Source organism: Quercus robur, chromosome 8, assembly GCF_932294415.1.
Source record: "Quercus robur chromosome 8, dhQueRobu3.1, whole genome shotgun sequence".
Classification (NCBI taxonomy): Eukaryota; Viridiplantae; Streptophyta; class Magnoliopsida; order Fagales; family Fagaceae; genus Quercus; species Quercus robur.
The window spans coordinates 37,135,568-37,279,746 of NC_065541.1; the positions used below are offsets into that span (position 1 = coordinate 37,135,568).

Below are 144,179 nucleotides of genomic sequence, written 5' to 3' on the forward strand. Positions count from 1 at the left end.
TTTCACTTGATTGGGATAGATCTGGTCTTGATCTTTTGAGTTTAAGATTACTAATCACTTTTGTATTTGATTTTGAATAGATTGACTAAGGGGAAGGTCAAAATCAAGCTTAAAAAGCTTCTTGTTTTAGGTATTAAGTTCTAACCTTTTTCTTCTCATTTCTCTATTTTAATTATTATTATTATTATTATTATTTTTTTTTTTTGGTTTTCTTGCTTAGTTTGTACTCTTTACGACTCGGGTCACCATTCCCCAATGATGGTAAAATTCTAAAGCCTAAGGTTGGTTTAGGGCTTGATAAGATTATAAATTGACTTAAAGAAGGTTTTTGTGGAAAATATAACTCTTTTATGAAGAAAATACAGCTATGTTTGGAAAATAAAGACCATGGAAACCCTAGGGTTGTGTAAGCATACACACGTATGCGTACGTAGGTTTGATGTATGCGTACACATACACGGGCATGCGTACGCAGCTAAGGTTCTAGAAACTATGAAAGACAAGTTTTCTGCATTAAAGATTGAAGTTTGGAATGAATCCCACATCGTCTAAGAGTTGTTCTAAACCCTTATTTTATTAATATAAAAAGCCATACATAGTACATTTTCAAAACACACAGAAAATCCTAAGAGAAAACCTAAGATTTGCTAGAAATAGTGAATCAAAAAGGGAGTTTTTTACTAAATATTCTCAAGTCAATTTTCATTTGATTGGAATAGTTTTGGTCTTGATCTTTTGAGTTTAAGATTACTAATCACTTTTGTATTTGATTTTGAATAGATTGACTAAGAGGAAGGTCAAAATCAAGCTTGAAGAGCTTCTTTTTTGAGGTATTAAGTTCTAACCTTTTTCTTCTCATTTCTCTATTTTAATTATTATTATTATTATTATTGGTTTTCTTGCTTAGTTTGTACCCCTTACGACTCGGGTCACCATTCCCCAATAATGGTAAAATTCTAAAGCCCAAGATTGGTTTAGGGCCTGATAAGATTATAAATTGACTTGAAGAAGGTTTTTGTGGAAAATATAACTCTTTTATGAAGAAAATACAACTATATTTGGAAAAGAAAGACCACAGAAACCTTAGGGTTGTGTAAGCATACACACGTATGTGTACGTAGGTTTGATGTATGTGTACACATACACGGGCATGCGTACGCAGCTAAGGTTCTAGAAACTATGAAAGACAAGTTTTTTGCATTAAAGATTGAAGTTTGGAACGAATCCCACATCGTTTAAGAGCTATTTCAAACCCCTATTTTATTAATATAAAAAGCCATACATAGTACATTTTCAAAACACATAGAGAATCCTAAGAGAAGACCTAAGATTTGCTAGAAATAGTGAATCAAAGAGGGAGTTTTTCACTAAATATCCTCAAGTCAATTTTCATTTGATTGGGACAGTTTCTGGTCTTGATCTTTTAAGTTTAAAATTAATAATCACTTTTGTATTTGATTTTGAATAAATTGACTAAGGGGAAGGTCAAAATCAAGCTTGAAAAGCTTCTTGTTTGAGGTATTAAGTTCTAACCTTTTTCTTCTCATTTCTCTATTTTAATTATGTTTTCTTTTGGTTTTCTTGCTTAGTTTATGTTTTAACTTATTTAGGAAGCCTAGGGTTTAGTAGCTTTTTGTTTTAAAGCATGCTAGGTTGTTAGATTTTTAGTTTTAAAGTTCTGCTCTATTCTATGTTCTTGTTTTTTGGGTCAGGGTTCTTCAAGGCTCGTCTACATGCGCATACTTCCTGCATGCGTATGCAGGCTCAAAATATGTGTACGCATACAATTGGCCTACGTACGCAAGCCTATGTATGCGCAAGCATACTCGTTCCCAGAAACTCTAATCTAAGTTTTCTGCTTCTTCTTCTTTGTTTCTTTCACATAACATGTGTTTGTTTTGACCTTTTTTTTTTTTTTTTTAATGTTTTTGAGTCCCTATTTCTCTGTTTCGTTGTTTGTTTGCCTCTAACATCTAGATTGGGGTTTCTCTTCAATTATTTCTTTCTTTTGTCATGTACATGCATTAATATGATCATGCATTGATGCATAGGTGCTAAGATACAGTAAGGTAAGGCATGCATTCACATGAGCATTCATTGTTGCTTTGGATGATGAGTATGAACATGCCTTGTTGGATGATGTGCTTTAGGTGTTTGAATGATGTCATATGCTTTGTTTAAATCCAATATGCCTATGTTTTTGTCATATACCTTGTTGCCATGCTTCTACCCTTGTGATTTATTGTTTGCTTGCCACCTTAGATGAGATGAAGGATATGCATGATAAATGTAAGGTAGGGTTTTATGATGATAGATTTATGTTATGGTTTGAGATGAAATGCCATGTTGACTGTTAGATGTATGTTAGTGAGTGTGTGTGTGAGTATAAAGTGCAATATTGAATGTGTCTTTAATAAGATTAAAACGTAAGATACAATAAGTGAAAGCTGACCCATGGGTTGGGTGGTTTTGGGTGCCTAACAGCTTCCTAAAATCGTACATAAACTCCGAACCCATGCTCTAGTAGTAAGATCAGTCCTTCCACATAAGAGCGCTATGTAAATGATTCCTAGACCTAATTTAGGTGGTGACTCCATCTTTTCCACACCCCCGTCCACTCAGCCGAGGTGTACCCCCCTTTCCTCCCAAGGAGGAAAATACAGCTGGCGCCCACACAAGGTCAAACCATGATGACTTCATAATTAATTTAATAGTAATAAAATACAAATAAAGGTATTAAAATGGTAAGCATTAACAAAATTTTACTAAAAATATGTCTTAAAAAATTTTAACAACTTTCAAATGAATTTTCACCATTTTTATAAGGTTAATAGAAAATAATAAAGTATAAACAAGTGTAAAAAAAAATTTGTGTTTAGTAACCTTTCAAATAAAAAAAATAGTCTAAAATAAAATCATTTTCAACATATACATATAAATTGTATATTCAAATTTAAAAAGCATAATTCTTGAACTAGTAATAAAATTATCAAATATTAATAGATTAAGATGAAGGTAATATGAAAAATTGAAAAATTATAATTTAAACTGATAATAAATATAATAAGAAATCTTAGATGGACACACCAAAGGGGCTCCTACATAGGCTGCTTGAAAGAAGGGGGATCCCATATTCTATCCCTCGCCTCAACAAATTTGTAATTTTTTATATCTAAAGTGGCATGAGAGTATGAACCATAAATTAGAGTTAAAAATTCGAATTTTCACCCAGTTCAGGGTTAACCGGGTCGGACCAGTTGGTCTAGTCCAGGTCTAACAACTTTGGACTTAACAACTTACGCTGCCCCCGGGCGCTACAATATTTTCAACTTATGTTTTGGAACAGTAATATGGATGGGCCCAACATCACACCTATGTTTTATAATTGAAAAATCTAGGACCGTATGTTCCTTCCACACAATTTTACTACTGTAAAGTTGTGATTTACAACTATATTTTTTTGTATGCTTTAATTTCGTGTTAAATTTGATTGTAATTTTGTTTAATCATTTCCCTATATTTATTGTGGGATTTAATGTAAGAGTTGTGTGTGAGAGTTTGGTGAAAACCCGTGAAGAACGAGATTTTGCAACTAGCTCATGAGTGACAACCCACGAAAGGCCACGTGAGAAATACATACTGGAATTTAAATAGTCTCATGCCAGGCTGGAATTCGCGAGTCACTTCGCAACTCAAGCCAAGTTGCGAGTGACTCGCAAAACTCACTGCCTGGAGCTTTTTAAAGTGTGTTTTTCTCATTCCTTTACCAACACTATATAAGCCCACATTACCCACAAAATCGTAAGCAGTTTTTCTAAGGAACTTTTGAGAGAGAAAACCCTAGCTATACACTTGAGAGTTAGAGATTGTAAACCCATAATCATCTACACCATTTCTCTAAAGTTTTCCTCTACTCGTACCTCTCCATTTACACATCCTCGAGAGGTTCTTAAACACTTATCTCACTCATTCTAAGTGTTGAGAGAAGTTTTGGTGCGTATAGGAAACTTTGGAAGAAGCCATTGATTGGTGGATGCAATCTAGAACTAATTACGGGATCCAAATAACTAGTGAAGACATGGCTCCGTGAATCCTGTTGGTAGCTGAAACTTGGAGGGTTCAAGTACATTGGGTAGATTAGTCTTGGAGGGTCTTTTTGATATTTGTGTACTCCAACTTTATTCACTAGTGGATTGATTTCGTCTTGGAGGGCCGCGGAGAGGTTTTTCGCTAAGTAGTTCGGTTTCCTCTTCGATAACACGTCATGGTGTTGTCTTGTGTTTGTATCTCTCTTCCCTTACACTTTAAGCTTTATATTTATCATTGCTTACTTATGGCTATGGCTTAGAGAGTAGTTCAGGTTATTGTGTATCATTTACTCTTGTTCCACACTTAGATAAGTTAGAGTAAAAGTAATTAAACCATGTTTTTAAAATTAAGGGTCTAAATAAGTTATAGTGTTTTACACTATTTGAGCTTTCAATTTGTACTAGAGCGGGTACATTTTTTGGATTTTGTTATCCTTGTGTGATCCTAGATCCCGTTTGAGATGGTTAGATCTCAATCCCTCAACGCACCTCCTTTCTTTGATAGGAGTAACTATGCATTTTGGAAAGTATGTATGAGTGCTTTTCTATATGCCATTGATAAGACACTTTGGGATACCATTGAGAATGGCTGAGTGAGACCAACAACACCCAAGGCCGAGTGGGACAAGGCTGCCCTTGCTTTGGAAAATGCTAATAGCAAAACTATTAATGCAATTTTATGTGGTGTTTCAACTGATGAATTTCACAAGATCTCTCACACCTATGTTTTATAAAATAAAAATTTGGGACCGTATGTTCCTACATCCGACTATAGTTTACTTCATTAGAGTATTTGCATCAGCTCTTACAAAAATTTCTATTTATTATAGCATATGAACCAAAATTTTTTATTTTACATACTCACTTTTCAAAACACTCCATATGATATTATTTATTTTATACTACATTTCATTAAAATATCAAATTTTCATATTCTTTTAATTGTTTCTCTTTCTTCATACACAACAACCACCATCTACTCTCTTCCTTCATCAGACCTCCACCACTCACAACTTGCCACATGGCGAGTTGTGACACAAAATTATGCATTTTTATGTGTTCATAGCATTACTCCATGATTTGAGGGGTTTGATTTGAAGCAAGACCTTAAAAATTTGTTGACATCCCACAAAAGACCAAAGTGTACCTCTTACTGAGAAGCTTATAGATTCAGTGTAGTGGTTAAGAGTGGCTTACCACTTCAAGCAAGAGATAGAAAGGTTATGAAATGCCATTGATGAAAGTCCTTGTTTAACCACTTTGCTCGATATTCCTTTGCTTATCTACTATGATCATTTCTTTGAATCCTCTTAATGATCCAACAACTCAACAACTAGCAACGTCTTGCGCTAATACTTAGGGATAGGCTATTACTAGTCCAATGCTGACTTAAGAGCACTCACAGCAGTGGTGCTAAATAGTTATATTGCTAAAAATATAGCTATTTAGCAACACTAATCACAAAAGTAGAGCTACAGCAATGGAGGTAAAGTCAAAAAATTTAGCTTCTCAACTACAGTGCACATCTAAAGATAGATGTGCACTGTAGGTCAAAGGCAAAAAAAAAATATATATATATATATATATTTTTTTTTTTTTTTAATTGGTTTTTCTCTCTTCTTTTATTAAATTAAGCTTTTCTCTCTTTCTTTCTTTTTTCTTTCTTCTTCACATTCACTCTTTCTTCTTCACCAAACCAAACCCAGCACTTCTCCCTTTCAAATTTTTTTTTTTGTTCCTTCCTCCAGCCATTTTTTCTTTCTACTTCACCTTTCTTCTTCACTAAACCCAGCCCTTCTCTTCTCTACCTTCATTTTTTTATTTCTTTCTTCCTCCAACTCCTCACCACTCCTTAGCCACTACCCGCCAATCCGCCGGCGACCCAAGCCTAGTGGTTTTTTTTTTTTTTTTTTAAATCAGAGTTGTGGGTGGTGGTTGTTGAGGTGGTTTTGTAGTGGTGGTGGTGGGTTGTTGATTGGGTTGTGTTTGTGGGTTGTGTTTATGGTCTGTATTCGTGGTGGTGGTGGGTTGTCCCAAGCCATTACTGTGGGCGGTTGTTGTTGGCTGTGGCGGTGGTGTGGGTTTTTTTTGTTGGTTGTCCCTAGGTTTTTTTGTTGCTGGATTTGTGGGTTTGTTGAATTTTGGTTGTTTTTATGTGTGATTTTGGTTGGTTTTTTAGATGATTTTGTTGTAAATTTGATGGATTTAGGTTGTGTTAATGGTGGCATGTGGATAGTGGAGGTGGCTGGGGTCTCGAGTTTGTTTATTGTTCTTCAAAATCTTCAAATGATCGATTTGTGGTGTTTTTTTTTTGGATAGTGGGATGTATTATTTTATTATAGTAGATCAAGGTTGTCAAAATCGCGATCCGGATCGTAAAATCGCACGATTTTACGATCCCACCTCACCAAAAAGATTAAAATCGTAGTAGGATCGCAAAAATGTTAGGATCGTTTGTAGGATCGTGTAGGATCGTATAGGATCGTAGGATCGTATGGGATCCTACCGATCCTACCAATCCTACCATTAGGCTTTTTTGGCTTTTTTTTTTTTTTTTTTTTTAAGTGGGATTCATTTGGGTCATTTGGGTAAGTCTGGTATAATAATCCCCGGTCCACCTAAAGGTCCAATACCCACAAGCCCAATGAATTGAAGTCCCAAATTTACCCCTCTCTCAAAATAAAATCTCAAAAAAACCTATACTACTTAAGTTAAGTTTCAAAAACAAAACCTAAATATTTTAGAAACACTAAGCTCCAGCACGCAGTAGCTCTGTCTCGCGCGCCTCCACAGTTCCCTGTCAAAAACCCAGCACCTCTCAGCCCTCTTAATGATGAGCTATTGCTGCTTTCAAGCTTTCTTAAGTATTTAGAAACATTCAGCGCCAGCACCTCAATCCCGTGCCTCCTCAATCCTCTGTCAAAAACCCAGCACCTCTCAGCCCTCTCAATGATGTTGCCGTGAGCCATTGCTGCCTTTAAGCTTTCTGGTAATCTTTTTTGGTAGTTAGTACTTAGATTGAGAATTCTCTTTTGGATTTTATATTTGTAATTAGCTAGTTTGTAATTAGATTGAGAATTCTCTTTTTGAATTACATATTGTAAATTTGTAGTTAGCTAGTTTTTATATGCTAACTAGCCTAACTTATTTTGGATTTGGAACTTAGAATTTGGAAAACATTTTCCATATGTGTAGATAATATTTTGGTACTTAGTTGCTAATTAAACATGTACTGAACTTTTTAGATATATTATGTCAAAAGTTAAATATATTTTGTTTCGTTAGAATAACATAAGAACAATGTAGTGCGTGCAGATTACATTTTATGATGCAATTTTTTTTTTTTTAATGGATGGATTCATATTTTAAGTGATTATATAACATACAAAGTCACTATCAATAAGATTTTTGCTTAAAATCTGAAAATAGGTAGAATCTTACGATCCACGATTCGATCCTACGATCCACGATCCTACCTACCTCCCACGATCCTACGTGGGATCCCGATTTTGACAACCTTGTAGTAGATATATTATTTTATTGTGATGTTTATATTATTTTATTATGTTGAAAGCTAAAATAGATCCACTGCTGCTAGATGTTTTGTAAAATGAGTAGGTAAAATAAATAAAGTGACTTTTTATAATGTCAAATAACTAAAAAAAATAACTCTACTGTTGTGGATGCTCTAACACACACCATGTGCTACTCAAGTTCAGGGTAATATGTGGAAGACTTTTTTTTTTTTTTTTTTTTTTTTGGAGAAACTATGTGGAAGACTTTTACATTCAATTGGGGGCCTCTGACTCTGACGTCATTAATAATTATACAACTGTATTGCAATACAATTTCAAATTGCAATACAGGTGATATAGTACATACCCTTAAAAAAAAACATTATTCATATTCAATTTGTTGGCATTTCTTAAATTAGCTCAGGTGATAGTACATACCCTTAAAAAGAGTCATTATTCATAAATAAATAAAAAATTGTTGGCATTTCTTAAATGGGAAACAACGTTCTCTTTAGAATTCGAAATTGCAATACACACCATCGAATTCCTTCTAAGCCAGATATACCTTACTCTTAAAGCACCGGCTAGATTAACTCAGAAACTGATCAGATGGGAGAGACCTGCTACTGGTTGGTTGAAGTTGAATACTGATGGTTCTGCGTCAGAAACCTTGGGAGTTGCTGGTGGTGGAGGTGTAGTGAGGGATGAAAGAGGGAACTGGGTGATTGGGTTTGCTAGAAACATTGGAAGAGCCTCAAGTTTCACTGCCGAGCTCTGGGCCCTTCGTGATGGGCTCTCTATCTGTTTCGCTAGAAACTTCCTTATGGTGGAAGTTGAAATGGATGCTAAAGCCACAGTAGATATGCTCACTAGTTCCAGTAATGCCAACTTAGCTAACTCTCCTCTTGTGGATGATTGCAGGCACCTAGCATCCTAATTACTCTAGATTCGTATCAAGCACTGCTACCGCGAAGCTAATATGTGTGCCAATAGCCTTGTTAGGATGGGAAGTGAAGGAACATACGGTCCCAGATTTTCTTTTATAAAACATAGGTGTGATGCTGGGCCCATCCATATTATTGATCCAAATCATAAGTTGAAAATATTGTAGGTGTGAACATACGATTCATACTCTCATAAGTTGAAAATATTGTAGGTGTGAACATACGGTCCCAAATTTTCTATTATAAAAGGTAGGTGTGAACATACGGTTCATATTCTGATGCTGTTCAACTTTTTTATAATATTTTTACAACAAATTACAGGTGGTTAGTAGTTATTGGTTCAAATTTCAAACTAACACTAAGATTATATTTTTATCCCAACAATAACAACTAGTAACAACCTGCCACTTAGAATTTGTTGTAAAAATGTTATAGACATATCATTTCTCTATTAAAAATTACAAGTCAATTGAGGCGAACGATAAAACCTAGGATCCCCCTTCTTTCAAGAAGTCTATACCTACACGCTAACCACTATGCTAAGCCCCTTTGGTGTGTCCTTGTAGGATTTCTTATTATATTTATTATTAGTTTAAATTATAATTTTTCAATTTATCATATTACCTCCATCTTAATCTATTACTATTTGATAATTTTATTAGTAGTTCAAGAATTATGCTTTTTATATTTGAATATACAATTTATACATTTATATTGAAAATGATTTTATTTTAGACTATTTTATTATTTGAAAGATTACTAAATACAAATTTTTTACACTTGTTTATACTTTATTATTTTCTATTAACCTTATAAAAGTGGTGAAAATTCATTTGAAAGTTGTTTAAATTTTTTGAGACATATTTTTAGTAAAATTTTGTTAATGTTTACATTTTAATACCTTTATTTCTATTTTATTACTACTAAATTAATTATGACGACATCATGGTTCGACCTTGTCCAACCTTAAAAACTTTGAACCTCTCTCTTTTTCGGTTCATTGAACGGTCCAGGTCTGAAAATCATGGTTAAGTCCCTAGTTTGAAACAATTTATAGGAAGATTCATATATAATAATTGTTCTAGTATATGGCATCATTAATATTTGGAGATTTAATTTTACTTTTATTATTAGGCGTCACTAATAGCAAAAGCCTTTTTTTTTTCTTTTTTTGTAGAGAGAGGTCACACAGAGCAATAATATTTTTTATTTTTATAATATTTTTTTAATCTATGTTAATCTTTATGGTAAATAAAGAAATGATATGTCTACAACATTTTCTATGTGACAAGTTGTTACAAGTTGTTATTGTTGGCATAAAAAAGTAATTTCAATGATAATAATTAAACAAATTATTAAATTTCAAAAAAGCAATTAAATAAAAGTGCAAAATAAAAGAAAGGTCTTACCATTTGGTGCCCCTTCTTTTTGTAGTAGTACGTGTCTTCCCTCTCTTTATGCCACCATAATCCTCTTCTTTTATAGTTAAGAAACCCTAATTTCTTGTTTGCCATTGATAGAGAGAGAAAGAGCTCTCAAGGATTTTAGAAAGAACCCACCTTATCTCTGTAGAGAAAGGAATTGACAAATATAAATCCAAAATATATGAAATAAAAAAATACATAAATATTAAATAAAAATAGTCACAATTTAAAATTCCAATTTAATTAGCTCATCTTTTTGAGTTTTAATTAGGAACTAGAACGTAACTTTGAAAATAGATAAAATGTCAAATTTTCTTAGACCCAAGGTATTGAGTGAGCACTCCCTCCTCCTTAGAACCACCATAAAAATTCTCTTCTCTCATCGTATGGACATTGCGTGTTGGTGTTATCTCATCAATAAACTTTTTTTTTTTTAAATGTTATTATGATATTAATTTAGAATCAAAGTAGGCTATTTAAATTCCTTGAATATGCTTGAATGTTGTTCATATATGTTCTTCGCTTGTTCCTGGTTGTTTTTTACATGTTCATGTATAACAATAGCTTTGATATTAAATTGATATCCAAAATATGAAAAAAATATTAACTTCATAATTTTCTCAAATGCTTGAATCTAAAATGTCACCATTCATACACATTCACTAGAATTTATTTTTCAATCAAAATGTGAGGATGAATAAATGGATTTAAGGTTTATCACCTTCATATTTTGTAACCTAGTCTCTGAACTTAGATGAAGTGGTCCAGATTAGTTCTTATCCATGTAATTTTCAATTCTTATAATGTAACTAGAAAACAAAGCTATTAAGTTTTCCTAAATTGTATTTAGGATCAAAGCCATGTAAAATCTAGTTATATTCAAAATTGATGTAAAATATTTTCAATTAATAAAATGATTAATTTTTCTTTTTTCTTTTCTTATTTTTCCAAGAATTAAATAAATGGTGAATTCATTGTAAAACATTTGATCCAAGGGGAAATGTAAAATCAATCGCACCTTTATTATGAGAGACACTGACATGACTCCACCTACTTACGTGAGTTTGGTCTAAACAATGACTAAACAATGACTAAACAATGAATTCAAATGATCCAGGAGCACGGTCTCTCGCAGTACTATCAATGAAGTAAGCGGGTAATGGGTATCATACTATTTAAATAGAGAGAGAGAGAGATGCATGATAAACAGCCACATATTTCGCTTGAACCAAAAAAAAAAAAAAAATGGAAGTAAGTGGGCGTAGTTTGTGTGGACCAGATATTTCGGTACCTATTGCCACAAATGTAAAATGCAATACAACACCAGCAAAGCAGAAACACCAAAACTAGTAAAGGCAATGCAACGCCGACACAAATAGAAACAATTAAACAAGTTAAAATTAGAGTAACAAACACAACAGTGACAAATTTTTTCAAGGCAAACCTCAAACCTGAAGAGAATGGCTGGAACAGAGAATCCGATGCATAACAGAATCAATAAATACAAAGAAAGATTAAAAGAAAAAGCAATTTGTTCGAACGATATTGTCAAAAAAAAAAAAAAAAAAAAAAAAAAAAAAAAAAAAAAAGAGAGAGAGGTCACAAAGAGAAATAATAATTTCAATTTTTTATAATATTTTTTTAATCTATGTTAATCTTTTCGGTATAATTTATTACTCCTAAATGAAGGCCTTCTTTCCCCATTTTCCCTTCTTTGACATTTTTTTTTGTTCCTTGTGCATTGGGTATAATTTGGAGTTTAATTAATACATTTTATAGAATAATTAACCTTTTTGTTTTTTGTTTTTAGTTCTTTGAATAGATTTTATAGAATTAATCTTTCTGTTTTTTTTTTTTTTTTTAATAAAAAACTAACCTAATTGGTTAAAATTTAAAAGCCTTTCTCAATTTGGGGGTTTTAAGCAGTTGCCTAACTCGTTTAAGGCAGGAGCACCCCCAAAATTAGTTGGGACAAAGTCCTGGACACCTAGTACCAATTAAAAAAAAAAAAAAAAAAATCTGTGTTTATATAAAAGGTACTCTCCTGAAGTTTTCTTTATATAATCTATCATCTGTTCAATTTCAAGGAAGCAAAGCCCTCTCTTCCCCCCCAAAAAAGAAAAAAGCAGCACCCTCTTGAGTCTTCCTGATGGAACTACGAATTCCTTATTCCTTTCCCTCATGTCTTGCTACATTAAATCACCAAAGAAATGCAACTGCACTAACAAGGAAACATACGAAAAGAGGCAAGCAATGCCTATAAGTATTACCCTCCTTCATTATCGTCTCAGCAAAGTTCAATGAAACACAAGTGAATCAACGACGATCAGCTAATTATCACCCAAGTATTTGGGATCAGAAACTCATTGAGTCCTTTACCACTCCCTACTCAGTAAGTCCACTTACTATATAACACTATTCCACATTTATTATGACACATATATGCACTAATTATTTATATGTACTATAATGAATATTTGGTTGTGTTGTGTTGCAGTATGAGATCCATGCCACTCGGCTTGAGGGGTTGAAGAAAGACGTTAAAACTTTGTTGACATCCACAAAAGACCAAAGTGTCTTACTGAGGCTTATAGATTCAATGCAGCGGCTAGGAGTGGCTTACCACTTTGAGCAAGAGATAGAAGAGGCTTTGAAATTTCAACGTCCAGATGTTACTAGCGATCTTTACACAGCCGCATTGCATTTTCGGATTCTAAGAGAACGTGGTTTCCCAGTTAGCTCAGGTGATGTTACATACTGTCATTCATGTAACTAGGGGATAAGGAGTGAGGATTTGTTGGGGCCAAAACATGAATATTTTTGGGTAAATTATAAAAACCCAAGAAAATTGAATGTCAAAGTATTTATCACTAAAGGGTCAATATTTTTTGTACTAAAAAAAATCAATTAGTGTTACCAAGTAGAAAAAAGAATAATTGTTTCTCAAAAAAAAAAAAAAAAGTAGAAAAAAGAAAAAGAAAAAAAAAAGAGATAAAATTTGAAAATAAAAATAAAAAGCATACAACAATCCTTTAAGTGGATACAGAGAGCGTGACATGACTAAAAATTCAAAGTGGCAAATTTCTAAGAGTATTAGTATTAATGGAGCTAAAGAAATTAGTTTTAGTATCTAAAAAAGCCACCTTATTTATTTTAATTAACTTACCATTTCACAATTCACCATACATCAATAATCTTATTTTTCGTAACGCAACTAAATACTATTCATTTATTTATTACTCTCTCTCTCTCTCTCTCCAACAGCCACTAACCAAACCCACAACCCTCTCTCTTCTTCTCTATCTCTCTATCTTCTCCCTCTCTTCAACCCACAGCCACCATCACGGCACCACCACCACAAAACCAGCAAAGAAGAAACCATCTTGGAAGAACAAAAAAAAAAAAAAAAAAAAAAAAAAAAAACAGCAAAGAACCACCCATTGCCATCCACCATCACAAACCACCGGATTGACACCCACTGCCAAAACCACCGGAGTGAGAGAAGAGAGGAGAGAGGAGAGATTGAGGTGAAGGTGAAGATGAGAGGATCGGTCAAAGAAGAGAGGGAGAAGTCTGAAGAAAGAGAAAAGGGAGAGAGAGAAAATATATAATAATGAAAGAAAGGAACACACTGAATATTTTTTTTACAACTTTGTTGCTACAGTAGACTATGAAAGATGATAGTATACTGTAGCAATTTTGTTAAATTTTTTAACAATAACACCATTGATGTAGCTTAGCTTTTGTGGTTTGTGGTGCTAAAAATAAAAATTTGGCTTTTTAGCACCTTCAATGCTAACGCTCTAACATTGAATTCTAAACATCAAAGAAGTAAATTGTAATACCAAACACTTATGGTCCAAGTCACCACTTTATTTTTGGGGAAATTACTATTTTGGGTTCACTTTCAATTTGGTTCTCACTTTTTCCAAGCAATTAATTTGGTCCTATTATTTTTAATTTGCTGTCAAGTTAGGCCTTACCATCTACTCACTAACAGGAAATGCCTATTTGGCCAACAATTTGCATTGTTGGCATGCCTAATATTAAAATATTAAATGAGATGTTGACGTGTGCAAATTTTACTAGACACATTAGCGAAAATGGCAAAAACAAATGTCACATCAAATTTTAAAAATATTTTCTTTTCTTTACCATTTTTTTCCATTTTTTTTTTCTTTTAATTTTCTTACAATTTTTTTTAACCAAACATAATTTCGCTTTTATTTATTTTTTGAAATTTCTTGGTAACCAAATATAATCTAGTTCAACAATAGTAGATTAACACACACACACATATATATATATATCAAATTGTTTCTAACCTTCAATTTGACTTTGAATTACAACGAAACTTATGTTAACAATAAAAAAAGATCAAATTAATTCCACAAATTTTAGCCAAAATCCCCAAGTTCAAACTAATCCCCAAAATCTTCACCTTGAAACCCAAATTCATCACCACCCCAACGCTGACTTTCCAGCACCACCACTAAACCCAAATCCACTATAGACCCCTATCCATGGCCACTAGCTCCAACAACAACAACAACAACAACAACAACAACAACAACAACAAAACCTGATCCAATTAAGCCCTCTAACCCACATCTCCTCATCTCAAGCCCAAGATGCAAGGACCCAACCTTGCATCACTATTGCCTTGTGCAATTGTAGCAACCCCCGAGCCTTTGTAGCCTCCTTTGTTAGTTGCAGAGCCCCCCATTGTACATGGTTGGTTGGAGCAAGAGTGATTGCGTCAGAGTGGCTATAGTGTCAAAGAAGATCAATTTAATTTACTTCTTCAAATTTATATTTCAAATTTGAGATCACAAACCAAAAATTCGAAATGAAGAAACGCAAATCCAATACTGAAACCCTAAAAACCAAAAAAGAGAGAGAAAGGAAATAAACATGTTGTGGAAATGAAGATATGAGAAATGAGAGAAGAAGATTGAGAGCAAGTTAAACGAGAGAGGAAGATTGAGAACAAGATACCTAATTTATCTGTGTATCTGTTACCAATAATAATCGATCTATGGAAAATGTTGTAGAGAGGAAGATACGAGAAATGAGAAACTCTCTTTACCATAATTTCTCTTTCATATTTTAAATTCTTTTTTTCCTTCTTTAAAATTGAGAAATTGATATTTTTTTCATTTGAATTCTAATGTTGCATTTTTTAATTGTCAAATAAAATTTTTTATTATGTTTTTTGCCACATAAGTTTTAAGTGTGCCAATAATGCAAATCCTTTGCCACATAAGCATCTTTTTTTGTAAGTGATTGGTAGGTACTGACTTGACAACAAGTTAAAAATACAAATGACCAAATTGACTGTTTGGAAAAAGTGAGAACCAAATTGAAAGCGTCTCCAAAATGTAGAGACCAAAATGGAAATTTTGCCTATATGTTTTTAGATTTTTTTTTTTTTTTTTTAAATATCAGTTTTGGGTCATAAATTTTGTAATCTAAAGTTTGAAATATTTATATATTAATTATAAAAATATAATTTTTGTTTTGAAAGAAAATTCTAGGGGGGACTCTTGCTCCCCTTAGACATAATGTGTTTTCTCCCAAAATCTAACCATATATGCAGGGTTCTTAAATTTGGAATCTTAACTAAATCAGTGAGAAGGCATTGTGAATTGGAATGTACGTTAAAGAATCATTAAAATAATTATAAAAATTTATATATTTGATACAATCTAACTTCCATACTTTACATCTCTACTACCAATCATTTTTTTTTAACAAGATTATATATTTCTAAGCACAAATGCTCAAAAGTCAATTACTATGGTACTCCTATAAAAACACTAGTTCCTTTTTATTTGATTTGAGGTTCTCTTTATTAGCCTTGTTGGCTAAAAAAAATTGCATGATAAGTTAGAGGATAGAAAAGTAAGGTGAGAGAAAATGTAGAAATGACAGAAAATATTTCAGTTTTCTCTCATATATGTTTGGCTACTTTGATTGAGGATGAAAAAATGAAAAGATATAAATATAATCTAAATAAATTTATTGTTATACCCTTATCACATCAAGAAGGGATATAAAGATTATAATTAAAATGGGTAAATAGTAAATTTAATGTCTTATAAATTTTTTCTTCCACTTTTCCTCCTAATTTGGAAGGATGGAATTTGGTGGGTCAAGCTGAAAAAGACCACACAACCTCATTTTTCTACATCCATTTTCCATCTCCCTTTTTCATCTAACCAAACGAACAAAAAATACTAATATAGTAGGTGTGGGGGCAGAGAACTCGTGGCCCAGGCCCACTCTGCATTAGGGCCCAGGGCCCAAGCCGAGGAGAGTCATTGCCGAGGACGACCTCATGCTCGGCACCTCACGAAATGCCTGAAGAAAGGGGCAAACTGAATGTAGGGGCAGGGCAAGGGAAAAAGCTGCTAACATCATAATACAAAACCCTGTATCTGACAAGTCCATACTATAAACCATACCCTTTAACTTTCCCAACGACCCCAAACCACTCTAGGTATGGGTTGACAGGACAGGTCTGCACCCCAGAAAAGTGAAACTTACATGTGGACTCTAAAGGTGGAAAGAAACACTAGTATAAAAGGAAAAATCCCCCAGAAGAAAAGGAGGAGGATTCCCTCCCCTGGTAAAAGGGAGAAAGGGAAGGATATAAGGCTCCTCGGACAGTGTCCTAGGGCTTAACCCGTACTAATGGAGGGCTTAGCTAGTCTAGCCAAGCCCGCCCATATAAGAACCTCCATAGACGCCACGATTAAACCGTCCACCTGTGCCCAAGGTCATGCCTTTCAAGCCCACTCTTTACAAATCATATTGTTGGGGCCATTTGCATACGAGCCCAACGTCATTCTTGGGCCGTTAAATAAATCGTGTCCCTACAGTAGGTTAAAAAATATATATATATATATTTGGAGTGATTTGATCAAGAAAACATTTAACATGGAAAGACAAAAATGATAAAATAAAATAAAATCATTAAATTTATTTAAAGAAATTAAATTAAAAATTCAAGGGTACTTGTTCTCTTGTTTGTTGTATTTGATTTTTTCAACCAAAAAAAAAAAAAGACAAAAACGATGAACAAAACAATCCAAGTGCCAAATGCATCACTTTGGGGATCATGAAGAAGGAAAGGTCTTTAATATATTTGTGTATCTTGATTTTGTTTGAAGGGACTTTAAACAATTCGTTTCTGGGTGCATGATGGTGGTAAACAGATGTGTTTGACAAATTCAGAAGCCGAGATGGGAGATTCATAGACAGCTTAAGCAGGGATGTGGAGGGACTTTTGAGTTTGTATGAAGCCTCGCACCTTAGAATGCATGGAGAAAATATATTGGAAGAAGCCAGGGATTTTAGTATCAAAAACCTGACTTTATTAATGGAAAAATTGGACAGTAATTCAGCTAAGAAAGTGAAACAGTCACTGGAAATCCCCTTATATTGGAGGATGCCTAGAGTTGAAGCTCGGAACTTTATTGATGTCTATCAAAAGGATAATACAAAGAACTTGACCTTACTTGAGCTGGCTAAGTTGGATTACAATTTAGTGCAATCCGTGTATCAACAAGAACTCAAGGAGTTAGAAAGGTCGGGCTTACTTTGCTCCATATATAAATGCTTTAATGGAAACTTGCAATAAGATTAACATGTTTGAAATTTGATTCATCAGGTGGTGGAGAGACTTGGGTTTTAAAGACACGCTAACTTTTTCAAGGGACCGAGTGATGGAGAATTATATGTGGGCCGTGGGTATCATTTTTGAGCCCCAGTTCTCCAAGTGCAGGATAGGCCTCACTAAATTTGTATGCATATTACTAGTTATTGATGACATGTATGATGTATATGGATTGCTAGATGAGCTTGAATGCTTCACCGATGCAGTGAAACGGTATCATAGAAACATGATCATCAAGGATACTACTTTATTTTATCTTTTTCCTAATCATCACATTCTTTTTTCTTTTCAGAATTTCCCAACTGTCACTTTGATGATAAACATTGCTCCTTTTTTCTGTGTTTTTTTTTTCTTCCTTTTATTATATTTTTCGCAGATGGGAAATGAAGGCAATGGAGGACCTACCCGAATACATGAAGATTTGCTATGTTGCTATTCTTAACTTTGCTAATGAAATGGCTGGTGATGTAATCAAAGATCATGGCTTGAATATTCTGACCTATCTTATTGAAGAGGTAAGCTAATTCTACAAGGAAAAATATTATTTAACGTTCTCTCACACTCCTTTGATATGTACACTGTACAAATTATGGGTGAGTTTTAGTACAGCTTTTTTGTGTTTTTTGTGTGTTTTTTTGTTTTTTTGTTTTTTTCCCTTTTGTTTTAGTTTAGTTATATTTTAAATATTTTAACTTTTAATTTTTTGTAAATAAGCTAGTTTTTAATTTTTTTTTTTTTTTTTTGTATCATATTATACAAACTAGATTATAATCTCATGCATATAGATGAGTTACATTTACAAATAAGCATAACTAAATGAGTATTAAAATTTTATCAAGTTTATATATAATGTTTGTATATTTGGAAATATAAAATTACAAATAATAAAATAAATATAAGTTTATTTGAAACAGATGAAAAAAAAATTCATTTAAATTGTTATTCATGAAACAAATTTAATTTGTTCAATTACTATTATTATAATAATAATAATAATAATAATATAAGAAAAATGAATCAATGAATGTAAATTTATTAAGGTTTATTAATTTTGATTCTACAATTTTCTCACATAGTAACTCATTGAGAATAAATTCAAATCAGATTACACCATCCAATTGTAGTTTGCCACGTTAGATTTTTACAAATAATAGATTAACACTACCACACACAATCAACCCTCTTTTCGAATGCTATCTTCAGAAAATCAAATTCTCAAAATCCCAGGCTTCCTCCCTACATGCCACCGATTCAAGAAGCCATTGATGTCGTTGAGCTAGGAATCTTTTGGCGACACTACCAGACTTAAGGAGTCATCTTCTTCCTATAATTTTCTTCCTTTATCAAAACCCATTTCACAAAACCGTTCAATTTTAACAAATCAACACTTTGTTTTTAGATTTGCTTGAAGCTCCTCTTTTTTGGGTTTTTTGTTTTTTGGATGAATGAAGCACTCTTCAGTTTACGGTTAGTGTAGCTAGAGATGAATTTGTTGAAGTTGTACTTGTTACTACTCTTTGAACAATAAAGATGGAGGGTGTAAATGGGTTTTGCAAGAATATGAAACTACTTACATCAGATTTGTAAAATGAGTAAAGAGAAATTTGTTGAAGATGATATGCTAGCTTCAATAGATTTCTTCGATTTTGACAACGTCGCCAGAGGCGTTGGAGGTGTCGACAGCCTCTTGACTATGGCATGAATGGCTTTTATGGCCTGTTTGGACGGAGGGGGGAAGGAGGAGGAGTGAAGGGGAGTAAAGTAGAGTTGGCTAAAAATAAGCTAATTTTGTGCTAAATCTACTCTGCTCTACTCTACTCTCCCTCCCTCTCCCTCAATCCAAACAGACCATTAAGGATTTTGGAGGGGAGAGAGATGTGGGTTTGTGGTGAGTTATTGGGAGAGGGGTGGGTTTTGAGAGAGAGGATGAGAAGGGGTAGAGATTGGTGGCGGCCATGGAAGGAAAATAAAGCTCAGAGAGAGAAAGAGAGAAAGGACTCTGGAGTTTAAGTGGTTTATGATTTTGTGTGGTGGGGTGAATTTGGTTTTCTCTAAATTGCTGATGTGGCACTTCTTCATTGGGGGTTGTAAAACCCACCTTTTAAGCCGGGACCAGACCAAATTGAACCTCTAACTCATTTAGCATAAAAAAACTAAGAAATTAAATTGACATCTCGATTTTTGTAGCATAGTAAATAGTTGCATCAAAATTAAGAAAATTGGATGTAACACATTACATAAAATTATAATCTAATTTAAGATCTAACTGGATTTTCTTATAATTTTTGCTTTATATATATATATGATAAGTTACAAGAAATAAATTGTTCACAAAAAGATAGATAATGTTCCACACCTAGACACTAGAAATTCACATCTGTTTAGACTGTCTACATTTAACATATGTTGACACATGTTAGGTACAAATAGTGTATAAGGGGAGCGTGAGATGATCAAAGCCCATTTCTCAATACTTTGAAATTTTAATTGAAGAGAAATGTTTGGACATTGTTTTTCTTAATAATCTTAATAATACAAGTAAAAATAATAATAAGTAAAATAGCACTCTTTAACACTTATTTAAGGAAATAACATATGTGGATTTTCTCCAAGAGACTAGTCCCTACTCATCTCTTAAAGAGATGGGTTCTTTAAGCATGCATTCAACTAACTGAAGTTGATGCCGCCATTTTAAAATTTTTGGTCTGCCTGGATCTTTGTTTTTTCAAGAGTCGAGTTCCAATTAAATATTAAAACATGGGACTCATCTTTTCAAGAAACGAGATCAACTTAAAACCCAAGACTTGTCACTTGAAGTGATGATAACAATGACTTTAATGTTGTTCTTGGCCTAGTTATTAGCTTTTCCTGCAGGGAAAAATAACTAAATTTGAAATATAAGTTGATCAAAACAAAGGGGGAAAAAGAAGAAGAAAGTAGGGGAAAAAAAAAACAAGAAAATCATCTGTCTAAATAGATACTTATCAAAAGGTTGCTCATTCATTTATAGCTGAAGACAGAGGGACACCATGAAGAAACAAGGGAAGTTTGTTAGTTGGTGAAGTATATGATCAAAATTATGAGAAAATCAAATCTGGGTATTGAAAAGTATTAAAACTAGAAATTGAAAGAAGATTCTAGAGAAACTAAGGGAATTCAAGATGAGAGAAAAATGCTCTCATTGCTCAATCTGAGAAAATGAATACAACTGTTACCAAAATACACACTCTGCGTTTATATACAACAAAAACAGAGTAACTAACTACAAGAGAAAAAGGCGGGAAGCTAACTAACCGACCGTGAAATACGCAACCAGTCAAATTATGACAAGTGTTCTAATCCTAACTGAATACATTTACACTCACGTGACACTCACACGCCTCACTCAAGCTTTCAAAACTGCAAGCAGCTTCTGTAATTGTTCAATCCAAAACTTTGCCATTTCATTCAATGATGTCACTCTTCCTTCAAGTCCTTTTATGTCGTTTTGGCCCTTCTTGAACTTCAGCCTTACTGTCTTCGTGCCGTTTCGATCATTCTTCAAGTTCTTGCTTTTGTTCAGCCTTGCCTTCCTTGAACCTGAAACACTCTTGGTAATCTTCTTCTCATCCTTTTTCTTAATAGTCCCCCTCAAGACTAGAGCTACTTCTGAAGTAGGCATAGCTATGGAGTCTTGGAATGGTTTAAGATAATTTATGCTTGTATTGAAAACATTTATCAAACCCAATCTGCTCACCAAATTCATGAAAGCAGGTAAGCCAAGTGCTTTAGTAAAGACATCTGCTAACTGAAGATTAGTCCTTACATGGAAGGTCTTAATCATGCCTGCTTGAATCTTCTCTCTAATCAAATGACAATCTACTTCAATATGTTTCATCCTCTCATGAAACACAGGATTTGCAGCAATATGCAATGCTGCTTTGATATCACAATAGATGATTGTGCTGCCTTAGTATGTTCAATTTTAAAATCTTCAAGCAAGTAAAATAAATAGGTGATTTCATAGCAGGTCGAAGCCATGGCTTGATACTTAGCTTCTCCTAAGGACCTTGAAACAACTATTTGCTTCTTTGACCTCCAAGAAATCAAGCTATTTCCAAAAAGAAATACAATATCCAGTCAAGGATTTTCTAGTGTCTGGGCAACCTGCCCAGTTTGCATCATAGAAAGCCTTCAATTGAAAATCTGATTCTGCTAGAAAGTAAATCCCATGACCTGGAGTTCCTTTAATGTATTGTAACACCCTTTGTGCAGCTAACATGTGTGGTTGCCTAGGAGTACTTAAGAATTGGCTCAATCTATTAACTACATAACATATGTCAGGCCTGGTCAATGTTAGATACATTAGTCTTCCTATCAACCTTCTATGCAAAGAAGGATCTTCAATCAAAGCACCTTCATCCTTGGACAGCTTTAGATGCTACTCCATAGGAGTTTTCATTGGTTTGCACCCTAGCATGCCAGAATCTTGTAACACCTCCAGAGCATACTTTATTTGATTTAGACTTATGCCCTTTTCACTTCTAGCTACCTCAAGCCCAAAAAATACTTTTGAGCACCCAAATTCTTTATTCCAAATTTATTATCAAGAAGCTTCTTTAAATCTTGAACACACTTAGAATTATTCCCTCTAATCAAAATGTCATCAACATATATTAAAAGGGCTGTGAAACAAGAACCTTTGGAATGGACAAAAAGTGCATAATCTAACTTTGACAGAACAAAACCAAGTGCTGTGATAGTGGCAGATAGCTTAGCATGCCATTGTCTGCTAGCTTGCTTCAAGTCATAAAGGGATTTCCTCAATCTACAAACAAGTGGTCTAGCAGATTTATTAGGATAGTCCCTCTTGTTGTGAAACCCTTGTGGCAGAGTTATGTACACTTCCTCATCCAAGTCCCCATGTAAAAAAGCATTGTTTACATCTAATTGATGTAAACCCCAATCTGTCACAGCAGCAATACATAATAGCACTCTCACTAACATAGATTTTGCTATTGGGGAAAAAGTTTCTGAGTAATCTAACCCCTCCTGCTGAGTGTACCATTTAGCTACCAATCTTTCCTTGTATCTTTCCATTAAGCCATCTGGGTTGTATTTAATTCTATAAACCCATTTGCACCCTATAGGTGTCTTGCCACTTGGTAAAGGTACAACATCCCAAGTATGGTTAAGCTCCAAGGCAAATATTTCCTTATCCATAGCCTGTTGCCAAACTTTAGAGGCAACTACTTGGTGGAAAAATTCTGGCTCAATCTCAGCACTTCCAGCAAGAACAAAAACTTTGTGTGAAGTACTAATGTTAGCATAAGAAATGTGCTCGTTAATATCATAAGGAGCATCGGGTGAAGGCTTACAAACAAGAAAATTACAGGTATAATCTTGCAAGTAAGAAGGAACTTTATGTACCCTTGTGGATTTTCTCAAGGGAATAGAAGGGGAAGCAATGGGAACAGGTAACTCAGGAGTGGAATCTAGAGAATCAGTAGGTGTGATGAGGGAATGGTCTACAGAATTGGTACAATTTGCAGTAGGTATATTAGGATTTCTTATAGGATCTACATAAGGAGTGATAAGAGTGGTGGTGTGGTCATCAGCTAAAGGGATAGGTAAGACAGGTAAGGAAGTATGAAAACAAGTAGCTTGTGAAGGAACTAAAGTGCTTGGTAATAAAATGGACTAAGTGGGCGGTGAAGGAAATGTTGAATTTTGAGATTAAAAGGGAAATATTGACTCATGAAGCTGAACATCCCTAGAAACAAATACTGAATGTGTGTCAAGATCCATAACTTTGTAACGATTGACTCCAAAAGGATATTCCAAGAAAACACATTTTGTGGCTCTTGGAGAAAATTTAGTTCTGTGATGAGTTAAAGTAGAAACATAGCAAAGACAACCAAAAACCCTTAGATGTGAAGAGGAAGGGAGATGACCAAAGAGAACCTCATAGGGAGTTTTGTTTGAAAGAACTGAAGATGGTATTCAGTTGATAAGGTATACTACTGTAAGAACATAGTCTCCCCAATACTCTAAAGGAATACTGGATTGTAACCTAAGTGCTCTTACAACATTCAATATATGCTGGTGATTTCTTTCTACAATAGAGTTTTGTTGAGGTGTTTCAACACAACTCAAATGATGAATAATACCCTTGGATTTAAAGAAATCTTTCATCAGGAATTCAATTCCATTATCTATTCTAATGCATTTTATTTTCTTGTTGAATTGTGTTTCAACTAGTGCATAGAATTGAGATAACAACAACTGAGTTTCTGACTTAGCTTTTAACAAAAATAAACCCAAGTGCATCTAGAAAAACCATCAACTATTGCGAGAAAGTATCTATAACCATGCACTGTAGGAATGGAAAAAGGACCCCGTAGATCACAATGAACAAGATCAAAAGGGAATTCAGAAACATGATTACTAGAAGTAAAAGGCAATCTTTTTTGCTTAGCAATTGGACAAATGTCACAATGAGTAGTCTTATTACACTGTACAAAAGGGACTACTTTATTCAAAAGATCAAGTTTACCACTTGAAGGATGTCGTAAACGAAAATGCCATATATCAAGCTGAGTACAAACTGATTGACAAAAAGAAGAAGTAACTGGAACTGAAGATGACATCTTGAACTTGTTATCCAACAAATAAAGTCCATTTTTCTCTCTACCCAAACCAATCATGCTCCAAAGAGCAAGATCCTGAATAAAGCAAAATGAACCAAGAAAACTAAGACAACAAGTCAAGGATTTGTTAAGATGACTAATAGAAATGAGGTTAAAAGTAAAGGATGGAACATAAAACACATCAATGAGTATCAATCTTTATGTAAGATGAATAGTTCCAACATGAGTCACTAAAGCCCTTTCACCATTAGGTAAGTAAACATAGGTATTGGACACAGAAATGGAATGAACCATATGATCAATGGCTCCTGTGTCAATGATCCAATTTGTGTTAGCAAAGGCAGATCTATTTACCACTTTAGCAGTGAAAATAGTAGAATTTGGAATCAAGAAAGATGATGAACAAAAGGCTTTACCTGAAAAATTGTTAAGATAGTCAAATGAAGAAGCACTCAAGGCTAAGGGTTGAGATGTACTTGGTCCTATAGTGGTCACAGCAGCTGCTTGTTGAGAAGCTATATGTGAAGAAGGATGCTCATTCACAAGCTGAGAATTGAGGAAAGCAAGAAGCTGCTCACACTGTGACTTGGTAATTGGACATTGTGGAGATGAAGGAAATGAATCTTCAGTGGTTCGAATGCAAAACTGATTCCCTAGAGATGTCATCTGGTTGCAAGAAACTTGATTTGCCAAGGATTTGTTCTTGAACTTAAATCCTGGTGGGAAGCCATGGAGTCTATAGCATTTGTCTGTTATATGCCCAATTTTACCATAGTAGGTACAAATTGGTCCATCTTTCTTGGAATTGCCCTTTCCACCATGATTGTTCTTAGACCCAAAACTGGCATTAGAGTACAATATTGTGGCCTCAATAGGATGAGCCATTGTAGATCCAGAAAAGTCTCCATTTTTAAAGCTTCTTTGCTTCTCTTCTTGCAAATTCAAAGAAAGAACCTTGTTCACATCAAGTAATGGCTCATATAGCAGGATCTAACCTTGAACAACAGAATAGGAATCATTTAATCCCATATAAAACCTCATTACAGAATCTCGTTCATTCAGATCTGAAGAAATCCTCTAAGATCCACAAGAACAAGGACATTTGTAAGCTGGAACAGATTGATAATTTGCAAACTCATCAATCAAAGCCTTGAACTTTGTGTAATATGCTTTTACAAAAAATTGACCTTGCACGAGATAAGCTACTTCCTTTTGAAGCTCAAAAATCCTTGGTTCACTTTTCTGTGAAAACCTATGGCATAAATCAAGCCAAATTGCTTTTGCATTATCAATGTACATGATGCTTGAGCCAATATCTGGAGAAACTGAATTGATGATCCAACTGAGAACAGTCATATTACAACGAGTCAAAGTATGAACTGTGGAGAATCTGGATTTGGCACTGGAATTGTACCATCAACAAATCCAATCTTGTGCTTAGTAGTGAGTGGAATGATCATCGATCTAGCCCATGGAAAATAGTTCCTTCCTCCAATCAATTTCTGAGAAACCAATTGAACCATGTTATTGTCACTACTACTGAGAAAGAAAGGATTCACAAAATCTTCATTCACAGAAGATGAAGATGAAGAATGATTGTTTGAAACACCATTCACCATAGGTGTGTCCTCAGTTGACGCCATTGATGAATCTCGAAGAAAATGAAAAGAAAATATCAGAGAATTGAAGCGAAAAAGAAAATTAGAGAGGAATTGAATGCTCTGATACCATGTTACAACTGGAAATTGAAAGAAGACTCTAGAGAAACTAAGGGAATTCAAGATGAAAGAAAAATACTTTCATTGCTCAGTCTGAGAAAATGAATACAACTGCCACCAAAATACGCACTCTGCGTTTATATACAACGAAAAGTCGAAAACAAAGTAACTAACTACAAGAGAAAAAGGCGGGAAGCTAACTGACTAACCATGAAATACGCAACCAATAAAATTATGACAAGTGTCCTAATCCTAACTGAGTACATTTACACTCACGTGACACTCACACGCCTCACTCAAGCTTTCAAAACTACCAGCAGCTTCTGTAATTGTTCAATCCAAAACTTTGCCATTTCATTAAATGACGTCACTCTTCCTTCAAGTCCTTTTATGTCCTTTTGGCCCTTCTTGAACTTCAGCCTTACTGTCTTCGTGCCGTTTTGATCCTTCTTCAAGTTCTTGTTTTTGTTCAGCCTTGCCTTCCTTGAACCTGAAACACTCTTGGTAATCTTCTTCTCATCCTTTTTCTTAACAAAGAGAGATGATTTTAGAGAGAGATTTTTATAGTTGTGAGATTTGGTGAGATTTAGGTGAGTTTGGCATCAATTTATAAGCTAAATTTTTAACTTTTATGTACAATTTTTTAAAATCTCAAATTTTCTCATATTTTAAAGATTGAATGGAATAATATCACTTTCATGAGTCAATTACTAACTCTTTTTTTATACCTCAATCTCAACAATTGTGAGATGTGACACAAGTTAGAAATTTTTTTGTCTCGCTATATTTATTATGAAGTAAAACAAGAAGTCCCCTCTATCTAACTAAAAAAAAAGGTTAAAAAATTAAGTTAATCCTTAAAAGCCATTGTGTGGGTATGATCAATGCGGTTTGGCCATATTTTGTAACTCTACCATTGAAAAAAAAAAACACATTTCTCATAATTAATGTCTGATTGGCGTGCATTATTTTTTATTGCAGTGGGCAACTCTTTGTAGATCACATTTAGCAGAAGCAAAGTGGTTTTACAGTAAATACGTTCCTACAGTGGGCGAGTACCTGGAAAATGCTTGTGTTTCAGTGGGTGGTCCTGCAGCCATGTTTCATGCCTATATTCTGCTTGGTCGCACCTTGACAAAAGCTTCTATTGATTGTTTCAAGAATGGCACAGAGATAATATATTGGTCATCCCTCATTACTCGACTTAGTGATGATTTAGGGACTTCAGAGGTATGCTTGGTACAAATATTTGCAATTTAAGCTAGCCAAATATTACTATTTAATTTTTACCATAATAAGTATTAATGTACTAATTCTCTGTTTCTTTTATCCAAAGGCTGAGAGCAAGAGAGGTGATGTGGCAAAATCCATCCATTGCTACATGGTACGAGAAGGCATAACCGAAGTTCAAGCAAAACAGTGCATAAAGGAATTAATCAACTATTCATGGAAAAAATTGAACAAAGAGAGTGCCAAAAATTCGTTGCCAAGATCAATGGTAAATATGTCACTAAACATGGCCCGAACTGCTCAGTGCATCTACCAACATGGAGATGGAATCGGAACATCGACGGGAGCCATTAAAGACCATTTAACCTCCTTAATTGTTAAAGCAATCCCTATTGAAGAAACTTGTAGTATGATTTGATTATGAAGATCCAACATGTGTATCTCTTGTAGGCTTCTTGGGCTATAGTTTTTCCATTGGAATGTTTTAGTAGGTGGCACTATGTGACTTCTTGTTCCAAGGCTATGAGACGGATCGGGAAAACTAATGTTTAAAGATTCTTTAACCTCTGTCATAGTCTATCACATTGGCATTGGCTTGCAGATCATGAACAATTTCACCGCTCTAGCCAAATTCAATTCAATTATTAGGCAAGGTATTACTAACATGCTTAATAGTATTTTTGTGAACAAAATATATTAAATAAATGTTACGTCTCAAACAATTTGAAAATCATACAAAAATGTAGATCATATGCCATGCCCCAAACTTAATTATAGGAGTGAAACATAAACTGTGATGCCCTAGATTGATTAAATATTTTTTGAGTGTGTTGAGTCCCACATTAGGCATATACTGTAGGCTTTATTAACAATTAAAAAGAGTCTCACCTATGATTAAATAAATATATATATATATATATAGACACACACTAATCCTAATCCATGCGATGCACGGATTAGTTAAACAAAAATTTTAAATTTTCACTTTGCTTAAAGTTATGATCACTTGAAAACATAAGTTACAATTTAAGAGGGAAAAAAACATACTAATACCAATAATGTTAGGTGTAAAAGTTGTGATTAACAACTATGTTTTTATGTTGGCTTTAATTCTGTGTCAAATTTAATTATATTTTTGTTCAATTATTTCCCTGTATTTTTTGTGGGATTTAATGTAAAAGTTGGGTGTGAGAGTTTGGTGAAATCTGTGAAGAAGGAGATTTCATGACTAGCTCACGACTGGCTTGCGAGTGACAACTCGCGAAAGGCCACGTGAGAAGCACATGCTGGAATCTGAAGAGTCTCATCCTAGGCTAGATTTCGCGAGTTACTTCACAACTCAGGCCAAGTAGTGAGTGACCTGCGAAACTCACTACCTAGAGCTTTTTAAAATGTGTTTGTCTCATACCTTTACCAATCATATATAAGCCCTCATTACCCACAAAATTGTAAGGAGTTTTTCTAAGGAACTTTTGAAAGAGAAAACCCTAACTACATACTTGAGAGTTAGAGATTGTATACCCACAATCATCTATACCATTTCTCTAAAGTGAGGGAGCATTTTAGGAAGGGTTTTGTCTCCTTATATACCACTTCCCTTGTGGAGGTAGAGAGAGTTCCAAGTCATGTTGTTCAGTGGAAAGTGCAGCTGCCTGATGAAGCTAGTTGCTCTTTAGATGTGATGGTTACCCTGGAGGAAATTAAGGAAGCTCTCTGGTCTATGAAACCCTACAAATCTCCGGGTCCGGATGGGTTACATGCTGGATTTTATCAGCGTTTTGGCTCACAGTGGGGGATTCAGTGAAGAAGGAAGTAATGAGAGTTTTTCTTGATAGAAAAGTGCCTGAATACCTCAACAAAACTCTCATTGTTCTCATTCATAAAATCCAAGGGCCGGAATCTATTGGGAACTATAGGCCTATTAGTCTTTGTAACTCGGTTTACAAGATCATTTCCAAAGTCATTGTTAATCGGCTTAGACCTCACTTGGAGAACATTGTCTCTCCCTTCCAAACAACATTCATTCCAAGTAGGAGAGGTACGGATAATGTTATCATTGTGCAAGAATTAATTCACACCATTGGTCGTGCAAAAGGAAGGAAAGGGTACATGGCTATTAAGAGTTGTGTGTGAGAGTTTGGTGAAGATCTATGAAGAAGGAGATTTCATGACTAGCTCATGACTCGCTCGCGAATGCCAACTCACAAAAGGCCACGTGAGAAGCACATGCTAGAATTTGAAGAGTCTTATACTAGGCTGGATTTCGCGAGTCACTTCACAACTCAGGCCAAGTAGCGAGTGACTCACGAAACTCACTACCTAGAGCTTTTTAAAGTGTGTTTGTCTCATACCTTTACCAATCATATATAAGCCCTCATTACCCACAAAATTGTAAGGAGTTTTTCCAAGGAACTTTTGAAAGAGAAAACCCTAGCTACACACTTGAGAGTTAGAGATTGTATACCCACAATCATCTACACCATTTTTCTAAAGTTTTCCCCTACTCCTACCTCTCCATCTACACATCCTTGAAAGGTTCTTAGTCCATACACTTACCTCATCCAACATAAGTGTTGAGAGAAGTTTTGGTGCATATAGGAAGCATTGGAAGAAGCCATTGATTGGCGGATGCAATTTGGAGCTAATTGCAGGATCTGGATAACTAGTGAAGACATCAAGTACATTGGGTAGATTAGGCTTGAAGGGTTTTTTTGATATTCGTGTACTCCAACTTTATTCACTAGTAGATCGATTTCGACTTGGAGGGCTACAGAGAGGTTTTTCGTCGAGTGCTTCGATTTCCTCTTCGATAACACGTCTTGGTGTTATCTTGTGTTTGCATCTCTCTTCCCTTACTCTTTAAGCTTTATATTTATTGTTTCTTGCTTGTGGTTATGGCTTAGAGAGTAGTTCCGGTTATTGCGTATCATTTACTCTTGTTCCACACTTAGATAAGTTAGAGTAAAAGCAATTAAGCCATGTTTTTTAAATTGGGGGGTCTAAACAAGTTATAGTGTTTTACACTATTTGAGCTTTCAATTGGTATCAGAGCAAGTCCAATTATTGGATTTCGTTATCCTAGTGTGATCCTAGACCCATTTGAGATGGATAGATCTAAATCTCTCAACGCACCTCTTTTCTTTGATGGGAGTAACTATGCGTTTTGGAAAATATGTATGCGTGCTTTTCTATGTGCCATTGATGAGACCGTTTGGGACTCCGTTGAGAATGGTTGGGTAAGACCAACAACACCTAAGGCCAAATGGGACAAGACTGCCCTTGCTTTGGAAAATGCCAATAGCAAAGCTATTAATGCAATTTTCTGTAGTGTTTCAACAAATGAATTTCACAAGATCTCTCATGTGAAGACTGCTCAAGAGGTTTTGCCAGAAGATCGCTACAGTTCCATGAAAGATCTGTGAAATTCTTAATGGGCTTCATGCCTTCAAGCTTGATCTTTTGTAAGTGTAGTGTGCATATGTCAGAGCCAGAGATTGATGATTCGTTGCTTGCTTTGGGATATGATCCAATCGAGGCTTGTGAAGATCCGATCGCTAATACAATAATAATGATCATTTTGTGTTTAAAAATAAAAATAAAATAAAATAAAAACACTTAAATAACAAGTCTTTGATATGTTTTCTGGAAAATTCAATACTAAAAACAAGTTTGTTTCCTAAGTAAGTCAAAACAAATATCATTTTCCTAAACATTACCAATCCAGAAATGGAAGCTTAATTACTTTCAGCAATGATTCATTCACTTCAATTAAAACAATATAAACTTATGAGGTGGTGGAGGTGGGAAGCATGAGAATGAGAGATGAAGATTTGTTTTTTGTGTAAGCTATTTTGATTTTTTGAATTGGTGGTGTGTATCTGGGTTGTACTTTGGTTACGAAGAAAGTAAAAGAAAATTTAAAAATTATTTAATTAATTTAATTCCTTAAATTCATCCTTTTAATTTTTTATTTTATTTTTCTAATGTGTATTTTTTTGTCAGTTAATCACTGACGTGGCCAATAAAATTTAAACATATTAGCATTTTATTTAATCTTTTAATATTAAATGTGTCAATTGTGTAATCTGTTTGTCACGCAAGCATTTTCCGTTAAAAGTTAATAGTAAGAACCAAATTGACTACAAGTTAAAAATAATAAGGACTAAATTGACTATGAACCAAATTGACTGTAACTTCAAAATGTAGAGATCGAAATGGTATTTTTGCCTAAATTTTTTGTGACTCTAAAGTCTAAACTTTCTTATCAATATATATATATAAAAGCAGAGACCTCATATGAGAGTGCATGAAGTCTTGCCATATGGCACTTTAATGTTGTATTTAGTCTTTTTTACCTTTTTTTCATTAAGTTTTTTTACTGTTACCCAATAGATCATGGTAACTTATTTTTACTATTATATAAATTTAGCATTTTTTACCTTTTATATTAAGTATTTTTTTACTGTTATCCAATAGATCGTAGTAACTTCTTTTTATCTATTAATAATGTTCTATGCAATTTATGTAGACAAATTCTCTGTCATCGACCAATGCAACAAAAATATATATAAATCTTGAGATCCTTGAGGTTGTTGAAATAATTGACAAGTGCACATTTCTAAAATTTATAATAACAAAAAGTCTAATTAATAGCATATATTATCTCATAAAATGCCATTAACTTAATATTTTCTTTAAAAAATTTCAATGATAGGAATGGTAAAAAACATGATCCTATACGAGAAATACCAAAAATACATGCAAAACAATTTTCATAGGAGGATTTATCTTTAAATAATATGAAGACAATAGTAAAGATAAAATGAATTGAATGAAATCCTATGAAATATGTTTGTTAATCATTTCAAATTATACTCATCATTTACGTAAAAAAAATAATAATACATCATATTATTTACATTAAAAAAATAATATATATTAATTTCAAAGTTCATTGCAAGATGTGAACTACTAGGGTATTGCAACAATAAGTAACATTGATACAACAATGGGTTAGTATTACATTTTGTGCATACTTTGTGAAAAGAATGTCAAACCACAAGCAGGATCTTTTTGGTGCGCAAAATGTGAAACAAAAACAAATATTTCTATCCCAAAGTTAGAGGCACTCACATTAACTACATACTCTCCAAATATTTATAATATATTTATCTCACTATAACTACTATATATATATATATATATATATACACAATTGCAAACTATTTCAGATACAGGATTCAAATTGAAATTTTTTATGCAACTGACAAAACAAATTTTGTGATATTTGATCGAGGTGTCAAGAAAATCCTAAATAAATCTACAAGAGATCTTGCTGAAAAATAAACTGAGGTACAACTTATTTAAATTATTGTAAAACTATTGGTATTGGAGAAGGAATCCCACGTGATTTGAAAAAATAAATTAGGAAAAAAAATAGATTTTCCTACTTCATTTGAATGAATTCAATCTAAAGGATGGTTTTGAAAATTACATAGTTGTTAAGATTTTTGATGCACCTTCAAAAGACTAAAAGGTATGGAAGAAAAAATATATATACACAATCCAATATACCATATTAATTCCTTTTGCTGCACTATTCCAAAATTAACAAAAAATAAAAACATTTACAAAAAACTGTCACATCATTGAAATTTAATATAAATGCAAATACCTTCAAAAAATCTTAGCGACAAAGTCCAAACTTTGTAAGATCCAATCAAGAATCTCCCGGTGCCAATTCATTAGTGATTAACACAAATTATGCAACAAAAGGAAAAAGTGATGAAAGCTCAAAATTGAACAAATATGGACGGACTAAACTTCAAACGTTGAAGATGGAGAAACTGATGATGATAACAAGTGTCACCATACCGCAATAACAAAGCATTGAAGAAAAAAAAAGATTTCGTAATCAAGCTTTTTATTACATCATATAATAAAAATCAATAATATAGAATGAACTAATATATTTTTATCAACTTTTATTATACAATTTTACTCCAAAGTTGTGTTGATTATTGCTTATTACTTGAACAAAATAATTATAATAGATATATGTGTGCAATTTATAATTGTTACTTTTTATGATGAACTCGTTACTAACAAAGTTTTATAATAAATATGGTATAATATATGTATAATATTTTCCAAAATCAAATTTACATAAAAACATTACAACATTATCCGTGCATCGCACGGACAACTTACTAGTTAATATTAATATGTGGTTCCTAATGGAATAGATAAGAGTCACACTAATATATCTTACGAATGCAATTAACAAAACTATATTTCTGAATTGCCCGATTGGTGTGCCTTGCCTTATGTTTTCGTTGCAGCGGGCGAAATTTTGTAAAGCACATCTACTAGAAGCATGGTGGTTTTCCAGTGGATACGTTCCGACTGTGAACGAGTACTTAGAAAATGCATGTATTTCAGTGGGTGGTTTTGCAGCATCTATCCGTGCATATATATACTGCAAGGGTGCACCTTTACCAAAAATTCGCTTCATTGTGTCCAGAATGGCACAGAGCTAGCTAATATATTGGTCATCCCTCATTGCTCGACTTAGCGATGATTATCTGCAATCTGAGCTAGTGGAGCTGTAGTTAAATTTACCTATTGCTATAGGTCCTGTCCTGTTTGTACCGTGGCAGAATTTAACATATTAAGTAGTAAAATCAAATCCATTCCTGCTAAGGTATATACTAATTTTTCCTTTTTCTTTTATTCGAAGGCTGAGAGTAAGAGAAGGGATGTGGCAAAATCCATCCAGTGCTACATGGTACATGAAGGCATATCCGAAATTGAAGCAAAACATCGCATAAAGGAATTTATCAGCTACTCATGGAAAAAACTGAACAAAGAGAGTGCCAAAAATTCCCTATTGAATAAACTTATTGTTGTAAGGTGGTACTCCAAACCAATAAAATAGGGTTAATCAAATAGTAGTCTGATTCGATGTAATTATTGATTAATGCTATGCTTGAGCCATTACAAGCGGATTTATTTGGACAAGGACATTTGTTCAACTTTAAGGTGCAGCAGCCAACGGGTATACTATAAATGAATTTTCCAGAGTTGAATCAAGCATTGCAAGTTTTTACTCTCTCTAAACTTATTAAATTAATCTACTCTAACTATGATAAAATTTAGACTATACGTTAAATTCTATAATGCTTTCGTTTTATCTCAAAGGTTAAAATGGAGGAAAAGATAGAAGGAAAAAAAAAATCCATCCAGTGTAACATTATCAAAGAAAGGCACACCATACAAAAGACGACCATATAAAAAAGCACCCAAATGGAAACGAGATTAGAATATTAATTAATCGGGGTGGTTAAAGACCACATATTCCCATTTCCCAATGATTATAAAAGCATAATCCAATGAAACCACATTTTTCTTTTCAATAACCTTTTAATCGAAACTTCGCCAAGCTGTAATGCAACAAATTTAAAGGCCCACAATTGTGAGTGGGCAATGTAGTGAGTAGTGACCAAGTTCTTAACATATTCACTATATGTTAAAAATAGAAAAGGTAAAGAGTTGAAACCAGCAATATTAAAGCTTCACACATTCCATGTGGAGGTCAGAATTGTCATTCTAAAGTGGTTACATTTTGAAAAACAGAAAAAGCTAATGTAAAGAGAAGAACGAGTAAAGTAGAGGCTTATGATTATGATTTATGACCTCCATACATGCATTTCATTTCTTACTAACTAAGGTTGGCAGTGGTAGAAACGTAAAATGAAACAGAAAACAGGCCATGAACAAAACACAAAATCCCTCCAATGGACAGAAAATGATGGTGTGTGAAACCACAGGAAGCCCTTGACTTGCGGTTTGACAAAGTCCCTATCACCAGCAATATTAAAGCTTCACACATTCCATGTGGAGGTCAGAATTGTCATTCTAAAGTGGTTACATTTTGAAAAACAGAAAAAGCTAATGTAAAGAGAAGAACGAGTAAAGTAGAGGCTTATGATTATGATTTATGACCTCCATACATGCATTTCATTTCTTACTAACTAAGGTTGGCAGTGGTAGAAACGTAAAATGAAACAGAAAACAGGCCATGAACAAAACACAAAATCCCTCCAATGGACAGAAAATGATGGTGTGTGAAACCACAGGAAGCCCTTGACTTGCGGTTTGACAAAGTCCCTATCACCAGCATGGACAATCCCACGGCAAATATAATCCTGATCAATCACAAAAACAAAAAACAATCAAGCCAAAGTACCATTCACACAATCAAGTCCAGGCTTAATTAATTAAGACATACCAAGTGAAAATGAGGCAAGCCACTGAGAGTTGCCTACTTGGGGAAGCCTTTTCGAGCTCTTCTTGAGAACAAATGCAGTTACACCCACCAAGCAAGTTGGCTATGACATGGGCTAGACCCAGAAGTGCTGCTGCACCAAAACCCAGCTTGAAAGCCTGCTCACTTGGGTCTTTACACTCGAATATCCATAGCCTTAAGTGCTTGACCTGTTGAAAATTTTTGAGTTACAACATAAAAAAAAAATACAAAGTTTTCTGCTTAGGAAATAAATGGCATACCTTGTTTTGTTCAATTTCAGCTTCAATGCCTAGGATCCCGGCCATGACATCCATTGCCACTATCAATACACAAATAAAAGCACCTACTATCTTGGCCATTTTTTTGGGGGAAAATATGGAGCAATTGAAAAGAACAAATTCTCTCTCTAGTCTCTACTATGTTTTAGATGAGAAGGAACATCTGAACAAAGTTTTAAGGGGTTTTAAAGAGTAGAAAAGTGTGTAGAATGGGCATTAGCTGGGGATAAGCGGGTAAAAGCTTCTTTTGTCTACGCACTTTATGTTGCTTTTGTGACTTCTTTCTCCTTCTTTTTCTTCGGTCTTGGATTCCTTTGATGGGGGAAGAAGGAAAGTAGGGTATAACCCAGCTCATTGGGGAGCGTGCCTAGGCATCTATGATCTAAACAAATGACCAAACGGTGGCAAGTCACTGATTCTTTTGACTTTAATATGGATTTGCAAATCACTGATAATAAAGTCACATTATCCTTCTATTTGTGTTTTTCCCCCGTCATTCCTCTTTTTCTAAATTTGATCATGGCAGTTCCAACCTAAATTTTAGGATTTTAAAATCCCTCTGCTGTGTCTTGAATTTTATGATCATGATCATGGTGAATATATCCAAGAATTTTTTTGTTTAAAACAAAAGAAGAAAAGAACACCATGATCATGGTGAATATATCCAAGTATAAAAAGCCAATAGAGTTCTAAAATGTTTGGGTAACATTTGGTTAATTTTTTTGTTTAAAACAAAAGAAGAAAAGAACACCATGATCATGGTGAATATATCCAAGTATAAAAAGGCAATAGAGTTCTAAAATGTTTGGGTAACATTTAGTTAATTTTTTTGTTTAAAACAAAAGAAGAAAAGAACACCTCCCTTACTAAACTATTGATTCATAAAACGTCAAAGTACCTTTAGGAAGTATCCTATCTCCCGGAGGGAAGAATTGTCATTCTAAGTGGTTAAATCTATATATATATATATATATATATATATACCTTTACTAAATTTTTGTTTCATAAAACCTCAAAAAGACATCATTATTTGTGTTTTGAAATTATCTTCTTGTAATTTTTGGTCTTCTTAGGACTATACTCTTAAAGCCAATGGTTCATTAGTAAGATACACCTTTAGTTATTTTTATGTTCCTATTTTGATCCTCCAAAAAGTAGGGGAAACCAATTCGACAGATCTTCAACATAAGCATTCATATTATAGTAAGAATGTCAGAATAGCCAACAATACAAAGTGGGTTAAATGAGCTTTGTGAAACATACAACTATACAAGCAAATTATATTACTGTTGAGTGATCTTTTCTTTTCTTTTCCTTTTGTGATGGGTTTGATACCTTGATTAATCTTTCAACAATTAAAATTTCGGTTTCCTCATAAGTTGTAACGCATGATGAGGGGTCAATGTCATTTGTGTGAGAAGCCACTAGCAGTCTAGCACATTGGCAGATCTGGCTTGGTTAAAAGGGAAAAAAATGTCCTCTTCTTGGGCTTGTAATAAATATCATATAAAAAGTCCTAAAAGACAAAGCTCAAAACGTGTGTGCACCCTGTCTATACAACATTGAACCCAGAGTTTTCTTCACTATGTACCGCCTTTTCAGACCTGTTCACATAAGCATAGGTTTGAAAATGGGGTTTCCTGATTCTCAAAAGAGAAAGAAAATAGTTTTTTTTTTATTTTTTTATAAAATTTAGATACAAAATTAGTTGTAACCTAAAACTACAAACTTACTTAATAAAATAAATATTACTACATATTTTGAAAATTTAACCGTTAAATTACATCTTCTTTACACTCTTAATACACATGTTAAATTTTGTATCAATCAAATATTATTTACTGTATAAACTTTAAACTTATATTTTATGTATAATTTTAAACTATAAAAACTTACAATTTAAACAATTTATTGATGACATAATTATTAATCTTTATTTTTCTATAAATTTTGTAAGCATGAAAGATATAAGAAGAATATTTAATCTAATGGTGGATTTATCAAAATTCACCTTTAATAAAAAGATATTGAGTAAGGTTGTAACCTAAAGTTACAATCAATTTTATATCAAAACTTTATCATTTTCTTTTTCTCCAAAAACAATCCATCTTGTCCTCCCCCAACCCCACCACCCCCCCCCCCCCCCCCCCAAAAAAAAAAAAAAAAACAAACAATCCTCTCAGTGAGTTTAGTGTAATTTACCTGTAGAGACGTTATATCATCATCATGGGCTCATGGCTCAATATTTATGATGCTCGAGACTCCCTTTAAAAGTTTAATCTTCACATATCTTTTGTTATGAATGTGCATCTTTTTATTTAAAGTAAAATTGTGCACGGTAGGATGGCATTCAATAAATAACTGCTTAAAATAAAATTCAATTGATAAGTCACATGATCCGGAATACAAATTTCTCAATTTTTCAACTTTTCTTCAATAATCTCATTAAAATTTCTGGCTTACCGTAATTGGAGAGGGAGATTTGAATTCAAATTCTCTCCACAAAGGAGTAAAGTTTTACAGTCACTATCTTGTTAAAAAGGAAAATATTATTGAAGAAAGAATTCCTTATATAAATAAATAACAACTTATCATCACCCCAAAAAACACATACATTCTCACATAAATTTATTTCTACTCACTTTACTCGAACTCCACCGTTTAAGAGATAGCATGTGACCTTTGAATTATTATAGGATTATACATTTTACTATACTATTTTTTACAACTATCTTATATGGTAAACTCTAATTTATTATGTGACACTCTCACATGAATCCACCATTTTTTATCCACTATTTATAACTTGTCGAGAGTTGTGATAACTAAAAAGTGTGATCCTAAATTTTTTAATGAATTTCATAGACTTTTATAATATTATACATACAAACAGTTAGGGCATAGTTGTCACTTGTCAGTATCGTACGATACATATCGTATCGTGTGTAAAAAGTTCTGTATCGTATCGGCGTATCGTAAGTGCTTATGAATCATACGATACAATGTGCGTATCGTATGAATCGTATCGTAAAATCGTACGTATCGTACGATTCATGGACAAATGCTTTAAAATAAGATTTTTTGTTAAAATTTGTACTTTTATTTGAATCTAACAAGTTGTTAGACTTGTTTTTAACAAAAAATTATTAGTTTACTTAGTTTACCCTACTAAAATAACGTGTTCATAAGTTTTTTTTTTTTTTGCTCTCTCTCCTACAATTAGACTACATAGTACACACTTATCTTTCACTTTAATATTTACAAATTTATTTTATATACTATGAATAAAATATTAATTGACAATATAAATTTTTTATTTTTATCATTATTGTTATAAGTCCAAGAAACTAGAATGCCAAAAAAAAATTATTAAAATATTATTAAAATAAAAAGAACAAGAAGAGATAGTAAATGTTAATGACAAATGATGATGAAGAAAATTTTAATGAAAAAATAAGTTTGCAAAATTATAAGCATGATGATAGCATTGACTTAATTAGATGGGTTTGATTAAGCAATTTGATGAATATGATGGAAATAAATTATTATTTTTGGGTCATTTGTAATATATTATCACTTTTGAATTTAAGAAATTTGAATGTGTATGTTATAAACAGATGTTAGTTTGATTTATTTAATTAGCTTGTTAAATATTATTATATAAGTGATGAATAAATTAGTCATTTGTTGAATATATTCAAAACTTATAATGAATATACCATTTATATATGTATATTTATAATTTTTTTATAAATTTTATTAAGTGTTTGTGTATCTTACGATACACAATACAATACGATACGATACACGATATAAAAAAATTAAAAATCGATTCACGATACGATACACGTTTTGACAACTATGAGTTAGGGTGTGTTTAGATACCACTTATTTGCTAAAAACTGAAAACTTATTGCTGAAAATACTGTAGCAAAATAATTTTTAAAAATGTAAATAGTATTGTGGAACCCAAAAATGCATTGGTATGCACATTTTTGTGTTTTTGGCTAGGTCATAAACAATACCGTGTGACCCAGCCAAAAAGGCAAATGCTGGAAACACACCACTCACCATTATCCAAACTCATGCTTAGGGATGGCCATACCCATTGGGTAATGGATATCCAACCCTACCCGATCCAAATGTTTCGGGTAATACCCAGTTCTTAATGGGTAGAGCTTAACCGGGTAGGGTATGGATATTACCCGAATTGTTCGAGTAGGGTATGGATATTATCCAAACCCGACCCGTTAAAAAAAAAAAAAAAAAAAACCAAGCTCTTGCTTCTGCACACTTGATGAGCAGTAGGGTGACCCACATTGACATTCTCATCCATTGAATTACGCTCAGCCACTAGTGCCATTGCTAGGTTCATTCCTGTAGCTGTAGTAGGTGCCTAATGAACATCATTAACATTCACATTCGCATTGCTCACCAAATCCAACTTCTTCATGGTTTTCTAGGATGGCCAAAGTTGAAGAAGTCAGGCTCCACGTGGCACTACAGCACCCCATTCCCCTAAATCCTAGCCGTTGTTTTAGATTTCTCCATCTTCCTCCCTGATCTCTGCCCTCCATTCTCCTTTTCTCCCAAAATACCAACTTATGTTTCTTGTTTCTTTTTTCTTTTTTGTTCTATTTTCCTCCCCAACTCCCTGCAAGCTTAATAATAGTGCTTGTTCTCTTTATTAATTATGCTGATTCTTAATGAAAATGAAAACTAAATTATAAAACTAATAAAAACATAATTTTAGGCAGCCGCTGGCTCAAATCGATTAGTTTTTATGTTAAAATGTTTTGAATTAAAAAAAAAAAAATTAAATGGGTTTCGGGTTTCGGGTAGGGTATAGATATCCATGGATAATATATTCGGGTAAGATTTGGGTATGGATATTAACGGGTATTAATAATCGGGTATCCATGGATAAACTTTTCGGGTCGGATATGGGTATACCCGATCCATACCCTACCCATGACCATCCCTACTCATGCTTAGATTGACAAGAATTCTCAACCCATATTACCCCTTCACAGCAAAAATATCGTCTAGTGAAATTATTGAGCTTTAAGTAAGGGCTACCATTCAAACCCAAAAAAAAAAAAACAAAAAAAAAAGAGCAATTATTAATTAAGTATGTAGTACACCCAGACAAACCCAAAGGAGATGAATTGGCTTATATAACTCAACCATGTTTGAAATCAAAAAGTTGGGCCCCAATAATTCCTTCTTTGGATTACTTGATTTGGTTAGTCCAGATACTGCACACAAGCTATCTCAAACTGTCTTACTAACATTAGTGACCAAGCCCAAACTAGGAAACACAAGTACTCCACAACCAAAAAATGAAAAAAATAAAGAACAGTCCCAGTCCCAGAAGAACAAGCATATAATAAAGAAGGAATATGTGCCTAATTAATATATTTAATTCATGAGTCAGTCTACATAGACTTGCACAAAACAATCCCTCATAGACCATGCTGCAAAGGCACCAAACACAAATCATGGGGTCACGCTATTCGCTATATTAATTCTTCATAAACTATATAGTCTATAGTCTATATAGCAGAAAGAATGTTTTGGTGAGTGAGTCAGAGAGAGTCCGTGAATGTGTCATTCTTTCACACCATTAATACCATCGTGTACAAACATCATCAGCCAAACAACAGCAGACAAACAAACAAATTCCCACAAAAACAAAATTCAGAAATTTGTTTTCTCTTTTCCCTGCCTGACTTTCTCATTCGTTTAACTTCCCTATACTCCTCAAAACACAAAATTCAGAAATTTGTTTTCTTTTCTTCTTTTTTTTTTTCGGAGCTAAAACACTAGACTAGTAGTAACCTTTTCATATTCCTATATGATTTCCCTTAGTTAGAAAAACTAAAAATGCCAAAAAGCGCAAAAGGGGCGTGGAAAAGACGCGCCACCAAGAAAATACTTTGATGAGTGTCAGAGGAGAGGAGTCAGTGATTGAAGAAAAGCCTGGACGAAGATGGAGCAAGCACCATTTGCTGTTGTTGCCGCTGCTGGAAAATCAGCTTTTGGAGCAAATCCAACTGCTCGGCAGAGACAACGCAACAGCCTTTGGAGTAGAGCACAGTCTGAGCAACACGCGAGTTGAGTAGGACCCGGAGGACCTGGTTTCGGGTCAGCCTCTCCAGCCCACCAAACTCGTAATTGGCCGAAGAGGATGAGGATGAGGATGAGGAAGAAGGAGGCATGGTCTGAAGGGCCTTGAGTTGGGCCTGAAGGAACGTGATGTATTTATGGGCCTCCTCCATCATAGTCGCCATGTCCATCTTCGTGTCCCATGGCATTAGCCTCTGCAAGCTCTGCGTCTTCTCGCTCAGCTTCTGACGACGCCTCCTTGCCAGCTTGCTCTGTGGCATCACCCTGCAGCTCTGCACGATTGAGTCTAGGGTTTCCTGGCTGCGAGTAGTCGCCGAGTCAACTCGGACTCGTTTCGATGGCAACTCAGGAAGAAGAGGACGACAAAGTTGGACTTGGACCTGTTGAGCTCGGGTGAGTTCGAGGGAGTGTAGGTCTGGCAAGTGGTGGAACGGTGAAGAAGATGATGACGTGGAGTTGGTGAGAACGGAGTGGTTTGGGATTGGGATGGATAAGAAGTTAAATGGCTGAGTAGACTCAGTTTCGAGGAACCCTTCCGATGGATAGTAAAACGGTTCGGTTTTGGGAAGCTTGAACTCCGAGTCCGAGCCAGCGTAGTTGAGAGAAGAGCTTTCTCCGAGGTGGGCGGCGGAGGCGGAGGCGGAGCGGTTGAGATTGAGAGCCGGAAAGTCCTCGCAGGGATACGTGGACGTGGTGGTAGCTGATGAGGGCATTGTGTGAGTAGTATTCAGAGTGAGAAAAGACTGAAGGCTCACTCCGGAGAACATGGCGTCGAAGTTAGCCTCATCAGAGGCAGAGCTCTCCAAATTCCTATCCATTTTTTTCACTCACAATCAAACAGAGCTTTCAGAGACAGAGAGAGAGAGAGAGAGAGGTGATGAATCAGAATGTATAATGTATAATATAAAATATATATATATAGAGGAGGGAGGGGGACACGTGGGGGAAGGGGATTGGTGCAGAGGATGGGAGCGGCTAGGACGTCGAGGATGATAGGGTCCGAACAGGTACAAACGTGACAGGCAGGCAGGTACAGGACGTCGAGGATGTTTGTGTACACTGTACAGCTACTTTGTCGATTTGTCTGATTCTCTGGGGCCGTTTCACATCACCGGGAAACGGTTTTTTTCGATTTCGAATTTTCTTTTTTCTTTTTTTCCATTTTTCTTTTTGGCGGTTATGTGGCAGTGTCCGTTGGATGCTAATTTTGGACGGTTGAGATTGGTGAGCTCAAAGCACGTGTTTTGCTCGTGGCTCGGAAGGGAGGAGGAGAGGTCGTTTTTAACTTTTAACGAAAGCTGCTGTTATCTGATTGTTGTTGGCTTCGAATTTTCTATTTTGCCCCCTTGGATTGGATCAAAAGAGTCAGGGGTTGCCTGCTTTATGAAGAATGAATGGAGGGTTTATTTGGGAATTTCAGTATAAAGAGTAGACACCCACACAATTCAATAATTTCCGATTGGGATAACAATAAAATGATGGGCGTGTACTTACACGTGTTACGAGTACTGTTTCATTGGCTGGAAAGATAGGATATTATTATCTGCTGAGGCCATGAAAAGACAGTGTTACCCTTCCTCATCAACTAAATTGACAATACAAACCTACAAAATATCTCTGAAAAGTCTTCATCTACCCAATTTTTCACAACTGTTACGTAACAAGGTATAATTGGAAAAAAAAAATTTGTAGGTTTATATATAAGTGGTAGTTAATTACTCACTGTTTACTATGTGAAAATTGTAGCAAAAGAGTTGTAAAATAATTTGTAATCATAAAACTACTCATAAGATTCAGTTATTTTGTGCTCTTAAAGCATATATTAATAATCCATTTTAGAAAACTTTTTATGAAACATTAAAAAAGCTAAAAAAAAAAAGTAAGTCATTTTTATCTTTTTTTCTTTTTTTTAATTTCCTAAAATGATTTTACCAACATTTGTCTTAAGAGCATATGTTAGTAAAACCCTTTGTAAATTGAAATATAAGTAATAATACTCCAAATGGTTCTGAATTCTGAGTGCACATCAATCACCTCACAACTTCCAACTCATTCAAATACAAATAAGGGAAAATTATATTTTACCCATATGTGGATTGCCCAAAAAACACTCTACTTCTTTGTGGTTTAAAAATTAGTATTTGATCCACCTATTAGCTACGTTTGTCTCCTATTGCCCACTTCTGTTAAAAACAATAGTAAATTTGTATTTTGGTTATCATTTTATGTCTCTCTCCTCTCAAAACATAAAAAACTAAAAAATTAATGAAAAATAAGAACTAAAAGTTAGGTTTTGTAAAAATTAAAACTTAACTTTTAAGGCTGATTTCGCAGCCATTGCGGCTGACTGCAGGCAGCTCTTATCTCAAATTCCCCAAGTTAAAGTCTCCCATTGTTATCGAGAAGTAAATCGTTGCGTCGATGCCCTCGCAAGACTAGGCTGCACTACATCTCTGAATATTATGTTTTTCAATTCCCCCCCCCCCCCTAGTATCTTGAATGTTTTTCTTTCTGATTTATATGGTCTGACTCAGATCAGATTCTGTCCTGTAATTGACACTCCTATTTCTGATTAATTGAATATGTTCCTAGGTTACCAAAAAAAAAAAAACTTAACTTTTACATCTTTTTTTTAAAATAAGGAAATTGATTTGTCTTTTTTCTCTTTCCATTGATTTTTTCTTCATTTTATTCTGGCTCTGGGTCCCACCTTCCTCATTCTTCCACCTCTGACGAAACGAGACCAGGACCGAGAGTAGTATCAGTGTATCATCAACGCCATCACCATCACCAATCTCCTCCATATGCGCACCGAGAACAGTGCCCTCACGCGCTCGCTCGCTTCTGACGTTAGCATCGTCGTCGTATGAGTATGAGTATCAACGGTGGTGATCGCCATTCCCATTTGCGTTATCGTCTTCCTTGTTTTCAAAACTGACAAACACTTGGGTGGCTCCAATAATTTTCTCTTTCTGACATGTAATTCTGGGGGTTTGACTAGAACGTCTACCAGAATTATTGAAGTTTCTCTAGGAATTACAATCGATGTACTCGTGTAACAGATTATGAAACCTATAGTCTATAGATTATACCGAACAGACGAAAACAAATTTAAAAAGAAGAAAAAAAAAAACTTTCTTTGTTTCTATTTGAACTAATATTTTTTGTGCTAATTTTAGTTGATCAGCCAAAGTTAGAGTAGAGGCCGAAATTAAACTACCAGCAAAACACAAGCTGGGTTTCCAAATTAACAAAATATAATAATGGGTTAATTTTTGCCATTTGCTTTGTGTGTTGTCTAATCTTTTGTGTCTAAAGTCTGAAATATGAATGAGGTGTGAGTCTGTGACCGTTAAGGATTGGGTCTGCTACGACAGGAAATGCATAGTTTCAATTTTTAATACGTTAAAATAAAAGATCAAAAAGTTGATATATGAAAAGAATATGTAAAATTTAGGTTTTAATTCTTACTAAACCTAACTTTTAAATTTTCTTTTTCTTTGATTTTTTAGTTTTTTATGTTTTGAGATGAGAGAGAGATGTAAGGGTAATAAAAATACAAATTTATTCATGTTTTTAACAAAGGTGGATAACGAGAGACAAACAGAGCTAACCTTAAATAGGTAAAGTACTAATTTTTAAACCACAGATAGACTAAGGGTATGTTTGGTAGACTGTAATAGTCTCTGTAATGTAATAGTTATTCCTATGATTTAATTATTCTTTAGTTTGGTTATATTTTTATTACAAGAAATAATCATTCTTTATGAATAGATATTCTTCAAAATGAGGAATAATTATTCCTCTTTAAGAGGTTGTATTAGTTATTCCTTAGTAAATATAATAATTTCAAAACTTAATATATATTCAAGTAAATAAACTTTCCATATATATCTAACAATTATAAAAATAAAAAATCATAAAAAAATAACACATATCTATCTTAAATTTAAAAATAACAAATTTTAAGAAGATATAATTGTATGAGTAATAACACATTTCCTAATATAAATGTTAAGTTTCATTCTAATGTCATAACTCAAACTAAACTAATGAATATGTTTAGTTATTACATTACAACACATTTTATTCCCAGTAATAAAGATTACAATTCCTGTCATAATCTTCATTCAGTGTACCAAATGTATCCAAAGTGTTTTTCGTATAAACTATAAATGGGCAAAATGTAATTTTTCCTATAAATAAAGAATCCAAATCCCCATGACACTAAAGAACCCAAACTCTACTAATTCTACGCCGCCCTCACTTCTTAATCGTACGCAAGGAACAATTTATGAATAATTCACACAAAATTTGAAACAAACATATTCACTAATTTAAATAAATAAATAAATAAAATAAAAACTAATAGCAAATTCACAAAAGAAATCAAAACAACAGTAAGTAAACTAATTGTGATTTTTGACTAACCAAATTTATATCTATATTTATATATATATATATATATATATATAAGTTAATGTGTAGTATTTATCGTTGTTATGTTTCTAATGAGCCACATCAGCACCCACATCATCCACCTCTCTCTCTCTCTCTCTCTCTCTCTCTCTCTCTCATTTTTAACTTTTTTTTCTTATTAATTATCAACTTATTGTTACACTTTCTCAAACTTTTCCCCTCATTTTTACCTTTTCATCTTCCCACGACTATCTATCTCAATATCACTCTTCTTGTATCTCTTTATCTTCCTTTATATTTAACTCTTCTTATTCTCATCTTCTTACTATAATTTGCAATTCTCTCTCATTTTATGAATAGCTTTTACACACAAAAAAGCTCTCTCTCTCTCTCATTTTTTTATCATTTTTTGGTGAAATTTTTTTTCTTGCATCTCTACTTTAGGTTGATTAATTTTTGTATTTTTTAGAACTCTACTTTGGATTGATGTGGTTTAGTTGTGTAATCTTTTCCTTTTCTTTTTTTTTTAGGAACAATCTTTTCTTTTTCTTTTTTTGATTTCATAGATATTATTCTATTACGTTATAAAAATAGTATATAAGAATATAATGTTATTTTATTACCTAATATGACTTAGATAATTTGGTGTTTATTACTATGTCTTTTATTTTTACTCTTTTTCTTCGTATCTTATTTTCTATAAATTTGTTCTCTCTCTCTCTCTCTCTCTCTCTCTCTCTCTCTCTCTCTCTCTCTCTCTCTCTCTCTCTCTCTCTCTCTCTCTCAATTCCTCTAGCATTCGCATCAGTTCATTTAAAATTTTATGTCTATTTTACCATAAGAACCTATTTTTTTCTATTTTACACTGTCACTTTCCAAAAACACCCACATTAAACTATCTATTATACACTCTATTTTATTAAAATAAATTTTTTTATTCTTTTTTATTATTATTTTATTAAAATATCTCTCAACTTACACGTCTCTTCTCCCTCAAACTCTCTGCCTCTCTCTCATCCCATCCCACAAACTCGCCTCAAAGTCTCCGCCTCTCTCTTATCCCAAATCCACAAACCCACCTAAAACTCTCCGCCTCTCTCTCATCCCAAGCCCACAAACTCAACTCTCTACATCTCTCTCTCTCTCTCTCTCTCTCTCTCTCTCTCTCTCTCTCTCTCTCTCTCTCTCTCTCTCTCTCTTAGTTTTCTTTCATCCAAAACCCACACACTCACACATAAATTTCCTCTGAGCTTGTTCTCGCACTATCACCGATCTCCATATGTGGCAATGGCGACTAAGGCTAGTCCATATTCTCTGGCAACATAATAGGCGGGACTATGATGATTTAGGTTTGGGTTTAGGTTGATGGTACTCCGTTGATGGTTTATTTTGGGTTTTTCAGAAATAGGTTTGGATTGATTTCCATTGATTTTTTATTTGATTTTCTATCAACTTTGAGTTTGATTTTTTGTTGATTTTTGGTTTGATTCCATTGATTGTGGTTGGATTATTACGTGTTGTAATGGTGGTGGTGGTGTTTGAGTGGTGCTAGGTTTTTGTGGTGGGTGGATGGTTGATCTATTGTGCTCTTCAGAGAGAGAGAGAGAGAGAGAGAGAGAGAAAATAAAATAAAATATTGATTTACACAACTACAGTAACTGTGTATATTTACATAATTACTGTAGCAGATGTGTAAATATACACATCTATACACCCATTGATGTGGGTAGTTTTGGGACAAAAATGTGTAAATTTCAGAATTTTTTCTGTGATAGATACACTGATGTGAATGCTTTAAGATTGATGAACCATTGTGTTTTTTATAACTCTATTTTGAGTCAATACATTTTGGTATTGTATTTTTTAGTTCCTTATTACAAGTAGTCTCTCTTTTGGTTTGATTTTGTTTAAAAGCATCCACATTAGTGGAATCAAAAATTTAGCTATTTAGCACTACAAAAATAACTTTACCTATTTTAACTTACCATTTCATAGCTCACTCTATATCAATGACCTTATTTCCCAACAAAGTTAAACACTATTCACTTATTTATTTATTTTTTCTCTCTCTTATTCTCTGTCTCTTTCTTCTTCTATATCTTTTCTCCCTCTCTTCAAGCCACCAAATCCACTACCCCAAATCAATTACCGCCACCATCACAACCATCATCACAGCACCACCAAACGACAACCACCATCACGGCAACCTTAAGCTCAACCAAAAAACCAGCAACCAACCAAAAAAAAAAAAAAATAGTAGAAAATGAAGACCCACAAATCCAAACAATGGTCCAATCAACAACCCACCACCACCAACACCCACAAACCCATACCCACTACCACCCACATCCTCCACCACCATGGCCACACCGACCCACGAATTCCACCACTACCGCACCACCCACACCACCACTAGCAACCCACATCAACAGAAATCGACCACCCACATCAACAAAAATCAGATCAAACCCGTAAACCCATATCAACAAGAATTAGATCAAACCAAACCCATAAACACAAATCAAACCATAAACCCATAAAACCAACACAAACCCACCAAACCTAAATCTAAAAATGGAGCTATCCATGGCTACATGAGTAATTGGTTAGAGGAGAGAGCAATGAGTCTGGCCATGGTGGGTTGGTGATGGTGGGTCCATCCATGGTGGCGAGGTTTGAGGGAAGAGGCAAAGAGTGGAGAAGTGAAGAGAAAAGGGATGAACGGTGAAGAAAGGGAGGCAAAGCAATAAAGAAGACAACAAAAAGAAAAGGGGTGAAGATAGGAAGGAGACGTTCAGAGAAAGAAAGAAAAAAGAAAAAGCGGGAGAAGAAAGAGAAAGAGTGGAAAGTAATGGCCTGTTTGGAAGTTTAGAGAGGGAGGAGAGTAGAGGAGAGTAGTGGGGAGGAGAGTAGAGGGGAATGGTTCCCCTCCACCTTGTTTGGATGTTTTTAAAATTAGTAAGGGGGAAGGGAGTAATTAACCCTTCCCCTTGTTTGGATGTTTTAAAAATTAGGATGAAGAGGAGAGGACATAATTAAAAAATACAAATTTACCCCTATTTGAAAATAAACTTACAACATTGGTCTATTATTAATTTAGAAATGGTAAATTGAGAAATTTATCTAGTTAATAATTTATCTACTCTACTCTCCTTCCAAATCTCTCCAATTTGAGGGAATTAAAAATGAGGGGTTAGAGGTGGTTGAAACTCCTCCAAACCCCTCTAAACTCCTCCCCCTCCTTCCTTAAAAAACTTCCAAACAAGGTAATTGAATTACTCTTCCTCCCTATACTCTACTCTCCCTCCGTTTTTTTAACTTCCAAACAGGCCATAAGAAAGGGAAATAATAAACAATTATTATTATTATTTTTACCTTTAAGCTATAGTGCACAGCCATCCAAAGATGGTTGTGCATTGTAGCATAATTTTTGGCTTTGGCTCCACCAATTGAGCCTCAGTTTTGTAGTTGGTGGTGCTAAAAATAGTAATATGGCTTTTTAGCACCACCAATAATAATGCTCTAAGATAATACTTAGTTATTTTGGAAGTAAGAATATGAACTTATAGCAAAACACAATCTTCGCTATGCATTTGAATGTGCCTATCAATTATTTGAGTAATATTATAAAATAATTTTGTTATGAGTTTTGATTAACATGATAATCACCTTTAAGAGAATGAGAAATTTGAATAATTTATTTTAAACCAAAAAATTCTAATTGTGCCAAAAAAAAAAAATAGAAAAACATAACACACTATAACATAATTTCAAAAAATATGAACCACCTCATAAAGGAATAATATCAATCAAACACACCAAAAATAATAAAATGATATATTGGTAGAGATAGAAAGATGAAAAATTATTTTAAAAATTGTTTAATATTTAGGGAGAATAGATTATCTTTAACAAATATAGAGAACAAATTAATTATACAAGGATTACTTAGGCTTCTAAGAGAGAGAAAAGGGGAAAGTAAGAGGATGAGAGAGAGAGAGAGAGCTAGCTTATTAGTGAAGCTGAGCGTGAGTGTACAACGGTAAGAATGATATTAAAAAAATAAATAAAAAATAAAAAATATATATAAAATAAATATATATATATATAAATAAATAAATAAATAAAAAGTGGAAAACAACCTCTTAAAAATAAGCCTAATTTTAATTAGACTTTTTCATTTACCAATTTTAGTTTTCCTTTTTGACCCACATTTTCTGATGGTACCAAAAGAGTGTACATTTCGTTTACGTGAACAAGTTGGCAACTATATGTTGTGTTTAGATCCACTGTTTTAAAAACCGGACCGGACCGGCCGGTCCGACCGGTTCAACCGGGAACCGGAGGTCAATCCGGTCCGGTTAAAAAGGTCAATAACCGGTCAAAAACCGGTCAATAACCGGAAAACCGGCCAAAAACCGGGGTTGAACCGGAAATTAAAAAAAAAAAAACGGTTCTTTGACCGGTTCGGTTTTTAAAACCATGTTTAGATCTGAATTATCTTAAAAGGGAATTAAATTGATAGAAATTTTAATACGATCAGTATGAATTTTCATTATTTGAATGAATAGGCCTAAAAACTTAGATTTTAGAGTATTAAAATAAGTATAACAATTTTGGTAATGATGACAACACTATAAGTTGGTGATGGATAGAATCGTGATGGTAACAATAGGTTGCAGCTAAGACTGAGCAAAAACCCAAAAAATTTGACTCGTACCGTAAGCGGTCCTAGTTGAGGAATTGCAAACGTTAATTTATTTGTGATAACACGGCAGCAACATTGCAATATTAATGGTGGTGATGGCCACAACAAGAATGGTTGTGGTTATCATGGTGGCAGCAATAAAATCGTTAGTGATACTGGTGCGGTGATGGAAAGGTGGATGGTGTTAATAATATAAATACTCCCTCCATCTCACTTTGTTTGTCCTGTTTGAAAAGTCAAACTTTTTAAGGGAACATCATTTATTATCTTGTCTATCTTTTAAAAGGGTAATTCTAGCGTACCCCCCCTTTTTTTTTGGGGGTACGATACCCACTGGCAGGCAACCTGCTATACCAAGTTACCAAAACATCACATTTAATGGTACCATCATCACATTGTGTAGTACTAATATCACATATAACTGTATTTTTGTCACATTCGGTAGTTCCCTTATTTTTTCTCACATTTGATGGTACTATCCTCACATTGTGCAGTACCAACATCATATGTGATTGTACTTTTGTCACATTCGGTGGTTCCCTTATTTTTTTCTTACATTTGATGGTATCATCCTCACATTGCGCAGTACCAACATCACATGTGACTGTACTTTTGTCACATTCAGTGGTTCATTTATTTTTTCTCACATTTGATGGTACCATCCTCACATTGTGCAGTACCAACATCAAATGTGACTGTATTTTTGTCACATTCGGCGGTTTCCTTATTTTTTTCCTCACATTTGATGGTACCATCCTTACATTGCGCAGTACTAACATCACATGTGACTGTATTTTTGTCACATTCGGTGGTTCTTTTATTTTTTTTCACATTTGATAGTACAATCCTCACATTGTGCAGTACCAACATCACATATGACTGTATTTTTGTCACATTTAGTGGTTCCTTTATTTTTTTCTCACATTTGATGGTACTATCCTTACATTGCACAGTACCAACATCACATGTGACTGTACTTTAGTCACATTCGATAGTTCCCTTATTTTTTTTTCACATTTTATGGTATCATCCTCACATTACGTAGTACGAAGATCATATATGACTGTATTTTTGTCACATTCGGTAGTTCCTTTATTTTTTTTCTCACATTTGATGATACTATCCTCACATTGTGCAGTATCAACATCACATGTGACTGTACTTTTGTCACATTCGATGGTTCCCATATTTTTTTCTCACATTTTATGGTACCATCCTTACATTACGTAGTACCAATATCACATATGATTGTACTTTTGTCACATTCGGTAATTTCTGTATTTTTTTCTCATATTTTATGGTATCATTCTCACATTGCGCAATATCAACATCATATGTGATTGTACTTTTGTCACATTCGGTGGTTCTCTTATTTTTTCTCACATTTTATGATACCAGCCTCACATTGTGCAGTACCAACATTACATATGACTGTACTTTTGACACATTTGATGGTTCATTTTTTTTTTTCTCACATTTTATGGTACCATCCTCACATTGAACAGTACTAACATCACATGTAACTATACTTTTGTCACATTCAATAATTTCCTTATTTTTTTCTTACATTTAATGGTATTATCTTCACATTATGTAGCACCTACATCACATGTCACTGCACTTTTATGACATTCCTTACTTGTCTTATTTTCTCTCACATTTAATGGTACTATCTTTCCATTGAGTAGTACCACCGTGCCGCGCTTTCCTATAATAAAAAATGGATTCACATCCCATAGGTATTGCAATACCCCGCAAATCTCAGCCATCCATTTAATCTAAAGACTCATTTACTTGACACCTCATCATACCAGGGTGGCAATCCATGTGCTCAGCTCTTTGCCAATTCAATTTGCTGTCTCCTCACTGCTTCCTGCCTAAGCTTCTCATCAGATCCAAAAAAAATTCAAAATATTTCTATCTTCCACCAAACCTTTGTCTATGGCTGAATCTCCATGGCTATAGCTAGCAGCCACCAAATCCCTCACCACAACCGGTGATGCTTGCCGCTATGGCATTCTCCTCGTCTCACTATTTCTCTCTCTCTCTCATCTGGGTCATAGAAATTTAGTCAAAAGAGTCATAGAAATTTGATAAACAAAATCATATTCTTGAAAGTAACTATTTTCTACAACTTACCATTAAAAATAGCAAGCAACCATTAACGCCAACACGATTCTTTTCTTTATATTTGCGCACACCTCGAATAAGAAAATCCAACACCAACTTCGCCCAATTCAAGTTTTTGAACTCATCAATATTAAGGAGAATTGAGATAAAGGACCATTTGATATAAGGTTTTGGAGTGGGACATAATAAAGTACCCAATAGAAACAGCAAAAAACAACCAACAAATTATTTTCCTGATGTTTTCATCTCCTTCAGCTTGCCCTCTAAGAGGTAAATTGGTATACCCCCTACCACATTTAATCCATGTTGTTGGCATATATGATTTATCTCTTCAGCGCTTGCAACAATAGACACATCTACCCCACTTGATTTTATTCCTAGAATAAATTCTACATCTTTAGTGGATATTGGTAACCTCCTTCCACAAATATCCAATGTACAAGAATTGTGGTCAAAATGATCAACTAACCATTTGCAAAAATCTCTATCCAATTGTATAGACCTTAAATCCAACATACTACCAAATCCCATTTCTCGAATAACAAATCTTTGTCTTTCATTTAAATTTAAAGCCATCAAATGAACACGATTAGGGGCACATCGAGTATATAATGAAACCTGCATTATATAATGAATAAAAAGGGTTTCATTATGAAATTTAATACATAGTCCTGAATGCTAAAAGTTTCATAGGTAAATACTTACTTTACGTGATTTGCGAGGAATATTATGTGACAAATTAGCATATTTTTCAGAATTCTCACGTGCTTCCTTCTTGTACTCTAATTTAGAATCTTCATCAAGATTCATCCACTTTTCTCTAATCTCCGTCTTAACCTGTAATAGATATTCATATTCAATTAAGATCTCCATGAATATGTCATGTCAACTAAACAATAACAATAACATAAAAACTATAAGTATTATTCAACTTACTGTTGTGCTTATCTTAGCGACAATGCCCTTAGCTTTCATCAATTCTATTTGCTTTTTACTGAAAATCCAAATTTAAATTATTTTAAATATAACAATAGGAAATATATTATAAATGGATATATAATGAAAATGAATCTTACTAATAAATTAAAAATGGTCCAACTGGTCTTTTCGGGGGGGGGGGGGGGGGGGGGGAACTTGGACAGCACCCTGCTCTTCAATCTTTTCCACTATCCCCATACTCCTATCTCAATATAACATGAAATAAAAACAAGGTAAGCAATAACATACATTTGAAAAAAAAAAAAATCACAATTGAAAGCTGTGGGAATTGCAAACTTTTTCCTTGCAAACTTTGTCCTGGACAACATAGATGATCAATGTTTTTAATTTTTTAATTTTTTTATACAATATAAAAATTCTATTATAGCCTAATCTAAGTGCATGTGTGTGTTAAGTTTCCTCTTGGAAACTTAAACCCTATCCCTTATCCCCCACACTCCACAAATACTTATACTTATGAAGTGACTACCGCACAACTTAACATAAAACTTATATCATAAAAAATTAGAAGGCATATACAAATGTTATAATGGAATCAATTTTAAAACTAAGATAAATATACCACACTAAGGCTATCTTCATCTTGTGATAATGACAAAAACACATTAGCTATTGATTTGGATAAACAAATGTTCACCTTGTGATTATGATGAAGATGCAACAACCTATTATGATATACCACCCTAAATCTCTTTCACACCATGTTGCCAGAACTGCAATGACATTCACCACCCCCAACTCTATCATCATAGCCAAAAAATAAAGTCTAAGAACTCATTAATCAAAAAAACATTTAGTGAGCAAAGCCTTACTCTAGCTTGATGCACTGTAAGTGCCAACTCTGTTTCACTTGGATGAACTGAGCCATGACATTAGGCATCATTTTAAGAGATAAATAAATAATTACATACACTAAGGCAATCTGCTAAGAAAGATTCAATAACTATGACAAAAGTCTAAAATTTCCTATTACAGAAAATGAAGTCTAAGAACTCATTAACCAAAAAAACATTTAGTGAGCTAAGCCATATTCTAGCCTTATGCACTGTAAGTGCTAGCACTGTTTCAATTGGATGAACTGAGCCATGACATTAAGCATCAATTTATAAGATAAATAAATAATTACATACACTAAGGAAATCTGTTGAGAAATTAAGATAAACTTCAACTAAACATTTTTAACGTGATTATCTTAAGAGATTTTTTGAAAATATTTTGAGTGAAGAAAACATTAAGGCAAATTGTGTAATTGACTTCTAAAAATAAACTCTTCATCACCAAATCTACAAAGCATACATGACACTTTTACCAACCACCAAGGAGTAAATAGTCTAATCAATGGAAAATTCATTGGTTGGACAAAACAAAACGAAGCTTTTTTTTTCATGTACTTGTTAATCAGTTGAGATTGAGTACAATTCTTAAAAGGGAAAAATCATATTACATCAACATCTATTTGATCTCGGAAGCGTAATTTTCCTTGGGTTCTAAAAAAACTGCTTCCATAGAATAAAGTCGTGAGAAAGCTTTTGAATTCATTTGTGCAGCAAATTTATTTTGCAAACAATGACCATTCCAAAATTTATACGAAGAAAAAATATGAAATGGGAGTTCAGGTAGAAAAATGTAGATTCATTTAGAAGAATTGAGGCGGAGCCTTACCTTCACCTTCAATGCCAATTTTTTTCCAAAACAATGTCTACATATATAAATTCATCGTACAATGGAACTTCTGGACCCGTGTGCTAAATTCCAAGACTCACTTATATAAGGACCAGTACCAAGAAAGTGAGCATAACAGGGAAATTAATATTGGGAACATGAAGAGAAAAGATCTAATTAATAGCAATACTGTATTTGAAATTTTACTTGGGGACCTAAACTGTTGAAAGAAAATAGTAATCATGGTATTGAAATTTTGTTTCTCAAATAGGAGGAAATTCCAAATCAACTTTTAACAAACAACACCCAAATCTCCTATCAAAATAATAAAATTAAAAACCCAAATCAATTAGTAGCATTAGGGATTACATACAATGAATAAAACTAAAGACAAATCATGCGTTGATAGTCAAAGAAACTTTAATAATCTGTATATTAGTAGTAAAATCAACTTCGTCTGAGAGAAACAGAAAGAGAAAGACAAACCTATTTCAAATATCGTCGCCGACCGATACTGTTTCTTCTTTGGGTTTTGACCGATACTGTTTCTTCTTTGGGTTTTGTTTAGCTGCCCTGGGTTCTTGCGGTTGATTAGTAAGAGAAGAAGAAGCCGAATTCTGGGTTCTTTAGATAAATAGAATCGGAAGCGTGATAGAGTCCGAAGCGTGATAGAGTCCGAAGCGAGACAGAGAGAAATTTGTTTCTGAGAAGGAGAAGCGCACACTTGTGGTTGATTAGTAAGAGAAGAAGAAGCCGAATTCTGGGTTCTTTAGATAAACAGAATTGGAAGTGTGATAGAGACCGAAGCGTGACAGAGTCCGAAGCGTAGCAGAGAGAATTTGTTTATGAGAAGGAGAAGCGTACAGTGAATACTGGGTTGTTTTAGATTTTTTACTTATATATATAACTTGTTTGACCGGTAGCCAATACTTACTCTAAATTACTCCAAATTAAATGAATGGTCCGGATCAAATTTTTATTCTTTTAACGGTTTAGATTTAGGTGGGTACCATACCCCCCAAAAAATAGAGGAGGTATGGTGGACTGACCCCTTTTAAAAATGTATAAGTTTCCAAAACTATCCTTAAATAAATTTATCAAAAAATTAAATTATTAATAGGAACATTAGTAAATAGGGGTATAACAGGAACATTAGTAAATTAATAACTCTTATTTTTAGAAACAGTACAATATTTTAGGACATCCAAAAATGAAATAGAGGACAAACAAAATGGGACGGAGGGAATAGCAATTTTAGAAGAAAATTTAAGTGAAGCTTTAACCATAAAAATTATGAGAAATTTCATGTTCACAACAAATCTTAATGATTTATTGTAATCGTGAATGTAGCACTTTTCTAGAAATTATACTCCAAAAAAAAAAAAAAAAGAAGAAGAAGAAGAAGAAGAAATTCAATTTAACAATTGCTACAAATGCCATTCATCAAGGCCTATGAATAACAGATAACCAATGTTTTCATCTCAATGTTTTCATCTCAGTGAAGAGCATCCCTTATGCTGACATTACATTGCCCACCTCGTAAGAATTTTGGGACTAATTTCGTATCACAAACATGGGACCAAAACATTAATAAACAAAATCTACTACCTCTTCCCATTACAGATTTAACTGCATAAATTTTACAGATTTAGCAAATCTATTCAAGGTTTTGTTAAAAATATTTACTTTGGGATCTACAAAGATAACTTCTAGTTGAACACAACCCAAGAAGGCAATAGGCTCTTTCCATCTTTGCTCATGTCTAGTACGTATGACAGAGATGTACAAGCTTAGAAGCAAGGGGGCCCATGTCCAGATATGTTCCTAACCTGTGCAGCACAAGACATGGGAATGAAGACGCAGCAGATGGGTGCCACTTCTCTTCAAAGATCATTCATCTTGTTCTGTGATTCTTTCAAGCCTGCAATACAATCCATATGTAAGGCATAAAGAGGAAATAAATAGGTTAAATTTTCAAATTACCTATCATCATATATAAAATTGGCACGACAATCTCTAAAACGTTGCCGATCAATTACAAGCGCCTTACTCTATGATGGGAAAGGATTGCACAAACTGATTTGGAAACTGTTAAGAGACAGAGAAACAGCTAATGCCTTCTACTTTTTCTTTTCACTTTTCATTTTCTTTTTCATAAATTAAAGAGAAAATCAATGCTATTTGCTACCAGATAATGAATTACAAATCATAAAGGTGAAGAAAAACTGTACACAAGAATGAGGAAAACTGGAAAAGCAGTACAAAACAAATGATGCTTTGGAATGATTTCCAACTCCCACATTAAAGGGGCAGCTGTGAACTAAAATTGACAAATCATTCCAAAACAATTTACAAAGAGTTGGCTAACGATGCTTGCTGCTTCCCCAATCCCTTGCAATAGTTCAGCGATCCCACATGGCCTGAAATATGGCAGGTCTGTGCTTCAGCCATTGCACCATCTCCCTATCTAGTGGAGTATTAGTTAAAACAGCATCAAACATTGGGCTGCCAAAAACTTTTTGAGAGCTCTTAAAGGACCATATTCGGTCCTTAGGCCATGGTCTCTGGGGCTGCTTCTCCTGGACAACATTAAAATTGCATGAGATATGCAACCAAAAGCAAATAAAGTCAAGCTGAAGGAAGAGAAATTCAGACAGGAAAATGACATTCAAAATCCAGTAACATGAATTGTAGTTTCCAAACGTGGCATTAGTTAGTCCACCTCAAACTTGGAGGTCCCTTCAACTTCATTAATTGGAAAATCTGAGTATAATTTGATCAAAGGGCAAATTTAGTACCGCCACAGGCCCAAATGAAATTAAAGTAATTACAGTTTCTTATTATAAGTAGTATCTTTTTTCTGAACATTAATTTATTGATTATCTGCAAAAGCAATGGTTTGGCAATGGTCACTTCTCAACCAGATTATGAAAAAATTAGGTTTCTGTCTGGGTAACTTTGATGATTCAACTTAAAACTTGAACTCAACCAATAGACGTATAGAATATAATCAGTGTTAATTTGAAATAAATGTTAAGTCAACCAAGGTAGGATGATGTAATAGACTTGTAAACTCACCATTCTTGCCAGCATAAATCTCACAGTCCTTGGGCCATAAACACGATGCCGTGATGGTTTCTGAACCTTGGCATAGAAGGAACCAATTTCGGGCAATGACAAGCAACCCCTACTCGATTTAACAAGGCTACAATCTGGCTCCGCATTAGTCTGGTTATACCAAGAAATCAGCTGCCCTAAACAATAATTCTCACCATAGGTCTTGCAATACTCCTGGAAACCTGCCCCTAATTTATCAGTGTACTTGGGGCCCAAATCAAGTGGACTGATGTAAACTGGCGGAGAAGTTGCAGCTTTATACTCCTGCATGTATAATGAAATTTGTTTTAGATCAAAGGAAGGACACATGAATGTTAGCAGACAGATTATAGAAGTTCTGTAGTTGTTAGACATACCCGTAATCTGAAGAAGCATTTTGTGTAAGCATAAATATGGATCAAGTCAGCTGCAGCATCATGCCGAGACTTGTAGGTACATGGAAGATTTCGGACCTCATCCCTTAACCTTTAAAATAAAGAAAACCGCCATAAGATTGCAAGAATTAAAATTTTTAGCATCATAAGTTCATACATACTAAAACAAAACACAAAAGCATGCTGCTCACCATAATAAAGATTTCTGAAGTTCTTTCTGAATGTCATTGGAACCTGGTGGATCATGAGCACGAATCTTGGACTTGAGGTCATTTAATATGCCGTCTTCCACATGAGGAGCAATGCACTGAAGAAGGTCCTCAACAAACGATCCCTCTCCTTTCCAGAGTAAGGAAACAATTTCTTCAGGGCTCAGCTTCTCCAGAGGGGGTGGTGCTTCCTTCGGGTCACCAAAAATGCATCTCATAACATATCTCACCTGTAAACAGAATTCAAACAGATTAACATCTTCAAAAGACCAGAAAATCAGAATATAATTGACTTCTCTATTTATGGCAGTGATCTAGACTAAAGACACTGAGGCATCACTAGGTACATGGTATCATTGACACAAATTAAATGATCAAGACTAAAGATCCCTAACAAAGACAAGCATGAAAAAACACAAAAGCTCAACTTCAACACTTTACACTAGGGTTCAAATCCCCTCTCCCTCACTATCAAATTATCAAAAGAACACTTTAAACTAGAATTATAGGTTATAGACCCTAAGCTGATCAAAGTCACCTTCTCGTACAATTTTTTGGGTTAGAGAATCAGCACAAGCATGGTGTATCACACCAAAATATGTCTCATATGTACTTGCACAGTTTAAAAGGACATAAGCTGGAAACAAGGACTAGACAATTTTTTTTTTTTATGGGTATTATAGTAGGGGAGGGGGAGGGGGAGGAGGGATTCAAACCACAGATATAGGACATCACAAAGGATATCATTACCACTAGACCATCACTCGAACCCCACTCCTTAGCGTAACAAAATTAAAAAAGGTAATCACCTTGTCAAGAGTCACAGCCAAATTCTGAAGCCTTTGATTGTAGACACCCTCAGCCTGTCTCATAGAAAAAGGTATGAGTACTCACCAGGTAATATCAAGCATGCCCATACAAACAAAAGCAATGAGAGAAGGGCAGTCAACAACACACCTGAACCTCAGCATCACTCTTCTCAACTTCAAGACATATATCTGAAAAATATTTCCTTTTTTCCTCCAAATTATGCTTTAGAATCTCCGCAGGCAGCTTTGTTCTTTCAAAATTTATAAACCTCACCTTCAACCAAAATGGAAAAGTCAGGAAAAACAAAAGCACAAATAAATTATTAGCAAAAAAGGCAGATCCAAGAACAAATATCAGGAGGCAGAAAAGGTGCACACCAGGCGAGCTGAATAGGCTACCACCCAATCAGGCAACCCGCCAAGCAAGCAACTGCCTAAACCAGCCCTCCCCAAGTCAAGATAATCCTCTTCAGATACTGAATTTAGTTCGCAAGCTTCAAGCATTAACTGATGACGGTCCAGAATTCCATGCCATTCCTCCAGAACCTGATGCATGGACAATATAAACTAATTAACAGAATTTAAGGCAACGTTGAAACTAAGGGTAGAAAAAGACCAATAAGATTCAACTGGCTGCAACAACCTCAACAAGACAAAAATAAGACTTATTTTATAACTTATGAAATCAGAATCCTGATCAGGCGTGCGCCTTCTACACCAATCAGAAAGCACCCTTTTCACAGTGCTAATCCAAAATGATAAGGACATTCAGTCAAAGCCACTTATCACGCCAGAAAACCTGATCAAACTTGTTCACGAATTTTTTTTCTCTTTTATTTTTTTGGAATAAACAGTCAGGAAAATTGCCTTAAAACCTGTAACCTGTACCTTTTGAAAAGCCCCTTCGCCTGTTAGATTCAAGTAGCTGCCCCGGCAAACTTGACTGCCACACAAACAAACCGACGCTTCATATTCTTCCTTACTCTAGCAAAATGAACAGAGAACAACTATTAGATAATATGTATAATATTCTCCAGAGAGTACAGAAGACCAAAACACAAAAGAGACACACCTCTGTAACAGAGTTATAATCAAATGTGATCTCCTCGCCATATTGAATTTTACGTACAGAATAGATTCCAATCTGGTAATGACCATCTACAGCAGTAACTCTGCATTCACAGATAAATTATAGGATGATCAAATGCTAGGTTCGCTCACAATTATATAACTAAAAAAGTAAAATCATATATAAGATGAGTAAATGGTAATTCAAAATCTGTGAGATAAAACAAAGAAAGTATGATTATCCATGGCATGATCCAAGCCATAAAAAGCTTATAGAATTAATAAACAATCTGGAATCTAGAGTAGAATCTTAAGGAGAAAATTTGCTTATATAGCATTTAAATGCGATTAGATGATCTGGTCTTCACATAATAATGACAAAGGCTCAGAGTGAAGAAACACAAGTGATGAAAGTAACAGATTCACTACTTTGACATTATTATATAGCGGCCATGAGAAATTTGAGTTCCGCTTATTAATTAAAATGCCAAATATTTCCAGCCCCAAAAAAAAATACGAGGATCACTTCATTTTTGTTATTTCCCATAATACTCAATAAACTTGTCAATTGTACATAAGGGAAGGTCTGCAGGTAGGTTATAAACAGCAAAAAGAGTATGACAACAGAACTCACTTTGCTTCACAATTAGGACGGCATGAGTGACATATTCGACTTGCATAGTTTGCCTTATGCATAGCATCAACAACAACCAAATCATACCCATCAGCATCACCCTGCCAGGAAATAATGCATGATCAGATCAAAAATATTCAGTAAACCAGGGAAAATGGAAAAGGCATAACAAGACTACAGCACAATGATTCTTGAAGTGAACCAAACCTTTGGCCTTTCTAGATAGATGTTGTAAAATTCTGGAGCTGGATCTTTACTGTTTTTCTGCAAAGATCGAATCCCATCTTGCTTTTCGAACCATTTCCAAACAGGATAAACCTACATTTTTTTAAAAGGGGGGTGGGGTGGGGGGAGTAAAGAGTTTCAGCATCATATAAACCTTCCAATGAACTCTACTAAATCTAGAAATTGGATCCCATGAACAGTTGGTAGCCATACCTCTCCCAAAAACTCCACGACAAAATCTTCTTCTCCAAAACCACCTTCTTTGTTGCAAACAACACCAAGCCCCTGAAGAACGCAACCCAATAGACAATATAAAAATGAGGTAAATCAGCATCGGAAAAGTATGGAACAAGTCAAGGAAAGAAACACGTCCAAAAGAGAGGCAAAAATATAGTACATGCTCATGCAGTAAAATAATGATGTGTATACCTTTCTGTAAGCAACATATTTGTCATCAGGACGACTATCTACAGCCTTCAGAATACCTTGACACATTTTCACAGTTCGTTTATCATGGTCCTCCTCAGCAGCTTTTTCAATATCTTCAATAACAGGCTGCAATGGAAACATCATAGGAGTGTTTCCACTCCCAGTGAAGTTCCTAACTTGCTTATTCAAAGTACGAAGGAGCACATCTTCAATAAACAAATGCTTCTCCAGGAGAGTCCAATTTAACTCATCTGGCATGGAATCAAGCAAAAGATTGTGAGTATAGGGGTCAATTCCATAAACCTCTTGCTCTATGACCTCATCTCCAAGCTGTTTTCTAGGTTTATAGTCCTTGACTTCAGGAAGTTCCATATCTGACTCCTCAGTGCCACTTTTCTGGGCATGGAGCTTCTCAGCATAGTCCTCTGGTAAAGATACTCGCATCTTTCGTTGCACATCCTCCTCATCCGCAACAATAACATATTGATCAATGACTTCATATTTTCTGGTAACAGGAGGAACCAGGCTTGCTTTTGTCATGCGAGCCCCCCACTCACGATCATCAGTCATTGAATCCAAAGCACCATCTGGGGTAAAGTATCCATCTCCCCTTGACTCAGTAGTTCGAGCTTCTGATCGCAAATCCGAGTCACTTTCTGTATCTGAGGCTGTACTCTCGCTATCACTCTTGCCATCTTCAGAAGACCCTTCATCAGAAGTTTCACTCTCTGAGTCCATAGATTTTTTATTCAATTTGGATAAACGCCTTCGGATTTCTCGATCAGATGCATACTCTCCATGATCCAAACCACCATTTGCAAAGGAAGTGCCATTACTCCTATTCATGTACTTCCTTTCAGTCAAAGATTTAGTGACCTTCTTCTTATACTTAGAGACACCTGTTGAATCATCTTCCCATGACTTCATCATTTCATCTCTTTCATAAGATGACTTTGAACTCTCTTCCAAACGTGTGGCAAGTTGAATAAATAATGTAATAATGTGATTCATGTCTCCAGCATCACCCCGATTCTTTGCTCTGCGTAAGCAGAATATGTATACAAGTAAGCCAAAAAAGAAACAGGGAACATTGTTGCATGACTCACCCACATATAAAGGCCTAATCACCACAAAGATACAAGAGAGTAGAAAGAAAAAAATACATAACAACAAGTGCATGAATTAATTAGATACAATATTAACATGGATTTTGGGAATTTTATGTTTCCTAACTTACATGAAGAAGCAAACTACACTAATAACAGCATTCAAAATCAAGCCCAAAAAAAAAAAAAAAAAAAAAAAAAAAAAACACAAGTGAAGTCAACCTTAAAAGAACTTCAGTCACAAGGTACCAAGGGGGAGGGCCAAAATAAAGAATCCCACTGCTAAGCGAGATATAACTTAACCCCATCAGACTTGTACTTTGTATTCTTTGAAAAGGGACTGCTCATGTTTATTCGTGTCTTTCGCCTTTCCGTTTTCAATAACAATTTTAATTATCCACCAAAAAAAGAGGCTAACCCTATCCATTTAACCTAAAGAGCTGTTAATGAATATGGTCTTTTATATTTAAAGGTCCTGGAAAAACTTACTTTATTGCGTCTCTGCACATTCGACTAATATCCTCCTTAACAGAGCTCAATCCATGGCCAATGTAATAACCCTTTTTAATTCTATATTCAATTTCTTCAACCTGATTAACAAAGAGACAACAAGAAACAAGGAATTACAAACATATATTACAGAATATTTTTAATATGGAGACATGCAAAACAAATTACTAGCTCTACCTTGGGCACAAAAAACTCAAATGTATTCTCCACCATGATGTCTCTAAGACCAGAAAGAAGGAATTCCTCCATTCTCTTATAACCATTTTCAGATTTCTTGATGGCCCACCGCCTCATACGGGCATCCCTAGATAGAATGGATGACGACTTTCTGGCATCAAATAGTTTTGATCGTTTGTATAGGCTTCGGCGGAATAACTGATTTGCTGAGTCTCTTTTATCCACACTATCAAAATAGTCCTTTAGTTCACCAAAATCATCCGCATCACTACCCAGACCCTTTTTCAAAGCTGATGAACCTTTCTCAGTAATCTGTTTAAGACTCCTTATTTTAGAATATGATTCATCAAAGAACTTAGTATCGCGTGAGAGTCGGCTCTTGACCCAGTTCACATTCGCAAATTTGAGAGCCAACTCGCCAAACTGGCTGCAACCTCTGATATCTATAAAAGATAGACAAGGAAATGAATGAAGAATCTCTTCAAGCGTGCTGGAGGTAATGTTTGTGCAACCCTTTAGAACGATAGAACTTATCTTTTCTTTGCAATAACCATTCTGCAAGCAAACAATTACATTAGACTCAGTAAAAAGAGAAAAACAAAATTGTGATATCTTAGAACGCCAAACAAAAGTAAAACATACCACGATGCTCAAGAGTATCGCATCAGTACAAATAGGACCCAGAGATGACAGGTCAATCTGTCTAGAAATGTCCTTGTAGAAACTGACTGCAGCTCTCCAATGTTTACAAGTCAAGGAAACTAAGGGAAGGGATTTGATGTCTGATCTCAGAAAATGAAAAACTCGTGCCAGCACACAACCATCCAATAAACCCCAGCTTCCCATCTCAGTTTCAGAATTTGGACTCTCCTCTTTGTAAAACGTAGCAGCACCACATAAATCATCAAATGTGGATTCGTCCCTTGGAATTGTCTGCATGCCCTCTTCTATTTCAAAATCTTCATCAATCTCATCAACCAGCAAGCGGGCTCTCTTGGAAGCACGTGCATCACCTTCTGTATTTAATCAGTCCCCACCCACCCAGGAAAATATATAATAGATCAATAAAAAAAGGACAGGAAGGTGCTACCCATAAATGCATTAAAGCTAGAAAGACATAATGGAAAAGGACAGGGGGGTGCTACCCATAACTACTATGAAATTAGGAAATACACACACACCGAAAACATATAATAGATCAATTAAAATGGGAGGAGAGATGTTCAAATATAACTGAACTGAAGAGGATGCTACCCATACACACGCACAACAAACAAAACAAGAAATTATCACAAAGGGGCTAGCTCTGTGTTTTGGTGCAGGACCTATTAATATTGGCAAAGTGACAACCAGGTATTACAACCAAGCCACACTAACACCCCCCAAAAACATATAATAGATCAATTAAAATGGGAGGAGAGATGTTCAAGTATAACTGCAATGAAGAGGATGCTACCCATAAACACGCACAAAAAACAAAACAAGAAAATATCACAAAGGGGCTAGCTATGTGTTTTGGTGCAGGATCTATTAATATTGACATAGAGCTGAATGAGTATGAACCTGAGAAAACCACAATACATGTCAGGAAAGGCTTGGTAAAGTTGCTGCTAGAAAATGAGAGAGAGAGAGAGAGAAGAGGGGGGAAGAACTTTGACTGAGGACATATCTGGCCAAAGATGGAATGGCAGGTCCATTCCTTGAAACTGCTATGAAATGAAAATAAAAGAAAGTTCCCTCATACCTCAACCTCATCCTGGAATTAATGACTTCTTATTGCTAAACAAAATCCAGGTTGCCAGTGGAAATTTAAAAGATTATTCATACCTGATTTACGGTAGATGTGATTCTCAATCTCCTTCTTTGGCTGTTTAGCATTGATCCATGGATCCAAGACTTCATTTATGGCTGCAGCAAACTCACGGCTCTTATATGATTTCATTACCAATTCGTGTAACTTTCCACGAGTATAACCAATGAATTGAGGATGCACGTTGTGAAATGAACTTGATTTTGTTTTAGATTCAACTGGAGCAGTCCCATGATATTCTGAAACAAAAGGTCTTGAAGAATCACCAGTTGCAGAATTAATCTCCTGTTCACTCTTAACAGTGGCTTCAGAGGTCTCTGTAGCAGAGGTAACTGGAACCCAAATTCTATCAAATTTCCTGAAAACACTGCTATGTTTTTGAATAGTACCTTGATCCACTGAGACCTGTAGCTGTGAAAATGATGAAGGCCCTTGTTCATGCCCAGCACCATCAAGGTAGTACCAATCACCCAAATGTAATTGCAAATCATTGACTGTGCAAAGACGGTCTTTGGGAGTGTTAATAGAAGCAATGGACTTCCAGGAGCCTTGTGAACCTTGATCGTCAACACTTTTTGATTGAGAATCACGCTCTGCTGACGATCTCTTCCCATCACTACTTGAAGAATGTGGCCGAGAAGACCTTGAAGAATGTCTCTCCTTTCCTCGGACTTTCATGCGAGAATCAGAAACAAATGAGCCTTGGTCCTTAACCACACATGCATTTATCCTGACAACTGGAAGCATAGTTCCTTTCACTCCCCTTGCGACAGCAGGGTCTGATAAAGAAAAAGCCCAAAGAGGGAGATCAAGCCTTTTGCTATGAGATGGATAGTACAGGTCATCTTTTCGATGCCACCGAGGGTCCTCATACCCAGATTTTGGCATATGGCATAGTGGGAAACCGTCATTGAGAACAAGCTTCTTTCTGAAAGATCTATCCTGGGAAGCTTCTTCATTCCTCTTCCAGTCACCACCCTTGCATGACCATGGGCCAAAAAACCAGTCACAAGATTCTCCACAGGCAAAAACATGATCCTTGTCAGAAGTTTCAATTAACCTGGATTCTGTAGCTTCTTTTGATTTGAGTTCAGGAATTACAGATAATTCATCAGTTTTCTGATCATAATGGTCATTGTAAGTTTGATTCCAAGTGAAACCTGTGACATGCCAGGAATGAAATTTTTTCATGAGATGAAAAACTTGAATATATATATATATATATTCATTAAGAGAGCAAAAACTCAGCAAAATATAATAATAATAATAATAAAAGAGCCCAAGTACACAGGAAGTATACAAGGCATTCGCCAACACTTACTAAAGGAGATTACCAAGATCAAACTCAAATAAATTAGAGAAGTAATACTGTCCTGTGGTTGCCATCCACTCATATAATGATCTTAGGAATGAGATGCATGACTTGAAGTGCCGATATAGGCATGTATATAAGCATTTAATGCAGCTTTCAAGAAAAATCAAGACTGCCAAGATATCAAGAACCTTAAGAAAAGGACTGACGGGGAGACACAATATAAACCTGTCAACTGATTAAAAAAGAAAAAAAGAAAAATATTTGCATGCACGCCCAGGGCAACTAGACACATCCTGACTATCAACAATTGTATGAAAATAAAATAAATAGAATTCAGATGACCAATTTTACAGGCATTTTTTAAGCAAAAAAAAAAAAATTGAAATTCCAAAAAGTCACAGAATATAATCAGTTGACAACAACATGAAGAACTGCATCCACACGTTGAATTGCATCATCTAGAATAATACGTCTTATCTACTTATCAAAAAATAATACGTATTATCTATAGAGACTGCCTAGGTGCTTCTATCTTTACTGTATGGCAAACATATCCCTCCTCTACTGACCTTCACATGTATGCCATTAATTACTAGAAAATATCAAATGAAAAAAGAAAATAAGGTGATAAACTATGGTTCCAGGGTAGACATACCCCTCCTCTTTTTACTTGTGTGTGTGTGTACACCATTTTTACTTGTACAGTTATAAGTAACCGTATTTCATTAAAAAGAGTGCAATACCACCCTGGTACACAGTGAGTATACAAAAGAAAAAATAAAAGATAAAAATGAATGGAAGCACAATCAGTGCTTAGGATATTAATTATAATGGGTCCCATGGAAGCCTTTATATAGAGAAAGAAAGGCCAAATAAAGCACTTCCTAAAGGAATGTCACCACAAAATAACTATATATGCTGAGGATTTCATCCGAACATGAATAAATATAAGCTGCCAGAGATAGTGTACCTTCAGAAATTCCCCAAATCTCCTGTTGTACATGTTCAAACCTTACTTGCAGAACTTCTGCAAGATCAAAAAAATCCACAAACAAGGGAGTAAGAATTTCAATAAAAGAAAAAGGAGAAAAAAGAAACAACCAAATACTTGATAGTACTCAGTGTTAAATATTTTGCTAACACCCCGGAAAAGGAGAATCAGGATATTTGACAGTTAGCGTAAAATTAAGTCACTTTATTATTAGGCCAAAATCCAAATAACACCCTTTAAAGTTTGGTTGAATTGTCATTTTCATCCCTAAAACTTATTTTTTGTCATTTTAGTCCTTAAACTTCATCATTTTTGTCAAGTTGGTCCTTCCATCCATTACCGTCTATAAAACCACTGTATATGTCATTTCACTTATGTGAAGAGTGACAATAGATTTTGTAGACGGCAATGGATGTAAAGACCAACTTAACAATCATTAAAAAAAAAAAAATTTATTTAAAAAAAAAAAACCCTTTTGAGGACAAAAAAGACAATTCACTCAAACATAAACGGTCTAATTTGGATTTTAGCCTTATTATTATGAAAACTACATAATTGTAAAAGTGATTAATAAACAAACTAATACCTGCAACAGTCTCAAGTTCCTTCCCAGGAACAACAGGAAAGCCCTCTAACAGAGCTCCAACTCTTTCATCAATGTGAAGATCTTCTGAAGGCTCAGAAATAGCTGCACTTTCATCTGTGCAATGCACTGGCTCTGACAGAGTGCCAGACAGGTCCTCGCCACTCTGGAGACCAGATTGCCCAGTTTCTCCAATATCAGCCAAGAGATTCCCAGGAGCTTCTGGAGGGCTTACCAACTGAGTTATGGTGTCTGACACAATGGATGGGAAATTCACAGTCACCAATGGTGAAGTTGCATTTTCAACAGTTACCCACCTATCACTATCTAAGTGCTTGATCAAGTGATCTGACATTAGAGCCCCTTCTTCCACAAGTGCTTTAAGATCACCCAATTTAGAAGGCCCACATTCCATGCCATAATAATCAAGGTAAAACCATTTCCCTGTGGGTGAATCAGCCAACAAAGGGACATGTGGTGGTGTGTCGCATATATCCATATCTTCTTCCATAGATGGCAGCTCTTCAGGAAGAACCACATCTTCTTGAGGAGCTTCTTTGGTATTTATGCTTGGAGTCTCAGACTGCTCTTCTTTGTGAGGCTCACTGTCGACATTTTTCTCAACAGGACCATTAACATCATGAACACTGCTTTTATCTTGAGACTCTTTAGCTGAATACTGTGACTCTCTTCCATTAGCATCCCTCTCAGTGAGCTTATCTTCTTGCCCTTTACTAGCAATCTGAGAGTTGCGCTTTTCACTTGTTCCAACTTTACGACTAGTTTCCCTGTAGCTACTGGGCCTACTCCGATCAAGTGGGGACCGCTCCAGATAGTTAGGAGTCCTATCCCTGCGGTCATGGTTTCGAGCTCGATCTTGTGGGGACCGCTCTGCATAAGCAGGACTTCGATTTCTATGATCATAGTGCCGATTCCGATCATATGGGGACCTCTCACGACCATATGGAGATCTCTCACGAGCAAATGGGGATCTCTCACGACCATGTGGTGATCTCTCACGACGGAGAGGACTCCTGTCACGGTGATCATAATACCGGGCCCTGTCACGTGGGGACCGCTCAGCATGACCAGGGCTACGCCCATGTCTGTCATAAACTACTCTGGAAGACAAAGATGACTCATAATGCCTGGAGGCGTACTTATCTGATGGAGGCATTTTCGACGATGAAACTGGATTCCTGTAAGACCTCTCCATAGAGCGACGTGCATAATGCTCTGAATGGGCAGCACGGTTGCTGTCATCACCAAGCCTCCGGCTTTTCGAACCTGCATAATCCCCATAATCTCCATAATATTTGCGCTCTCCACTATCTGAATCAGTGCCAAAACGCTTCAACCTGTTACCAGAAGAGTAATCTCTCCCATGATTCTTCCCATTGCTGTATTCATTCCTATACAAACCTTCCTCGTCAACAATTTTAGAACTGATCCTCATAGTCCTCTCTGGGCCACTCTCCCACCTGGGATTACTTTTGGTAAGCTGACTCCCACTTCTGTTAAGCTCTTTCCTGCGGATAACATCATCACCTGAATACTTCCCAGAAGGTGGGGTACGCTCGAGTTCAAATTTCCACCCTTTATCCTTACCCGTCTCGTATCTGCGTGGCTTACCATAATTATAGTCGTCCCTTGCTCCTTCCCCTTTATGCCATCTATCTGGAATGAACTCACCCTTTTCAATGTCATCTTTCCCGCCCCTCCACAACCCAAATTCGCCTCTCTCAGCTTCTCCTCGCCGCACTATCTCACCCTTCTCAAACTCCTCCTTCCTCCATTTCCCATAACCAATCTCTCCCTTCTCCACCACCTCACTTCTTCTCCACTTCTCACTACCACTAACAATTTCTCCCTTCTCAATCTCGCTTCTTCGCGGCACATACTCTCCATTCAAAGTACCCAATTCACCTTCTTCCACTTCATCCTTCTGCTGCAACTTCTCAGCACAAATTTCACCATTTTCAACTTCCCTACTACTCTTCCTACCTCTATCCAATACAGACTCAATCTTTTCGAACTCTCCGTTGCTGTTGCTGTTGTTGTTGTTGTTATTGTTTTTAGCTAATTGCTCCTTCTTGACCTTCACCATCTTCTTCTTTCGGTCATTGTCAGAGTACTTAATCGACTTGGAATTGAAGCCATTGTTGTTGTTGCTGCTATTATTGTTGCCATTCTTGCCTCCGCTGCTATAAATTGTCTTCTCCGAAATAGGAAACCTCTCCATATGATGTTGTTGCTGCTGCAAAGGCATGCATGCGACGCCTCCATCGCCCATGGAAATCAACAAACTTCCTCTTCAACCTCGAAAACCCTAATTCTCCCCTATCCCGGGGCTATTGATGCTCATACTGCAATTCGCTTCGATGTTTGTCGATTCCTCGCTCCAATTTCAGAACCCTAAATTCCACAAAACAAAAATCAAACAAATGTAGGGTTTCATTGAAAAAGATAAACACGCGAATAAACTCAAACAACCACAAAAACCTTAAATCAAATACGCCTTCGTTACAAAACCCTAGGGTTTGGATTGTTCAAAAACAGAAAAAGCGAATTGAGAATTAAAAAGGAGAGAAATTTTACCGAGACAATTTTGGAGCTGAAAACTCAGATCGGAAAAAAATTCCTTGGTAGCTCTGAATCGAACAGCGTGTAAAAACAACACAGATCGAGAAATTCCGAGAAAATTGTAGTTCGAATTTACAATCTTCCTGAGAAAAATCTCTCTCTCTCTCTGTCTCTCTCTGTCTCTCTCTTCCTTCCTTTCTATTTCTATCTCTCTCTCTCTCTCTCTTTCTTTGTCTCGCTGTGCAATATCTTTGTGTTTCGCTCGCTCTCGGTGTGTTCTTGGTCTGAAAGACGAAACCTTCGTGTTATTTTTTTTTCATTTTTTTTTTTCTTTCTCTCTAATAAAGTCCTTATATTTTGTTTGTTTTTTCGATTTTGACCCTCACGTATTTGTGGATGTAGTGGTAGAGTTGTGGATATAGAAAATGACGTAAATGCCACTGGAGGTGCCTTATGTGATGTACGTATATGGAGGGTGTATGTGGAAGTTTAATATAGTTGAGAATACGGTTAGGGTAGCTTGGCGTTTGGCGGGCCCTATCTTAGCTCCCTTCTACTTCCACAAAGGCGGATTACCGTTGACTCGGGTTTATGACTCGGCTAGAATTCTTGAGACCTTGCCATTGAGAGCTTTATGTATAGCTAGAAAGTAAACCCAAGTTTTACCCATAAATTTATTTTTCAAACTACAATAAAAAAAAAAAAAGTAAATTTCTTACAAATTTAATTTTTTTGGAGCTAATAAAAGATATGAAGTTCAATTCTCGCTTACACCAAAATTCGATTAGTATCTTTGTCAATAATAAAGAGTTATCATCAAGAGCATGTGTCATAGGTTGAAATTCTCTTTAAAAAAAAAATCTTGAAGCTAATAAGGAAAGCAAAGCTATAAATTTTTATTATACATTAAAAATAAGATTTAATTTAATTTAATTAATTAATTAATTTTTTATTGTTGGAAGAGTGAGAATTTGAGTCTTAAACATTTTCATTAAAAAAGATAATTTGAATTACAAACTCTCAGCAACAATTCTACTTTTCTTTTTTATGGTTGGAATTAATAAATATAGTTGAAAATTCATTATAAAGAGATTATAAAAAAAAATAAATAAAAAATGAATGCATAGAAAATAAAGACACATGATTGGTTTATTGAAATTACATAGTGTTGGTATCAAATGGAATAATTTTAAAGAAAATTTGATATTTAATTTATTACAAAAGAAAGTGAATTGATCTAGTAAAAGATAAAACAAATCTAAGTACTTAATTAGGGCTTGGATTGTACCAAAAAGCAATTATGAATTGAATCACATTAGCCCCGACCTTGCAACAAAAACAATGATGAATAGAATATATAATATAAAAATAAATAGTTGATCCAATTCTTAAGGACAAAAAAAGGTCGATAGTTGATAAAATATTGAGTTGACTAGATGACCCTTATGTGAATGCAACAGCCTATGAGTATTATGGAGTTCGTGTGCTGCTACTGCAATTGGAGCAAGTCTCGATATATTACTTTACTTGGTGCTATTGGAGTGGAATCTCCTGCTTAATAAAAATTTTTGATATCAAAAAAGATAGAGGGGCATTGTTGTCCATTTACAGTTGCTTGTGCAGTTAAAAAATATAGGAAGGAAAGAGAGAATTTGGTAAAGTGGAATTTGATTTGGCGCTCAACAAGTTGAGCGAAATATTTTAGGAGGGGTTGAAAAAATGAAAATGGTGGGCTCCCATCCCAAGGGAGGTGCTGATTTTTTTATGATGGGCCAGGATCTGCTAAGATCACTGAAGCCCGAAATTCTTGGAAATTTTCAAATGTTTAATATAATATACTAATACTGATAGTCTGATAGTAATAACTAGTTACAATGTTGAATAACTTGTCTGACCAAAAAAGTGAATAGATTCGGAGAAAAAGTGGATTGGGTTTTGAGCCCAACACTTTTGGAACATGGTTGGTGATTGGATTGGGCTAGGAAATAGAGGTCCTTGCAATTTAGCAAAGTTTGAAGTTTGAACCCTTTGGAATTCGGCTTGCTGAGAACCTGAGAGATTTGAAGGTAACCCATTGTTGTAAAAGTCATTGACAGGATTTGAAAAATGAGCAAACATTACTTTGTCAATTGAAGTAATGGTATTGGATTGGTGTGTGTTATTTATAAAAACATCAATTGGGGACCCTTGGAAGTTCCATTATAAGCACTTCAATCTAAAATATGTTCCATTAGCTGTTGTTCTTATTCGGCCTGCGTGGTACTTCAATTAATGTGTCAATGGTTTATAAATTTGGATTTTCTTTTCCTTGCATGACTTTGGGCAAAAATTTCTGATAAACTTCGGAGAGAATAGCTTGTACGTTGGCCTCAAAAAGAATCATGGAAGCCTGGCCAAGCCCAACTGCAGTGCCATTCACTAGTGTTAGGCCCTCTTTAGGTTGTAATTAAGAAAACCTACCATTGATGCCGGCTAATTTAAAGGGTCAATAATAAGCATACAATTTTTTCCAAAATTTGCTAAGTGGCAAGTTGTGAGAGCATTCACTATGATGCTGTTATATTGCTAAAAAGTTTTGTTTAGCACCAAAAACAATAAAATGTAAGCTCCATTGATGGTGCTAAAACTAAAACTTTTAGCATCAAAGCTACAATAAACTGTCAAAAATGACAGCTTACTGTAGCTCTAAAGTTATAAAAAAATACATTTTTATTTCGTTCTCTCTCTTTTTTTCTTAAAAAAAATATTATTTCTCTCTTCTTTCTTCTCTCTCTCTCTCTCTCTTCTTACTTGACTTAAACTCTCTAAAAATAAAAGCTTAGAGAGAGATCAGCAACCAACGACATGCCTATGAGGTGGTGGTTAAGAACTGAGTGTGCAGTGGTGGTGCAATGCTAGTTTGGGTTGTTGGGTTTTGTGGGTTTCCAATCAGTAGGTTTATGAGTTCCGATCTGTTGGTGGCTGTGGTGGTGGTGTAGTGGTGGTTTGTGTTGTTGGGTTTTGTAGGTTTCTGATTAATGGGTTTATGGGTTTCGATCTGTTGGTGGCTGTGGTGGTGATTGACTCTGGATTGTGCATTAGGTGGCTGTGGGTTGAAGATAGGGAGAAGAGACAGAGAAGAAGAAGAGAGAGGGAAAAAAAAAGTGTTTAGCTTTGTTGTGAAAAATAAGAGCAATGATGTTGGGTGAGTTGTGAAATGGTGAGTTAAAATAGATAAAATAGCTTTTTTAGGTGTTAAAAGCTATATTTTTAAGCACCATCACTGTGAATGCTCTGATTGGAGAATATTACATTCACATTGACACCACTTTTATTATTCACCAATTGCAAAACACTATGTCTCCATTCAATTATAAATAATAAAAAATATTGTGTTCCAAGTCTTATTAAATTCAAGGCCTTAGATTCTCAAAAAGGTCTTTCTCAAAAACAAAAAAATAAAAAAAAAAAAGATTCTCAAAAATGTTAAAAAAAATAATCAAGACCTTGGTGGGGTTGAAGAGCTCTCCATTGGGCCCTAGAACCATGGAGTTAGATTGCCTGCCAAAAGCCCAATAGTGTAAGATAGAATGAACTTTTTGCTCAAATTCGAAACCAAAAGTATGTTGCTAAATTAAAATGTAATAAAAGAAATCACATATATGGTCATTTTTAGTCGTTAATTTTTTGTTCTAATTTGCAATATATCCATACATGTGTATATTTATGTTTTTGTTCATTTTCATTTTTCATATCATAATTTTCAAAGTATTTTCAAAATATTGAACTAAGTGAAAGGCATACGTGTTTCCTACTATATATTTCACCCCAAATATTGCTTAAAACAAACCAATTAACATTCCAAAAAATTAGTCCTAGCTTTTAAATCACACAACTTAGCTTGGTGGCTACAAATCAATATAACTAATTAGCATTTCAAAAAAAAAAAAAAATTATTTAAAACAAACAAAAAAGAGAGAAATGAATTATATTCGCAAAAATATGGAGAATGAAATGGGATTAGGTTAAAAAGAACAAAAAAATCAAACCAAATTATGATCAATAAAACTTCAAAGTGTAAATTTTAGAGAGAGAGAAAGAGATTACATGTTGTGTGTTAGCCAAAAAACCAAAAATTGAACCAAACCCCCCCCCCCCTTTCTTTATGAATTGTTTATCTCTCCCTCTTTCAATCTCTTCTCACCTTAGAAAGTAGAATGCCATGCATGCACAACACCACACCAAGCATGTAAAGTTAAGAATCCACAAGGAAACAAATACAAACACATTCATCAAATATTTAGTAGTTAAAAATTGAAGCAAAGAAACAAAAAAGAATGAGAGATAAGTCTTAAAAAAAGGAAATCAATCAACTCATAGAGAAAGAAATACCTCTAACGTGATGAGTTGGAGAACGCCAAACCACAAACCAGCACCCTTTGTTGTCTAGACCTCTATTTCTCTCTCTTAACTTCCAATAAACTCGCACCCACCCACAATTTCCACCAAAGTAAGTCAAAGAGCCGTCTCTTCCCATCCTTTCAACCAATTTTCTCTCCCTACAAACCTATAACCCTCCCTCCCTTTGTCTCCGAGCCTTATCTCATCAAACCTATACCAATTACATTAGCACAAAACATATACTCACCTTAATAACTCACTTTCTCTATCTATCTCTCGAATCTACTAGAAGAACGAGAAATTTCTTGCTCTTTTCCTTATGTGTCTAACTTGAGTTTTACACTTTTACTTAAGCTTTTCTTTCCCACAACAAATGTTTTGAGGAACAAAATCATATCTTGTTAGTATTGATGAGTTTGGGAAACCAAATGATAAGCGGTTGAGTTTGATTGTGAGGAAGAGTTAAGTAACGAGGAGACAAATGTTGTGGGTTTTTTTCTTTTTTTTTTCTTTTAAACTTAATTGCGAACCCAAACAAAGCACGTGAAATAGTGAGATTTGGTAACCAAATTGACCAAACCAAATGTTGTTGTAGATGGAGCTCTTCACTTTTTTAATATAGTTAATAGAAATAGAAGTTAGCATATAATGAATATGAAGCATACTTTTTATGTAGGGGTGTCAATGTTTGACCCAACCCACGAACACGACATAGGTTTTTGCGGGTTAAGATTAGGCCTTAGTAAGTTTGAGTTATAAACAGGTTGACCTTAAGGCGACATAATAAGAAACTTGTGATAAGCGGGTCGACCTGCATGACCTGTAATAGACACGTTTAATACGTCAATTTATTTGTGTCAACCCGAAATGACCCATTTAACACAACCTATTTAACTTGTATAACAAATAAATATTCATTTTATTTTAGATTTGTAAAATACCTTTTATATCTAGTCTATATTTTAAACTTAAAAAGAAAAGTGATTAATTACAAAAACTTACAAGTGATATAATTGGAAATTGAAACTTTACAAACCCTAGATCTCTAAACCCTAAATCTCTAAACCTTCTTATAAATATCTTTTTTTCTTTTTTTCTTTTTTTTTTTTTTTTAATTTCAGCCGTACTACTTACTCTACTATCTTACAGTCTCACACTTAATTCTCAAACCCAAACTGGTTATTGCTATCTCTTTATCTCCCTCTCCCTCTCTCTCCCTCGGTGATGTGTTTAGTGATTTCTTATATTTTTGTTGTAATGTGTTGTTTATTCATATTTTGTGAACTATGTAGGTAAAGATGGAGGAGGAAACCAATAACGTGGAGATTATAATTGAGGAAGAAAATGATGACTTGGAAGATGTGACAATTCTAATAGAGGGTTAAAAAAAAAGGGCATAGGAAAACTTCACCAGTTTGGCTCCATTTTGAAATGGTTTCTCCTAGACCAGACAAGAATTGAAGATACAAATGTAAGAGATGTGGACTTGTCTACTTGGCTACAAGTAATTATGGAATTGAAAACCTAAAGTGTCATTTTGAAAATTGAATGAGAAGAAACACACGAGATGTGGGCCAATTACTTTTAAGTAAAAGTGGTGGGTGTGCATCTAAATTTGAACTTGATAAATTTAGGGAGTTGCTAGTTGCTTCTATTGTTACGCATGACTTAAGATTTCGTTTTGCTGAGTATGCTGCCATAAGAGCTATATTTGCTTATTTATGGCTTGAAGCTACCATCATTACTAAAAATACTACTAGGGCTAATTTGATTAAGATGCATGGAAGGGAGAAAGAAAAGATTAAATTCATGTTAAAGAATGCTCCAAGTAGAATTAGTTTAACATTTAACTTATGGACTTAGTTTAAATTCTATAATCACGGATGGATATATGTGCATTACTGCACAATTTCATTGATAGAAATTGTATTCTACAAAAAAGGGTGTTGAACTTTTGTTTTATGCCTCCACCACACAATGGAGATTCTTTGTTTGAGAAAATGTATAATTTGCTTTGTGAGTGGGAAATTGAGAATAAGCTATTCTCTGTGACATTAGATAATGCCTCCTCCAATGATGTTTTTGTTGGTATCTTGAGAAATCAGTTGAGTATTAGGAAAGCACTTATTTTTTATGGTGGATTTTTTCATCTTCATTGTTGTGCTCATATTCATAATTTAATAGTACAAGATGGCTTAAAGGAGATTGATATTGTTATCCAAAAAAGTGTTAAGTATTTGAAAGGTTCACAAGTGAGGAAGCAAAAGTTTTTAGAGTAAGTGAATCAAATGTCTTTGAATGGTAAGAGAGGCTTAAGACAAGATGTTCCCACTAGGTGGAATTCTACCTTTCTTATGATTTGGGAATGCTCTTTAGTCTTTACTACCAGCGTGTTTTTTGTCACTTAGAATTGACTGACTCTAATTATAAGAATTTTCCTACTATTGATGAGTGGAGTAAGGTAGAAAATATTGACAAATTCTTGGCTGTTTTTTATGATGCTACTTGTGCATTTTCTGGAACCAAATATCCTGCTACCAATTTGTACTTTCCATCAGTGTTTATGATTTATTTAACCTTGAGGCAACAAAAGGAGAATGAAGATGAGTACATGAGAAGAATGGCAGTCCAAATGCTTGCCAAGTTTGAGAAGTATTGGTCATACTTCAATGTACTACTAGTTATGGTAGTTTCTTTGGATCCTCATCATAAACTTTAGTTTGTGGGTTTTTGCTATAGGATGCTTTATGGATATAGTGGTTCCCTTGCATATTTGAATGTGAGTGAGAAATCATTTGCTCTTTTCTTGGAACATGCAAGTAATGCTCCTACAACATTAGCAACTACTAGAAGACGTGGTAGAAAAGTTGTTCATGTGAGTCCAATTCAATCTTTTAGCAAAGAGACAAGATAAATTATGCAAGTAAAAAATTCTTTTAATTTAATAAGTTATTTGATATTGCTATTTTTTATTATAATTTAATAAGTTATTTGCTATTTTGTAAGAGCCTAATTTATTGATGTTGTTTATTTAAGAATTTGATTAATTTGAAATTGATGAAGATTCTACCCATTCAAAAGATATTTGTACCTGTTTGAAGGCTTGCAGTTTTTGGTGAATTCCCTCAATGATGGTGGCAATAACAACTGGTCACTAGATCTCATCAAGGCAGAGATAAAAAAAAAATCAGAGTTACACTCCACAACCACATCACAAATTCCCACATCCCATGCAAACAAAATACCCTCCTCTATGGCTTTAACTTCAGTTTCAAGGGGTCCCAAAGGGACAGGTAGTCTTTTACTTAATGCGGTCTTCACTCTACCTACATAGCCACAAATAAGAGCACTTCCCAATGTTTAAGCTTAGGCAAAGTTCGCACAATCCACATTGTAGGTACCGTATTTTGTTTGCCCTCGATTTGCATGCCGGACTCCTAAAATTAAAAAAATATTAACTTTTCACCATGGGGCCATGGGAACATCTAAATTGATGTGGCACAACCCGTTCGAGCATCAGAGCACTCAAAGTGCCTTTTTAGGTCAAGTTGACCAAAACGCCCCTAGTCAACCATGGATTGACCAAAAGTCAAAATTGGTCAAAATCACCCCAAAACTACATTTTTCATGTTCTAACTTTAAACCCAAGCTATGTGGAGATTTTTGCCAACTTTGATCAAATTTGACCCAAGGTTGACTCCCGAGGCGCCAAAAAACCTAATTTTGACTCGACTATCTAAATGGGTTGGGAATGATGTCATTGCAAAGATCATTGAATTCCCTTTTCAAGGACTATTCATGGGTAGAAATTAGAATTAAAATGGTTGAGATATCTTGAAAATTATGCTGGGCGCGTCAACTCACTTTTTGAGGCCATAATTTTGATCCGACTGTTGGATTTTCATTTTGTCAATTGTTCTAGAAACTAGATATCCACACCTTTCTATGGACACCAAGATCAGCTTAATTGAACATCCATATCTTCCAACCTTTTGATATTCTCTCCATCTTCAAGTTTCCATCTGAAAAGAAAAACGTAAACTTATTAAAAAGTTGAAGTCCATAGTATTTTCATAAGTGACTTAAGTAGATAAAGTGAGATTTATAGATAAATGTCAACAGAAAATCAAAAGCTACATATAGGAAATAATTTAGGGAATAAATCACGAAATGAAAACTAACCATTTCCTTAATAGTTGGTAGGAAAAGAACTCCTCCTGATCACCAGACATCCCTTGGTACAAAGTAATAAACATAATTTTTTCATAACTAACGTTTTTCAATTCCTTGTAAAAATGTTTGGTAAGATCTTCATAATCGATTATGTTCACCACGCAACCATGGGTCACGAATAAGTTGTTATCCACTGCTATGTGATTAACTGAACAAAGCACCATAAACGTGGTATTATATTTCTTGAGAAGCAAATGAAACCATTTTACTCAAAGTACAAATCGCTAACCTCTGTACCAAATTTAGTTTTTGGCAACCAATTTGGTATTTCTCCAAGAAGGTAGCATCCTTTTGGGACCAAAATTGTCAAAGCATGTAAAATCTCATTAAAATGTCTAGCATTCATCAAAGGCAGACCCTACAATTTCATAAAAATTACTGTTACCTACTTAAGTAATTCAAAAAAATTTTTTCTTGCTTAAAATGATTCAAAAGTTTACTAATGTTAAGTTGGAGCACCATACACTTTGTTCTTTGATAATAAAACCTTTTGCACATAGGTCTTGCACCATATTGCCAGACTCCCTTGGAACATGGAGCAATTTGCAATTGATTTGAGGTTTAGGAGTGTAAATTTAGCTTTTTAGCTACTATATACACCCATTTAATTTCATAATCTTTTTTATTTTATTTTATTTTTTTTGCTTTATCTTGCTTTCAAACATGTTTTATAGCTTTCCTAGCATGTCTATTTTCTTTCTCATATGTTTTATTGCTTTGATGTTATTGGCCTAACTTTCTTGGGTTAGGATGTGTCTATTTTTCTTGGTTGTTCTCTTTGCCATGCTTAGGTGTTTTTTGTCATGTTTATGTGTTTAGATCTACATATTTATATGCTTGAAGCTTTGTTTGGATGCTATTTTGTAAGAGTGGATAGGAATGCAAACTTAGAAATTCTCTCACTTTGGAAAGCAAGTCAATTCCGATTCCTTAAATTAGCTTCCATGGCTCGTGATGTTTTAAGTATTCTTATATCTACTGTTGCCTCAAAGTCTACTTTTAGTGTTGGTGGGAGAGTGATTGATCAATTTAGAAGTTCATTGAGGCTGAACACTGTTGAAGCATTGGTTTGCACTAGAGATTGGTTGGATAAAGAGAAATGTAATCTTATTTGTTTCATTAGTTATTATTACTTTTACATTATTACTATTTAGTTCTTATAAAACTAATGAGGCATGATCATATTTTGTAACAACTAATACTTATATATTTTAGATTCAAAATATCCCAACATTAAGTTCAAAATATCTTAAGACAAACCATAAAGGTATGGTCAAATAGTTAATTAATGATCCAGTGGGCTTTGAAGTTTGAAACCTAGCCCACAACTTTCGAGGAGCAAGACGTTAAAATATATACAACTAAATCCGTGACAGGATAGATAATAATAATGATAAAAATTAAAAATTAAATTTCTATTGTAGTCTAAAAAGACAATATTGAACTTTCACTCATGTTATTCCAACCTCTTGGCATTCTCTCCATCTCTAAGTTTCCATTAGAAAAGAAAAATATAAACTTATTAAAAAGTTCAAGCCCATAGTATTTTCATAAGTGACTTAAGTAGATAATGTGAGATTGACAGATAAATGTCAATTGGGAAATCAAAAGCTACATATAGGAAATAATTTAGGGAATAATTTATAAAATAAAAACTAATAATTTCCTTAATAGTTGGTAGGAAAAGAACTCCCCTCCTGATCACAAGACATCCCTTGGTACAGAGCAATAAACATAATTTTGTCATAACTAACGTTTTTCAATTCCTTGTGAAAATGTTTGGCAAGATCTTCATAATCGAGTATGTCCACCATGCAGTCATGGGTCATGAATAAGTTTTCTATCCACTGTTGTGTGGTTAATTTAACAAAGCACCATAAACGTGGTGTTATATTTCTTGAGAAGCAAATGAAACCATTTTACTCAAAGTACAAACCGCTAACCTCTATTCCAAATTTAGTTTTTAGCAACCAATTTGGCATTTCTCCAAGAAATTAGCATCCTTTTAGGGTCAAAATTGTTAGAGCGTGTAAAATCTCATTAAAATGTCCACCATTTATCAAAGGTAGACCCTACAATTTCATAAAAATTATTGTTACCTACTTAAGCAATTCAAAAATTTTGTTTCTTGCTTAAAATGATTCAAAAGTTTACTAATGTTAACTTGGAGTACCCAGTAACCCATACACTTTGTTCTTTGATAACAAAACCTTTTACACATAGGTCTTGCACCATATTGCTGGACTCCCTTGGAATATGGAGCAATTTGTAATTGATTTGAGGTTTAGGGGTGTAGATATAGTTTTTTAGCTACTATATACACCCATTTAATTTCATAGTGTTTTTTTTTTTTTCTTTATCTTACTTTCTAACATATTTTATAACTTTCCTAGCATATTTATTTACTTTCTCACATGTTTTATTGCTTTGATATTGTTGCCTAGCCATCTTGGGATAGGATGTGTCTATTTTTCTTGTTTCTGTTTTTTGCCAAGCTTAGGTGCTCTTTGTCATGTTTTTGTGTTTAGATCTATATGTTTATATGCTTAAAGCTTTGTTTGAATGCTATGTCTAATGTTTAAAGTTTTGTTTGGATACTATTTTATGAGAGTAGATACGAATGCAAACTTAGATATTCTCTCATTTTAGAAAGCAAATCAGTTTTGATTCCTTAAATTAAAATGGTTCGTGATATTTTTATTGTTCCTATTTATATTTTTGCGCCTCAGAGTCTACTTTTATTATTGGTGGGAGAGTAATTGATCAATTTAGGAGTTCATTGAGGTAGAACACTGTTGAGGTATTGGTTTGCACTAGAGATTGGTTGTATGGAGAGAAATATAATTTTATTTGTTTCATTAGTTATTATTACTCTTACATTATTATTATTTAGTTCTTGTAAAACTAAAGAGGCATGATCATATTTTGTAACAACTAATACTTATATATATTTTTGGCATAAAACTTGCATAAATGAAATTTGATGAGCTTGTTAAGATGTAATGAATTTGGATATTAACAAAGAATATATGGATGACCAATCTACTATTTGCTCTAATTCCTTTAATATTGATACTTGGCATTTGACGAGTTCTAGGGATGTTATATTTTTGTTGAACTATGTTATTTTGAATTTGGGTTGAAGTGTATACAATTCTTTTGGAGTATAAAGAATTTATTCTAGATGGATGTTATATTTTTGTTAAATTATATTATTTTGAATGTGGGTTAAAGACTTGAAGTGTATTCGCTACTTTTGGGATGTAAAAAAAAAAAAAAAAAAAAAAAATCTATATGGATGTTATATTTAATATCAAGCAGGTTGAAATGGATTGTGTCAACCTAACACAACTTGTTTATTAAGCATGTCAATTGGGTTAGGTCAGGTCAACCTACCTCATTAACAAGTTGGGTTAGGGTTGAAGGATCATAACACGGTTATTAAATGGGTTGGGTTTGGGTTGAGCTATTTAGTTGAATACCCCTACCTCAACATGGCATTCTAACCCGAATTGACATCTCTAACTTTATATAATGATTATACATTTATGAACAAGTTTTAGCATATGAAAAGGAAAGTCTAGATATTTTGATGGGACAAAGAACATAAGGTAACATGAATTTCTATGTTTTAAGGAGGGTTTTAAAATAAATAAAGATCCTTGTGAAGAGAAAAATTGGAAGAAACAAGAGACTAAAACCAATTGTAAAACATTTATTCATTTCAAATTAGAAAATGATGTTTGGGGGGTTATTGCATTTAGGCTTAAATACACTTTTAATCCCTACATTTTAACTTTTTTCCATTTTGGTCCCTACATTTTCATTTGACCACTTTTAGTCCCTAAACTAATTAGTGCGTGTCATATCAGTCCTTGTCGTCAACCAACTAACAGAAAAAGCTAACGTGACTGATGGCACTATTAAAATAAAAATAAAAAACCTAAAATACAATTTAATTAAAATTATTTCTTAAATAACAAAAATCATTATCTTTTTAATTCTTATTCTTTTTTTTTTTCTTTAACGTGTCAGTCATCAGATTTTTAAAAAAACCCTAACCAACTTTATCTATCTCTAATTCTCTCTTTCTCCCTCTCCCTTTCTCTCTTCGGCCTCCATGGATGGAATCTCCCTTTGATCTCAAAATTCTCTCCACTGTAGCTCCATGGTCGAAGCTCACAAGGTTGGCCTTCTTCTCCACCACGCACTGTTGATTTGACCTAAGCTTTCTGTAGTCTAAAAATCTCATCTCCGCTCAAAACCTTACACCCAATCTCAACCAACGATGAGCAAATCAGGGGCTGATCTTCGAGGTTTTGATTATGGAGACCATGGGGTCTTGATTTGGAGAAAATAATGGGAAAAATTTGGAGTCTTGGTGGTGGGTGTTGTGAAAAACAGATCGGTGGTTAGTGGCTGTGGTGTTGTGAACTCCAAGCGGTGGTGGTTGTGGATTGGTTTGGTTTCATTGGTTGTATTGGGTTTGTTGTTGGTGTGAGTCGATGGGTTTGTTTGTTTTTGGTCTTCCTTTGGTTGGTTGGGTCCGTTGATGATTTTGGCTTAGGTTGATGATAGTGGGTTTTCTCTAAGATTAGTGGCTGTGGCGTTGTGAACCCCAGGCAGTGGTGGTTGTTGATTGGTTTGGATTCGTTGGTTATGGTGGGTTTGATGATTTTTTTGGGTTGGAGGTTTGATGATTTTTCTGGGTTGGTTTCTTAACGTGGATTTGATGATTTTTTCATGTTGGAGGTTTCGGTGGAGGATATGGATTTTGTATGAATTTTTGCATGTTTATTTGATAAGAAAATACAAGAAAAGAAAATAAAATCTTAGATTATTTTAATTTTCTAGGCAACCCGAAGAACATGAAGAACATGTTACCCATTGTTCTTCCGAAAATAATGAAAATTTTTTAATTAGTTAAAATTAATAAATTATTATTATTTTTTTTAAATTTAGATGCTAATGTGGCATTTATAATGCCAAAATAAAATTTTTTATTATTATTTTAATAGTGCCGTTAGCCACGTCAGCTTTTTCTGTTAATTGGCTGATGGCAAGGACTGGTATGACACGCGCTAATTGGTTTAGGGATTAAAAGTTGTAAAATTAAAATGTAGGGACCAAAATGGAAAAAAGTCAAAATATAGGGGCATTTACGCCTTGCATTTAATCCAAAGCACAATCATAAAACTTGCACTATCTTTGGAGAGACATTTGTTAAGATGTGGTTTTCATATTTCAAAGCTTAAAACAGGTGTAATCAATTTTATCATGAATGTTGATACAAGTACAAATAATGCTTATTCATATCTAACAGAAGAAGTTGGAGAGAGTGAAATTGTGGCTTTACTGCAAAAGATTGCTATAATTATGTGAACATGAAAAAGATGTCAACGATTAGTGTTGGAGATGCTCAAAGCTTATTGAATCATTTTAAGGTAGACAGAAGGTCCCATGGTTTTTTTACACTGTTTAAGTAGATCAAGAAGATTGCTTGAAAAATCTTATTTAGTGAGATAGGAGATCAAGGTTTGATTATGATTGTTTTGGAGATGTGGTATTTGACTTGTTAATCACTGTTGGCAAAATGTGATGTTTCGATGTGCATTCCTTTTGAATGAAACCACTACTTCTTTCAAATGGTTGTCTAAGTCATTCTTAGACTCAATGGGAAACCAATCTCCAGTAATAATTTTCACTAACCAATATCAAGCCATGTTAAATGCTATTGAGAAATACGTTATTGACTATGTTCATGGCATATTTCAAAAAATGCACATTCTTACTTAAGAGAGCTAAAAGCTAATATGAAATTCCAATTCTCGTTGAACAAGCACCAAATACATAAGTTTAATCATAGAGATCATCACAAGCTCAATATGATATACAAAATTTGACATAAATGGAGAATTGTATTCACTAAGGATATTTTCATAGTTGAATTTAGAGCTTCCTTAAGGAGTGAAAGCACAAACCATGTTTTGACTAATATAGCAAATAAAACAAAAAAGTCTTACTAACTTTATAATTAAATATGAAAATGTATTTTTAGGTATGCATTCCTTGGATTTCAAAGAAGATTTCAAATGCAAGCAAGGTGACCCACGAAGATCAATTAAAAGAAGTAATATTTTGTGTCATACAACTTGAGTTTACACTTGTAAGATATTCAAATTATTTGAAAATGAATTCCTTAATAGTCTTGCAATAATGTGAAAGTAGGTTGATTGCCAAGATATAGTTGATGTCTTTGAGGTGAAAGAATAAAATAGTGAACTGGTATATATTGTTCGTTTTGATAATCTCAATAGCAGCATTTATTGTTCTTATAAGAAATTCAAATTATTGGAGATTTTTTGTTTTAGCGTTAAAGAGGGTTATCAAAGTTAAAGTTGGGTTCAAATGCGAATTTGAAAGAAAATGAAGTTGTGCAACGTAATATCTTTGATGAAATGCTTGGTTTACTAAATGATGTGTTAGCGTTAAATCCCCCTTGTATGAAATCAAAAGGTGTACGAAACAATAGATTTTTAAAGGCACTTTGAAAAGTTCAATGCAAAATTGCCAAGTGGGAAGATGTCATGTTGCCAAGAACCTTAGGAAGTTCACAAGACCAACCTAAATTGTTTTGACTTCAAGCCAAGTGAAAATTACAATGACAAAAAGCTTCTTTTGTTTTTTGCTTTTATTTTGAGAAGTACATTTGTTGTCTTTGGAATTATTTGACTACTGCCAAGTGCAACTTAGGACATCCACATTGGTGGAGCTATTTTTTTTAGTTATTTAGCATCACAAAAAGCTACTTTATTTATTTTACCTTCTCACTTTACAAAACATCAAACATCAGTGCTTCTATTTTTTTTTTTTAACCTCTTCATTTAAATATTATTTCTTTGTTATTTTTTTATTCTTTCTCTTTTCTTTCATCTCTTTCTTTCTTTGAAGGAAGAACAACCATGAACAAACCCAGCAAACCAATAGCCACCACCAGCCACCGCCAAGCCTATAACCACCATTGCCACCCATAACCCCCACATATTGGAACTTTCGACCAAAACCAAACCATAAACCCACAACCCCCACATCACAACCACTAACCCAACCCAGCCACAACCACCCACTGCCATAACCACAACCAAACCACTAAAACTCTGATTAAAACACACACACACACACACACACATATATATATATATATATATCACCATCACCACAAACCCACCTCAAAAACCACCACAAATAGGCACAAAACCAAGCAACCCACCATTGCTGCTACAAACACCAAAATCTCACACACTGCCGCCACAATCAAATCAAACCAAATAGAACAGCTCCAAAATCTCACTCACTGCCACCAATTAATCTTCTATATCTTTGTCTTCTGGGTCAAAACTCAAAAATAGGTTTTTTTTTTTTTTTTTGGTGGTATAGAGCTTTATGGGTTTTGCTAGATCAACCAAACGTGAGAGAGAAGACACGGTGAGGTGAAGAAAGAGAAGAAAAAGAAAAAAGTGAGGAGAGGAAGAAGGACATGGTGAGGTGATGAAAGAGAAAAAAGTGAGAGAGAGAAAACATGGTTTTTAATTAAAACATTGGGAGGAAAATAAAATATTAATATATGGGTTTACTTTTGAGCTACAATGCACAGTCAAATGGCTGTGCACTGTAGCTGAGAAACTAAATTTTTTAGTTATACCTACACCATTGTAGCCCCAATTTTGTGATTGGTGGTGCTAAAAATAGTAATATAGCTTTTTAGCACCACCAATGCTAATGCTCTTATGTACTAACTTTATATTCTTAAAAAATTTCCAATTGATATTTTTTGAGTGGAACGTATATAATTTGAATTGGATTTTGCAAAACAAGCCTAAAAGATCAAGCACTATTACAGACTTATCAATACAGTAGCTGAATGTATTTACTTGTCCAAGATCTTTTGTGATTTTAAGAAAAAGTGAACACTTTTACATTATTGATGAAAAAATAGAACTTTTTAGAACATAAATAAATGATTGTAATATTATTTTAGAGAAATCTAATTGACCGATCGATAGTGATGGTAATATTATTGTAAGTAATCACTTTTTATAATAATGATATATATATATATATATATATTTTTTTTTTTTTCCTCTCAAGTGTTGCTCCCTTTGTCTCTTTTAACTATTTGTCACAATAAATTACAAGAATCCTTGTCTTGGCGAAGTGATCCCTTAGTGAGTGTTTTGTTAAGAAACTTTGGTTTTCTTTATAATTTGCAAATAAATAATAAAGGTTGGGAGATTACTTTGTATGTTAATGAGAAATACTATAAGAAAGTTTGCAACAATTGTAAAAATCTAACACCATAAATGAATCCTTAAGTCCAAATTTTATTTATTTTTAACATAAGTGAGTAAATTCCTTTCAAATGCAATAAGTGTATAAAATGGTTTAGAACACAACTCATCAGTAGAACACCATTATAACTACAACATCAATACAACACCAAAACAACTACAAAGTTCTATATAAAAGGAGCTCGAATCTTGGGAAAGTTAAATAACTTTTTGCTTTTTACATTTTGTTTTAGTTTTTTATTATTTTTTTTTTAAAAATTAACAAAACTAATTTTTTAGAAATTAAATTAGTTTTTTAAAATTTGTTGTCAAAATATTATGGACATAATATTTCTCTTAAAAAATAGAAGCAATATAATGATTACATTGAAATGATAGGGAAATTTCATTGTTATATAGTATATACTAACCGGATTCAATATCACATAAATTATGCAATTTATTACTTCTTTTTCCCTTGGGCCGGTCATAAAATATGCGTTGATCGCATATTTGTCTTAAGTGTTAAGTTTTAACCTCAAGGAGAATATGCTTTGTAATAAATTTTATTTGGGCTGAAAGCCCATATGGGGCAGCTTAGAACTTTGTTAATTGGATACGCTTCTGTGCGTCTAGAAAATCAAAAGAACCTCAGTGGGCTTTTTACAATGTAGTTCGATTTTGTATCCGATTCAAATCCTAGGAGCCCTTACCAAATGGCACTGTAGACGTATTGAGTTATTTACGGTTCATTAAGCCCAGTTCGTGGACCTAGGCAAATGTAAATTTCAAACGCTACCTTTTGTATTTTAATTACTCATTTTCAAATTAGTACGCATCCAGGTTGGCTAGTTGGACCAATAGTTCGGTGAACCAGTACCTAAATCGGCCCAGTCATACTTAGACCACTTATGCAATTGAATTGGTGAATTTCAACGGTTTTTTGCAACTTGGATTGGTTCTTTTAATCTAGCCAGTTTTGTAATTTTGAAAAAAATTATTTTTACATAGGTTCATTATAATACCATTTTTTGGATTTGGAGCATACTAAAAAACATGAGATTTTATAATGAGGTTAATGCTGGACTTTCCAATAAAGATAGGATTTCAAGTTTTAGCAATCCATGGGATTAAAGTAGCTAGTGAGACATGCAAATATGAAATATGCATAGAATTTGAGATATGCTTTTATTTCTAAAATTTTAAGAAGTGCAATGCAACCTATTAAAAAAAAATTGTTATCTTTAATCTTTTTTTCCTTTCTCATTTTCTCTCTCCTCATTTTGTATTCCACCAATCGCAACATGTCATGTGTTTATTTTTTTACATTTTAAACTTTAACTATTTTATAAGGAAAATTAAACAAATACTCCCTCTGTCCCACTTTTTTTGTTCTGTTTGAAAAGTCAAACTTTTTAAGGGAATATCATTTATTGTCTTGTCTATCTTTTAAAAATGTATAAGTTTCCAAAACTACCCTTAAAAAAAATTATCAAAAAATTGAATTAGTAAATTAATGACTTTTATTTTTAGAAACAGAATAATATTTTGAGATATCTCAAAATGGAATGGAGAACAAAAAAAGTGAGACAGAGAAAGTACACGACAAGAAATGATTGGTGAAACATAAAGTGGAACATAAATAATAATACAGAAGATTTGTATTTCCCATTAGGACGTGCACACCAGAACAAAATGCCACACGTTGTCCATGCCACAACCTCACGCTAGTGTCCACGTGAAAAATGAAGGTGTTGTCAGTTGTGATTGTTTTGAAGACATCAAATTCATACTCAATTTATGATGGGACTGATCGTTCTCAGCCTTGGTTTCGGCCTTAGCTCTGTGAATGGCTTTATTAATATAAGTCGAAATCCAAGTCCCTAGTCGACTCCATACTCCATAGAACACAACTGTAGTGGATGATTCCCGACGTCCCTTCAACAGAGGAGGTTTGGACTATGGACGAAGGTGCTCTCATCGCTTAGATTAATTTCTATCCCAATCTTGAGATGAGAGAGAGAGAGAGAGAGAGAGAGGAAGGGCAAGGGATATAATGGAATTAAAAAAAAAAAAAAAAATGCTACATGGATTAGTATTGTAGCTCAATTGATTTCACCCTATTCGCAAGCTAGTCTAACGTGGAATATGAAAATTGAACATCCAACTTTAAGTGGTTCATTAACAATTATGGATAGCACATAGGAGGAAGTGTGTAAAAATCCCATTTACCTCAGTCCGTAAACTAAATAGTCAAAATTTATTGCGGGCTAGCTTCCTTTTTTTTTTTTGTCACCAAGACCCTCCAGACTAAATCATAATACTAAATATGAATCCTAACATCTAGGCTAATTATATATTTATTACTATTATTGTTATTATTATTATATGTTGACGGGAATGACGACTCTACATCCCACTGACGAAGATAACATTACTGACGGAAGAATCATCCATGACGAAGTGATCAGAAAGGTCGAAGGAAGCCATCATCACTGACGAGGCAGAGAGTTATTCAATGCGATCAATCAATGATTCGAGCAGTTACCAAATCAACCAAGAAGACCGTTGGAAGACCTATTAAAAGTCTCATTACTGGCCAGGTGCGTTACAGAAGAAAGCATTAACAGCCTCAACGGCTAGCCCTTATGGGTTCAGGTATAAAACTCTCACATAACCAACAGAGGAGGAGATATGCAAAAATACTCTGAAACTATCTATTATTTCTTTATTGTGTTTAACTGTGATCCTAACTTTGGCATCGGAGACTTTGTGGCAGGCGCCACACCGGTGTCTCTGGACGAGCAAACCTTCACGTCTCACGGGTGATTCCATCTGCACATTCACTGACGGATTTGTGTTCCATCAGTTTGGCGCCGTCTGTGGGGACGAGTTTTCAGATTTACATTCGAAAACGTAGTTTCCATCAATTCACCATATCCAGATGGAATCCAACCCAGATTCAACGGCCTTGGCTCAGCAAGTTCAAGCCCTGGCAGCCACCATTGAGGAACTCACCAGGCAGAACCAGGAAATGAAGCTGCGGCTCCAGCAGGTTCAACAAGCTCAACAGGAAGAAAACCGGTCCAAGGGTAACATGGAGGGAGAGGGGGATAGCCAACAGAGGGAAACCCCCCGGAGACCAACTACTCCGGACGAACAGAACTCAGATCTTCTTCGGGAAATGAGGAAAGAGATGGACGAATTAAGGAGTGCTATCAAGGAAAAGACAGACCGAAGTGTAGACAAGATGGTAAGGGCTACAGATTCGCCCTTCACTGCAGCGGTACTTGATTGCCCTGTGCCGTCAAAATTTCGCCTGCCTCAATTAGAACCATTCGACGGACTCAAGGACCCTCAGGATCATCTTAATACCTTTAAGACGACTCTGGGCCTTCAACAACCACCTGACGAGATATTATGCCGCTCCTTCCCTACGACTCTCAAAGGAGCTGCAAGAGAGTGGTTTACTAAGTTGCCAAACTCGTCCATAGACAACTTCGATCAGCTAAGTAGTGCTTTCCTGCGTCACTTCATAGGGGGACAACGCCCAAGGAGACCAGTAGATTACTTACTCACCATAAGACAGGGAGAGAAGGAGACTTTGAGGTCATATGTCAAGCGATTCACCCGGGAAACTCTGGAGGTGGACGAAGCTGATGACAAGGTGCAACTGACGACCTTCAAGGCAGGGTTGAAATCCAGAGACCTTGTAGCCTCTCTTGCCAAAAACCCCCCGAAGACAATGGCAGAGATGCTCCTGAAGGCCCAAAAATACATGAACGCGGAAGACGCTCTAGCTGCCATAAAAGATACCGAGAGGCTAGGAGAAAAGTCCAAGAGGGAAGACGACCGCAGAGGGCAAAAGAGAGACAGACCAGAACGTCGGAACAGTGACGGGAATAGAAGGAGAGATGACAAAAATCCTCGTCAGGTAAAATTTACTCCTTTGGTTATGCCTGTTGACAAGATTTTCACGCAGATCAAGGACGAGCATTATCTCAAATGGCCCAGGCCATTACACTCGTCCCCCAACGTACGTGACAAGAACAAGTATTGCCGGTTCCACAGAGACCACGGCCACAACACCGAAGATTGCAGAGACCTGAAGGAACAAATAGAGGAGTTAATACGGAAAGGAAAGTTGCAGAAATTTGTAAAGAAAGGAGAATATAGCAAGTTCAGAGACGACAACAGGACTCAAAAGGAATCCTTCAATCGGGATGATGACCATACATCCCAACATCCACGCAAAGTGATCGGGGAGATAAACACGATCACGGGAGGACCATTCTCAGGAGGGTCATTCAGATCGCTTAGAAAAGCATGCTACAGACAGGTAAACAGCGTCCACGCCATTCCTCCGTCCAAGTACCAACGAACATACCAAGATATGTCCTTTAATGAAGGAGACGCCAGGGGAGTGAAGCAGCCTCACAACGATCCCCTGGTCATAGTGCTGAATATAGAAGGGTTCAATACCAGAAGGATCCTTGTTGACAACGGAAGCTCAGCGGATGTCATCTACCTCCCAGCCTTCCAGCAGTTGAAGTTAGATCCAAAAAGGCTCCGCCCTTTTGACTCTCCGCTGGTCAGTTTCAGTGGAGACAGGGTCTACCCCAGGGGTATAGTGACTCTGACGGTGACAGCAGGGACCTACCCGTTGCAGTTGACCAAACAAGTAGATTTCCTGGTTGTAGATTGCCCCTCGTCCTACAATGTCATCATTGGGAGGCCTACCCTAAACAAGTGGAAGGCAGCAACGTCCACATACTGTTTGAAGGTGAAATTCCCAACAGACGATGGTGTAGGTGAAGTGAAGGGTGATCAGGTCCTGGCAAGGGAGTGCTACCAGGCCGTACTGGCAAGAAAGGAGAACCACACGTGGACGATAGAAGAAAAAGAGGAAGACGGAGTGGAGACCCTGGAAGCAGTGGAGTTGGTAGAAGGAAATGCGGACAGGACAACCAGGATAGGGACGACGCTAAGCCCTGAGATGAGAACGAGACTCATAAAATTCCTTAAAGGGAATCTTGATGTCTTTGCATGGAGTCACGAGGACATGCCAGGCATATCTCCAGAGATCATCCAGCATAGACTGAATGTGGACGCCAACAGGAAGCCCGTTCAGCAACGACGAAGAACTTTCGCTCCAGAGCGGGATCAGGCAGTAGCAGAAGAGGTAACCAAACTCTTGACGGCTGGATTCATCCGGGAGGTATACTACCCAGAATGGCTCGCCAACGTCGTCCTGGTGAAGAAACCAAATGGAAAGTGGAGAATGTGTGTAGACTTCACTGACTTGAATAAAGCATGCCCAAAGGACAGCTTCCCTCTACCAAGGATAGACCAACTCGTGGACTCTACCGCTGGACACAAGTTGTTGACGTTCATGGACGCCTTCTCAGGGTACAACCAGATAAAGATGGCTGAAGAAGACCAAGAGAAGACCGCCTTCATCACCAGCCAGGGACTCTATTGTTATAAGGTGATGCCTTTTGGGTTGAAAAATGCTGGAGCTACATATCAGAGGTTGGTAAACAAAATGTTCAACCAACAAATTGGCAGAAACATGGAGGTATATGTAGACGATATGCTCGTCAAAAGTAAGGAAGAGCTCGCTCATCTGGACGATCTGAAGGAGACTTTTGCAACCCTGAGAAAACACCGGATGAAGCTGAATCCTAGCAAATGTGTTTTTGGGGTAGCCTCGGGAAAATTCCTGGGATTCATGGTGTCCCAGAGAGGAATAGAAGCCAATCCAGAAAAAGTACAAGCTATCATTGACATGGCTCCACCCAAGACCGTCAAGGATGTACAAAAACTTACGGGAAGGATAGCAGCTTTAAACAGGTTCGTCTCTAGGGCCACAGACAAATGCTTGCCCTTTTTCAAAACTCTCAAGCAGGCATTTGCTTGGACTGACGAGTGCGAAGCAGCGTTCCAAGAGTTGAAGCGATATCTGAGCAGTCCACCTCTCCTGAGCCCGTCCAAAGGAGGGGAGAACCTATATTTGTACCTGGCAGTATCAGCTTCGGCAGTCAGCGTAGCCTTGATTAGAGAAGAAGGCAAGAAGCAACTCCCGGTGTACTACGTCAGCCAGGCCTTTCAAGGAGCTGAGTTCAGGTACCCAAGAATTGAAAAGATTGCGTTCGCGCTTATAGTAGCCTCGCGCAAGCTCAGACCGTATTTCCAGTCAAATCCTATCCTTGTAATGACGGACCAGCCAATCAAGAAATCAATGAACAAACCGGAAGCAGCAGGGAGAATGGTCCAATGGGCAATCGAACTCAGCCAATTTGACATCGAGTACCATCCAAGAGTAGCCATCAAGGCACAAGCTCTGGCTGACTTCATCGCCGAATTCACTCTTCCAGACGAAGAAGGAACTACTGACGAAGTTGATAAATGGACAATACAGACAGATGGTTCGTCGGCCCAAAAGAGGGGGGGAGTAGGGGTCGTCATAACTACCCCCGACGGAGAAGTGATGAAGTATGGAGTTCAACTGGAATTCCCAGCCACCAATAATGAAGCCGAATATGAAGGAATATTGACGGCCTTGAGGCTTGGAAAAGCTCTTGGTGCCAAAAATTTGCTGGTCCAGAGTGATTCAAAGCTGGTGATCGGGCAGATCAGTGGAGAGTACGAGGCAAAGGAGGAAAGGATGCAGAAATACCTTAAACTGACGAGGATTTTAACTCAGGAGTTCGACACAGTGGATTTCGTCCAGATACCAAGAAACCAGAATATTGAAGCTGACGAAGTGTCGAAACTAGCGTCGTCAGAAGTAGGAATGACAAGCGCAGACGTGGCAATAGAAATTCAGAAATGCCCAAGTATTGAGGAGGTGGCAGTGCTCACCACCCAGAGCACAAACACCTGGATGACGCCCTTGATATCCTTCCTCCGAGACGGACACTTACCTCAGAATACTGATGAAGCCAGAAAGGTCAGAAAGAGAGCGGCTAGGTTCACGATCCTAAATGACGTCTTGTACAAGAGAGGCTTCTCTATGCCCTACCTGAAGTGCGTCAACGAGGACGAGGCCAAATACATCCTAGAAGAGGTACACGGAGGAGTCTGTGGCGACCATGCCGGCCCCAGATCCCTAGTAAACAAGGTGATAAGAGCGGGGTACTTTTGGCCAACCATGCAGGGGGATGCTGCTAACCTCGTCAGAAGATGCAACAGATGCCAGCGGTACGGGAATGTACAACGGCTTCCAGCAGAGAAGATGACGACCATATCCTCCCCATGGCCATTCGCGCAATGGGGAATCGACATCGTCGGTCCTCTGCCCCAAGGTAAAGGTCAGGTAAAGTTCCTTCTAGTTGCTATTGACTATTTCACAAAATGGGTTGAAGCAGAGGCTCTAGCAACCATCACTGAGGCTCGGATCCGGAGCTTCGTGTGGAAAAACATTATCTGCAGGTTCGGGATCCCTTTGACGATCATATCCGATAATGGGAAGCAGTTCGATAGCCAAGGCTTCAGAGAGTTCTGCTCGAACCTCGGGATCAAGAATCAATTCTCATCCCCGGGACACCCCCAGGCAAATGGACAGACGGAAGTAACAAACAGGACGTTGCTCAAGATAATCAAAACCAAGCTGGACGAAGCAAAAGGTGCCTGGCCCGAAGAATTGCCTAATGTCTTGTGGGCATACAGGACTACAGCCAGAACCCCGACAGGAGAGACACCCTTCAGGCTTACCTACGGCTCAGAAGCAGTGATCCCAGTAGAAGTTGGAGTAACAAGCATCAGGCGAGGAGCTTTCAGAGAAGGACTCAATGACGAGGGGCTGCGGTTCAACCTGGATTGCTTGGATGAAATAAGAGACAACGCGTCCAGTCGAATGACAAAGTATCAAAAGAAAATGGCCGAGTATTACAATAAGAGGGTCAAACTCAGGCGTCTGGCCATAGGGGACCTCGTCCTTCGCAAAGTCACTATAGCTACTAAAGACCAGACTCAAGGGAAGCTGGGCCCTACATAGGAAGGGCCATATCGCGTCATTCATTACTCTAGGCAAGGGAGTTACCATCTGGAAACTATGGACGGACGAAAACTCCCTCGTCCTTGGAACATTAAGCATTTAAAGAAATACCATGAGTAAATGCAGTACAGGTCAACCATGAGGCCTATAAATCATTAAGTAACAAGATTCCGCCTTGACGGATGTAAGTTACCGACGACCATAATACTATGGTTAAAAGACTTAAGTAACAAGATTCCGCCTTGACGGATGTAAGTTACCGACGACCATAATACTATGGTTAAAAGACTAAGTAATAAGATTCCGCCTTGACGGATGTAAATTACTGACGACCATAATACTATGGTTAAAAGACTTAAGTAACAAGATTCCGCCTTGACGGATGTAAGTTACCGACGACCATAATACTACGGTTAAAAGACTAAGTAACAAGATTCCGCCTTGACGGATGTAAGTTACCGACGGCCATAATACTATGGTTAAAAGACTAAAGTAATAAGATTCCGCCTTGACGGATGTAAATTACTGACGACCATAATGCTATGGTTAAGATACTAAGTAATAAAATTCCGCCTTGACGGATGTAAATTACTGACGTTAAAAGAACAAGGGACAAGAGTCCGCCTAGACGGACGTAAGTCGAATGGCAGGAGTCAGTTCACAGAAGAGCACAGTGCATTAAATCAACAACTAATTAGCAAAGCACAAAAAGTACGGACGGGTGTAAACCAACCAGAAGAAAAGTAAGTACGCTTCATTCCAGCCCATAAACACTGGGTCGATATCATTGTTTTCAAAATAAAGTAAATTGTTTTGAAATTAGATTTACAAAAAAGAAAAGCCCAAAACAAGACGGGCACCCACAATAAAATTTTTTCTAAGTAAAGTAGGTTCAAGCATCAGCTGTGCCTTCACTGGCCGGCACGTCAGCAACGGGTTCAGGAACATCATCACCGGGGGCAGAAGACGAAGCCGCCTCCTCCAGGGCCATTTCCTTGTCCACCTCCTCCAAATCCAGGCTCTCCAAGTTGACTCCGGAAGGATGCTTGATCATGTACCTCCGGAGAAGCTCAAATCCCTTAAAATACCAGCTGAAGAGCACGGTATTGTACTCATCAGTGGTCTGGAAAGCCTCCACGGATCGAGCGGCGATGTTCACTAATTTCTCCTTGGCTGCCATAAGTTGCTCGTCCTTCTCCTGAGTCAACCCGCGCTCAACTCTGAGGTCGTCCTCCAGCACTTTGACCTTCTCCTTCAGTGTCGTGGCCTCGTCCATAGAAGTAATCAGGTTCGTCCTCAGGTCAGAGTTCTCCTTCTCCTGAGCCTCCATCCGGGTTGCCAGAGACGCCACCTTGGCCCCTTGAGTGAGGTACTCAGCGGTAATATGGATACTCTCCCCCAACACCTGGAGGAAATTATGAAGTCGTCTATAAAAAAAAAAAAAAAAAAAAAAAAAAAAAAAAAAAAAAAAAAAAAAAAAAAAAAGAAATGATGAAGAGGGAAGAACCCGCACCTGGACCAGTTTGTGGACGTGACGAGAAGCCACATCGTTTAAGGACAAGTCAGATAGAGCCTTCAAGTCCGCTGAAGTAACGACCTCGTGAGCTCTTTCCACAGCCAATGACTCGTCATCCCATATGGTGGACGAACGAGTATCAGTCTTCTCCTTTCCTTTGCCAACCACGCGCGGCCTTTTAGAGCCAGGAGTAGGAATCTCTTCTATTGAAACGGTCGGGGAGGCAGTCCTCGTCGTTTCAGAGGCTATGGAAGGAACAATGCTGAGCGGGATGGAGGCAGAACCCTTCCCGGTAACTCGCACGGTCTTCTTCCCCAAATTGGACAGGGGTTCGTCCTTCTTTGACCTCATCTTTGCATACATGTCCTTGTTAAACTTAGTCGTCATCTCTGCAAGAAGAAAGTGTGTCAAAGAGGTGCTTAAGTGTACATAAGAGGAATCAGCATTGACGAAGTTAAAACTTACTCTTTTTTCCTTCAATGCCAAGCTGACGAAGAACGAAAGGAGATGGGTCAGGACCGAGGTTGTAAAACGCAAGAGATCGAGGGTCAACCAGCTCGTCCCAGCTCTCAATCGTCTCAGCGTACCCGATGGCGGTCTCTATGCGTTCCTTATATCGTCTCTTCAGCCCAGGCCGTCTCTTAACTATACCAAACAAAGAAACAAAGAAGTCAGCAAGATCAGAACTTGAAAATTGGCAAGATTGAAACAACGGGGAGAAATACTGACGCACCTAAGGTCGGGGTTCCCCACCGACGGAGCAACCTCGGGATATCACCCCAATCACTGCTAGATTGGGTCTCGAAGTCGTCCCCAGACACAAAGAAAAAGCGCGACTTCCAATACCTGAATGACGAAGGCAATCCCTTGACGATCCTAATCTTTCTCTCCCAAGGGACTAATTCGTAATATCCCCACTCTTTAGACTCTTTCAAACGATACAGGTAGGTGAGCTCACCTATCCTGATCATATCCCCGTTGGAGGCCAACCATATTTGCATACAGTTAATGACGATCCTCCACGAGTTTGGCATGAGCTGTCCAGGGGCTATACCAAAATGATCTAAAAGTTCCATCAGGAACGGGTGGACGGGGAACCTAAGCCCACAAGTGAAGGCTGACTCATAAAAACATATTTCGCCTGGAAAGAAGTGACAAGCCCTATCTTCTTCCCTGGGACGACGAACACGAACCCTAGACGGAAATTGAAACCTATCCTTAAATCTATTCACGGTCTCGTCATCCAGACCACAAATCTCCCTAAGGGCATAAAAAGCCCTAACCTCTCGAGAACCAGAGACGGCGGTATCTCCTTCAGCCGGGCCACCACTGGACGATAGCCCAGTCTCGAGGTCACTAGACCTAACCTCAGACATTAATCTTCTCCCTCCTAAACCCTCAAACCAATTTAGTGATTGACGGAGCAACGGCAACAACTCACTCAAAACGACACTCAGACTATTGCCTTCGTACACAAAATTTTCTAAAAAAGGGTAAGTACCCAAAGACCCCCCTAGACGCGCAAAAAGGAAGGAGATCGACGGGCAAGCTATCCTAACCTCTAAGCTATCAACCATGGAAAATATAGAAATCAAAAGGAAAACAAGGTACGAAACTGAAACCCCAAAAGAAAAACAAAAACCAACACCAGAATAGAAGTGAAAAGGGAATAGCAAATCAGAAATTATACAGTAAAAGAAGAAAAAAGAAGAAAGAAAAAGGAAAGAAGAACATACCTCCAATGGCGGAACGGCAGAAGCAGCACAAGGCAAATCGGAGAAGAAGGAAGCCACAAAATATTCAGAGTATCTCTAAAAAACTGGTTTGCTTTTGCTTTCTGAGAAGTAAACGAAAAGTTGAAAAGGAGAAGTTTCAAATGTGGGCCAAAAACGATTGAAAAACCAGCGGGAAACCCAAGGGTCATGCCATTAATTCCACAGACCATCAAGCGCCACGTGGCCATGATTGCGTGTAACGCCGCCACTAAGCATTAAAGGCGGAACAGAACCCCAAGAGTCACAAGAAAAACTTTTCAGCTTCTGTGATCGTCATGACAGGTCACCGACGACCCCAGAACCTGGGGGGCAACTGACGGGAATGACGACTCTACATCCCACTGACGAAGATAACATTACTGACGGAAGAATCATCCATGCTATCTAACTCTAACCACTCAATTTCTTCAATAACTCCCGAATGTAATTAAACTGGTTTTTGTTCAACTGTTGATTGTGTTTTTGTGGGCTTGCCGTTATGTACTTAGGCCACTGTGCACAGCGGGGGAAGTGTGTGTGCTGATTGCTGAGTTTGTTTAGTATTGAGCGTTTTTTATTTTTATTTTTTTTATATAATAAATAAATTGAGGGATTAAGTTTTTTTTTTTTTTATTAAGTTTTTTCTAATATGGAATTTATTTTTCATCAAGACCTTGGTGCGACGTTTTTCATTGTCAAAATTTTTTTTTTTTGCCATGTCATGTTTTAGTGTGCTATGTTTGCAAATTTTGTAAGTGAGATAGCTGTATTATGGTAAGGACCAAAGTGAAACTTTGCCTCAAAACTCAATGATTAAAATTAAGGCGAAAAACACATTTTGGTCCCTACATTTTCAGCCGATTTCCGTTTTAGTCCCTAAGTTTTTTTTTTTACCGCTTTTAGTCCATTTCCTGAAAAAACGCTTCCATTTTAGTCCCTGCCGTTACATCAGAAACGGATATTGCAGACGTGGCAAACGGCAAAATTAAATAATAATAAACTAATGTCCACGTGGCCTAAATTAATAATAAAAAATATTTTTTAGTGCCACATCAGCATCTAAATTAAAAAAAATTAATTTATTAATTTTAACTAAATAAAAAAAATTAAAAACAGAATTAAAAACTAAAAATCTGATGAATTGAGATCTAAGTGTGCCTTGAACAAGAACAACAAGAACACAAACCCAGATCCAAGAACACAAACCCAGAAATTATTTAAATAAAAAAATAAAAAAAAAACTAACCAAAGCCAGAAATTCTGATCTCAAAGCCAACCCACAACTACCAAAATAAAACCCACAACAACCCAGGCCAAGAAAATCAACCCACAGCCACAAACCCACTAATCACTTTAATAAGCTCACCAAACAAAACAGTAACCCTGGTCAGAGATCAGAGAGACACAACAAATTCTACAAAACAAACAAACAAATAGAAAATAAAAAAAGCACGAAGAAAACGAAGTGGAAGAGATTCATAGGGACGCAGAGGACAGGGGTCGTTGGTTGTTGTCCTCTCACAGTACGAGGAGGAGGCTCGTCGTTGTCGCCCAGATCGGAGGCTTTGTTGTTTTCGAAGGTATCAGTACTGGTATGGATGGGTGAGGCTAAGAAGGGTTTGACGGTGAAGGCGATGGCGGTGGCGCCGAAATTCATAGGGACGCAGAGGAAAGAGTAGCAGCTGGCGGAGATGATAGAGAAGAAGGTGATAGAAGCGAAGGAGGTGTGCGGCGAGTACGGGAGATCGGACGAGTGCAAAGTGGCGTGGGACGAAGTGTAAGAGATTAGCCAAGCCAAAGTCGATCTAAGGCTCAGGTTGGAGAAACAAGATCCTCTCGAGTTCTTTTGCCTAGGTTGTTGTGGGTTGATTTTCTTGGCCTGGGTTGTTGTGGGTTTGTGAGTTTTGCTGATCTGGGTTTGTGGATTTGTGGCAGATTGGTGCACTGATCTGTGGCGGATTTTTGGGTTCGTGGGTTTGTGAGATTTGTTGATCTGGGTTTGTGGGTTTTTGGCGGATTGGTACACTGATCTGTGGCAAATTTGTGGGTTATGATTCAAAGGTTGGGTTTGAGAGAATGGTGGGATTTGGAGGATGGTGGAGATCAGTGGGTTTTCAAGTTGGATTTGATTTTGTGTTTCGATGGATTGGTGGGTTTCCAACTTGGAGATTGGTGTTGATTTTGTGAACAAAGAGGATGCAAGTCTTTTGATTTTAATGGGTGTATGTTGGGTTAAAATTTTTGAATGTGCAGATCTGTTTCTGGGTTTGATTGTTGGTGTATGCTGATTTCTGGGTTTTCAATTTTGGTGGATGTATGTTGATTTCTGGATTTTGGTTGGTGTATGTTGATTATTGTTTGATCTAAGTTCTGAATTTCGATTTGTTTGGTTACAAAGAACGTACTGGAAAGGCAAAGAACGTACTGGAAAGGCAAAGAAAAGAAAAGACAAGAACTAGGAATTAATTTACTAAAAACATGAAGAATATGAACGGTGAGAAAACGAAGAACACAAAGATGATCTTCCAACAAAATAATGAAAAGAAAAAAAAAATGTTAATTATTAATTATTATTTAAATAATTAAATAATAACTAAAATTTTATTTTATTTTAAAATGCTGATGTGGCATATAAAAATGTCACTTAATCGCCACATCAACGCCACATCGGTGCCACGTTAGCTAATAGGGTTTTCCGTCTGCCACCTAGGATTTTGCCCTAACGGCACTGACGGAAAGGACTAAAATAGAGGGCGTTTTTCTAAATAGGGACTAAAAGCGGTAAAAAAAAAACTTAGGGACCAAAGTGGGAATCGCGTGAAAATGTAGGGACGAAAATGGGTTTTTCGCCTAAAATTAAACGTATGAAAACATAAAGACCAAAATTGTAAGCAGAGTTAGAGAGGTCGAGGAGTGGCAATTGCCTCTCAACCAAGGACGGAGGCAGACTTTAGACTTAGTGGGGGCAAAACATACGTTAAAAAAATTTCTTGACTTGTCTCTAAATAAGACTATCTTATAAAAATTAATGTTTCCATTAGTTCTTTTTGTTATTTATTTAACTAATTTTCAAAATTTTCATCAATTTCAAACCTTATAGCTCTACTGATTGAGAATTAAAAAAAAATATGTAAACAAAGAGAAGATAAGAAAAGCCCATACCTCAAGCGTTTTCCCAAAAAAAAAAAAAAAAAAAAAAAAAACCACAAACGTTTCAACTTTCAAGTTAAATCAATTTAACAAGTTAAATATTAGAAGTATTTCTTTAAAATTTAATAGCCACACACGTAGCCTACTAACTTAGCAAGTCAAACAATTGTATTCCCTTAAAAATTAATAGCCACACATGTAGTCCTCTTAGTAACACACTCAATAGCTTATGGCCACACATAGAAAAGAGCTAAGAGTGAGTGAGAGTAGTCTAACTACAAATCCTTCAGCTCTCTCAAATAAAATTTCTAAACAGCGTAGAGTGGCTGACTTTCCAGATTGGTAAATTTTTTTGAGTTGCCTCCTCATTCCTCAAGAACAACACAGAACGAGATGCCAAAGAGATTTTTTATTTTTTATATCTCATAGTTCAAGGATTTGTTACTTGTTCTTGGGGATTTTGTTTGTTTTGTCTATATGGAGAGGCCATCAACTAAAGTGACGGGCTTTTTTTTTTGGTTGGGATCTAAGGGCCAATTTATAAATTGTTGGGGGGAGAGGGGGGCCAAGAGTAATTATCTTGAACCTAAATGTTAAAAAAATTCAGAATATATATACTATTATGTTTTTTTTTTTTTAATCTAGGGGGGGGCCACTGCCCCTCCTAGTCAGTGAACAGCTTCATCCTTGCTCTCAGCCCACCATGAAAAACTAATTTTTTTTTTCCTTTTTTATTATTATTATTTTTAAAGATGTAACTAGTAGAAAGGGGGATAGACTCGAACCATAGACATGAGACACTAAAAGGATGTCATCATTATTGAGCTATCACTTGAACCTTCAAAAAGCATTTTTAATACTTTTTTAACTCCCCAAACCCCACCTCATTTTCCCAAAAACATATCCTAGAGATATAACAAGGAGGCTATTAAGTATTATCTTATCTGACAGGTGATAGAGAAGTTGAAATGGGTTAAACAACCGGACTACTTCAGCAAGACCTAGACCTAAACAGCCAACTGGACTATTAAGTTTCTAAATGGAATTTTTGTAGAATTTACTATAACCCAACGTTTATTTATTTGGTATATAGCCAATTTCTCGCAGTGGCAATCTTATGCTTGTAGGATTTTTTTTTTTTTTTTTTTTTTGAGAATACTAAGTATTTTTAACACACAAACGTGGAGAGGGGAAAATGTCTTTTAAAAAAACTTACAGTTGTGTATATCCAAAATGACTTTCTTATACTTGTAGGATGGTGACACATACATTTGTAAATTCCGGTACTTCTTTAAAGCTCTATCATTCATATAAAGTTCATATCATTCATATCAAAAGGGACAAAAATGGCCCCCACCCAACTCTATTTTTCCCCTTATTTTTTGGTAGATTTTTTTAAATGTATTTTTGGGTAATATACTTCTTTTATATCATAATTATAAACAATATACTATTATCTCTTTTACATGTTAAGATTCATTATAAAAATTGAAAGAAATTTTGTTTAGATTGATACAAAAGGAAAATATCTTTTAAATTTCAAAATCTATAAAAGGAAAATGAAGGTAGATACAAAAACAAGATGAAAATAAAGAAGCTAGGGAGAAGGGGGAAGAACTTTATTGTAAGGTGATCTCAAATTCATATAGAATCTCAAATACTTTATATAATAATTTATAATTTTTTTTATAATTTTTTGTGTAAGTAATAAATTTGGAGATAATTACATAATAATATGAATTTGCATAAATTGTATTTAATGTCTGTCTAACTATCAAAAATATTTTATTCATAAGTGAAATTTTAACTTTGAAAAAAAAATCTTTAAAAGGGCTTATTCATGTCCAGGAAAAAGAAAACTTTTAACATATAAACAAAATAGAAAGAATATCATTTTTTTTTTTTTTTGTGAGTTTCCTTACATTAATATATCACTCAACATACGTGTGTATATATATTCATATAAATTTGGCCTCCTTAACCAAATCAAATCATGACTTCATCACAACCGAATAAAATGATAATAGGGTTAATTACACTTATCTCTCCTTAACTATTGAGTCATTTAAACCACTATTCCTTGAATATGACATTTTTACACCTACAAATCAAATCATTATGCAACATTATACTACAATGACTCAATCAATTTTCTGAGAATGTACCATTATACTACTGAGACTTAGTGACATTTTCACAAACATAACTAACTAGTTATGAAAAATCTAAATTTGAAATCCCAAAATCAATCAACCAAAACAAATGGGTCAAGCCATCAACCCTAAGATGATGCCACGCTTCTCGTTTTCATCTTGATTGAGTCAGCTTATGTGCTAATCCAATTCAATTTCATTTTGATCAAGTTTGTGATGGTCATCTACAAGTCAAAATGGGCATTTGCCCCTTTTGCCAAAAATTTTCAGCAAAATGTCCTCTATTTAAAACTATTTAGGGAAATGTTCCTGTTTTAAAACTTGATTTTCTAAAAATAGAGTTTTAATTTAAAACTCTATTTTTGAACAATCGAGTTATAGCGAACTGAAAATTAAAAAAAAAAAAAAAAAATTTGTGGAACTCGAGTTCCTTGAAAATATTCAAGTGGAACTCAAGTTCCATGAACTCGAATTCTTTGAATGGAACTCAAGTTCTAGATTTTTATTTTTTTTAAGTTCAATTTCGCTATAGCTTGATTGTCCAAAAATCAAGTTTTACATTTGAAACTCGATTTTCTAAAAATCTAGTTTCAAAACAGGGGCATATCTTTAAATAGTTTCAAAAAATGGGCATTTTGCTTGAAAGATGTAAAATCCCATTTGGCCGTCACCTACGATAGGTGTCTGTTAGGCGTGTTTTGGATTGATTTAAAAAGATAGTTGTTATTTTATTTGTTTAAAATAAAGCATTAAATATACTTTTCTCCCCCCTTAAGTATGGGCTATGTCGTTTGTAGTTCCCCTCGCAACAAGAGGGAGATTGCTATGGAATATAAAGGGAATCAAAAGATTTTGTTGGGTCTTAATTAACAGCAAAGCGGGTGATAATGTGCTATTTGCAAATTTTCAATAGTTGAGAGAGGATATTACTCAATTTAATAGTATAGGAGGAACATTGTGAATGACCCAATAGTTAAGGAGGACAATGTAATTAACCCATTAATATATCTTATAAAATATATGGATGAAAGTGAATTTGTTTCGCTCAAAACTGTCATGGAGGCATGAAATATTATTGGACTTTGTTTATTTATTTTTGTATGAAAAGTAACCATGAATAAAAATTTAGAATCACAAATTCTCTCACTCAAAGTTTTTTATTTTTATTTTTATGGCTAATTATAGTTTCACATTCTTGGATGTGAAATGTTTCACATGATACGTTTTACAGATAATGTGTGTTAAAATAATTGTGGGAGATAGAGAAATATTGTAGTGAGTGAAAGCGTAAAATAGAGTAATATGCAAAATAGAGTAATACAAGAACAAAAAGAATTACATAATTTGGTTTAACGATTATATTTATGGAAGAAACCCCTAAACACTACATCTTTGATATATGAGTGAAGTACAAATAATATGTTACAATGAACCTAATACGACTTATTTATAATAGGTTTAACCCTAGACTAAACACAATTAATAGATTTGCAATACAAGTATGTGTCTTGGCTTGCACACCAAGCATGATTGGGCTAAGACCTTGATTACTTGGGTTGATATATATATATATTTATCTCTCTAACACCCCCTTCAAACTCAAAGTGGAAGATTGATGGAACATTGAGTTTGGATAAACTTGAGAATATTCTTGTATTACAATGAACCTAATATAATTTATTTATGATAGGCTTAACCCTAGACTAATCACAATTAATTGACTTACCGTATAAGTATGTCTTTGCTTGCACACCTAGGTTGATTGAGTTTGGGCCTTGATTATTTGGGTTGATATATCTCTAACAATGGAAACAATCTAAAGCCCTTTGCTTATTAGATATGAAGCTTTAAGGAATTTAGGAAAATCGAAAAGGACACTCTGGATGAGGAAATAGTACCAAAACATGAAACTAAACCCCCTCTTAAAACTTCCGGAAGTGTAAATAAGCATATATATATATATATATATATATTTTTTTTTTTAAGAAGTACATAAGCATACTTAATATCCCTTTAAACTTGAAATGAATTCGGCAGCTTCTGTCCATAGCAATTATTTAAACTTCAAAATTAACCATAGCGTGGCGACGCAGGCATATATATGATAGAAGTGGTGCAAGAACGACTTGTTTTTTTCCTGTCCAATTATATCATCAATGACAATGGGATAAATATTCTTATGATTTTGGATCCAAAGTTGGGTGAAAATCACTCTGCTTAGTTAATATCTTAATATCATGACTCAAATTAAACGAGTAAAAAAAAAGAAAATCCCTCACGGCTTTACGTGGACTAGGTGCTGTCTTTATCTGACTGAATTATCTTATAATGCAATTATAGACGACACCCCAATTATTCAGTAATATCTGCTTTACTTAACCCCACAAGAAAACAAAAAAGCATTCAAGGTTTTTGGGTCTTGTTCTTTTCATGCTTTTGATCTGTTTGGAATAAAGCATAAATGCGGACAATTCATTTTTCTTTTGATTGGTTGAAGTGTTGAACTGCTATTTTGTATTAAGGTTATTATTTTAATAAATTGAATGATTAACCCAAGAATTCTGACTACTTACTGCGATAAAGGAATCTGTGGTCACGTGTAGTGATTCTTACTTAAACTTCAGCAAAAAAAAAGAAAAAAAAGAAAAAAGATTCTTACTTAAACAAACAAAACTTCACGCCAGCTAGAGAGTTACTACTAGATCTACGTACTAGATTAGGCGATTAGCCAATTGGGCCTGCAAATATCAGCATGGAAGACAAAAACTTTTGGCGCTTATTTCATTTTGTATTGTGCGTTATCTTCAATCTTAGACATGATCAAGAGACATAATCCTCTAATGGATTAGTGAAGATGTTGAAGTTGCATATATAAACTTGCATAAACTCTGTATGATTGTACGAATCATGGAGACAAGGCACTAGCACGAACATAGAAAAAATTTCTTTTTACCTCCAAGGGAATGTACAATCTAAATCACAAGATTTTCGTTGGATTGTCATGGTAAAGTGACTGAGACAGGTCTTATGTGCAGCAAAACCTACAGCTTTGCAGTAACAAATGATTCAAAAGAAATGTTACTAAACAAGTGATGGTTCAAATCAGGATTCAAAAGCCTCCCTTCTTTCTTCCTGTATTCTTTTTCTTTGGGTAAAGTTTTTTTCTAGTATATATTTGCCATCAATTTCTTTCTTTCTGTTTCCCCTTCTTGATGTGTTGACCAAGTTTGCAAAACCATCACTTTAATTAAACAAATTGTAACACGTAACTTTGCATTGATATATAGCTTCAAATTGGAAATCCTGAAATAAATTTTCAGGTAGAATTGCGAACTGCATAAATGAAATTGATCCTTTTTAGCTTGAAAAATTAGGAAAAAATAATGTTAAGGATACTACATATTTCAGGTTGAACAATTTATTAATTAGTTGAAACTGAAAACTTTTTGCCAAAAATACTATAAATAAAGTTAAAAGTTAGTAGAAATAGTACAGTGAGACCATGAATAGTATCAAAAAATATAATGAGACCCATAAAAAGTATAAAAAATAAGTTAAATAGTAAAATAAGCTGTCCAATATAAACTATCCCAAACGCAACCTTTATTTCATGACCTTTATATATTAATGTGACACATCAATCCAAAAAAAAATCTATTATTCTTTTTTAATGATTTTGAAATTCATCAATATATAATATTTATTTTCAAATAATTTTTTAAATATTATGTAATAAAATTTGTAATATGTTCAATATTTTTCAAAAAGAAAGAGTAATCTCTTTACACCGACTAGAATTCCTAGTAAGTCCAGTGAAACATAAGTGAAAAGTAACAATTAGGTGTTTGAGGCTAGCTTATAAATTAGTTTTTTTTTTTTTTTTTTTTTTTTTTTTTTTTTTTAAGTACACTTATATTTTAAAATACTTTTAGCAAAAATTTATTAACAAAAAGCTAAATATATAAACTGTACCTAAATCTCCTTTTACAATTTGCTCTTACATGAAAAAGAACATAAATTTTCAAATTCCAAGTATAATAAATAAACGTTGTTTCCTCCCCCCAATCTTAGTACAACATCTCATAATTCCATTCCACGTTCGCCAAACAATGTTTGAGTGGGAAGAGATTTTTTTTTGATGAATGAGTGGGAAGAGATATTGATGAAAGGAGACGACATGTAAAATATGTAGAAAAAATTCTATGGTCTTTATTCATTACGTGGAGTGACATTTTGGTGAAATAACCTAATTAATTCGTCCTTGTGGAAGAGGAGGTGTATTTTGTCTTATATTGTGGCATCACATGGCACAAGCAACCAAGTTGATCTCTCATATTATATCTCTTTTGTGGAAGGATGGGAATGAAGGGTAGCTATCAATCATCAATAAACTCCTTGTAAAAAAACTAGATTAATTAATTAAACTAATTAATGAAATATTGGTTTTGTTTCTTGCCCGCCCACCAATAAAAAAAGATATTTGTTTTGTCTCAAATCGCAATTTATGAGCACAAATTCGACAAAAGAGTGGCCGGCTAAGACAGCTATCTTAACCTACTCAATACCCTCTGTTCTGTAGAGTTGCCATAATCAGTTAGTTTATTTAAAATGAAGCTTATCAGAAGTAATTAGCAACGTGTCACATTTGTTTAGAAAATCTCTATCCACGTACGCCCAACTAAGCAGCGATGGATACTTAGTAATGATAATTTTGAGTAATGCTAAATAACAAAAATGCATGAGGGATATATACATCAAGGAAAAAAAAAATTAATAAAAGCAAAGCAAACAAACAAGAGGCATATTTGTATTACAGGGCGTGGGTTGACTCGGTATCCTTGCTGCTTCAACTCATTCAATGGAGCTTTTGTCAATTTGCGACTTGAACAGTCGAACTTGGGTATAATTTTTTTCTTTTTCTTTTTTTACTGATAAGTTACACGCGTACCCAATGACTTGTATCCGTGATCTAATCCAAAATTAACATTTATTAAAAGATAATGTGCCAGTTAAATTAGAGATTATTAGCCTATAATAGTACAACATAATTGTAACTTTTGCAAAAACAACCCAATGGCATGGTAACTTTTGCAAAAACAATGAGACAACCCTGGTCAATTCAACTTAAAGACAAACAGAGTAAAATGTATCCAGCATAATTGTAATATCTATCACAATATGCAGGGTATGTGCCAGAATCTATATATGGTAAGAGAAATGATAGTATTTCCTAAATACATAAAATATCATATCCTTAAATTAATAAAAAAAAAGAGAAAAAAAAGAAAGATGAAATATTCCTGAAAAGAGAAAACTTGCTTACTATTGCTAACTCCAGCTACAGTTGTCAAGTTAGTACGGACTCAAGGTTCAATTAACTATAATTTTTGGCTTCATACCATCTTGATAATCACTCAACAGAGACATTTCTCCAGTATATATATGGTTCAAGTAGCTACCAGAAAAAACTAGGAGTTTAACTTTCTCACACACTCTCTCTCTCAAGAACATAAATGTTTAACACAAAAGCCATGTACATATAGACTTCCAACTCCCAAGACCTCATCTTTCTTGAAACTGCGAATTCAAATCTACAATTAGATAAAACCCTAGCTTTTCAATATATCCCACCCACCAATATCCACTGACGCGTGTCAAACAAACAACACATAGTTCCTCCCTCTCTTCCCTGAACTTCCAAGGCCACCATGCAAGTCCAATCAACAGAAGCCTAACTCTTTCCTACTTTTTCTTCATCAATTATTTACCAAACATAGCAGCCATGAAAGCTGAACAGAGAGGAAACGCGTCTGTTTCTCTACAAAACCCTACTCTCTTCAACAACACCCTTCACAGTCCTCTTTCAGGTGCCCTTAATGGGTGTCTCGGAAGCCTTGATGGAGCTTGTTTAGAAAAGCTTTTACTTCACTGTGCGAGTGCTCTAGAGACCAACGATGTTACTTTGGCTCAACAAGTTATGTGGGTGCTAAACAACGTTGCTTCTTCTGTTGGTGACCCTAACCAAAGGCTTGCTTCTTGGTTTTTGAGGGCACTAATCTCAAGGGCCTCTAGGGTTTGCCCAACAGCGATGAACTTTAATGGAAGCAGCACCATTCAAAGGAGGTTGATGTCGGTGACCGAGCTAGCCGGGTATGTTGATCTAATCCCTTGGCATCGGTTTGGCTTTTGTGCATCAAATAGTGCCATTTTGAATGCAATTCAAGGGTTTCCAAGAGTTCATATCTTAGATTTTAGCATCACTCATTGTATGCAATGGCCTACTCTCATCGACACGCTGGCTAAAAGGCCGGAAGGTCCTCCTTCACTTCGAATCACAGTGCCCTCTAGTAGGCCACCAGTCCCTCCTTTACTTAATGTATCAACTGAAGAAGTTGGCCTTCGTTTGGGAAATTTTGCTAAGTTTAGGGATGTTCCTTTTGAATTTCGTGTCTTTGATAATTCATCATCTCCATCTACATTAGGTGAAGTAGTTAAGTGCAAAGAGTCACCTAGTTTTCACTTTGAATCTTTATTGGCCCACTTGAATCCTTCCACTCTAAACCTTAGGGATGATGAAGCTTTGGTAATAAATTGCCAACATTGGCTACGTTATTTGTCTGATGAGCAAAATGGGAGTCCTCACGGTGCTTCATTGAGAGACACTTTCCTAGATATAATTAAGGGACTTAACCCTCAAATTATAGTGGTAGTTGATGAAGATTCTGATCTTAGTGCTTCAAGTCTCACATCAAGAATTACCACTTGCTTTAATTACCTATGGATACCCTTTGATGCCTTGGAAACTTTCTTGCCCAAAGAAAGTTGCCAAAGGATGGAATGTGAATCCGATATTGGTCATAAAATTGAAAACATTATTAGTTTTGAAGGGTTTCAAAGAATAGAGAGGTTAGAGTCTGGCATTAAATTGTGCCAAAGAATGACCAACTCCGGTTGGGTAAGCATTCCGTTCTGCGAAGAGACTGTGAAGGAAGTGAAGGACTTGCTTGATGAACATGCCAGTGGATGGGGCATGAAGAAGGAAGAAGATATGTTGGTCCTCACATGGAAGGGTCACAACTCAGTCTTTGCCACGACTTGGATCCCAAATGGGTTGGAGGATTAAGCGGGTGTGGACTGAAGTGTCCTAAAAAAAATGCTACATAAGTCGCTTAATTGGACCTACATTGAGATGGAGATTGAGGTTTTCTTCAGTGGTCCAGATGATGAAGAGGCACTGACAAAACACGTCGCTTTTTTCTCTTTGTCAAAAGGCTGCAAATGGGCACAAGACAAAAATTGAAAATCGGCAGCATTTTGAAAATAACTTCTATGCCTACTTTGTACTGGAGCTCTAGTAAAGCTCACATGAAGGGCAAAGAGATAAATTTTACATAATTGTCTTTGTATGAGACAAAATCTTTATCACTTTTCTTCCCCATGTATGCATGTTCTTTTTTCAAGGAAGAATGAAAGTAACTCACTGACCCTTCATAATCACATAGGCTATCGGTCCATAAATAACCAGTTATTTTCAACAACCTAGTTTTACATAAAAATTTATAAATGAGTCGACTTTAACTCATAATGAAAAACCTAGAAATGGAATAACACCGATGCTCAATCCTGGCAATAGATTTCTAGTATGCAAATCGTAGATATGGCATAAAAAAATGGAAATAGGATCCAAAATTTTCAGACATGTCCAAAAATCCGAATTTGATACAAGTTCACACCCAATCACAACCGATCCATACCCATCAACAAAAACCTAGAAATAGAATAACACCAATGCTCGAGTCTGGCTATAGATTTCTAGCATGCAAATTGTGGATATGGCATAAAAAAATGGAAATAGGATCCAAAATTTTCAGATAGGTGGAGAATTTTGGCCAGATAATTTTAACAATGAGATCACTGAGACCAAGTGATGCTAAAACTGACTCTTGATAGGGGTAAGTTAATTTGAATTTTGATATGTTCAAAAAAATGGGTCAATGCAAAAATCTACCATGAACCATACTATAGCTTATACTTTCACCCCAAATATGAAAATTTATAACCGCCATGCCAATTATAATAAACCTCGTAAATTACACTCCAGCATCTATCTAGATATTAAGTTTAATAGTTGCGTGCTTTGTACGTGACCCTCAAACGATCATATGAACACTTCCAAGTCCTAATTTGATACCAGTTCACACCTAATCGCAACCGATCCATACCCATCAACGAGCTTAATTAGACCGGAGACAAACACGAAACCACTGGCATGAAATCACAACATTGTGAAATCCCTTTGAGATTAAATCCTATCGATACACAATGGTGAGAAGAATGGAAATCACAATGTGTATCTATATAGTAGTATCCATATTGCAGTAGAATAGGAATAAGCTAGGTGAGGAAAAAATGGGTGTTGCCTGAAACTTTTAGGGCATGTTTGATACCCTGAATATATATTAAGTAAGAGTGTAAAATGTTAGAAATGATAATTATTATTATTAGGAATAAAAAAGATGTTATAATAGAATAATTATTTGTATTTGTAAGTTTGGTTTTACGCATGAAAAGTTTGTAACAAATGATGCAAATCGAAAATTTATATTTTTTAAAATACATTAATTTAAAATTTTGTTACATGTATTAAAAAATAACTATTACAGTCATTTTAGAAATAAATATATCTATTCCTAACTATTCTATTACAAATCTATTACAGCTCATGTACACACCAAATGTGCTCTTAATCTTGAAGAATTGCTTGATTAGTTGATTTATCTGGCTCTTTCCCTTGGTTCTAGAGTGATAATTTTTGTTTTACCAGTGATTGGGGTCAAGTAAAAATGTTTATTTTATTTCTTCGAGATTAATGGAGAAAAGAATGTGATCTGAGTCATCTGACTTTGATCTTGACAAACTGAAGGTAAGTTCAATATCCCAATCTCTATGTGTGATCAATTAAGTGTGGTACTTAAAAAAGAAAAAGTTTTATTACCCTAATGAAATCTACTTCTTTGGCTGATGTGACTGTAATCGGGGGGTATTTTGCTTACAAAATTCACATTTTAGTTGCCATTCTATAATTTACTAAGGACTATTTCTTTTTAAACTAATGTTTATCCTTTCAAATTGAATCGACAACAAAAAGAGTTAATGATTTTTTGCAATTTTTACTTCGCCTTATAGTGATTAATTCCTTATATAACCGGTGACTTTTGCTTAGCAATACATTTTAAAATTATTTGGTAAATAAATGTTTTTAAAAACTATACAGGGAAATAGCCTTTTTTTAGTGACCTCTTCTATTAAAATAGAACTTGTTCAAGAGACAAGATGCGCGTGCTGGTTAAGTTGATACAACCATTTAAAAAAAATTCAGTCCTCTTGGATCTCATCTCTTCAAGAGACGAGATCCATGTAAATACCTTTCATTCCTTGTCTCCTTTTCCATTTAAAATGTTGTATTTAGTGTACATGAAACTTCCATTTTTGTGGAGCCTGGGAGAGACAATTGGTAGAAAACCTTACCCTCAATATATTTTTGGAAAGACTAATTCTCGGACTTAAACCTTTAACCTATTCATTTTGGTGGAATGCACTTGCCATATCTTTCTCTCTCTCCACCAACCTCGATAGATCAGAAAATTCTCTCTCTCTCTCTCTCTCTCTCTCATCAATCTAAAGATTGAAGTGGTTCAACAAGTGAACATATTTGCTTGAAGATTGTTGTTAGTGTTAAGTTTTAGGCCCCTAGAAAACATAGTTCATTTACTATAATATAATAGTCAAGTTGTTATTAGATTAATTATTCAAATCTGGGCTAAATAATCATCATATGAAAATAAATACAGTAGAAAAGTAAATAACACAAGATGTAATGACTTAGGAAAACCAATGAAACAACTTGTTTCAAGGTCAAAAACCTGGGGGGAAACAATCTCAAGAGAACTATCCACTATATCAAGTTGAGATTTACAATTCAAGAATTCTAATTCGTAGTAAATCTAATATAGTTACCAAATTGAGCTCTGAATCCACAGACTTTCTTGATCTAGATCTTGTTCTCACATGAACCACCTGTTCATGCTTTAGATCTCCCACATAGACCTCCTGTCTATGACTCTAAGACCACCTTTGAAGGTTTAAATCTCTAGCACCTTTGATGACTAGTGATGCAGCAACTTCAGATCTACCAGTTCTAATGTTATGTAGATCAGTTTTAATGGTATGTAGATTAATTTCCAGTAGTAACTTTGAAAGGAGAAGGCACAAAACTTTTTAGATCTCAAAAGAGAAGTTCCAAAGTCTCTTTAAAACGTGCCTTAAGGTTTTCTTTAAATACTATGTGAATTAGATTTGAAACCCTAATCACTTGATGGGCTTAATGGGCTGTTGGGCTTTAATTAAAAATTCTGCAGAATTGTCTTTTGAATGATCGAACCATCTTCTCGATCGATCGAGCTTGACATGTTTCGAATTCCTAAACCTACAGTTTCCTTGTTTTTGTATTCTGACTTGTAGCACCTTGAACATTGTCTAATATATCTTATAGACTCTAAGATTTATATCTAGACAAATTTATGCTCACGATTTGCTAATTGTTCTAAACTTTTAGAACCTAACCGTTAGTGTTCTAGGCTTATTACAATTTGATTAGGGGTGAAAACATAGAAGAAGATCCATAATGATTTTTAATTTTAATTAGTTCATAATACTTTGAAAAAAGATTTAGATGAGAAAACAAAATTTCTGAAGGAAAGCACCTCTTATATTTGCATGGGAGTGTGCAGAGAATGGAAGAGGTGGTTGGAATACAATAGCAATACATGGCAAATTTGGTTATCCCATCCCCTCTCCTCTTTTTTACCTTTATCATCTCTTTCCATTCAAGCAAAGTTTCTAAACTAAGCAAGTTGTACCGTGAGTTTGGGTGTGGTATTTAGAACCGGGATTTGGGTTAAGTTCTACATTTGGAATTCTACAACCAACAATTTCTAGTTTTAGCTAAGTTAGAAAAATTGTAGGTTGTAGAATTCCACAATCTGTTGTTGGCTTTGGATATGTTCCAATTGGATTCGGTCATGCACTGGATAAGGATGAATTAACTATTTGATTGCTTTCCTAATCGTTTCCCTGCCACTGGCCCACCAACTCCACAGTGATTATGTTCTCCTGTTCAATTTTCAATCTTTGATGAAGATCTTTTATTTATTTATTTATGCAAACACAATTAACCCATGACTCAAGAACTTGTTATTTATTAAGGTGTGGATGACTAAAAGTTCACAAATTCCCTCCTCTTTCCGAACAATAAATTTTATAATTGTTTTTAAATGATCAATGGAATTTACAATCCTATTATTTGAGTTCTCCTTTCAAATCTCAATTCCTTCATCTAAAACTCATCTATATATAAAAAGAGCCAATAAGTTATTGTTAGAGCATTCCCATAAGGTGTGGCACACCAAATACCAAAAAACTTCTCGCATGAGATGTTCTAAATGCTATAATATTTAACATACATGAACAGTACCATTCCATCTTTGGAACGATGAACGGTACGGATGAAAATGCTAAAATATATATATATATATATATATTCATTTTCTCTCTCTTCTTTTATGACTTTCTTTCTTCTCTCTTTCTTTTTTCTTCTTTCTTCTCTACCTCTCCCTTCAACTTTTGTCACTCTCTTTCTTTTTTCTTCTTCTTTCTTCTCTAGAATCTTCACCTTTCCCTTTTTCTTTTTTCTATCACTCTCTCTGCGCCTCTCTCTCTCCTTCTTTCTCCGCCTAGACCGTTGCCATTGAGATCGGCCATTGCCATTGAGAACGGTTGTCGCCGTGGAGTTCGACCTCACCGATGAGGTCGACTAGTGGAGATCGCATGTAAGTTTAGGCAGGGTTTTTTTTTTTTTTTTTTTTTTTTTTTTTTTGTGTGGATTACATGTGATTGTGGTTGGTGGTGGAGTTAGGTTGATTCCATGTGATTTGGGTTGTATAAATGGAGTTGATTCATCTCTTCATTTTTTTTTTTTTTGGAGAGTTTTGTGTTGATTTTGAGGATTTTTTTAAAAGTAGTATTGGGTGGTGGAGGCGGCTGGTGGTGGCGAGTTGTACCTGTGGTTGGTGGTGGCAGACTGTGCTTGTGTATGATGGTGGGTTTGTTACAGTTTTGTGCTTGTGTTTGTGTATGGTGGTGGGTTTTTATTTTGTATTTTTTTTATATTCAAGGTTTTTTTTTAAATATTTTTATATATTATATTATGTATATAATTGAAAATTAGAAAATGTGATATATGGTGAATTGTAAAATTGTGTGTTAAAATAATAAAGTAGGCTTTTTGATATATCAAAATGACAAATTTATAGAACACCTAATGGAAATGCTCTTACAGTGTGCAATACTACAGTACTTTGGTTTGTTCAATTTTTTTTACGGTACTTACTCTATAGTACTTTGGTTGTTTCAATTTCCACTGTTATGCTTGCCTTCGTTGAACTTGCTTATATAATAATAAAACATTAACACAACAAATTACCACAATATTTTTCACAATTGTTGAGGTGTTAATTCCTATAAAATAATAAAATATTATACTGGAAAGTGGAACCAACCACAACTAAAAATAAAGGTTGTTGGGTTAAAACAAATTGACCCCTTATTAATTAATTAATAACCCAAGTTAATTAATTAAGTTCAATTACATGCAATAGCGTGGCAGGACAAACAGATCACCAAATTATCTATATGCAGTGGAAAATAAATTTGACACGGATGATTTGTTTATGAATAGGGAAAACCATCGAGGCAAAACCCCATCGGGTGATTTTAAGTTCACCACTCCTAAGAATCCACTATTATCAATCACAAGCGGTTACAAGTATAAGGAATCTTACCAAACCCTTTGGCCTATCCCGAAATACTAACCTGTAGTTGAACCCTTACCCCAATACCCAATTGGACTTTTATTGTAGCGACAATCTTTCCCTTGATGTGTGAATTCCAGTACGTAACTAACCAATGTGCATGGATCCCAGTATGTGACTAACTCCAACAACTTAAAGAGGTTGTTGGCTGCAAAGTTCTTCAATTCATCAACAATGAAGATCAGGAAGCTCCTTGGTCACAAAACCCTTGGCGTAAAGACGCAGTAGGTTCTTTAGAGAGAATAATGAACTAGGGCACTTTCTGTATGTGTTATCCATGTATAACTGCTTTTAAGATAAGCCTTATATGTATCTAGGGTTGTGAGAAAAGAAACCCTACACATACATGTCAGCTAGAGCCAAAAATCAAATCTGAAAATTCTGATTTCATAGATCTTGATAGATTCAACTTCTGTCGAGTTTCGACTTTAAATCTCGATAGAAGTCTTTTTGTCGAGATTGCTGTTGAACTTTAATGAACAGCTCTTTTTTACTTGTTTCTTGGTCAGATCTTCATGGCTTTAACACTTGACTTGAACAACATGTTTCTTGAAGTCTTAAACCCATCCCAGATCTACCAAATTACAAGTAAAGTACATTTTGTCAAAGGATTAGTCAATTACATAAAATATGTCCCTAACAAAGATATTATGAAGAAAAAAAAAGTACTACATCCACAACAATTTCATAACAAATCTTTAGTGGTAAATTATTATTCTAATTTAAACTTACCAATATCATCACTTTTTATAATGAAAATATTGCAAACATAGTATTTCTCTTGTGAAAATATTAAGACATTTTGTTGCCATTACAATATTCTCACAACTACTGAGGTGTCAGTTTTTTACAAGTCAAAGTAAAATATAACAAAGTTGTAAAAGTATTATGAAAATGTTGTGCCATTCTTTGTGTTTCTAAAATTATTTTTTTATTAGTCAATTTTTATTGAGCCAAAATTTACTGTTTCACGTACAGTTTCTTGGGTTGAATTTTTATATTTTATTTTATATTTCTTTTTTCTTTATGCACCATTTTAAGTAAAAACACATAAAATTAGGATTAAAACATTTTTCGTCCTTTATGTTTGGGAAAATTTACAATTCCTCCTTAAACTTTAAAATCAAGCAATTTCCTCATTAATATTTTGGAAAAGAACAAACATGTCATATTTCAATAAAACCCTAGTAAAAGCTTATTATTCTTAAAATATTCCATTGTGTAGTGGCTAAAATACTCCCACTAAATTTTAACATCCCAAAAATTTTCTTCACTTATTTTGAGTTTTAGATGGTAGTAATGCTTAGAAAGTTGGAATGGTAATATAAGGTGTTTTATTTGTTACCTAGAGAATATTGATTTTTTAAATTTAAATTTTCAAAACTTATAATTTATCTAATGAAAAATTTGATGACACATGTCTTTTGTTATATTTTTTTTCTTGCCTAAAATGCATGTTCATAAAACCTAATTAAGCTAAAGATTACACCTAAACTCATGTAAAATAATAAAGAAGAAAGTATGAATGAAATTTTTTTTCATTGTGTATGGTTGAAGGTATTTGATGATGAGTTTTAATTGTAGCATATGATATCATTCATTGCAAAAATTTAAATATTGTGACAAAGTTTTAGCAAAACTTAGTTGCTTATTGTTGGAAGATAATGATATTCGTTATCATTCTTAAAAGTTTTTAATGAGTGGATATTGCCTTTAGCAAATAAGTATCAGAATTTTTATATGAATGAGATTAGTTTTGTATGGCATACATTTTTTATGTATATAGTTTCATACTTCTTCAAATAATAATTTTATCTTAATTTTCTTACACAAGAGGTAGCACGTGCCACCCACACTACTAATTAAAGAAAACGTGAATGGCACTAAGAATAGATTTTGAATTTTTTTTTTTTGGTTAATTCTTAATTGAGATAGGATCTGCTCTCATACACTAAAGAAGTGATCTGAAAAAATATTTTGAATCAATAAAAAATTCCATGTTGTAGTGGTTGATGCAAATAAAATTGGCCATTTGTCCAGCTACACAGTAGATGCCTTTAATTTAAAAAAAAAAAAAAAAAAAAAAAAAAAAAAAAAAAAAAAAAAAAAAAAAAATCAAATTTCTTAAACCAATCACATATACCGACGGAAAGCCACAACCAAAAATAAAAAAGTAATCCGACCTGCCGGATTCGAACCAGCGACCTAAGGATATCAGACAGGAGTTTTCCCACTACAGTCCTCCGCTCTACCAACTGAGCTAAGGTCGGTTTTTGTATCATTTTCTCTTAAAATATAATAGAAGCTTAATCTTTTAGCAGACCACCATTATAAAGCAAAAGTAAACAACTAATCATAAAGGAGCGTTGCTACGAAGCAGTTGGATAGCATTAGGCTTTTGATACTGTCAACTATAAAAATGAAAACCACGAACCTCCCATCTCCCTAGTAGTTATTTACTTTAGGGTAAATTCCATTAACATTTTATGAGGATTGAAATTTGGGTTAATACTTAAGACTAATCAGGTCAAAGACTCTTCAAAACAGACCAATTTAGTTCCCAAAGCCAGCTTACTCCCTAAAACAATTGAGAAAAATAACTAATTGTTTAGAGATTAAGTTGGTTTTAAGGACTAAGAGTCCGTTTGGGAACAGTTTATTTAGCTGAAACTGAAAATTTTTTGTTGTTGAAAATACTGTAGATAAAGCTAAAAAGTAACTGAAACAGTACAATAGAATTGTTGAATAATATCAAAAAGTGTAATGAGACATACCAAAAATAAGCTAATTAATAAAAAAGATGGCTTTTAAAGCCAATACCAAATGCAACCTAAATTGGCTATTTTTAAAAAGTTTTGGATTTGATTGTCATTATTAACCCAAATCTTAGGATATGTTGGTAGAATTTACCTTTTACTTTATTATAATGATATGACACTACTTGGCAATTGTTCAATGATCTTTTAATTGTATTTAGTAGGATTTTTTTTCTTAAACTAGATTTAAGCCTAAGACTTACTGCCAAAATTCATTTTATTTTCTTTTATAATATAAACTTATAGTCTTTGAGAAACTATTACCTCCTCTTACTAATAGATGCTTAATTTGAAGATAAATAAGAGGAAACAAGATGTTAAAACTAGACTTCCATTAACAGGATTTTTAGTTTTTGAAAACGAATTGGATGTGGCTCAGTTAATATACACTGAATACTCATTAACTTGTTGTGGTCATATTTAGTGTTAGACCTTGGTAAGTCTTGTTTCTATTAGGCTTATGCCCTAGTTTGATGTTGAGGTGAAGTATAGGATTTTAAGCCTGATCCATGATAGGTAGATGTTCACCACATATATAGGACTAGGTTCTCTCTCCACTCTGAACAGCAGCCTAGATCTCATTCTTTTAGAGATTAGGGTGGCTTGCCCCGTTGAGAGTCACCTTGAAAGGAGGCGTATCCTGGGCCATTTGTTGAGTGGGCGCATGTGATTTCATTACAGCCACTAATACTAATAAGGTTTGTTAATGGTGTCTAAAGGTATGTATCTAAAGTCTAAACTCTCATTGATTTATTGATTGTTTGTATTCTAGTATCTAGCATGTGTATTACTTTAATTCTGTTGGGAAGATAAACACCTTGGGAAGCTTTCCTTGAATAATTAATATAATATATAGAGACACACTTTAACCCAAAAGGCCTAAGTCCAATGGATATGTGCTCAATTATGTTATATTAACCACTCATTTTTCTTATCTTTATTTAATGTGGGACTTCATTCACACGTGTAACCCAACAAATTCTTACACAAGAAAATTGACAACTTTGTCCTATGCCAATACAACATATAGTCTTATAAAAAAAAAATACAATATATAGGAAATAAAAAAATATGACAGTACATGCTAATCCAATAAGCTAAGATTGAAAATACAATTTAGTTTGGTAATGAGTTCAAACTTGAATCTTGTTTGAAATAAAATTAAATGAATAATTTTGTACTTTTTAATATTTAATTCGACTTGATTCTTTTACAACCTGATAAACTTACCATTCATTACAATCCCATACCAAATAGCCCCTTAATACATAGCTTGACTCCATTCGTTTAGCATTGAAAAGACATATGTCATATGATGATATGAAAATCATGCAGTAGTCACTCATCTTAGTTATATTTGTTTCTTTTTAGGTAAAAGTTAGAGCTAATTTGTCCAAATTAACTATGTAGTGACAACGTTGGCATTTTCTTATCTCTTTCAAGATTCTAGATAATTTTCTAAGCCCTCATGTTTTGAACTTTGAATTTCTAAAAGTTTAAATTTTGAAACTCCATGGCCTCAATCCACACGAAAGAAAGGCCAATCAAAACAATTCTAAAAAAAAAAAAAGAAAAAAGAAAAAAAGAAAACTTCTTTTGTTGTCTTTGCACCCATAAAAAATCCTTTGGATTGGTTTTGTCTTCGTTAAAGGTAACATTAAGATCCACAAAAAGTAATATACATATGCAATCAATTAATTAAAAAATTTGGAGATGACCTCATTTGGAAAGATCAAGTGTCCAGAAGCAACTTCCACACAAAAGTGTTTATTTTCAGAGGGGTTTTCACTTTCCAGAGTTTGGTCCACACCACCTGATTAAAAGGATTAAGACTAGAAGGTTGTAATTGCTCTAAGTTAAGAATCTCATAGGCCTTCTTAACATTGTACACCCCATCAGAAGAGTGTTTCCAAACCAATTTGTCCTGAACAGAGTTTGTTTTAGAGATGGGAATTTGAAAGATTTTTCTAGCCAAAGAAGGGGCGTAGAGATCTCTAACTAGATTACAGTTCCAAGAGGCAGATGTGTGGTTAATTAAGTCTCCCACAGTTCCAGTAGGAAGTCTATGGTCTTGAAGATTAAGAGGAGACCATTGAACCCAGTCTTTATGCTTGAGAGGGATATTATAACCATCCCCAATCCACCATCTTCCTTCCCTCAAAGTTGGACAGTCCTGTTTAATGATGTTTTTCCAAAACCATGAATGGTGTGGTTTGGGGCAACAATCCTGAATTGGTCCTCTAGGGAAATACTTTGCTTTGAAGGTCCTAGCTAGAAGAGAATGGGGATTATGATGAATACGCCAGAACTGTTTGGTGATCATGGCTTGATTCATTGTTTTGAATTTTTTCAGACCAAGCCCCCCTAGCCTCCTAGGTTGACAAACTCTATCCCATTTGATTAGGTGTAATTTCCTTTCTCCAGTCTCATGCCCCCACCAAAAGGCTCTTACAACGGCATCCATTTTGTTGCAAATGGTATCAGGTACCTTGAAACAGGAAAAAGCATAGAGGGGAAGAGATTGGATAACAGAAGAGATGAGTGTAGTTCTACCAGCTTGTGATAAGAGTTTAGCCTTCCAACCTTGAAGTCTAGAATGGAGCTTATCTACCAGAAAATGAAAGTCTGCGCATCTATTTCCCCTCATCTTAAAAGTCATTCCAAGGTACTTAGTTGGATTCTGAACCAGATTGACATGAAGTGTAGAAGCAAGAGATTCTTTGTCCACAGCAGCCATGTTAGGAGAGCAATAGAGATCCAATTTTGCCAAATTAATTTTCTGTCCAGAGATAGAACAATACCAGTCCAAGATGGCAATCAAATTTGTAACTGACATATCATCCTTTTTCAAAAAGAAAAGAGAGTCATCCGCAAAAAGGAGATGAGTGAATGAGAGACCATTCCTACCAATCTTCACACCTTTTAATTGTTTCTGATTTTCAGCTTGCAATAAGGCAATAGAAAGGATATTGGCACAAAACAGGAATAAATAGGGAGAGAGAGGATCTCCCTGTCGTAGTCCTTGGGAAGGCTTAAAAGAGGATGTTAGATTCCCATTAACAAGCAATGTATAGCTAACAGAAGTCACACATTCCATTATCCACTGAATCCATCTTTCCTCAAACTTCCAATCTTAGGAGTAGAGGAATCTCAACTGACTCTAATTGTCCTTTCTGCAATGAGCATGAGGAGACCAGCACTCATTTATTTCTTTTATGTTCCTTTTCGAGAGCTTGCTGGCATGGCACCACTTTGGCCATACACTCTTCTGACTTCAATAACTTGTCTGTGCAACAGTGGCTAACTGGGGTTATCACCAAGCACAACAACAAGGACCCTAATGTTATGAACTATTTGCAAGCATTATTCACAACCTTGTGGTCTATTTGGAATCACAGGAACAAAGTTGTTCATGAGGGTATTTCTCCTAATCCTATGAATGTAATTCTCATGGCGCAATCTCTATCTTGCAGGTATAAGGATGCACTCTCAGAACAGCTCAACTCAAACCAGTCCCCAAGAATATCAACAACTCCAGTCCAATCCGCAGCTGGATCCTGGCAATTAATTATCAAAGTTACTGGGTTCAGAGACAAGAAGAGAAATAGAAGTGCTTTTGGTTTTGAAGCTGTCAACATACAGGGAGAAAGTGTCTTCCTTGCTGTGAATAGTAGCCTAGTTGGAGCAGCAGAGGAATTTTTGCTTGAAGCTGTGGTGGATGCCTGCCTTACAGCAAAATATCATGGGTTTCATAGTATTTTGTTCCTAAGTGATAGCAGAGGATTGGTCAAGCTCTTCAATACCAGGAAGGCTTCTGATTGGCAAACTAACTATAGGCTTGCTGATTTAAATTTTCTTGTACAAAATGGTCTCCTCTGCCACATGATCCTTGTTCCTCATATGCTGCTTAAAACTTTATGTAACGTTGCTAAAAAGGTAGTACAGGTGCCTATTAAACACTGCTGGTTGAACCCAGCTCTTTTGTAATCTCCCTTTTTCAGTATAAAAAAAAAAAAAAAAAAAAGCTTAAATTTGAGGAAATTAAGAAAAACTGCTAATAGGAGAGATATATATGATAAGTTAGGAAGTACTGCTCGTTTAGACATGGTAATGGATGAGGAACGAACCATAAATGAAGTCTTGATTGACTGAGCCATTACGATTGGACAAAGTAAAGAGAGCATTAACCCAAAGATCTCCATATCTCAGCATTGACTGTTAGAAATGTTACCCAGACAAGGAATTAAATTGCCCTTAATGGCCTTCCAACGGCTAGGAGAGCAGAGGCTTATATAAAGCACATCCAACCAAAGGTAAAGCATCATAAAAAAAAACACCTTTATCAATACGATTATTCAGTTATCTCCCTCTCTCATTCTAGCTTTGCCATTGGAGGTTTGTCAGTTGGCAACACGTCGATGACCTGTCTGCTTTCACTTTCTTATTGTCTTGCAGGTTACACCGAAGCCATCTAAACGATCTCAACGACTAACAATTTTGGCATCATTAGTTTGGCATCGTCTGTGGGAAATGCCTTCTTTCCAAAGGACAGATACGTTGCCCTACCTTTGTTGTCATCCAGATGGAATCTAGTGCACAACCAGAGGCAGCTGCTTTGGCACTATAAATCCAAGCCCTCACGGCCAGTGTAGAGGAACTCATGAGACAGAACCAGGAGATGAGACAGTGGTTGCAATAGCAGGAAAACCGTTCACCAAGAGGAATCGAAAACAACAGGAATGAAGAAGCGCAAGACCCGGAAGGTAGCCAAGGGAGGGACAGATCAAGGAGAACAGAGTGATCTAATGAGGCAAGCAACAACCTCCTGAGAAGCATGATGAAAGAGATGGACGAGCTCAAGAATGCAATGAAAGGGAAAATGGCAAAGAATTTGGATGGGATGGTGAGATGAACTGATTCCCCGTTCACACAGAAAGTCCTTGAATGTCCCCTCCAACCAAAATTCTGGCTTCCGCAGCTAGAGTCATACGACAGATTGAAGGACCCACTAGATCACATCACTACCTTTAAGATGACCTTGAGCTTGCAACAAACCTCGGATGAAATAATGTGTCGATCCTTTCCAACCACCCTCAAAGGAGCTGCCCGAGTATGGTTTAGTAAGCTGGCGTAATCCTCCATCAACAAATTTGACCAGCTCAACAGCTTGTTCGTGCATCATTTTGTAGGAGAACAACGAAAGAAAAGGCCTGATGATCACTTATTGATGATCAAACAAGGAGAAGGGGAATCATTGAGATCATATGTGAAGCAATTTAATAGAGAGGTACTAGAGGTTGACAAGGCCGGAAATAAGGTACAATTAACAACATTCAAAGTTAGGCTAAGATCTAAAGAATTTGTAGTAGCACTCGTCAAAAGCCCACCAACGTCAATGACAGACCTGCTTATAAAAGCTCAGAAGTACATAAACGCAGAGGATGCTCTTACAGCGATAGAGGAGAATGGACCTTAGGCATCCAAGGCGGGTTCTCCAGACAACCTAAAAGGACAAAAGAGAGAAAGAAAAGATCACCCGTCCACCCATGGCAGGAGCAAGCGAAGGGACAACAAGACTAGAAAAATGGTATATTTCACACCCTTAGTAATGCCCATTGACCAAATCTTGATGCAGATTAAGGATGACCATCAACTTAGGTGGCTGAAACCTTTGAGTGGTTCAACCAATGCTTGAAACAAGAAAAAGTATTGTCGTTTCCACTGAGATCACGAGCATTACACGGACGAGTGTAGGGATCTCAAGGAATAGATAGAAGAGCTGATCTAGAAGGGAAAATTGCAGAAGTTCGTCAAGAAAGACACATATGGACGGCCCTAGCAGGAAAATTGAACTTGAACGAAAGATAAGCCCAAATATGATGATAAGCCACAAGAATGACCAAAAAGCGCCATAAGAGAGATAAGGATGATCAATGGTGATCCAACAACGTGGGGCTTTTTCAAATCCCTCAAGAAGTCACAGTAAAGACAGGTCAATAGTGTCCACATAATACCACCAACAAAACACAGGAAAAGGGAAGCAACAAACATGGTTTTTTCAGAAGAGAACGCTAGAGGGGTGAAGCAACCACATGACGACTCCCTAGTTATCATGCTCATGATAGAAGGATCCTAGCAGACAATGGAAGCTCCACTGATATCATTTACCTCTCCACCTTTCAACAGTTGAAAGTAGACTCGAATAGGCTTTGTCCATTTGAGTCTCCCCTCGTCAATTTCAGTGGAGATGGGGTTTATCCAAAGGGAATAGTGACCTTAACAGTTACAGCTAGCGTGTACCCCTAGCAGATAACAAGGCAACTCAATTTCCTGGTAGTAGATTGTCCATTGTCATACAATGTAATCATTGGACAACCAACCATTTGGAAAGCTATAACCTCAACATACTGCTTAAAGGTAAAATTCTCTACGGAAAATAGGGTAGGGGTGATCAAAAGGGACCAAGTTCTGGCTCATGAATGTTATCAAGCAGTATTAGCATTAAAGGAGAACCACATGTGGCTGATTGAGGAGAAGAGCCCAGAGACAGTGGAAACATTGAAGACAATTGAACTAGTGGAAGGGGAGCCAACGAAGGTAATAAACATAGGAGCAAACCATGACCTTGTTATGAAAAAAAGGGATAGTGGAGTTCTTGAAAAGAAATCTAGATGTCTTCGCGTGGAGCCATGAAGACATGCCTGGCATTTCAGAGGACGTCATTCAACACTGGCTAAATGTGGATCTAGAGAAAAAGCCTGTCCATCAAAGAAGAAGAGTCTTCGCGCTTAAGAGGAACAAAGCCATCATGAATGAAGTCAATAAGCTCTTGGTTACCAAATTCATCCGGGAGGTATACTACCCGGAGTGGCTAGCTAATGTCGTCATGGTAAAGAAAGCAAACGGGAAATGGAGGATGTGTATGGATTTCATGGATCTAAACTAGGCATGCCCAAATGATAGCTTCCCCTTACCATGAATTGACTAGCTCATTGATTCTACGACAGGACACAAGCTCCTAACATTTATGGACACGTTCTCAGGGTACAACCAGATCCAAATGTTAGAAGAGATCAAGAGAAGACGACCTTCATCATTAACCAAGGACTCTACTGTTATAGGGTCATGCCATTTGAAATGAAGAATGTGGAAGCTACTTATCGAAGGTTAGTGACTTAAATGTTCAGTAAGCAAATCGAAAGAAACATGGAGGTGTACATGGACGATATGCTCGTCAAGAGTAAAGAGGTGGAAAGTCATTTGGACGACCTCAAGGAAACCTTCGAGACTTTAAGATGGTACCAAATGAGGTTGAACCTAGCAAAGTGTGCGTTTAGAGTCTCTTCAGGGAAATTCCTCAACTTTATGGTGTCATAGCGAGGAATAGAAGCCAATTCGAAGAAAGTGAAATCCATACTGGAAATGACCTAATCGAGGAATTTTAAGGAGGTGTAGAAGTTGACAGGAATAGTGGCAGCTTTTAATTGCTTCATCTCAAGGGCGACAGACAAATGCCTCCCCTTCTTCAAAACTCTCAAACAGGCCTTCACATGGACTGACAAATGCGAGACAGCATTTTAGGAGTTGAAACGTTATCTGAGTAACCCACCACTATTGAGCCTGTCTAAGGAAGGCGAAGACCTATTCCTGTATCTGGCTGTCTCTGCCAAGGCAGTAAGTGTAGACTTGATTCGAGAGGAATCAAGGATCCAGCGCCCTGTATACTACTTCAGTCAAGATTTTTAGGGAGTAGAGGCGAAATATCCATGCATCGAGAAGATCACTTTCGCTCTGATCGTCGCTTCCAGAAAGCTTAATCCTTACTTTCAAGCAAATCTAATCCTTGTCATGACGGACCAACTAATCAAGAAAGCGATGAACAAACTAGAAGCAACAGGCCGAATGATACAATGGGCAGTCAAGCTGAGCCAATTCGACATCGAGTAAAGACCTTGAACAATAATGAAAGCCCAGGTGTTAGTGAACTTCATTATCGAATTCATTATGCCCGAAGAGAGCCTGACGAGCAAATCGGAGTTATGGACGGTACAAACAGATGGATCATCGACAAAGGGAAGGAGCGGAGTTGGAGTTATCATAATCTCGCCAGAAGGAGACATCTTGAAGTATGGGGTCCAACTCCAATTCCCAGCCACCAACAACGAGGCAGAGTATGAAGCCATACTGACAGGGCTCAGGATAGCTAAATCTATGGAAGCTAAAAACATACTCTTGAAGAGTGACTCTAAGTTAGTAATTAGGCAAATCAAAGGGGATTATAAAGCGAAGGAACAGAGAATGCAAAAATACTTGAAGCTGACGAACCAACTTGCTAGGGACATAGAACAGGTAGAGTTTGCACAAGTCCCACGGAGTTTGAACGCAGAAGCAGATGAAGTGGCAAGACAAGCATCGTCAGATGCCAAAGATAAGCCGTTGGGGATAAGACTGGAAGTACAAAAATTCCCTAGCATCGAGGAATTCCATACGTTTGCGATACAAGGTAACATGGGCTGGATGACACCCATCACGTCTTACCTAAAGGATAGTCAGCTGCCATTAGACCCAGACGAAGCAAGAAGGATAAAAAATCAGGCTACCAGATTCACACACCTAAATGACGTGCTTTACAAAAGGGGATTTTCTCTCCTTTACTTAAGGTGTGCCGAACAGGACGAAAAGAGATATATCTTTGAAGAAGTTCACGAAGGCGTTTGCGGAGATCACTCGAGGCCAAGGTCCTTGATATCGAAGATCACTAAAGCAGGCTATTTCTGGCCAACAATGCAAAAAGAAGTGAAGGACTTCGTTAAGAAGTGTGACAAATGCCAAAAATACAGGAACATCCAGAGAACACCAGGAAAGAAGATGACAATCATAATCTCCCCATAGCCATTTGCACAATAGGGGATTGACATAGTGGGCCCCTTGCCCCAAGGTAAAAAATAGGTAAAATTTTTACTTGTTGCAATTGATTACTTTACAAAATGGGTAGAAGCAGAGGCTCTGGCAACAATCACAGAGGCAAAGATACAAAACCTTGTGTGGAAGAACATTGTTTGTAGGTTCGGCATACCAAGGGCGATCATATCCTACAATGGCAGGCTGTTTGACAGTCAGGCATTCCATTCCTTCTGCTCAGGACTCGGAATAAGAAACCAGTTCTCGTCACCTAAGCACCCCCCGGCTAACGGACAAATGGAAGTAACCAATCGAACCTTGCTTAAAGCCATCAAAGTTCGACTGGAGGGGGCAAATGGTACATGGCCTGAAGAATTACCAAGTGTTCTTTGGGCTTACAGAACCACGACCAGGACCCCAATAGGAGAGACGCCATTTATTCTTACCTATGGTATGGAAGCAGTAATTCCTGTCGAGGTTGGAGTCACCAGCATAAGGAGGGAGTTTTTCGACAAAGAGACCAACGATGATTAACTGAAGATGAATCTAGACTGCCTCGACGAGACCAGAGATGAAGCATCCAAGAGAATGGCAAAGTACCAACAAAAGATGGCTGGATACTATGACCAGAGAGTAAAACTCAGGAGATTTGACATAGGAGAGCTCATCTTATGAAAGGTTATATTCGCGACAAGGGACCCAACTAATGGAAAATTTGGGCCAACTTGGGAAGGCCTCTACAAAGTCAATCACTACTTAAGACAAGAAAGCTACCACTTGGAATCCATGGATGACAGCAAATTACCTTATCCATGTAATGTTGAACACCTTAATAGGTATCATCAGTAGGAATATAATTAAGTCATAAGCTTCCACAAAAGCATTAACATCTAACGATGCTAGTGATATAAATCCTCCAAAGGATATAAGTCACATGACGAGGCCGGTGATATGAATCCTTCAAAGGATATAAATCACATGACGAGTCTGGTGATATAAATCCTTCAAAGGATATAAATCACATGATGAGGTCGGTGATATGAATCCTTCAAAGGATATAAATCACTTAACAAGACCAAAGATATAAACCCATCAATAAGGGATGTGATGACGAGTGCAAAGCAAAAACATATTGCAAACTCTAGACGAGTATACAAATAGCACAATGGACTACAAGTCTAACAGCCTCTCAAGCGTTAAAATCCTCTTTTCAAAGGAAAAAGGTTAGCAAGATTGAGAGGTAAGACGAAATCTCTACAAGCTGAAAAGAAACAAAATGTGTCATTGCTTAGTTACCTGAACAAATAAAAGGCAATGTTGAAAATAAGAAGCATGTATAAAGATAGTGTTCAGAAGCAAAAAGCCCCAAAACAAATAGGGGACCCAAAGCATAAATTGTTCAAAAACAAATACATAAAGCCCTAAAACAGATAAGGCACCCAAAAAAAAAAAAAATAGTAAACAAGTTTGGCAGGAAATTTAAGCAACAAGGTCATCCTAACCATCACCAGTTCCCTCGTCCGCGTCACCTTCTGGGGTAGCATCTCTAGCAACATTGGCTTCGTCGGTTCCATTTCCTTGTCCACAGCTTCCAAGTCCAGATTTTCCAGATCCATTCAGTAACTCAAAACCCTTGAAGTACTAGCTAAGAAGGACGCCGTTGTACTTGTCAGTAAGCTGGAAAGCTTGCACTGCGTCATCTCTAGCCACAAAAGCCTCACACTTGGCCGCTTGGAGTTTCTAGTCCTTTTGTTCCGTCAGCAACCTCTCCACCTTAAGATCGTCAATCAAAACTTTAATCTGCTTCCTCATTCAGTTCCTACTGTCCATTACTGCTATAAGTTCCTTCCTCAGCGTGGAATTTTCAGCTTCCAAAGCATCCACCTTAGAGTTTGCCATGACGACCCTCTCCTCGTTGGTAAGATACTCAGTGGTAAGATGGAGTGCATCTCCCAGAACCTAGTAAAGAATGAACAAGGTAAGAATTGTTTCAAAAATCCAAGAAGATTGGAACCAGAACAAGTTCGGGCAGAAGAGCACTTGGACGAGCTTGTGAACATGACGATTCACTAGCTTATGGGAAGGAACAACACTTAAACTTTTCAATTCATTAGGAGTGACGACATTGTGGGTTCTCCCCATGGAAGTGGCAGCATTATCCCAGACGTTGGAGTCAATCTTACTCTTTCCCTTATCGCTGCCATGAGCTCTCTTTGGACGAGGAGTAATCCCCTCGATAGTAACAGCAGGGGAGGCTGCCTTAAGGTCAGAAGCAATGGGAATGGATGCAGTAGTCTCAACGACCTCCTTCGCCGCCCTGGTTTGCTTTTGACCGATGCTGGACAGAGGCTCGTTCTTCCTAGCTCTCAGCTTGGCATACATTTCTTGGTTAAATTTAGTCGTCATCTTTGCAAGGAACGCCATAAATGAGATATTAGCACCAAACTCACCTAGAAACAGGTATGCCAACACCAAAAACTTACTTTTTTCTTCTCTGGCTATTGCTCGCAAGACGTATGGACAAGGATCAGGACCTAGAAAATGACGAGCCAAAGTTTGGGGGTCGATTAGTTTGTCAAAATCGTCAATGGTCTTCGTGTAGTCCTAAATGTCCTTGATGTGACCTTTATACTTGCTCTTCAACTTTGGACGAGCCTTGGCTGTGAAGAAAGAAAAAGAAAAATATGCGTCAAGACTGGAAGAGACAAATAGGAGCCCTTTCCAAAAAAAAAAAGAAAAAAAAAAGGAAGAAGATGTACCAAGCTTAGGTGTCCCTCACCTACGTAGCAATCCAGGGATGTATCCCCAAAGATCGTCCAAGAGCGTCTCCCAACCTTCTCCAGATACGAAGAAGTATCTGGATTTCCAACAACGGAATGACGATGGGAGATTAGCAATAAGACGGGCCTTCCTATCCTAAGGCACCAGTTTGTAATACCCAAACTCTTTTGACTCTTTTAAACGATGGTACAGAAGTTCGTCTGGACAAATCATATCACCCTCATTTACTATCATCCAGATCTCCATGCAACTGATAATGATCCTCCAAGAGTTCGGCATAAGTTGCCTAGGCACTATGCCCAGGTGATGGAGAAGCTCCATTACAAAGGGATGGACGGGGAATCTGAGGCCACTCAGAAAGGCAGCCTCGTAAAAACATACCTCCCCAGGATTGAAAGCACAAGCCTTTTCATTTGGATGAGGTAGACAAATCCTGGTCTCATCAGGGAGTTGAAACCTATCCCTAAACTTGAAAAGAGTGTCCATGTCCAAAGAGCACACTTCCTTAAAGGCGTGAAAAGCTCTTAACACGGTGTGTGAAGAAGATGAAAGGTTTAAAGACGGAGATGCTGAGACTACGGTATCAACCTCAACGGCCTTGTCACTGGACGATAAACACGTGTCCAGCTCACTAGATCTCACCTCTACTGACATCTCTCAAATAAACCTAAACCAATCTAAGGATTGATGCAATGAAGGGGGAAGATCAACTAAGACTAACCCTAAGACACTATCCCTAGGGGTGAAAGACCTAACCTCTGGGCAACCATCGGTGGACCCAAGAAACGCCCCTAAACGAGCGAAAAGGAAAGAAATAGAAGGGTAGTGACGCCTAACCTCAGAATAATCACACATCAAAAAGGAAAAGAAAAATGGAGGTCCCTAATTGAAGCAAAACAAAGAAAAATCAAGTAGGAAAAGAAAAAGAAAAGCTCGTACCTGAGGAGGAAAAAGTAAGGTGGCTTGAGCTCGGAGAAAGGAGGAAGCACAAAAATGAAGAAAACACAGAAATGAGGAAGAAAACAAAAATGAAGGAAAGAGAAGAAAGAAAAAGGCATTTAAAGGCTTCCCCAAAAACCGAGACACAGGAAAACCAAACACCTCATTGAGGAACGTGCCCATGTCTAGCCAATCAAAACATGACACGTGGCCACCGAGCGTGCGACGCTGTCACGTCGCCATAAATGTGATGAAAATGGAACCCAAAAGGCCACGCCTGATGTAGGGCGACCCTTCATATTCCTTAGATCGTCAAGGGATCTGATGACAAAGAATGGGGGGTAATTGATGAGTTAGGAAGTATTGCTTGTCCAAAGATGGCAATGGATGAGGAACAAACCATAAATGAAGCCTTTATTGATTAAACTATTACGATTGGACGAAGTAAAGAGAGAATTAACCCAAAGGTCTTCGTATCTTAGCATTGACTGTCAAAGACGTTACCCAGACAAGGAATTAAATTGCCATTAATGGCCTTCCGACGGCTAGGAGAGCAGAGGCTTATATAAAGCACATCCAACCAAAGGTAAAGCATCATTAGAAAAACACCTTTATCAATACGATTACTCAGTTATCTCCCTCTCTCATTCTAACTTTGCCATTGGAAATTCAATGGTTGGCACCACATCGGTGACTTATCTACTTTCACTTTCTTATCATCTTGCAAGTTACATCGGAGCCATCTAGACAATCTCAATGACTGACGATTTTGACATCATTAATATACATGCTTACTTTTAATTTTTTAGAGAGTTTTAATCTATGGCGCCCTTAGATATCTTATTAAATTATTAGAGACTTTACTAATTGTGCTAACTAGAACCCACATAGACATGTTTGCATGATTAGTCTTAGAACGAATTCTTGGATCCTTGAATCATGATATGATATGCAATGTAAACAAAGGCGATGACTGGGGGTACAAGTGAATTGCTTAGATAGGTAATTTGGTAAAATTTGTTTTAACAATTTTAAATTGACATATGAATTAGTAGGTGGAACATGTTGTCGGTCAGACTTGGGCTAGATTTTTTTTTTTTTTTTTAGAATTCTAGTGATTCAACCAAGTGGTTCATATTCCGGATTGGATTCATCCCCCTAGTAATAATTTTTATTTATTTATTTATTTATTTTTGCTGAATATCCCTCTAGTAATTGGATGAATTGAGTTAAAAACATAAAAAATTGCTAAAGCAGTAAGTTGTGATTATCGATGACACAAATCATAATGTGCCACCTCAAAGGCTCAAACAATTATAAAATTTGTTAGATATGTATTATCAAAAAGTCTAATGTTACAACTTTGCCACGACTCCAATATAACCGACTATGACTAATAGATAAAAACACGTTGGTACATTCATGTGAAATAAATGGTCAATGATTTATAGTTGATCATTTTGGTAAGTTGCGAGAAAAATAATAGATAAGGTGCTCGGTCACATAACAATTAATGTAGAATTGCTTTCTCGCTAAAAAAAAAAATTGTAGAATTGCTTCCTCGCTTGACCGGGCGGGTAGATGATTGGGCAATGATTCTCATGATCATATCAATGATGCATCGGCCCGGTCTAGAGAAGATGAATATGGAGAGATTATTGCCCAAATTATTTAACAAGAATATCAAAAGTACCCCACCTTGTCCTTTTGGATGTTAGTTTTTGTGTGTGTGTGTGTGTGGGTATTTAGGTTTTTCCAAAGGGTCTACTTTAGTTCTCAAAAAAATAAAGGATGGGACACTTGGAAATTCCTCCAATGGTACTTCTGAGAAGAGTAAATTAGACGTATAAACTTTTGCATATGGGGTAAAGCAGCCTTTGAATATTGTGAATCACGTAACGCCCGTTTCTTTTGGCTTTTTCGCATAAACGAAAAAGTTGTGCAGTGCCTCCAGCAATTAAATTGAAATTCCAGTAATACTGATTCTCAAAAATTAAAAAAAAAAAAAAAAAAATGTAATGCTACATCTAATCTGATACAAATATTAATATGCAAAGCTTAATTATAAACTGATGTAGTCTATATTATCTCCCAAAAAAAAAAAAATTATAAACTGATGTACGAGTCACTAATTTAACAAATAATTTAAATATTTATTTGTTATATTATTTAAATGGCACTAATCTTATTTACTATCCTCTAAAAAAGAGTGACATCATTCATATTCTTAGTATGTCAGTTTATAAGTATTTTCTGTAGTAATTTTAGGAATTTTTTTTAATGCAATTTGGGTTACAGAAATGTTTATGCAACCCAACACATGGTGATTAAAAAAAAAAAAAAATCATCCATGTGTACTTATAATCACATGTCATTTTTAATAAGTCATATGACTTACTTAAATAATACATATAGATAGGTTTTTTAACCACCACGCAGTGGTTTGCATAAATTTTTTTGCAATTTAGGTTGCATAAAAACCTTGCTCAATATGTAATAACTAGCATTTTCCTTTAAATTTTCAATTTTCAGATTACCTATAAGCCATATAACTTAAATGTTTTATTGGTAAATATAGTGTGGGTTCATTGTAGTTAGATCAATAAGTAATGTCTCTTATCCTTGAATAAAGGAGTGGCTAAAAACAAGTCGTTGATCTCTTGACCTAATAATAAAAAATAATTATCATAAAATAAATCTTACAACTTTTTTTAATGGTATAGTTTTTATATAAAAATAAATTAAAATTGTGGCATAAAATTAGTGCTGTTTGTTTTAATTTAAAATGATAGTTTATTTTATTGCTAATTTTTTTAAATCTTACCTTTTTCAAATATAATTATATTTTTACCAATTTTTTTCTAATAAGCAAACAAATGAAAATAATATTTTCCAAATACATTCTTTCCATCCTAAAGGGAGGGAATTTTTTTTTTCCTTCACTATTTTACTGAGGATTGTAATTAGTGGGTGTAATTCAATAGTCTTCTCTTTCAAATTATTGAAGGAACATATTATTGAGAAATTATGTACATAAATGCCTAATAAATTGTCAAGAGCCTTATAATTCAGTAGTATTATTTGGTGTCCTTTATAAGAAGAACAAGGCTGTTAAGGAAGTAATAGGAAAGCATTTGATAATTGTTTAGACTATATCAATGCTCAACATTGATGTACGAGATACTTATCTCTTCTTGTATACAACCCTTTAAATTTTAAAAGACATAAAATGAATGAATCAATGTTGTGTTTGGATGAAGAAATTTCTACTTACACAAATAATAAATTCATGGGGTTTTATATTCTCATCATTTAAATCCTATTAAATTAATACTAATTACACATTTACATTAGCTGAGAGGGGTAGGTAAATGGAGGTGGATGGGGAATAGAAGGTGGTATGAGTTTGATCATTCCTATTTGAGCTATTCTTAATTTATACCCTAATTGCATGCAAATTTTAGAAGCAAAAAACAGTAAGTAAGATGAATTTATTGAATTAAAATATAAACATAAGTTGCATCTTGGGAAAAAAAAGTGAGGTGTGGGATTTAAGTTTAGAAAATTTTGATGATGGACTTTTAATTTTATTTAAGGCAAAAATGCAAAACTCACCTTTTAAATTTCATATGAATTCATTTTAGTTCTTTAACTTTTCTTTTATTCAACTAAGTTCTTTAAATTTCAAATATGTTCAATTAAAGTTTTGTCTAATTCTGTTAAGTGCTTGCCGTTAAAGTTTCTAATTTTGTTTTTGACGTAAATATACTTTTAGTCCCTACGTTTTGACCTAATTTTTATTTTAGTCCCTACATTTTATTTTTACCACTTTTAGTCCATAAACCAATTAAAGCGTGACATTTAAGTCCTTACCGTCACTTAACTAACAGAAAATGCTGACGTGGCTGACGGCACAGTAAAATAATAATTAAAAAATCTATTTTGACATTAAAAAATTGCCACATTAGAGTCTAAATTTAAAAAAATTAATTTATTAATTTTAACTAAATGAAAAAAATTAAAAACAACATTATGACTAAAATATTTTATTCATTCCACATCTATACTAATAATTAAAAAAATATTTTCTAAAAAAAAATCAATAACTAAAATATTGTTAAAATTATTTAGTCATTTTTACCCCTTGCAAATCTATTCTAATAATTAATAATTAAATTATAGTTAAAATTATATAATTTGAATTTATTAGATATAATAATTTTCATTTATAAAATTATAAAAATTAGATTCATCCATATTGAATTCTTAAAAATTTTAGACAATATTTACTAAAAAATGAATTATTTTTATTATCAATAAATTAAAAATAATAATATGATGTCATAAAAACTTATTTGCAAACGTAGAAATTCAATCTCAAGTTATATATAAACCTATATTTACATATAAAAATATAATATGAAATATACTTAAATCAAACCTCATACTCACAAGTCACAAGCTTGTTTATAAACACATTATTATATTTAAACTTATCTATTTTAATAGTTGAGTTTAAAAATGAGCGTGAGCTTTACTCTTTGCTAAATAAGCAAATGTAAACATTTTTTTTTTCTTGAACCAAACCAAAGTTGTTTAGGAACAGCACAATTCATTTATAACCCTAACTAAAAAAGATATAATTTATAAGTTAGATTTTTTTTTTAACAAAATTTTTAAAAAGAGAATGAATGAGTGACCTTTCATTACTAGAACAAACAAATTTAGAGTAAGTTTTTAGTTTTTCCAAATCAAAATTTTGAATCAAGAAATATAAGATCTAGATTGTAGTTTTTTTTTTTTTTTTTTTTTTTTCCTTTTTATTTTAAGATTTTCTTCCTTTATTTTTTTCTCAAACTATCGAAAAAAAGAAAAAAGAAAAAAAAAAAAGAGGTTTAGAGCCTGTTTGGTTTAAGTGTTTCCGTAACTCAATTCTCAGTTTCCATAACTCATAACTCAAAAATGGTGAGACCCATAGCAAAAAGGTTGTTTGGCCAAACGATAACTCTGTTTCCATAACTCTGTTTCCATCACTCAATTCTCTGATTTTTGAGTTATGAGTTATGGAAACTGAAAACAACAAAAGGCTGTTTTCAGTTTCCATAACTCATAACTCAATGACATTTCTGTAAATAAACACACATGAGGAACCTACAGCCGTAACTTTTGACCACCTTTTTTTTTTTTTCTGGGTTGGCGTTGGCTGTTCATTCCTTTTTTTTTTTTTCTAGGTTGGCGTTGGCTGTTCATTCCTTTTTTTTTTTTCTAGGTTGGCGTTGGCTGTTCGTTCCTCTTCTTTCTTTTTGTTTTTTTTTTTACCGGTTCGTCTGTTCTGTTCTATTCTTTTTTTTTTTTTCTTTAGTACCTAGACTCACCAAACTTAGTGAAAAAAAAAAAAAAAAAAAAGCTGCATTGTGACAGGCGTGGGCCCTCCAAATAGTGTGAAAAATAGTGAGTGATGGAAACTGAGTGATGAAGGCAAATGAATGTGAAAAATTGAGTGATAAGTGATGAATGATGGAAATTGAGTGACGAAAAAGGCTTACCCAAACAGGCCCTTAGTCCCCGAAGGCGAAAAGCCTCATCATAATTTAATACCAAAAACAAGGAGAGAAAAACTCAAGAAAGACTAACAACGGGACGTCAACAGCAGGATTCGAACCTGCGCAGGCAAAGCCCAACAGATTTCGAGTCTGTCTCCTTAACCACTCGGACATATCGACCCGCTGGTTTCGCTCTGACGAAAACATAATTATTTGACAACATTCCAATGAGTTGGGAATAAACAGGTTCCTCTTCCAACATGATCCATTGTTGGGCAAAGAGATGGATCCATCAATGGGACCAGCACCCACGGAAATAGTTGGTCCAAAAACCACTCTTAAAAAAAGCCATATGGGCATTTCAGTCATTATGCTTAACTTTTTAGAGAGAGAGAGAGAGAGAGAAATAATGGGATAGTGGGTGCACAACTAAAGAGACTTGCAGCGATGAACATGGAATAAGAGGAGGGAAGCCAGGAAGAAAGAAAGCTTGATTCTTAAGCTTCAAAGAAAATCACAAATATACACAATAAACTATTGCTTATTTTTCTCTAAGTAAGATATATGTATATTTTTATGGGAATGTCAGATAGAGCTTAGTGGTCACTAGTCTCTCACACACACACACACTCCAACTGTTTTTTTCTTTTCTGATATATTAATTCAACAAGCCTTATATTATATATCTTGCTTCTCTGTCTTATTATCCACCTTGTTGCTTTTTTATTTTTTACACTCTTTCTGAGTCTTTGTCTCTGTATCCCAGTTGAGAACCACATTGCTCTCATGCACCAATTTGAGTAATACACTAATACCATAGTACCCACCTCTTTGCAGCAGCAAAGTCAGTTTATCTCTTTGTGTTTGTCTTCTTTCTCATCTCAGAATATGTCTCTGTCTGCACCTCCTCACTTCCCATTTGGCCACCTCACGTCTCTGTCTCTATTGGGTTGTTAAAGTTTTTTTTTTTCTTTTCTTTTCTTTTCTTTCGGATGCAACTTCCAAAAAAGGAATCTTGATTTGAGTTGGGCTTTTCTTATATTATAATGGAAATTTGCTGTGATCTTGAAGTGGATGTCAATGGGGAAGAGACTTTCATGGTGGACAAGGTACTTCTCATGCTCTACTTCTCCATTTCTTTGTTTTCAAAATATTTATTTTTTTTCTGCTAATTATCACTGTAAAATGTCATGTTTACTGATGACTCCCAAGTCCCAACTTTTGTTCTATTTAGTTTGGTTAGCTATGCTTCAACTGAGTTTCATCTGTGTAATTGCTTCTTCTACATGTAATTCCCAACGCTATTCACATATGTGCTGATCTGAGTTTTTTCTTGTTTTTGTGGTAACATGTTCTGATTTTGTTTTAACTGTAGAATTATAGCCAATTATATCATTTTTTTTTTCCTTTTGTTGATTATTATGCGTGTGTCAAAGGCAGAATTTATGCCTTTTTTTTTTGGGTCATGAGGTTTACAGTTCCCTGATTCATACGTTCCCTTGCAATTTGTTTTTTTTTTGTTGTTGTTTTTTTTTCCCTTATCCTTCACGGTGTCCTCCTCAATGCCTTAAATGATTATAAATGTCTCTTCCGTCCACCATTAAATTTGCACCTAATAAAGCAGTGATGTGGGGCATAGGTTCAAAGCTTTTCTTCATGTATTATGGCTGCTTGTTATCAAGTTAACGACAGGGTATTCTGTATTGCTTGTTTTCTCATTTAATGCTTTTGTTATGGGTCTGAAATGTTCGCACCTTTATTTGTTTTATTCACTCCTTTTAAGAAGACAAAGGGTTGCTTTCCTAGCATTTATTACTTCTTTTTATCCCTTCTTTTGCTGGGGCAATTAGAAGGCATCTTTTACCTGTTGTCCTTAAAAATTTATTATCTCTAACGACCTCTCCGAGCTCTTTTGCAGGTGTTTGATGTAGAATCTTCCTTTTAATCTCACTTTTTTTGTTTTAAAATCATTCAATGAGTCCACTCTTTTGGTTGGTTTACTTAAAGTATTGTGAAAGGTTTCGTTGTTAAATGATTGATGGTTGTCCTTATTATATCTCTTAAGGTACATGTTAGTCAGTTTGAACCTGCTATACTTTGTTTTAATTTCTTTTAGTTTTTTTTTTCAGTGATAAATATTCTGTATCTTTTATGGGAGGGCATTGGTGTTGGCTAGTTCTTTTATTCAAGAATTGTATTAATTTTTCTTACATGTTGATATTTCTGATTTAACTCTATTCCCTGATGGCCTTTGCAGAAAATTATTACTTCTTATTCGGGTAGATTGAGCAAATTATTTGGTAAGACAAAAGGTACCACGAGAAATCTTAAAGTGATTTTCCATGACTTTCCTGGAGGAGCAGAGAGTTTTGAGCTCATGTCTAGGTTCTGTTACAACAATGGCAAGACTCAAATAAGTCCTTACAATATATGCCTCCTGCATTGTGCTGCCCAATTCATGGAAATGAACAATTCCATCTCTGGAACCCATAATTTATTAGAACAAACAGATAAATCACTTAAAGAGATCAACTATTGGACATGGTCTGAGCATTTGATTGCTTTGAAGCAATGTCAGGATCTTCTTCCAGATGTGAATTCTTCAGTCATACTTCAGAAATGCTTGGATTCTCTTGTTGGCAGGCTGGCTTTGACTAATGAAGCAAGTCCATGTCCATCTACTTCTTCCCCGGACAGCTCTGGGTTTCGGTTTTCTTGCGACACTAAAAGCACTGAAAGTGTAAAGACCAGCTCCTCTCGAGCAACTTGGTGGTATGAAGATCTTTTGATTCTGAGTCCTAATCTGGTTGAAATGTTGGTAAAATCAATGGTCGAACGAAAATTTAACCATGTTATCATTAGTAGGTTCCTCTTTTATTATCATAAGTCAAAGTTTTATACTGCCACATCTGATGAGAAGCGAAAAATTGTAGAAACTGTGATTGATATGCTTTATACTCTTGATTGGAGCTCTGTTTCTTACAAGAGTTTATTTGGGATTCTTCGAGTTTCTATGAGTTTGAACATAAACAAAAGCTGCAAGAATAAATTGGAGAGTATGATTGGTTCACAGTTGGATCAAGCAACATTAGATAATCTGCTTGTTCCTTCTCCCTATGGGATTAATTACTTATACGATGTGAATCTTGTCCTGAGATTTCTGAAAGCATTTCTAAATGGAAGAAGCAGTCAATTATCTGCTATACGATTGAGGAAAGTTGCAAGCCTGATGGATTTGTATATGGCAGAAGTAGCCCCAGATCCTTGTTTAAAACCTTCAAAGTTCCAGGCTATAGCCATGGCCCTGCCTGATTCAGCTAGGGACTCTTGTGACGAACTTTACCGAGCTATGGACATGTATCTAGAGGTAGTACTTGATCTCAAAAACTTCTTAGGGTTGTAAATTATGTAGCTTTTTATAGCGTATCATTCTTTAAGTACTATCATAATATTAGATAGTGAGTTTAATAATTTTCTCGTGCATGTTTTTATAAGTGTTAATTTGACATAGGAACATATATACAACCATTGAATTCAAGTTGGATCCAATAGCTTATAAACTTGATTTTTTTTTTTTTTTTTTTTTTCAAATTCAACCCTTTCTTATCGGGTGTGTTTGGATTAAATCTATTTTTTCATAGGTACATGCAGGATTGCCAGATGAAGAAAAGTTAAAGATATGTTGTGCATTGAATTATGAGAAGCTCTCAGCTGAAATTTACATACACCTTTCTCAGAACACAAAATTTCCATCAAAAGCTACTGTCCAAGGTGTTGTTTCTCAGCAGTACAAACTCAAAAGCTTACTCCAAGGAACAAACATTTCTCAACAGGACACTGATTTGTCCTGTACTTCGATTGAAATTAGAAGCAAGGGAAAGAAAGATGAAACCAGTGAACAAGTTGTGCTTTATGCTGGGAAACTTGATGTTATATCCGATAATGAGAAACTCAAAGCACATTTGCAAGGAATGCAATGGAGGGTAATGGAATTGGAAAAAGTTTGTAGAAAAATGCAAACGCAGATGGCAAAGATCATGAAATCAAGAGTATCAAGCCATGGTCATTCAAGATCCTTGCCCAGGCTTTGTTCATGATGCAACTTTTGCATATTATTTGTATTTCTGATGTAATTTATATTTGTATAGCAAGGGGAATGTTTTTTCTTTTGGGGGTGTTTTAACACTTTTTCTTTCTTTTCTACAAAGCTAAATTTGGGGAGAGTAGTTTCTTTTACAGAGATTGAGATCATGTTGTACAGTCACAGAAAAGAAAGAATAGTGAATTTTTTCATGAATGTTATATTATAATTCTCTGTAATGTTGTGAGAGAGATTTCAAGGTGAAGTCCTTTTCATTGTAATTTTGAGGTGGTCTTTGTTGTTAAGTCCTTTTCCATGTGACACGGATATGGAGGCAAGTATAGTCTGTAGTGCAAGTTGTCAAATGGTCTGCATGAATAGCACATGGAATAATTCGAAAGCTATGCATCTTTATGGTAATCAAATTTATGATAAAACACTATCAAAAAGAAAATTCATGAGTAAACTACCCACGCTTAATTAATTGTAGAAATGATCCCCTTTGCCTATTTACTAGCATCAATCAGTGAATTTGCTTCATTAAAAAGTGTTCTTAGAATAACATTTTTTTTACTTCTATTTCAACTTTGTGTTTATGCTAAGTTTTTGATATATTGATAGTTGGGGCTGAGAGATGTGAAAACTGAATAACTCAGTTTGGAACACTAGAAGATATCAACCACCTGGCTCTGGCGTGTTAATGCTAAGTTGATTTGTCATAGGTTTTCAACAATCAGTCAACTAATAGATCAAAACAAAAATTAAAAATGGCAATTTGATAATGTGGTCAATGTAGCAGTTGACTTGTCCTGGAAAAAAAAAAATTGAAGAGCAATTAAGTAGCAAACATCATGCTGGGGATCTCCAACCACTCC

At 35.3% G+C, this 144,179-nt stretch overlaps 8 protein-coding genes, 1 long non-coding RNA gene and 2 other non-coding genes across 15 annotated transcripts; 4 read left to right on the forward strand and 7 right to left on the reverse strand.

Annotated features, from left to right (window-relative positions):
- Positions 1-12,025: 12,025 nt before the first annotated feature.
- LOC126695397 (probable terpene synthase 9) lies at positions 12,026-27,796 on the forward strand. 2 transcript variants are annotated; one of them, XM_050392127.1, is made up of 7 exons: positions 12,026-12,363; positions 12,469-12,715; positions 17,192-17,564; positions 17,647-17,865; positions 18,029-18,167; positions 26,981-27,229; positions 27,336-27,796. In XM_050392127.1, the coding sequence occupies exons 2-7, from the start codon at positions 12,571-12,573 to the stop codon at positions 27,645-27,647; spliced, it is 1,437 nt and encodes a 478-aa protein (XP_050248084.1). In that variant the 5' UTR covers positions 12,026-12,363; positions 12,469-12,570; the 3' UTR covers positions 27,648-27,796. The 2 variants fall into 2 exon arrangements, with proteins under 2 accessions (XP_050248084.1, XP_050248085.1); XM_050392128.1 differs by lacking the exon at positions 12,026-12,363 and having other exon boundaries at positions 12,583-12,715; positions 17,147-17,564.
- Positions 27,797-34,780: 6,984 nt separating this feature from the next.
- On the reverse strand, positions 34,781-36,126 carry LOC126695398 (protein VASCULATURE COMPLEXITY AND CONNECTIVITY-like). The gene is made up of 3 exons (XM_050392129.1): positions 35,798-36,126; positions 35,520-35,725; positions 34,781-35,436 (listed from the first exon to the last, which is right to left on the reverse strand). The coding sequence occupies exons 1-3, from the start codon at positions 35,894-35,896 to the stop codon at positions 35,259-35,261; spliced, it is 483 nt and encodes a 160-aa protein (XP_050248086.1). The 5' UTR covers positions 35,897-36,126; the 3' UTR covers positions 34,781-35,258.
- Positions 36,127-41,205: 5,079 nt separating this feature from the next.
- LOC126695399 (transcription factor bHLH117) lies at positions 41,206-42,818 on the reverse strand. Its single transcript, XM_050392130.1, has one exon. The coding sequence runs from the start codon at positions 42,760-42,762 to the stop codon at positions 41,779-41,781; it is 984 nt and encodes a 327-aa protein (XP_050248087.1). The 5' UTR covers positions 42,763-42,818; the 3' UTR covers positions 41,206-41,778.
- Positions 42,819-53,193: 10,375 nt separating this feature from the next.
- Positions 53,194-54,321, reverse strand: LOC126695400 (uncharacterized). Its single transcript, XM_050392131.1, has 4 exons — positions 54,278-54,321; positions 54,138-54,195; positions 53,907-54,038; positions 53,194-53,819 (listed from the first exon to the last, which is right to left on the reverse strand). The coding sequence occupies exons 2-4, from the start codon at positions 54,174-54,176 to the stop codon at positions 53,427-53,429; spliced, it is 564 nt and encodes a 187-aa protein (XP_050248088.1). The 5' UTR covers positions 54,177-54,195; positions 54,278-54,321; the 3' UTR covers positions 53,194-53,426.
- A 1-nt stretch (position 54,322) lies between these two features.
- On the reverse strand, positions 54,323-56,398 carry LOC126695401 (uncharacterized). The gene is made up of 3 exons (XR_007646022.1): positions 56,349-56,398; positions 55,863-55,962; positions 54,323-54,381 (listed from the first exon to the last, which is right to left on the reverse strand). It is a non-coding gene; the product is annotated as an uncharacterized LOC126695401 (long non-coding RNA).
- A 1,430-nt stretch (positions 56,399-57,828) lies between these two features.
- On the reverse strand, positions 57,829-72,124 carry LOC126695402 (histone-lysine N-methyltransferase ATXR3). Of its 2 annotated transcripts, none has more exons than XM_050392133.1 (20): positions 71,818-72,124; positions 69,223-71,634; positions 68,616-68,672; positions 66,348-67,490; positions 65,163-65,533; positions 64,521-65,075; positions 64,323-64,423; positions 62,728-63,766; positions 62,512-62,583; positions 62,281-62,391; positions 62,074-62,174; positions 61,444-61,543; positions 61,260-61,355; positions 60,750-60,917; positions 60,520-60,645; positions 60,372-60,425; positions 59,545-59,792; positions 59,336-59,444; positions 58,941-59,243; positions 57,829-58,441 (listed from the first exon to the last, which is right to left on the reverse strand). In XM_050392133.1, the coding sequence occupies exons 2-20, from the start codon at positions 71,510-71,512 to the stop codon at positions 58,265-58,267; spliced, it is 7,221 nt and encodes a 2,406-aa protein (XP_050248090.1). In that variant the 5' UTR covers positions 71,513-71,634; positions 71,818-72,124; the 3' UTR covers positions 57,829-58,264. The 2 variants fall into 2 exon arrangements, with proteins under 2 accessions (XP_050248090.1, XP_050248089.1); XM_050392132.1 differs by having other exon boundaries at positions 65,163-65,536.
- A 19,032-nt stretch (positions 72,125-91,156) lies between these two features.
- On the forward strand, positions 91,157-96,832 carry LOC126695403 (uncharacterized). Its single transcript, XM_050392134.1, has one exon. The coding sequence runs from the start codon at positions 91,687-91,689 to the stop codon at positions 96,739-96,741; it is 5,055 nt and encodes a 1,684-aa protein (XP_050248091.1). The 5' UTR covers positions 91,157-91,686; the 3' UTR covers positions 96,742-96,832.
- Positions 96,833-110,759: 13,927 nt separating this feature from the next.
- Positions 110,760-112,811, forward strand: LOC126695406 (scarecrow-like protein 32). The gene has a single exon (XM_050392138.1). The coding sequence runs from the start codon at positions 111,097-111,099 to the stop codon at positions 112,435-112,437; it is 1,341 nt and encodes a 446-aa protein (XP_050248095.1). The 5' UTR covers positions 110,760-111,096; the 3' UTR covers positions 112,438-112,811.
- Positions 112,812-120,420: 7,609 nt separating this feature from the next.
- On the reverse strand, positions 120,421-120,513 carry TRNAY-GUA (transfer RNA tyrosine (anticodon GUA)). The gene is made up of 2 exons: positions 120,477-120,513; positions 120,421-120,456 (listed from the first exon to the last, which is right to left on the reverse strand). It is a non-coding gene; the product is annotated as a tRNA-Tyr (tRNA).
- Positions 120,514-139,321: 18,808 nt separating this feature from the next.
- TRNAS-CGA (transfer RNA serine (anticodon CGA)) lies at positions 139,322-139,403 on the reverse strand. The gene has a single exon. It is a non-coding gene; the product is annotated as a tRNA-Ser (tRNA).
- Positions 139,404-139,594: 191 nt separating this feature from the next.
- Positions 139,595-143,585, forward strand: LOC126695405 (BTB/POZ domain-containing protein At3g22104). Of its 3 annotated transcripts, none has more exons than XM_050392135.1 (3): positions 139,595-140,332; positions 141,481-142,590; positions 142,865-143,585. In XM_050392135.1, the coding sequence occupies exons 1-3, from the start codon at positions 140,270-140,272 to the stop codon at positions 143,318-143,320; spliced, it is 1,629 nt and encodes a 542-aa protein (XP_050248092.1). In that variant the 5' UTR covers positions 139,595-140,269; the 3' UTR covers positions 143,321-143,585. The 3 variants fall into 3 exon arrangements, with proteins under 3 accessions (XP_050248092.1, XP_050248094.1, XP_050248093.1); XM_050392137.1 differs by lacking the exon at positions 139,595-140,332 and adding an exon at positions 140,381-140,511; XM_050392136.1 differs by lacking the exon at positions 139,595-140,332 and adding an exon at positions 140,627-141,288.
- The last annotated feature ends 594 nt before the right edge of the window (positions 143,586-144,179 follow it).

Bases quoted from the DNA above. Each gene is read 5' to 3' on its own strand.
- LOC126695397 (XM_050392127.1), top strand. From the start codon at position 12,571: ATGCAGCGGCTAGGAGTGGCTTACCACTTTGAGCAAGAGATAGAAGAG. The intron at 12,716-17,191 runs GTGATGTTACAT...GGTGGTAAACAG, and splicing joins TGGTTTCCCAGTTAGCTCAG to ATGTGTTTGACAAATTCAGA. The intron at 18,168-26,980 runs GTAAGCTAATTC...TTTTTATTGCAG, and splicing joins TGACCTATCTTATTGAAGAG to TGGGCAACTCTTTGTAGATC.
- LOC126695402 (XM_050392132.1), bottom strand. From the start codon at position 71,512: ATGGGCGATGGAGGCGTCGCATGCATGCCTTTGCAGCAGCAACAACAT. The intron at 62,584-62,727 runs GTATACACATCA...TGCGTTCTTCAG, and splicing joins AATATGTTGCTTACAGAAAG to GGGCTTGGTGTTGTTTGCAA. The intron at 60,426-60,519 runs GTGTGTTGTTGA...TCTATGAGACAG, and splicing joins AGAGTGATGCTGAGGTTCAG to GCTGAGGGTGTCTACAATCA.
- LOC126695398 (XM_050392129.1), bottom strand. From the start codon at position 35,896: ATGGCCAAGATAGTAGGTGCTTTTATTTGTGTATTGATAGTGGCAATG. The intron at 35,726-35,797 runs GTATGCCATTTA...AATTTTCAACAG, and splicing joins CTGAAATTGAACAAAACAAG to GTCAAGCACTTAAGGCTATG. The intron at 35,437-35,519 runs GTATGTCTTAAT...GTGATTGATCAG, and splicing joins GCTTGCCTCATTTTCACTTG to GATTATATTTGCCGTGGGAT.
- LOC126695405 (XM_050392135.1), top strand. From the start codon at position 140,270: ATGGAAATTTGCTGTGATCTTGAAGTGGATGTCAATGGGGAAGAGACT. The intron at 140,333-141,480 runs GTACTTCTCATG...TGGCCTTTGCAG, and splicing joins AGACTTTCATGGTGGACAAG to AAAATTATTACTTCTTATTC. The intron at 142,591-142,864 runs GTAGTACTTGAT...ATTTTTTCATAG, and splicing joins CTATGGACATGTATCTAGAG to GTACATGCAGGATTGCCAGA.
- LOC126695403 (XM_050392134.1), top strand. From the start codon at position 91,687: ATGGAATCCAACCCAGATTCAACGGCCTTGGCTCAGCAAGTTCAAGCC.
- LOC126695406 (XM_050392138.1), top strand. From the start codon at position 111,097: ATGAAAGCTGAACAGAGAGGAAACGCGTCTGTTTCTCTACAAAACCCT.
- LOC126695399 (XM_050392130.1), bottom strand. From the start codon at position 42,762: ATGGATAGGAATTTGGAGAGCTCTGCCTCTGATGAGGCTAACTTCGAC.
- LOC126695400 (XM_050392131.1), bottom strand. From the start codon at position 54,176: ATGAAAGCTAAGGGCATTGTCGCTAAGATAAGCACAACA. The intron at 54,039-54,137 runs GTAAGTTGAATA...TATCTATTACAG, and splicing joins TCGCTAAGATAAGCACAACA to GTTAAGACGGAGATTAGAGA. The intron at 53,820-53,906 runs GTAAGTATTTAC...TATATAATGCAG, and splicing joins TTCCTCGCAAATCACGTAAA to GTTTCATTATATACTCGATG.